Raw genomic sequence first — 143,757 nt, forward strand, 5'->3', positions numbered from 1 at the left:
GCCATATTAGAGGCCATTTTGGTACTCATGGGGATATGTCCTTAAATTAAGCAATTTAAATGGCAATTTATCGGTACGATATTCTTAATAGTGCTGCAGACGAATTAAAACTGTGTGTTGGTCACTGAAAAACATTAATAGCGTGGGTAATTACCACGTGATCACTCATTCTGCAGTGATTTTGATCTAGAGTGCGATGTCGCATCACCGCTCTTGGTTGTCAGATCAAAGTGATATTGATAGTTCGCAACTGATATTGATAGTTTTAGTCCATCAGGCATCAGCTGATATGACTGATATTGTGCACCTCTGGGATTCCGATGAGCTGAGAGACGGTTTGGTTGGATGTTCGTCAGTACATTTATGTGCTCCTGAGAAATATGTAACTCTACTATCAACCATGAATTATTTCAAGACGATATAAAAAAAACAAAACGTGGTGTAATTTGTACAATTGTGAATAATTTTTTTTTTATCCTATCGCACTTAGGACAGCTGAGATATAGTGGGTTGAATTTAGCGTTTAAAACTGATTTTGAGGCTTTGTCCTGTTAATAATAGAACGATAATTCCCACTACTGAGAATGTCGAGAGCGCGCGCACAATACCAAACGGGATGGTAGCAAATGCCCCTAGCATGTGGTAACACAATTCCAAAACAGACAGCACCACATAATTTCACAAACTAATCACAACCATGGAAACGACCCTAGAAAGATCCTTGAATTCAAAATGAGGAATACACTCAAGCGGCGGGCTTTAGAAGATTCCAGTGGGCCTACCAAAGTGATTCGGAATACCTCAGCAGATTTCCCGGAGCATAAGCAAAGCAGCATTACCACCGAAGCCCAGCGAAAAATGATAAAAAGGACGCGGGCTATGGCGAACACCTCGGAAAAAGAACCGGAGACGCTGGAAGAGTTTTGTGTTCCGGATTAATTTACCCAAACCATCGACGGTGACAGATTTTTTTATGTTAATTGGTATTCATCAACAGGCTGAGTTGCCCAAATTATGATAAAAAAATAAGTACATGAAACGTCAGTAATCAAACAATAAAAGCGAACAAAATTTACAAACAAATTAAAGCAAAAACAGACATTTAAAAACAACTATCATCTAAAATATTCTGAGAATCTACTACGGAGTACTTCGCGAGACAAGTGGTAGTCAAAGAGTGACGAAACGCGATTGAAGGTTCGTTGGAGTCCATTGATAGCTCCATGCATTGCGTAGTTTGTGCTACAATAGGGCAGTCGCAGCATTGCACTGTTACGCAAAGCCCGAGGTTGAACGTTGACGTTTATCTGTTCCAATATAGATGGGCAGTCAATTCGGTTACCCAGTGCATCAGCGATCAGAAGAGCCTTAGCAGTATCCCGTCTGGATGAAAGTGGCTCCAAACGAATCAGTTGACATCGGCTCTCATAGCTGGGCAGACGAAAAGGATTATTCCAGGGTAGTCTTCGGAGGGCATATCGTAAAGTGCCTTCAGACAATGAACGTCGGTGAAGTTTTTGGCACAGCGAAAAATAAACCGAAGTGTTCTGGATGCCTTGTCTACTACGTACGAAATGTGCTGTTTGTACGTGAGTTGGGAATCCAAAATTACTCCCAAGTCCTTAACATGCTCTACTCGTTCTATGTCCGTTCCACGCAAAGTGTATTGATAAACAAACGGTTGCTTTTTCCTTGAGAAGGTTATCACAGAGCACTTGTCAGGGTTGACTACCATACGATTCACACTACACCAGTTGGCAAAGGCGTCAAGTTGCTGTTGCAGAAAACGGCAATCGTCGATGGAGCGTATGCGGAGAAATATTTTAAGATCGTCCGTGTAAGACAATCGTGGTCCTTTAAGCGCCAGATTCACATCGTTGAAATACAGGAAAATATCAGGGGGCCCAGGTGGCTTCCTTGAGGGATACCCGATGATGCAGAGAAAGTGTCGGAGTGAGTCTCCTATGGCAACAAGTAGATGGCGGTCTGTCAAATAGCTATGAAACCATTGTAAAAGATTCCCATTAATTCCAAGCCTTTCTAATTTTGCGATCGCTATGGCATGGTTTAGCTTGTCAAACGCCGCGGACAAATCAGTATAAATCACATCTGTCTGCGCTCTTTGGGTCATACTTTCAGTAGCGTATGAAGTGAGACACAACAAGTTGGTGGTTGTAGAGCGCCCAGCGATGAACCCGTGCTGATCATCGCTCAAATACTGTTTGCAGTGGGAAAGTAGTGGCCCCATGACTACTAGTTCGAATAACTTCGAAACTGCACTCAGCGATGTTATTCCACGATAATTATTTACATCTCGTTTGCATCCTTTCTTATGAACCGGGAACATATGTGCATTCTTCCAGAGCGAAGGGAAAGTTCCGCATGATAATGACAATCGGAACAGCCGACAAAGAGGGTGCAGTAAGTGATCGATATTTGTCTTAAGAAAAGCTGGAGGTACACCGTCAGGTCCTGGATTGAATGATGTTTTAAGTTGGGAAGCAGCATCGGCTATCATCGATTCATCAATATGGAAGGTGCTTAGCGAATGACTAAATATAGGCAGCCCATTGACGGCAAGGTTGACTTGGTCCGCATCCAACGTTTCGGCGGAGAACACTTCGGCGAATTTGGCCTTGAAGAGTTGACATATCTCTGAAGTTGATGATCCCAATCGGCCGTTGTATAACATTAATGAGGGCAAGCCAGACTCTTTACGCTGCTCATTCACAAAATTCCAAAAAGCTTTCGGATTAGCTCTCAGTTTTCGTTGAATTCCACGTTGATAAAGTGAGTAGGAGCGTTGACTCACGCGCTTATACTCCTTGTTCAATCTGAGGTACCGGCATTTTAGCTGAGGAGTGCGATGCTTGGTGTATTGTCGTAAGGCGGCTCGTTTCGAAGTTTTTAGTCGCCGAAGCTCGTTGGTCATCCAAGGGATACGCGTTTTGTCCTGAAAAACCTGTTTCGGAACATGTCGATCGATAACGTAGGAGAGCACATTCGAGAAGGTTTCCACTGCTGCATCCACATCTTCGGCGTCAAGAATAGTGTCCCAATCCAGGCTAGAAAGCAGATTAGCAATACCGTGGTAATCGGCTTTTGAGAACTCATAGTGAACAGCCTTGGGAGCGATAGTAAACTCGCAAATCAATTGGTTTTCGACGGAAATAACAAGAGGGGTATGGTGGATGGGTGACTTCACTAACGGGGTGAGGGCGCGATAAATCGGTGGAGCCACTGCGATCGAACTGACAAAGCAAAAATCTAAAATCCGATTGTTTTCGTTGGTCACACTGTTGATTTGAGTACGAGTAGCTGTACTATAACCGTCGATGAGAGTTGTTGCAGCCGGATGCAGGGTTGAACGCTGGGGATCTGGATATAGAAAACCATTCCCGGATGACCGCCAAGAAATGCCAGACATGTTGAAATCACCCAACACGATGACCTCGTCGTTACCAGAAGCGTTTTCTGCAACCTCCAGAACTGATCGACAATGAGTTTCGATGAGATCATTGTCACGTTGTAACCGTTCGACGAATTCGAGGTTAGTTAACCGGCGATTTAAGCGCCACTCTCGCAATTGGAGAGACCGCCGATCGATTTGATTTGCCCGACTATCTCGACTTTTACCTCAGGGGTACTCGAACGGTCGCCTGCTCAAATTTGGAAAAAGAAACGCAATCTCTGAAAGGTAAAATGCTCCCACAACACGCTCAATCCCGCCTTAGACTCGTTCAACCCACTAAACTGAAGAACTTAAAACCTTTTAGGAGAAACCGAAGCAGCAACCTGAAAAAACTCGCAATTGAAGTGACCTTCCTTCAATTGCACGAAACGGTACGCAACTAAACCAAAAACTACTCGATTTTCTATTAATTACAAATTCAACAATTTATTCGGTTTCGGGTTGGACGGTTTGGGTTGGGTTTGGATTGGGGAAACACTCTAGAGCATGGCCATGTCTAAAACTACCACATACCTGCGCAGGGTTTTTCTTCGTCGACTGGTTGAGTCTCGGCGACGACTCGAAACAGCCAGGAACCTCGGTGATGGCGGCGAGAACCTTCGTAACGATGGCGGCGAAGGGGATCGTTTCGCCGTCGCAGCAGGAATGGCGTGCAGCGCGATGAACCCGTGCAAGTATGGCCGAACTAATGATGCGAAGCGGGTGGCGGCTGGACGGATGGCCTCCGATTTTCTCCAGAGAGCTTTGGCTACGTGCGACCCGGGGTTGATCTTCTACCTCCGGTTCAGAGCCAACGTACCTCCGACGGCCTCGCGTATGGCGCTCTGACCGTACGTGATGAAATGAACTCCTCCCCTTTGGTTCTGATCCGGAACGTGATGCGCAATTGGCGACGCAGTTCACGAACCGCGCTCTCGTTTAGCTTGGTCCGGGGTTGTAGCGTTGGTGGACCGTCTACGACGATTAATTAGCAATCGTCGGGGAATTTTCGCTCCTTTTGCAAGGCGAAACACCACGCTCCGTTTGACTACCCCGAAGGGCGGGCCTTGGCGGTTGCACGGACTCGAAACAAACGTCCTCGGACGAAAATGGTGGCCCGAAACGCCACGGGGACCGTATTCGACTTCTGTCGACACTCGAAAAAACTCCAGCCTGTACCCAAAAAGCGCAGGGCGCTAGAAAGTCCAACGCGAAATTTATTTTAAAAACTAAATTTAGAAAATCGAGTTCATTGAAATTACCTTTTTGAGTCACAATTATAAATTTAACAAAAAAGTTCGCGTTTGTCGGACACACCGACTCCGAAACGTTTCAACTACCTTATAGAACAAACAAATAGAACAAAATTAGAACAAAGTACAAACGAAAAATCACTTCAATCACTTTCAATACCTTTTAGTTACAACGAATCTAACACACTTTAAATAAATTAGCTTTAAAATTGAACTACGAACTTCTGAACTCCAGCCGTTTAAGAAGCGAAATGAACGAGTCTACCTGTTTGGAGCAGACAAGAAACCTGCTCACATAAAGAGCCTATTCTTTCAAAAAATTGCGCCCAAATTGATTTGATATGGCGAGAGTTCGTGCCTTCGGTAAACGAACATGGCTAAAACGAAAATAAACACTACAAAGGTTTGCACATCACTACACATATCCCATACTGGGTGACGTCAATTTAGTACACTTAGTCTAGACACAAACCTTGTCGACAACATACGTAACACTGAGCTCAATCAAATTCAAATTCAAATGATTTTGCTTAAAAAGATAAAAACGTCAAAAGTTCACAAATTTTTTTATTATGTTTTTAACGGAAAAACGCAAAACGTTACATCGTACGCGATCTGGTGGTATGTATACAACACATAGAAACAGCGTGCGGTCTGCTAATTTTATGGATATCCAAACTTGTTCCAAGCAGGTCCATGAATCGTTTTCGATTGGATAAGCTGTTAATTTTCGGCTTGCGGCTAGCAGGACGCCACCTCCTGATGACTTCCGACTGTTCCTTCGATTGCGGTCGCAGCGAAAAATTTCATAGTTGGAACCGAAAACTGAGTGGGATGTGGTACGACAATCGAGCCAGGTTTCGGTTAGAGCAATTATGTCGTAGCAATTGTCAGAAACAGATAAGCGGTAATCCTCCAACAAGCTATTCATACCACCGACATTTTGGTAGTATATGACTACATTGTCGGCACGATGATGGTTCATCATAGACTTACAGTTACTCCGAGTCCCAAGGTTCAACGTTGGAATTTGTTCTAAGCGTGGCGCTTCGGCTTGGTTGCATTCCGTTGTGCTCATCATATTACCGAGTGTCCCATCAGTCACAGCACTGAAAAGTGAGTTGATGTGAGACAGCGGAAGTTCGTTCTGATAGTTGTACTTGCCTGTCAAAGCAGACTGGAAGACCCCCGAACACCTACTAACAACAGGGCCAGGACGGCTGTGATTAGCGCTGGCAGGATTATGCACGACTGTGTTAGAGGAACTAGGGGCTTCCAAAAAGCTTTCTACGGTGCGTCCTGGCAAAAGATATTATAGTACAAGATAGAGATTGTCGCTAGTGTTCCCATTGTTTGGCTTGCCGAACCATCCTTGCATCTGGTGGGTACACAACTGTCATGTTCAAAAGTGAATGTGTTAAGGTCAAACATTTTGTTACTCTACAGCAATTACTATGATACTCCACTTACGATCCTGTTTACGACACAAATCTCAATCGTCATTGAAAATATGTATTTAATATTAGTTTTAATTACTTGGTATACAACTTACTTATAGAAAAAAAAACAAATAAACTCTTTATATTGCTATTTTTGTGACGATTTGTGTTTTTGAAAACGGCGCGCAGCAGTGACAGTGTAAACATTTGGACTCTACACATTTTGACCTTAAAGGCAGCAGCGGAGCTGTCCCGTGTTTTGCTCCTCTTTTTCAGACACGCTTAACAAGATCCACACAGCGCATGTGTTCGAACTTCACAGAATGAGGCAACCAATTCAGAACTGGCTGAATGAGTGAATATTGTGTATAAGTCGCACTCATTCTGTGAGATGCCAATGGCCAAAAAGCTGTGTGCGGATCGAAGAAACGGAATTCATCGGTCATCTCATGCTCGTCAGCAAACAGTTGGCCATTGGTAGGATGAGAAGTTTTTCGGATTTTTTCGGGAAAAAACCAAAGGTCGATGGTTTTTTCCCCAAGTAGGGAAGTGCTTCGGCAATTCAAGTAGGAAAATCTTCGAGAAAAATTAAAATTGGAATTTTTCAGAGGCATGTTCGTGATGTTCAGAAGCAAAATAAAAATGTGTTCTTGGCTATCATTTTTGAGTGGAGCAAGTTTAGCGTGAAACTACAAACCGTTTGACAGTTATCGCCCCGGCATGTTGCGGACAGCGACGACAGCGACAATCTCTATCTTGTACTATAATATCTTTTGTCCTGGCTGAAGGGTCGATCGGTTGTGTAGAAAATTGTTTTCAGGAGATTTTTAGCTGATATCGTGGACGAAACAGAGTGCGCATCGATCTACACGACGAGCAATAACATCAGAAAGTTGTCTGAGGCCAAGTGGGTTTGTGACGGAACATTCGACGTGGGTATTTCAGGCAACTTTTCACCATTCATGCAAGTATTTCCCAGTCGCAGAAACATACTTACCCGATGGTTTATGTGCTCATATCGTCGAGAATTAAATCGCTTTATCGACAAGTATTCAGTACTATGATGAAAAAGCAGATGAGCTGGAGATCGAGCTAAATCCACACTTAGTCTTGACCTGGGAGGGAGAAACCAATACAAAATTTCTGTACGTCATAGTGAGCCGAGATTCCGCTGTCACGAACTGTCACTGTGAGCCCAGATCTCAAACATTGGACTAACATGAAAAAAGCGCGTAACTGATTAAAACATATTTCCGTATTTCTTCAAAAGTGATAAAAATCGAATGAAAATCAATTCATCCACATACCGCAAGTAATGTCACGTGAGCACCATTTAATCTGATTGAACATAAAGCATTGAAAAACGCATCGTTCTACTTTATCCAATGAAAATGAATATTTAGTGCATAGAAAACTGTGGCCCTTTTTTCATGTTTGTCAGGAAAGATCGAAGGTGCACAACAAATCGAAACTACCGATTTTCTCGAAGCTTGCCTTGATTGTTGTTGGCAAGCTGGAGTTATCTTGCAGTTCAAAATAACGTTGTCTTATATTTCGTGTGTAGTATCGGTGCCTCCCTCCCAGGTCTTGACCGACCTAGAAAAAGCATTAATCAATGCTTACAAAGCAGAGTTTCTAGATTCTCTACATCACACCTGCTTTTTTCATCTGAGCCAGAAACTCTGGAAACACGTCCAGTCGGGTGGGTTGCAAGGAGCTCTTCATTTTTTTTTTTTTAAGAAAATCCAAGCTCTGGCATTTTTGCCTTAAGAAAAAAATCCAGAAGTTTTCGAGCCCAGCCCTATGGTCTGTCTATAACAGTATCAAAGAGATTCCAGGCGCTGGAACGGTCTGGTTCGCAGTCATGTAGGAATCTTGACAATGTTGAAAGAATTCTAGCTGGAAGAAAAACATAACAACGGACAAATTCTGGCTATTATTCCTGATAATTCCAGTCGAAAACGCAAAACAGGAGCGAAAGAAAACGATCAAAATATAATGGAAATTGTTAGTGATTTTGACAACTACGAATTGTACGACTATTTGACAGCTATTGCTACTAACCTTCTGTAATTTGGGAAAGGATCTTAGTTTTTTTGGTATTTGTTTTTTAAAGGCAGTTACGCCCTAACCACAAATTGTTTCAGAATCCTTAATTGTATGTAAAATTTTAAACTGTTTGTGATATTGACTAAAAGAGTAAATTATTTTGTTTATAATGGAAAATTCCGAATTATTATAAAACGAATATGTCACTAAAATAAATCGGTAATAAAATGCTAAAATCTTCAATTGGGTTGTTTAGTGAAGAAAAAATCTCAATTTTTTGTAGATTGATCGAAAGAGCACATTTTTCTAAGTACAACACGATTTTATTGCATTTCAATATCTTCATGATGATATTCTAAATGATTAAAAAAGATTTCAATTGTAAGACTCGATGACATTTCTATTTACATAATGACAGCTCGTCCCGAAGTAAAATTTGCCAAGGGGTGATTCAAAAGCGATTTCCATACTAATTTCAAACGTGTTTTAAAAATAGTTCCAGGTCACGGAAAATGGTGAAATTTTGGATCCTAGTTCAATTTTGAACGCGGATTCAGAATATGTAAAAAACTAGATACCCATAAACAAGCCAATTTAAGTAGGGGGACTTACGTATTCTCGGCAGTCTAATCCAATGTCGCGCTTCTTTTGTAATTTTCTCGGACATCAGCAGCCAAATTAGGGAGTCGATGCCGGTTATGGACCCTTTGCGTATTATGGACCCCCTACAGAAAAACATAAAATTAACACTCAAAGCAACTTTATTCATATGAAAATCTTCAGGGGGAACTTCGATTACATTGTTAGTCAGCAGTTTCAGGCAAAATATTTGGTTTGAGACGCATAAATACAGATATTTGAACAGTTTTGTAAATGAAACCACACAAGAGGGTCCATAATACGCATTTCCAGGTGGGTCCATAATAGGCTCGTCGGCAGCGAGCCGGATTACATGGGAATCAAATGGAGGGTCCATAATACACAACGTCAAATTTGTAAACAATCCTATTATGGACCCCGGGAGGGTCCATAATAGGCATTCGGACAACAGTTTTTCAAATGCAAATTTCCCTGGAAAAATCGAATGATTTTGTATGTTTCATAGACGTACTATGAAGTAAAGACATTGAATTTGTTGTTAGACTCCACAAAACGTATATGCGTCTGAGATATCATTGCGGAAAAGCGTCTAGAATGAATTTCAGCTACTAAGGGGTCCATTACTAGCATTGAAACCCTACGTGTTTGTGTGTTTACATTCATGCGTTGCTCAATCCACTATCGATTCACACCGACAGACTTGTTATTTTTTTTCTCTGGAAACGTTTTTACAACGCTGCGAATATCGCTTGTCAGTATGACTTTTGTCGGCAGCCTCAATCTCTTCGGCAACTTTCCCATAAGCGCTGCAGGCGAATCTGTTCGGCAGCTTCAAATCAGTCGCATTTTGAGGCGTGTTCATTTGAATTGATGACATCTCTGGTAAAATTGTTTGTTCGAGACCTGTGCGCCGAAATAATTTCAATCGGCGGCGGCGTCAGTGTGTTTTTGCACCGGCGGTGGCGGCGTCATCAGCGTCACGCCGTTGATAGTTTTCAGCGGCGGCGGCGACGTACGTCGGCGTTGGGATTATTTAACAGAAAAAAATTTGGGGTGAGTAATGTCTGTTACATTACCGCGGGGTTGACGTAGAACTACTATGGACACAACTTCGATCAATTCTGGGTCAGACTTCAACAACAGTGCGGTAGCTTTTTGCAGATGATAGGATGTTTGATGATAGATGATAAGTGCTGTGATTGTGAGTATTCAAATACGTTATGGTTTTAAAGGAGATCGCTCATTTGGTTTGGAAGCTTTTTCAGAGTTTCGGATTTCAAAGTAAAATACTTTAAAAAGGATTTGATTTGATTATGATGATTGAATGACAGTGAAGTTTGAGTATGAGTGTAGTGAAAGGTTATTAATAATTTGTTATGTGTTTGAATTTGTAAATGTACTAGTTTTGTGTTGTTATTGGTCGGATGGTTGAGTGATCGGTTTCAGTTCTGGCTCCAGCTGTAGTTCGCCAAACTCCTCCAGTATATCAGCTTTTTAATAGCTCGGGTGCTTTGATCGTGAGAATCGATAGAATCGGTCTATGGTAAGAAAAGTATGAACAATATCGACTACACTATACACTTATATTTTTAATAAACGTTGAATCAATACAAGAACCACCTAATGTTGTCGCTTCATTTGCACGATTAGCCAACTTTAAATTAAAATGTTTATTCACGAAATCGACAAATTTAATATGTTCTTGTTTGGAACAAGCATGGGAAAATTTACTCACTCACCCGAACGCTACCGATAAAATATCTGCAAAGTATCTGCTGCCACCGAATGTTCAATGACTGCCGAACGCTACTAGGGTGAGCGCAATCCCGACGAATCGTAAACGATTGAGATAAACCAAAAATGAAAAGATATACGGAGCGGAGAGAGCACCTATCCTCTCATAAATCGGAGACACGAAAGAACGCGTTCGCCATTCAATCTCTGAAAGCTTCCTGCGAAATGTACAGATTTTGCGTTCACTGAAACATTTCGCCTTGGGTATTACCAGTCAGTGAACGCTCTTCAGCTCTCAAATACGAATGCCACTCGTGCGGAATCGGAATGTAAAGAATCATTCGCTACAGCAATCGGATGCCTTCGGCACAAGCAGTCGGTAGTCAATCATTCTGTTGCCGTTTTTGTCTAACTTGGCGAACAAGAAGAAAGCGCATTGGAAATTGAAACACTCAGCTTGGTCGGAGAAACGGCAATCTCGCTCTTGACCGCTTGTGGATGTGAGCGAGAGAAATGCAATATTCGAGTGAATGTTTCCCATGCTTGGTTTGGAAACGTCAATATTAAAGTCACCGGTGACTACAATAGGAGCATCTTGTTTTACATAATTGAATAAATTACGGGTCATGAACATTTTCGTATCTTGCATTGTAGTATTTGGAGAAATGTACACTAGAGTGATGCAAATTTTAAATTTTGGCTCCCCTATGCTTAAACGATTTTATTATGGTAAATAGCATCCTCCCAAAGTATGAAGTGATTCGGAAGAAATTTGACTGTGCACACGCCATTTGAAGTTTAAATGGAGATTACTATGGAAAACGCCAACTTGTTGTGTTCAGGCCTCTATCTCTTCGACATAATATTTTATGGAAAAGTGAAAAACCTCTGCTCATGTGAAACCCTTTCAGCTACATTTTTGCTGAAGACCACATTTTGATAGGACTTATGGATAAATTGCTATTCTTAGCTTAGCTTAGCTTAGCTTAGACTGACTACACATATCAATGGTTGCTATTCCGTGATTGACCGAGGTCAGTGAAAATGCACAAAGAATCAACTAGAAGATCGGCTGGGATTGGCCATAATCTTCTTCAGTGTGCATAATTCAGTGCCTCTATTTATACATGGTCAATAACGGCGCCGGCCACGTCCTTGCAGTCAGGTGGGATTGGGGGAAGGAATGTTAGTGTGTAACCTTTGCTATTTGGAGACCGTGTTTGCCTCTGCATCTCCACAAAGGTTACTGGGAGGGATGTTTGTTAATGGGTAGGATCGTTGGGTCACAGGATTCACTTTGATAAGCGATTAGACCATGATAAATAATTATTTGTGAGCTATAAATATGCTTATATCACAGACAAACAGACGTCACACTCTCATCGCTGTCCATCGACCAACTTTTTAACGATCGATTCAAATATTGGGTAGGTGGTCAATCGACCACCCGCAGCGCTCGCGTCGTTTTTGTTCGTGTTTGACGTTTACACACTACCGCCACCTGTTGGTCCATTGGCCAACTACAGTGTTTTTAGCATTGGGCGTACATGATTTCGCGACTATGATTTTGATCGAGATTTGTTCTAAGTGTTACGTCTGTTTCTCTGTGCTTATATGTAAATCTAATATTTTCATTTGGTGTGAACAATATCTATGTAGAGAAAAATTATGCCGACACTTGAGGTGACGAACCTATCAAAGTTTGTTGAATAAAGTGAACCTTTCGCAAGTCTACACTCGTAGTGTCGAACCATTCAAAGTTTTTTTTAATAATAAAAAAGTAAAAGTAAAAGGAAAAAGGTGTTTTGAGAAAAAAAATTGGACGTAAATAATTTATGAATCAGAGTTTATGTCGACACTCTCAGTGACGGACCTTTCATAGTTTGTTGAAAAATCATATTTACGTCTCACCATTGTAACGATTAAAGGTGCAGCCATACATATTTTATAGATTAGATATAGTAGCATGAAACGAGCTCACCAATTGATCCGTCATCCTTGAGCAGCAACAATCCACTTTCAGCTTCACTCGTTTGCTCGGCTATATAAAAACACACAGAGAAAATGGGCGCGCGACCCGAGAGGGAAAACAACTGACGACTGCTCGGGCTTTCTCGACGCACTGCCAAGGAGCAAGCGTCAACGTCGAAAGATCAAACAGAACTTATCGAATGCGGCACTTTTTCACTTTACTCGACCGATGCGCGACATGTTTGATCCTGCCCTCATCGCCGGCCCCGCAGGAGCAAGTGTCAAGGTCGAAGGATCAAACACAACTAAGCGATCACGCCACTTTTTTACTTTCACTCGACCGACGCGCGACATGTTTGATCCTGCCCTCATCGCCGGCCCACGCAGGAGCAAGCGTCAAGGTCGAAGGATCAAACACAACTCACTTATGGATAAATTGCTATTCTTAATCATAAACTGGGTTTGCATTTTGCATGCTTAACCAACTGCTCGGCAGGCAACAGTGGCGCTCCTGGCGGGTAGAATAGATCAAAGTAATCCGGGCTACTATGTTCTACAGCAAAACAGCAGTGTTGCTCTGAAAGTAATTGAATGATCATCTCAGCATGATTTAGACTTTGTTATCACTAATAACAAACTATCCTTACATCCTATCAAAATGTGGTCTTCGGCAAAGTTGTAGCTGGGATGTTTTCACATGAGATGAGTTTGTTCACTTTTCTATAGATTATTATGACGAGCAGTTAGAGGACTGAACACAAAAGGTTTGCCTTTTCCATAGTAATTTCCATATAAACTTTAAATGGCGTGTGCACAACCAAATTTCTTCCGAATCACTTAAAATTTTGGGAGGATCATTTTCAACGAAGGGAGAGAGAAATTTGGTATATAAAAGCTACATGCGGAAGCGAAGGACATTCAAAACATCGAAACAAGAGTAGAATGTCACAAACGAGCACTTAGTCATCTAGTGGACACTAGGAGAACGTTACGTATTAGTTTGCTTTTGACTCACCAGAGCGGCGCTTTTCATGTCGCCTTAAAAAGACGAGAGTCGATTATCTTTTTCCTTTAAACCATCTTTGGTTAATATGAATGCTCTGTTTTATATTTTCAATAGATTTCTTTATTGAAACTAACATGTAGAAAAAAAAATCAGATCAATAGATGCTTATTAGAACTGGTCAAAAAACAGATTAGTGAACAGTATTTAAAATCTTTTGCAATTTTAATACATTTTTCAATTTCCGTACTCGAGAATTTAGGAAGTGTTCCCCATTATATGATAAATTAACGATGCTTAGCTTAGCTTAGCTTAGACTGACTACACATATCAATGGTTGCTATTCCGTGATTGACCGAAGTCAGTGAAAATGCACAAAGAATCAACTAGAAGATCGGCTGGGATTGGCCATAATCTTCTTCAGTGTGCATAATTCAGTGCCTCTTTTTATACATGGTCAATAACGGCGCCGACCACGTCCTTGCAGTCAGGTGGGATTGGGGTAAGGAATGTTAGTGTGTAACCTTTGCTATTTGGAGACCGTGTTTGCCTCTGCATCTCCACAAAGGTTACTGGGAGGTATGTTTGTTAATGGGGAGGATCGTTGGGTCACAGGATTTACTTTGATAAGCGATTAGACCATGATAAATAATTATTGGTGAGATATAAACATGCTTATATGTAAATATAATATTTCATTTGATATGAACAATATCTATGTAGAGAAAAATTATGCCGACACTTGACGTGACGAACCTTTCAAAGTTTGTTAAATAAAGTGAACCTTTCGCAAGTCTACACTCGTAGTGTCGAACCATTCAAAGTATTTTTAATTGCAAAAATAAAGGTAAAAGGAAAATGGAGTTTTGAAAAAAAAAATTTAGACATAAGTAATTTATAAATCAGAGTTTATGTGGACAATCATAGTGACGAACCTTTCATAGACGAAGTTCATAGATTAAAGGTGCAGTCATACATATTTTATAGATTAGAATAGTAGCATGAAACGAGCTCATCAATTGATCCGTCATCCTTGAGCAGCAACAATCCACTGTCAGCTTCACTCGTTTGCTCGGCTATATAAAAGCACTCAGAGAAAATAGGCGCGCGACCCGAGAGGGAAAACAACTGACGACTGCTCGTGCTTTCTTGACGCACTGCCCAGGAGCAAGCGTCAAGGCCGAAGGATCAAACACAACTAAAGGATCACGCCACTTTTTACTTTAACTCGACCGACGCGCGACATGTTTGATCCTGCCTGTAGAATCGCGTTGTTTCGGATACCGTATAAAGACACGCACGTCTCGTATGGTTAATAGACAAAATAACAATGTTCTTTATTCCGGAAGCTTGGTCTGATTAAAGAAACTATAAGCAAAGAAGCGAAATGTTCCAATTGGAATTCCAAGTTTACTGTCAATGTCATTCCAATCGAGCAGGAGACTTGTCAAACACTTTTTCACACAAGCTGAAAACGGCTCACACAAAAATGTTACCGCCCACGAAAATTTTGCTTCTTCTGAAGTTGCATATTTTCTGAATACTTGAGTGTCGGTTGCAATTTTCATGCTTTGCATAAAGAATGCTCTACTCATTACATTGGTTTTCTACACATTCAGTCAATTTTTCATTCGTTACCCAGACCTGTGAAAACTCAACACATAAAACCTGTGACTCACTTTTAGCGTGGGATTCAACATTGGCAGTGCTGCGTAATAGATTTGGCATAGTTGCTAGCTGATTTATTTTGAATATGATCAGATTTCGTCTCTTTATAATTTAGACTCTTTAGGTCTGATCGCTCACTCATGTAGGGGTGTACAAGTATCATTGTTCTTAGGGTTGTCGATATTATCTCAAGATTTATATAAAGCAAGGTAATTATATATCCCTTTCGGGACGAACCAGCACAATTGTGCTGTTTGGCACCCATGACATTGAATGATTCTTTTAGCCAATAAATCATTGTTTTACTAAACTTTTTTGATTTCGATTATTGAATTATCATTGCTACTTGTAATTAAGCACAACAGATTTTGTTTACATCGTGTTTTGTAAATACCAGCTCAGGGTAAACAAAATGTAAACAAACACCGTAAAAATTGAAAAAGATTTTTTTTTTATTTTTTTTTTTTTTTTTTTGGCTGATGGTGCTATGCCACCCGGCACTAATTTCGAAGTGAAAAAAGTGCAAAATAGTGAAAAGCGGAATACCCGGATCGTAAAGTGATGGACTGATTGCCGAAGATATATGTGTTTGTGTTTTTTTTTTCGAACGAGCTGACTTACTTATAAGTGGAAATATGGTTTAGAAAATTGTGTTCGTTGGAATGCTAGTAGACTATTGTATCGCTTGGCTGGCTTCCTGCGATATTACACCTTTGAAATAGGAACGGTTGGATTATCCGGTGAGTTTGTTCCATATTATTCTACACTTTTTATTTTAAATAGCTCTAGATAAACCTTGTTAAAAGCAAAGGAAAAGAATCGGTTTTGTTTTATTTGTATATTTGTGTATCGCCGGTTCAATTTCACTAAAATCAAGTAGCTCGCGTCCGCGCTTTTTTTTTTTTTTAATTTGTTTCCGTTTTTGCTTTTCTTTGCTCTTTTTTTTTGTTTTCATAGCAATACTACGATACGATATAATGCGTGTTTTAGTTGAAACGCGGAGCACCGTAATTTTTTATTTTTTTTGTCAATATTCAATACTTTATTAACGGACAGTAGTATTTTTTTTTAATTCTTAAAATGTTTTCGAAACAATTCGATGACCCTAGAGGGATCGTTTCTGCTTTGAACTTACAACTCAGCAGAAAAAGACGATTAATCAATTAGTACTACCCGAAACACGATTATCCATAAAGTTAATAATGAATAACTTCTCTTTTGATTGTCGGATTTCAAGAGATTAAATTAAAAACAAGTAAACAACAAATGCTCTGGGCTGGCTTTTCAGGCGAATCCTAATGACCTAATATCCCTCCCAACCCCCAACTCCGTAGTACTTATGAGGGTGTCGCTGAGTCGGAGGCCTCTCGTTAAGTAAGTGCAACATCAACATTTCCTTCCCCTATCCCAAGTTACGGTAAAGATGGGCGTGGCCAGGAATAGCGATATTTATGTTTTTAATATTCTTGTCAACGACTGGATCAAGGTTTACTCCCCGGCCTTGTTCCTGGAAGCAGTTTAGATGAGATTATTAAAAATAATCATAAATGTTGTTAGTATCCAATCTACGAAGTATACCGTAACTACGCTACGCTAACGCAAACACCGTAAGAATTGAAAAAGTTTTATCTGTCGCAACTTTTCAACTATTCGTTTTTTCTAGGTATGCACTTTCGCATTCGTATATCGTGTGGCAGGTACGATTATACTCTATGCCCAGGGAAGTCAAGGAAATTTCCATTACGAAAAGATCCTGGACCGACCGGGAATTGAACCCAGACACCTTCAGCATGGCTTTGCTTTGTAGCCGCGGACTCTAACCACTCGGCTAAGGAAGGCCCTCATAAGGATGATGTACCGTTCGAAAACTATGTAACAGAAACTCATAGCTTTGGTTTAAAAACTTTAATTTTTTACACGTCCATATTTGAAATAGATTGGGAATCGCATTTAATGTTTTAAATCTACTAGGGTAAAAGCACCGGTTTTGGCCAGCCTAAGAGAAAATGTCAATAAAAATTAAATGGGAAGCCATATTTATACTAGAAATATGTCAAATGCAAGCTTTCATTCCATATTATGTGTGTAAAATATCAAAACTGAGCTAAAACCATTTTTTAGCTTTGAAAATCTCGTTGGTCAATATAGGCCAACGAAACAAGTTTCGGCCAGAGATTTAACTTCGGTTCCTAAAATGGCCAATTGCATTGATTTCTCATGAGAGTGGCCAAATTAGGAGTGCCCTGGCCAAATTAGGTGCATGGGAGTTAAAATTATAAGGAAAATGAATTGTTTTTCTTATATTTTGAATCAATTTCGTCGAGTAAATGAATGTAGCTCTATCATATGAATGTGATCTACTGAACACAAAAGGTTTCATGCTGATTGCTTATGTAAAACGGTTTTTAATCCACTATGGCCAAAACCGGTGCTTCAACCCTATGGACCGATGCACGAGTTCACTATCTGACGTTTGAGCGGTGCCGTGTTATTAACGTGACCATGGCAACTAATGAATTCGGCACCGCTCAAACGTCAAATTAGTGAACTCGTGCATTGATCCATAGCAAAGTTTAAGAAACAGTTGAAGTTTAGGGGAACGTTCAAAAATTACGTCAATCATTCATTTAGGGGAGTGGAGGTGTATGAAAGTGCGACAGTGCATGTTGGAAAAAGCGTGATAGTGGACATGAGGAGGATTTAGATTGACTTAAAAACAATGGACGTAATTTTTGAATTTCCCCTTGCTTTGATAATCTATCAATACCATGGTGACGCAATAATCCATTTTGGTGTTCTACAATGTTTGCCGTTTCAATATCTGCCATAATATTTATGAAGTTTGACAACTGAAGCTGAAAACCTTTAGGTACTTCCTATTTGCTTCCGAACCACAGAATCCTTTAAATGGCATACTATTGATGTATGCAGCCCATGCTGGTCTTCTTCTTCTTCTACTTGACATTACATCCTCACTGGGACAGAGCCTGCTTCTCAGCTTAGTGTTCAATGAGCACTTCCATAGTTATTACCTGAGCGCTTGCATTGCCAAAGTTGCTATTTTCACATTCGTTAATTATGTGGCAAGTGCAATCAAACTCTATGCCCAGGGAAGTCTGGGAAGGGCTTTGTAGTCGTGGACTCTAACCACTTGGCTAAGGAAGGCCCCTGCTGGTATTACTCGCAAATGAGGGATTCCACGGAGGCATGCAAGTCGATTCTGATCGACCATTTCAAAAATATCTGAAACTTTGCACAGTTTTTCAGTTCCATCTAACTCGTCATTTTCCGATATCAAATCTTCAAGTTGAGTCACGACTAACTTTTCAAAAGGGTGTTTGTGAAAATGGTTCAAAAATATTCAAAAAGCTGCACAGCAAAAACGGTTCGTTCGATTGTTAGACAACTAAAGAAACAAAGTTAGACAACTAAATAAAGATTCCAAAAAAATACACACAGTAAAAAAAAAAGTTTTTTTGCATTAAAAAACATCATTTTTGTCACAAAAACTCAAATATCTCAAAACCCTATCGGAATACCAACGTAATTTTTTGAGGGAAAACGGTCCATTATATTAGCTATCTACCATACAAATTTGGTGATGGCCAATAAACAAAAAAGTTATGACATTTCAAATATTTCACAAATTTGACACATAGTGAAAAAAAATTTTTTTTTTCATTGTTAATTTTTTTAGGACCGCAGTTTGTTGCTGAATTTTTTGTTAAGGGTACCACATGAGGTTAACAAGTTGTTTTCATGATATTTTATTTAATTATTCATAACTATTATAGCATCTATTAGAAAGTTAGACGCGATCCAGTGTTGTGATCTAAAGTCTTGATAGTGTCATATTTTTTATTGTACGTAACTGAAGAAAAATTCTCTCAATCGTGTTGAAACTTGATAAAAGAAACCTATAAGAAATCTAATATTGAAGACAAAAGCTACAAAAAAAGTTTTCTATACAGGTATACGACTAGTTTACCTGTAAAAAGTTTACCTCGTAGAGAACAAGGCGGGTCTATACCCAGGTGATCTAGTATACGTAAAGCAGTTCGGTTTTCTCGGCGCTGGTTTTCTCCACAAAGTTAAAATCTGATTACACCTGGGTATAGACCCGCCTTGGTAGAGGATAGACTTTGTTAATCATATTTGGGAGAAAGCGAGTAACTTCAACAACATCAAAAACATGATAGGTACATACCATGAACATACTCACGAAAAAGCTAAAAATATACTACCACTATTTAAGATTTAATTGTAAAATTTTTCTTCAGTCAAGCAAACGACACCAAACTAGTCAGTAAAAACTTAAAAGTGATTTTGTTTATTGAAATCTAACGAGCAACATGAGTAGTCGCTTTCTCAACTGTTGCAGGCCGTTTGCAGAAAAAAAAGTGTTCGAAAGAGCTACGAAATCTCACCGAAAGCACCATAGATAAACTGAAAGCGGCTGGTTATGCTCCAATGTCTACATTGAATACAAATTTACGCATTTGTACGTCCTGCCGTTTAAACGTTGACAAACGGGCAATCTGTACATCATCGGTGGATCAGGTTGCAGGAAGTTCGAAAACAACAACAACTGAGGAATTACTAGATGCACCGACAACAACTGAGGAGTTACCAGAAGTACCAAGTGCAGATAGTCTTGCCACCATCAGCGACATCTGTTTCAACAAATCAATCAGAAGATGAGTGCATCCAGAAGGTCAACATTGAACGCTTCAACGAAGGGATAGCTGGAATAAAAGTGACTCCGATTAAATGGACGAAGATGGGTTACGTCAATTATCCGGAGAAAAAATACCGTGAAATCAACGAAGCTGTACGAAGAAACCTCTTCAAATTAGGACCTGAGGATGTGGAAAATACAGACTACGATGAGGTAATTATGAATATGAAGGAAAGGTTCTCGAATCTAGCCACGACAAGGAAAGAAAAATTATTGATTTTGTCGATGCTGCCAAGCTCGTGGTCTATTCAAGACGCCATTGATGAGTTCAAAACCAATAGAAATACAGCAAAAGTGGCAAAACAATTCAAAAATAACTGTCTTGCAACCAAAAATGCTAGGTCGAGTACTTCATTAACAGATGAGACAAAAGAAAAAATAATTCAATATTTTGAAGACGATGAAGTAAGTAGAGCTATGCCTGGCCAAAAAGATTATGTATCTGTAAAAAAAGATGGAAAGCGTCAAGCAACCCAAAAACGATTAATGATGACTACTTTGAAAGAAGAGTATACACGCTTCAAGGAAATTAACGAAAATATTAAGGTAGGTTTTTCCTCATTTGCAAGCCTTCGTCCAAGGCAATGCAAGCTTCTATCCAATTCAGGAACACATAATGTTTGTGTGTGCACAACACACGAAAATATTAACCTAATCTTACATAGTTTGAAAAGAATCAATTTATCAAAGGATATTAAAATGTTAACTGGTAGTCTTTTGTGTGAAAATACAGCATCAAATTGCTATCTACGATCTTGTTCGGATTGTCCAGATTCTTCATCATTGGAAAATACTTTATTCGCTGAGTTTGAAGAAAATTATATTGATCAGTTATCATTTGAGCAATGGGTGACCACGGATAGGTGTTGTCGTATTCTTTCAAAATAAATAAACTATTTTTTTTTTTCAATGGCAACATCAGCCGTTTTTTTTTCTCTCTATTTTCACATCACGTACAAACACAAACCGTTCGCGTCAAAAATCGTTATTGGACTGACGATGATGCGCACCGACGCCGACCACTGAAGCACTCCCGAAAGCGCTCTCTCTTTTCCTCCTTTATCTCGTTTCGTTCCATTCACCATTATTCGCTACCTGTCGCCACGATTCAAACGACGCTGAAGAGCGTCCATTCAGCATAACCATTCTGCCTTCGTATCCGTGTGCATTGTCAGCTTGCATTCTCGTGTTCTATTCGGTCATTTGCACTTGAAACGAACTTCCGTTTGGAAATTACGATTACACTGATAAAAATCTTCTAACGATTACATCATGATAAGTTTTTTTGTTTTATTTATAAACTGAATTATGTTTTGGTGTTCGTATACATATTTTTTTTTAACTTACTCTATAATACTACAGGTGTGACCTAGAAACTATTGTAAAACCTGTAGATGAGTTTGTGTCATTTTTTTGCTTGAAATTAGAAAGTTTAATTCCTCACGACTTTATTAAAACAGAGCAATCTCGCTTTTTAAAAAATACGAAAAATACATTACAAGATGGTGAATTTTTAGTCATTTGTGATTTTTCTGAAAACTATAGCTTTGTATTGCAAGATGAAGTGCAGTCCCATCACTGGAACGTACAACAAGCTACAATTCATCCATTCGTTATTTATTTCAATGGAAGTACGCTAATTGAACATTTTAGTTTTATTGTAATTTCCGAAGATTTAAGACACGACTCAGTATCTGTAAATTTGTTCATTGCCAAAATGATTAACTTTTTACGCGTTGATAAGGATAAAGAAATCAGAAAGATATATTTCATGTCTGATGGAGCAGTATCGCAGTACAAAAACCGTAAGAATTTTTCGAGCCTATGTCAATTTAAATCAAAGTACGGAATTGATGCAGAATGGCATTTCTTTGCTACGTCACATGGCAAGGGATTATCACAGAAGGCCGAATCACAAAAGGCCGAATCACAGAAGGCCGAATCACAAAAGGCCGAATACCTTCTAGCCTACCACAAAAGGCCGAATGCACAGAAGGCCGAATCACAAAAGGCCGAATCACAGAAGGCCGAATCACAGAAGGCCGAATCACAAAAGGCCGAATCACAAAAGGCCGAATCACAAAAGGCCGAATCACAAAAGGCCGAATCACAAAAGGCCGAATCACACAAGGCCGAATCACAAAAAGCCAAATCACAAAACAAAGCTTGGATATGAAAAGAACAAGTCCATGCTTTGTTAAATGCAGTCATGTCAGTAAACAGTGCAAAACTTACATGCGGCGAAGCCACATTGAGGATAGAGGAACTGAGGCGGCAGAAGGCCGCCGAAGTCTCCGATATCCGATGGTTGTGTATAGCATCTATTCGGTGTCATGCAAATAGCAAATCCAGGCGTTTGCCCGGTATAATGCAAACAGAGGATGTTTTTCCATTTTTAGGTCCGACGAGCGACAGCGAGTTCGGACAGCAAGCGTTTGCCCGGTATAATGCCAACATAGTCTTTTACGCAACAAGTAGGAGAATGATTGCTGAGATAGGGTATAACAAGTGTTTAAGTGATCATAAGAATACTAAGTTTACAAAGAATACTTTTAACCGTACAGTGCCGTTCGATTTTGACTCGGTTTGAATTTGGCAACACGGAAATCCATGTACACAAAAATGGATCATGGTCAGTCACAAATCATGTCAATCTCAATGTTTCTGTGGGCCTTAAGGCTTACCATATTCAAAATAGGTAAATTTAATTTGTGGGGCCTTCCTTAGCCGAGTGGTTAGAGTCCGCGGCTACAAAGCAAAGCCATGCTGAAGGTGTCTGGGTTCAATTCCCGGTCGGTCCAGGATCTTTTCGTAATGGAAATTTCCTTGACTTCCCTGGGCATAAAGTATCATCGTACCTGCCACACGATATACGAATGCGAAAATGGAAACTTTGGCAAAGAAAGCTCTCAGTTAACAACTGTGGAATTGCTCATTGAACACTAAGCTGAGAAGCAGGCTTTGTCCCTGTGAGCCAAGAAGCCAAGAAGAAGAAGAAGAAATTTAATTTGTGATCATTATTACGGTGATACAAGTTTTAATAAAAACAATTATTAAATTTTGGAACGGTTCAATTTTGGCAACATGAAAATTTTTGACATGTTGCCAAAATCGAACAGGCACTGTATACCCTTCCAGTTTTCGCGAGGTTTTTACACTTATTGTTGCGCGCCTACTTAAGCTTCAATTATAGAATTTATTTTGGGTGTGTCAGCTAAGAATAGACCAGTTGACACACCCAAAAACACTAACCATACACTCTTATTCAGCTAGTAATGTTACTTGTGCGTCTTGTCCTGCTAACTCTACTGTAAAAATGTCCATAATATTGTAGAAAAATGTGCTGAATGTTTGTGGCTTTCACTAAAATTTATTTTAAAATTTCGGCCTTCCGTGATTCGGCCTTCTGTGATTCGGCCTTTTGTGATTCGGCCTTCTGTGATTCGGCCTTTTGTGATTCGGCCTTTTGTGATTCGGCCTTTTGTGATTCGGCCTTTTGTGATTCGGCCTTTTGTGATTCGGCCTTTTGTGATTCGGCCTTCTGTGATTCGGCCTTTTGTGATTCGGCCTTTTGTATGTTTCGGCCTTCTGTGCTTTCGGCCTTTTGTGATTCGGCCTTATGTGATTCGGCCTTTTGTGATTCGGCCTTTTGTGGTAGACCCCATGGCAAAGGTCCTTGTGATGCTATTGGAGGAACCATAAAGCGCATGGCCACAAGAGCAAGTTTAGCCAAAGAACGTGAGCATCCAATTAAAACTGCAAAAGAACTATTTGATTGGGCGAATCGCAGAAAAGAAGAAGATTTAACAAAATTATCATTTTGTTTTACTACTACTGAAGAGTACGAATTAACGGCATCAGAGCTCAGCGAGCAATATAATATCGCGAAAACGATCCAAGGAACCCAAAAATTTCACTGTTTCATTCCATTGTCAGAAAATAAAATTAAAGCAAAACTATACTCGAACTGTACTGATAATGATGCAAAAGTGTTCGATATTGTAAAAAAATTGAATAACAATAAATAAATAAATAAGTATTAATAAAATGTTTTCATGATCTCATAACGCATACCCAAATCCAAAACTTTTAAAGTTTATATATAACATTTAGAAACTCATCGATCATACTCTAAAAAAAAATATCCTGGTAAAAAAAAATTTTATTTTCGTGTAATCTGTTAATTCATTTTAATTTATACATACAGTTGTGTTCATAATAATAGTAGTGAAAGCCGATTTTCATACAAAATGCTCAATTTTGACATGCTGTAACTTTGTTTCCATATTAGCAATCGGCATGAAATATTGGCAGTGAACTACAAATATACTCAATTTCATTATCACAAGATTTGAAAATTATCACACTACCGGCTAAAAAGTTAAGCACCAGGTGAAATCGCTCAAAATAATAGTAGTTTTAATAATTTAAATATCTACTGTATTTTGAGTTTTTTAATTTTTCTTTATTCATCGTTTCAACTGTTTCCACCCAAGCTATAAATGTATAAACAATACATTTTTTTATAAAGTTGTTGCTGAACAAAAATTTACAAAAGAAAAACTACTATTATTTTGAGCGTTTTCACCTGGTGCTTAACTTTTTAGCCGGCAGTGTGAAATTTTTCAAATTTTGTGATAATGAAATTGAGTATAATTGTAGTTTACTGCCAAAATTTAATGCCGATTGCTCATAAGGAAACAAAGTTACAGCATGCCAAAGTTGAGCATTATGTATGAAAATTGGCTTTCACTACTATTATTCTGAATACAACTGTATATACATATACATATAATATTTATACATAAGGTACCGCGGGGCAAGTGGGTAAATGGGGTAAGTGAAAACAATTGATATATTTTACTGAATATGTGAATAAACGTTTTAAACTCATGCGTAAACCTTTGAGGTCATTGAGAACATTACGATAGGTAAGAGATTTCTGAGATTTGTCAGCCATTATTGCATAATAGAGTGAAAAATTGTTAACCTGTCAACTGTTACTCCGTAACAAGTTGGCGGCGTACAATCTTATTTTAATATTTTCAGTGGAAAAAAGTTGCGGAAAATAATTTCCTTTTTCTTAGTTGTCCTCTGTGACAGTTTCAAACCGCAATAAAAAAAAGTTTTAGTATTAATTCGATGTAGACCTAAAAATAACTAAATTTAAACACCGTCAATTTTCTTATCAGGTGGGGCAAGTGAAAAGTTTATCGTTAGAGATTGAATTTGTGTTTTCTCTTTAAGCAGCCATAAGTAAACATGGTTCGCAATTATCATAGAAAAACATAACGTGCTGATAATTCAAGAAACACTATACTCAAGCGTTAAAAGCTATTAGAAATCATGGAAATTCTCTAAAAGATGTTGCCAAACATTACAATATCAATATGTCTACTTCGGGCAGCCAATTAAAAGGAAGACGTTGACTGAAAAGTTGCAATATTAGAGAACACACGGAAATCTTGTGGAATGTCTATGTAAAGCTAGTTCAAAACATAAAAATGGGATATAGGTCTATCCACATAAAAAAGACCCTAAATACGTTATTGAAGGATTCCGTTTGATTTCTCCCGAAGAGTTATCCGACGTCATATCCGACTTTCCCAAAAACAAATAACGAGCGGTGGAAATTCTACAAAGCAGAAATGCAATTGCTGTCCTATAATGTAAGAACTAACATTGGAAATGTTGCAGTTATAATGTTGTCGAATCATTTCAACTAACATAACTGAACAGAAGAAAATTGAAGTGATAAGAATAACATTTTCTTTGTTTACATGTTACTTATGTTATTGTTCATTGGGAAGCCTTAACAAGTGTTAAAGCTAATAGGAATCGTGAATATAACTGTTTGTTTTTGAATTTATTGTTCAAAACGGTAAACTTTTCACTTGCCCCACTTTTGGGGCAAGTGAAAAGTAAGGAGACATTTTTCAAAAACTTTTTCTGTATTTTTTTCTTCAATTTTTCATCAAAATCAATTTCAGCATGCTGCTTATATATGGTGGGAGTCAAGCTAAAAAATATACACAACCTTATTTGTTTCAATTTAAAGTCTCTAGAATTGGAAGAATCTCAACTATGCGAATTCCATTACCCGCTTGCCCCACGGTACCTTATACATAATATTTTTACATATAATATACATAATACTAATGAATACATGAAAACGACTTGTTTAATTGGTTGGGTGACAAAACGTCGAAAGACAAAATGTCGAATGCCAAAACGTCGAATGCCAAAACGTCGAAAGGACAAAACGTCGAAGGGACAAAACGTCGAATGGACAAAACGTCGAAAGACAAAATGTCGAATTCCAAAACGTCGAATGCCGAAGCGTCGAAGGGACAAAACGTCGAATGGATAAAACGTCTAAAGTGCAGAATGTCGAAAAGAAAAAAATACGAGTTTTTCTTGCAAAACGTTGACCTTGATTAATAAGAAAAGCGGAGATAATCAATAAAAATGTAGTTTCAAATCCAAACGCTTAACAATGTTTTAACAGTTAAGGCCGTGAAAAATACTTTTCTTCCGATGTTATCATCGTAATTTTGTAAGTTTTGGCTGGTCTTGCAAATTGAAAATATCCAAAACTTATTATTTAGTGTTTAAACGATTTGACTATAGCCGATCTCTATAAAAAATCATGCTGTCAAATGTATAGAAATCAATTGTATAGTACATATTAAAAAAATTCTGAAATGTTCCTGAAATGAAAATCCTGATGAAGAACATATGTTTTGGTAAAGCAAGTTATTAAATCGATTCAATGGTACCTATTCGATAAAAGAATGAGTATTTTTTCAAAGAATAAAGAATTCAATAATTATCAAAAGTTAAATAGTATATATGATAAAATTGATGTCAAAGGCTTCTTCAAAAAATGAGTGTGTTTCATAAAAATGAATAATTTATCAACCGATAGCTTAACCAGTAGCAAATCCAATTTACCTGCGAACAATTGCTAACTGGTACATCTATTTTTGAGAAGTTATTTAACCGTAAAATATCCACGAATAAAAAAAATTAAGACCCTTGGGGTCAACAATAATGTTTTAATAAAACCAAATAATCTATAGAAAAATTCTCACGCTCCTTATATACAAAACAGGTGTAATTCCCACATATCGAAACATATTGCTTTGGTGGAAATTAAAATTTAGTTCGCCCACGAATTGTAGAAAAAAGGAAAAATAAAAGCTCACCGGTGCGAGTTTAAACGGCTGGGGAAAGATGAAATGGCAAGGTATCATAGTGAAATTCCATGAAGATGAGAATGTTAGATACAGGAACACCAAACTACCAAACGAAATACACTTTTAGGGATGAAACACCTACTCAAATCTATAGAAATCATGTACAAAACTTTCTAATTTCATCTTGCCCGACCAGTTTTTAGTTGCCCCTGAGCACCTTACACTGTTCTTTAGATTCTCTTCATTAGCCGTTATGAGCATCCAAAGGTGCGGCGATTTTGCTTCCTAAAGTGCTTCACTGCTTCTTCTCTGGTCAGAAATGGATGTGAAATTGACATCTTACTGAAATTTTTTCTCCATGCTAACTTTGATGAAAAGTGAAAATTTTGCTGTTTCAAACGCCGTTCGCATCGCAACCATTTTTTCCCTTAGCAACGCTAGTCCTGAAAAATAACTGCTTTCGACGTTTTGTCTCTTCGACGTTTTGTCCCTTTCGACGTTTTGGGATTCGACGTTTTGGCATTCGACGTTTTGGCTTTCGACGTTTTGTCTTTCGACGTTTTGTCTTTCGACGTTTTGTCCCTAATCCGTTTAATTCACGCAAGGCCCTTAACAATAAAATCAGCAACAAACTGCGGTTCCCGTAATAATTTACACCGAAAAAAAAATTTTTTTTTCTACTAAATGTGAAAATTGTGACAAATTTTTATGGTAGATAGCTAATATAATGGGATTATCACAAAAGGCCGAATCACAAAAGGCCGAATCACAGAAGGCCGAATCACAAAAGGCCGAATACATTCTAGCCTACCACAAAAGGCCGAATGCACAGAAGGCCGAATCACAGAAGGCCGAATCACAGAAGGCCGAATCACAAAAGGCCGAATCACAAAAGGCCGAATCACAAAAGGCCGAATCACAAAAGGCCGAATCACAAAAGGCCGAATCGCAGAAGGCCGAATCACAAAAGGCCGAATCACAAAAGGCCGAATCACAAAAAGCTGAATCACAGAAGGCCAAATTAGAGTTACAATCCTAAAGAATAAAGCTTGGATATGAAAAGAACAAGTCCATGCTTTGTTAAATGCAGTCATGTCAGTAAACAGTGCAAAACTTACATGCGGCGAAGCCGCATTGAGGATAGAGGAACTGAGGCGGCAGAAGGCCGCCGAAGTCTCCGATATCCGAAGGTTGTGTATAGCATCTATTTGGTGTCATGCAAATAGCAAATCCAATTGCCCGGTATAATGCAAGCAGAGGATGTTTTTTCATTTTTAGGTCCGACGAGCGACAGCGAGTTCGGACAGCAAGCGTTTGCCCGGTATAATGCCAACATAGTCTTTTACGCAACAAGCAGGAGAATGATTGCTGCGATAGGGTATAACAAGTGTTTAAGGTGATTATAGAACGAAGCCACACCTCAAATTTTCAAGAGCACAAGACTTGTGAACCAAATAGCGCTCCGCAAATTTTATCCCATTTGTCACTACCAGCAAGCAAGCAATTTGATTGATTTTCAACGCGAACTCTTGTCAGATTCTCCAGTCTTGTGCACTTTAAAATTCAAAGTTTGGCTTCGTTTTATAATCACCTTAAGTGATCATAAGAAAACTAAGTTTACGAAGAATACTTTTCATCGTACAGTGCCTGTTCGATTTTGACTCGGTTTGAATTTGGCAACACGGAAATCCATGTACACAAAAATGGATCATGGTCAGTCACAAATCCTGTCAATCTCAATGATTCTGTGGGCCTTCTTAAGGCTTACCATATTCAAAATAGGTAAATTTTATACGTCGATACAAGTTTTAATAAAAACAACCATTAAATTTAGGTAAGGGGTCGTACACAAATTATGTCACGCTCCAAGGGGGGGGGGGAGGGGGTCAACCCAAGCGTGACAAGCCTTACAAAAGTTTTGGAAGACTCATACAAAAAGTGTGACAAAAAGGGGGGGGGGGAGGTGGTCGAAAAATTTTAAATTTAGCGTGACATAATTTGTGTACTATCCCTAACATGAAAATTTTTGCATGTTGCCAAAATCGAACAGGCACTGTATACCCTTCCAGTTTTCGCCAGGTTTTTACAATTATGTTGTACAAAATACAACAGTACCACTACTTAAGCTCCATCATAGAACGTTTTTTTGGGTGTGTCAGCTAAGAATAGACCAGCTGACACACCCAAAAACCACTAACCATACACTCCGATTCAGCTAGTAATGTCACTTGTGCATCTTGTCCCGCTTACCCTACTGTAAAAATGTCCTTAAAATTGTAGAAAAATAAGGCTTTCCGTAAAATTTATTTTAATATTTCGGCCTTTTGTGATTCGGCCTTTTGTGATTCGGCCTTCTGTGATTCGGCCTTTTGTGATTCGGCCTTTTGTGATTCGGCCTTTTGTGATTCGGCCTTTTGTGATTCGGCCTTTTATGATTCGGCCTTCTGTGATTCGGCCTTCTGTGATTCGGCCTTCTGTGATTCGGCCTTCTGTGATTCGGCCTTCTGTGATTCGGCCTTCTGTGATTCGGCCTTTTGTATGATTCGGCCTTTTGTGCTTTCGGCCTTTTGTGATTCGGCCTTATGTGATTCGGCCTTTTGTGATTCGGCCTTTTGTGGTAGACCCAATATAATGGACCGTTTTTTTCTCAAAAAATTACGTTGGTATTCCGATAGGGTTTTGAGATATTTGAGTTTTTGTGTCAAAACTTTGTTTCTTTAGTTGTCTAACAATCGAACGAACCGTTTTTGTTGTGCAGCTTTTTGAATATTTTTGAACCATTTTCACATACACCCTTTTGAAAAGTTAGTCGTGACTCAACTTGAAGATTTGATATCGGAAAATGACGATTTAGATGGAACTGGAAAACTGTGCAAAGTTTCAGCTCAATAGAAAAAAATGAATTAAAAAATTTACCAAATTTTGGTGCTGTTGCTTGGAATCACTCAAATATGTTGTTCATGATGTAAGAAATGCGTTTGAAATACTCTACTAAACTATTAATCAATGTATGAAGTTCTGGAGTCTAGATTATCCGCTCATATAAATAATATCGTTTTGTTCCTTTTACATTAAAAATATATTGTCCAAATCTTGAATATTGAAACTAAGATAAGCTGATACATTAAAAATAAAAATCTGTACTTTTTCAATTAGCTGGAATATACAGTATCGGACATATAAAATGCACCAAAGCCGTTTTCGAAATTAGATATGATTTTTCAGTGTGTTTTTTGAAAATTGTAACAACTTTAATTAAAAATTTAGTAAACAAAATTCAAAAAATGTTTTTGCAAAAAAACATACGAAGTAAGAATAACTCTTTGCCTTTCGAATGCGGCTTGAAGAGTTTCAATTGGAGGTGTAATCACAGAGATATGGACAGAACACTTTTGTATGTTTTTGAGGGGGTGAACCCAAACTTTTGCACGGGAGTATACATACCCGGTTACCAATCGCTTTTAGGACTGAATCATAAGTTATGCAAGAAAATTGTAAAGAAAATTAGGTATGTCAGTAAATTTGAAGATTTCTGTGAATGATGCTACATCAGTGCTTTGATGAATCGATTCATGCCTGTTTGTGTCGTAAAATGGTAAATAAACTTGGTGGCGAATACCGGTACATCTAACCTAAATTGAAACTTTTCTATGGGTGCTACCCTAAGAGTCAATCGGTCAATCTATAAATTTGTTTTCGCGCTCAAGAAAAAAGCTCTGTAGAAAAATGTTAAATTGCGTTAACTTAGAGATGCCTACAGTGATTTGAAATTTGATACGGGTCGAAAAAACTTCTAGTGCTTGCCAACGTAAGCGGGTAAATGAGAATCGATAAAGGTATTTGGACCTTTTTTTGTTTAAAGCAGTTTGATGTTTTATTGGAATGATTTCAACGAATAACTAACAAGGGAAACTTATGAATTGTTCAACATTCACACAGTGAATAATTTACAGCTGTTCTTCTTTGATTATCGACTTTCCATCGTGGTCACGGGAGACGCGATAATATCTGCAAGTAGAATTAACATTATACTGCCCATAACTGCATAACAGTCACATTCGACATTTTTGACAAATTGGAGTTAATACCATGGAGAGTCATCAAATGATAAATACTTTCGATCAACTTAGTAAAATCTGTGAGATTGTTCTATAAAACTCGAAAAAAATACCAAGTTGTTTTGTCACATTGGCAATAATAACCGCATAACAGTCACATTGAGATTATACATGAGCCTCATAATGTAGTAGCAACGAAATTTCTATCAGAATTTTTTCCTGACTATTATTGGGTGAATAGATTATGAGTTGTACAAAATTTCAGCCTCAAATAAGCTCTTTTGAATTCTTAATGATTTTTTGAAATTTCAGTTTCCTCCCATACTGCAGTAAAATGCAAACTTGGTAACCCATTTACTCAGTGCCTACTTTTGTCGAATGTTACAAATATGCAGTTATGGGCAGTATAGTTGTTGTCAAAAACTATTACATTTCAAACATACGTGTCAAACTTCTCTAGTTTGGTAACAAAGTCCTCATCGTGGGTAATAATGACCAACAGGAAGTTACCGTTTTCTCTCTCCGTAACAATTCTGCGCAAACTTTCGCACAGTGAAGCAATGTTTTCTCTGTCCAAATTGGTGGTCGGTTCGTCTAAGGCCATCACTCCGCAGTTATTACTGAATGTCTCTGCTAGTGCCATTCGTATGATCAGCGATGCTAATACTTTTTGACCAGCACTGCAACGTCCTCGCATGTCGATCTCCACGTCATTTTTGGCTTGGACTACTCGGTAATGATATTGTCGGCGTTTATCTGTAACTTTATCGGGTTTTGACTCGTCCTCAGTTTTGATACGAATGTAGTCAATGTCATTCCCACGATAGATATCCCTCCACAGAGAATAGATAGAGCGGTTTATTTGTTCCATCTTTTCTGCGTGATATTTCATGAGCGCCCACTCGAGGGCATTGCGGTATTTGAGAATATCACTTATCATTTTCTTCAACACCACCGATTCGCTGTATGTTTTTAGATAGTTCTTCACAGCGTTCTTGAATTCCGATCGATCCAGTTCTTTTTTCAAAGCTTTGCTCTGATTCTCCAATTCGGCTATTTGACCAGTTGTTTGGCTTTTCGTCGATTGGATTGCATCTCGTTGTTCAAGCAGTTTGTTTCGTTCTTGGGCCACGTTTGGTGCATCCATGTCGCCAATGCTTTGCATCAATGCGTCCAGACCTTGCTTCAGCGAAGTTGTTTCGTCTTTTAATTTCATCAAGTCGCGGTTGTCCAGATAATCACGCTCAATCATATCTTGATTCATAACTTCCTTTTTGAGCGAATCAATCTGATAAGTCTTTTCGTCGATTGCAGCAATAATCTAGAATAAAAAATAATCGTAAAAATTATGTCTCAGAACAAAATTAGTTTTATTTTACCTTCTTCATTTCTTCATTGGATTCTTGAAGTTTGCGTTTAATTTTTTGTATCTCTTCTGCCAAATTTAGACGGGACAAAGCATCCAATTCTTTACACAAACGAACAATTTCTGCATCCATTCGTTTAAGCTCTTCTAGCTCGGCTTGTGCCTTGTTTAGGTTTGCACGGTTTCCTTCCTTAGCCTTGGCTTTTGATTTTTCTTCAGTGATCAAATTTTGCTTCACTGGTCCGAGTTTATTTTCAGTCTCATCCATTTCTCTCTGGCAAGAGGCGATCTTCTCTCCCAACTCAAGTTCCTTGGCCTTTTTCTGATCCAATGACTGTACAGATTCCTGCAGTTGAATTTTCTTCTCCTTCATTTGGTTGTACCTTTGATGCAGATTGTTCAAACGTTCCGTTTCTTCATCAATCTTGTTTTGCATAGCGTCAATGGAAATACGCTCAACCCGCAGTTCACCACGAAGTGCTTCTCGTTCCAACTTGATATCATCGAGGGAAGCAGTTGTTCCTTCAGGAGTCTTCACAGCTACTTCAATTTTCAAGTTCTCAATGCCTTTCTTCATTCGATCAATATCTCTGACAGATTCGTCTAGAATACTCATGTCTCCCAGAATAGAATTGATCAACTGAACGCTTGAGTTAGGTTCTAAAATTGACATTTGGCACTCCTCAAGGTCTGATGAGGCCTGAACCAGTTTACGTTCAGTCTCTTCTAGCTGTTCTTTGAGTTTCGGTATTTCTTCGGTTTGCTTTGCAATGCGTTCTGAATACGGTTGTAAGGCCAGCAATTGATCGTATTTTTTCTGGTCCGCTTTCAGCATGCGCTCAAGGGCCTCGATTTTTTCCGGCAGTCGGCGAATTTCATCTGAAAGCTCTGAACTTATGTCCTGCACATCTGCACCATCCATTCCCTTGTGGCAAACTGGGCAACATTTATCGTCCTCGATACGAGAAATGTACTTTTTGTAAAGAACTTCCGCTGAACGGAGCTCTCCATGTTCCAAGTTGTTCTTGCTGATTTTATCCTTCAGCTTGGCAAGAACTTCTTCGAACGGATTGCCCTGACAGACTGTGTAGATTTTCTCTTTATTTTCAGTGAGCTCACGCTCAACGCGGTCCAATTCGCGTTTCTGGGAACGTCTAGTGGTTTCCATTTCGGTAACCGTTGCTTGTGACTTGCGCATCGATTCATTCAGCTGTTTGATTTGTCGTTGGAGATCATCGTACAAAGTTTGCACGTTACGTTTGTAGTTCGTATCAATAGTCCTGGAGTTTCACAGAGATGATAAAACATAAATTAGAAATAATAATGGGCCATAAATAGTCGTTCTGCATGTATTAATATAAATGCTCGCGTGTGTAAAATACGAATACCACTATGGAGTGGAAAAAGTTCAATACATAACACGAAATAGTTCAACAAGATTTTTTTTCTGGTATTACGTTCTGCAACAGCTTAGTGTTCTATGAACATCTCCACAGTAAGCTATTCACTGTGAGCGAGCTTGTTATTATTATTTATCTTTTTTTTGCCTGGCTTTTCGCCCTTGGCGCCATAGTTCGCAACAAACTATGTGTGCGAGCTTGCCAGTTGTTACATTTTCATATTGTATAAGTATAAGAAAATACTCTATATCCTAGAAAATCGGCAAAATTTCCAACCTGAAAAGACTCTCGACCGACGTAATCGCCTATTTTTTTAAGTATAGTCATTGAATATCCTTCTTAGGATAACTTAGCAGTTCTGCCAGACATCTCTCGCGTCGGATGTTTTGTCCGCTGTGCGAAAAAATACTTAAGTGTCCTCCCAGTTCGCCCTGATGTGGTAAAAGTGCAGCGGTTCTTGGAGAAAGAGTTAAAACTCCAGTATAAAAGGAGCATACAGTTGCTGCCACCGTCGACGAGTCACGTCACCGTTGCCGACCACATGTTAAAATATTTATTATTATTATTATTATTATTATTATTATTATTATTATTATTATTAAAAAGAGTTTCAGCTCAGATCGTGGCTGATTCGTCTCTGGAAGGAAAAGGGAGAGGGCTTCACAATGAGGGGCCCCCTGTTGTGTTTAGTTTCATAGTTTAGTTTCAATTGCAAAGGATATGCTTATAAAATCGATATACAACACATTAACACAAAATCGTAGCTTAATTAATCCGTTTGAAGAATAGTGTGTCACGCTGCTAACTTAAACTAAATATATAACGCATAAATCGTGGCAAAAGAAGATTGCAACGATTTTTGTCTAAAATTTTTATTTATTTTATTTGACATTTGTTCCAATGTTTCAACATTGGAAATACTATGTAACTCATTAGTACTTTTCAGGGAGGAAGCTTCAGAATCATTTTCAAAATTTTATTTTGAATCTTCAGCAGAGCTTTTTTCCTGGTATTACAACAGCTAGTCCATATTGATACAGCATACAACATGGCTGGCATGAAAATTTGTTTGTAGATCAAAAGCTTGTTCTTAAAACAAAGTTTCGATTTTCTATTAATAAGTGGATACAGTCGTTTTATATATTTGTTATAATTGGCTTGAATGCACTTAATGTGATTTTCGAAAGTTAAATTTCTATCTAGCATGAGCCCTAGATACTTAACTTCATCTGACCAATTTATTGGAACCCTCCTCACCGTTACAACATGTCTACTTGAAGGTTTCAAATAAAGAGCTTCTGGTCTATGTGGGAATATTATAAGTTGAGTTCTAGAAGCATTAGAAGAAATCTTCCATTTCTACAAGTACGAAGAAAACATATCCAATTTATTTGCAATCTACTACAGATGATACGCAGACTTCGTGCTTTGGCGGAGAGGCCTGTGTGATCCACAAACAAAGATTTAACTCAGGTAAGTCAGATGTGAAAATATTGTATAATATTGGTCCCAGAATACTGCCTTGAGGAGCAGCAGCTTTTACAGGAAGTCTTTCAGACCTGCACTGCCGTGAATCGCAAGTCAGTCCCATCTGTAGGCATTGATAAAATGGGCTGTGAAGTTTTCAAACTTGTTTTCCATACGAATATTAAAAAAAATCCAGAGGATTGTAATATGTTCCAATCTTAATGAAACTTTCACAACTTGCTTTTCACTACAATATCTTTCCGAGAAAAATTTAAAGATGATCGAAACACGATTCATTTTTGTGTTACACGGTGCGAAACTCTGTAGCGGGACTGATATGCGGTTACTTTTCATTATGGGATAATTTGACTTGCTGTTTTTTTTTCTATTTTTTCCGAACAAATCATATTATTTCATTAGTGCAGCTGAAAGAGCATTGGAAGAGATATTGAAAACTGAACTCAACTCAATTTTGACGAAAATGCAGATGGGACTGACTTGCGATTCACGGCAGTGGAGTTCTGATAATTAACCTGAAGTGTACGATTTGACTGATAACTTTGGATTGTTCTAACAATGTATGTTGGAAAATTAAAGTTTTGTAATTTAACAATCAAGCCTTCATGTCAAACACTGTCGAATGTCTTTTCTATGCCTAAAAGAGTAAACCTTCAGATTTGTTGGAACGAATCAAATTTGTTACACTTACACGTAAAAGTTGATGAATGGCGGAATCCGAACTGTTCATTGGCAAAAATTGAATTATCGTTGATGTGGACCATCATTCTGTTCAAAATGAACTTTTCAAAAAGTTTACTGATGGAGGAAAGCAAACTGATTGGACAATAGCTAGGAGCTTCTGCAGGATTTTTGCTTGGTTTTAAATTGTAATTTTGTAATTGCTCAATCCACACCCTGGCAGACAATTATCCGCCCATCTAGACACGGGCTGGGTGAGGACCTACCAAGCCTCCCCCGTTAACATGTCCTATACCGTTTAGCACACCGGGATCTTCCACAAGCAGGCGCCGGAATTAAAGCGGTCCCACAAGCTTCAGATACATTAAATAGATATAGTCCCTCTGGCATTAAACCGAATAGCGGCCTTCATATCATCACTAGCACTGCCTATCCCGCACGCCAAACAAAATGCCGGAAGTAGCGTGCCGTGTAGAACATCCGATGTTCTACACAGCACATCACCTCCGACACCATGCTCAACGTACAGCAAAGACATCGCTAATAAAAAGCGGAATGCGTCATTCGATTCAGTGCCAGAGGGACTATAAATGTAACGAAGAGGAAATGAAAAGATAGTAGAGATGGTTTGGTTGTTGGATTGCTGAAACGAGAAGAAATAAAGTCATTACGTTAAAACGTGGTTTTTATAGTTGAATAAATGTATCGATAGTTTCTCATCTGTTTCTTTTCCGTGTCGTAGTTGCGTCGATTCTATCCACCTCGAGTTTTGTCGTCTCCGCTCGAGCAATGAGGACCGCGATGAAATGAAAATATAAAAATATGACCATTAGTGTTTATCTATTATTTAATGTGGTTCTCATTTGCTTTTAAATACCTAAGTAACATGTGAACTCTGCCTCTATCAGAAAATTCTAATGAATTATAGTTTATTCTCCTGCACTTTCCCTAACACAAAGTATTCCTATTTAGTAAGACATTTACAAGTGCAAAAGCGCAAATAAAAGTGTGGGACCTCATCGAATCATGTTGATGCCCTCAGAGCACTCATTCTTCGATTTGCGAAAAATGAGTCCACTGAAAACACCGACCCGACTCGACGCAATCGCGCACCTCTACCAACGCCTCCGCACATGTAAAAACTTCTGCGATAAACCTGTGGTGTGAAAGAAATGCGCAATATTATTTTAATTTCAATCCTAACTGCATGACCCGTAGGCTCTATGCGTATGATTGTTCATTATTTTAGCTAAATATATCAGTTATTCCTGTACATCAGAAGAAAAGAAAAACGATTAAGAATATCTTGCAGCGTAAAGTTTAAGTGATCAAATATTAATCCTTTCTTCGAACCTAATTTCATTATACATTGGGTTATGCTATGCTTCGCGTGTGATACGAACAATTAGATTTATCAATATAATGCATTAGCATCCAAACAAATACCCTAGAAAATTTTCTTAATGTCCGACAAACATTTCAAAACAATTAGGAACTGCAAAAATTCAACGGTAACTTTACTCAACAAAGCTTTCATTCGATCACCCTTAAAATACACAGTCATCAGTAGACCATGCACTATAATATCCTCCTAATATAACGCAGAGCTAAAAATCCTCTCTTGCGTTACCCAATCTGAACAAGAAAACATTTTCAAATACTTCCCATAATTTGTGCACGGCAAAACAGATTCCACTTTCTACGTAATGTAACCTAGTATGAACAGCTGCCCAACTCTCCAGACCTGCGCCCTCCAAGATCCAAGGTGCTGCTGCCTTACGTTCAAAACTTCTTTCCTCAAAGTCTGTCTATCAATTCCGAACTCTATTGCATACTACCATACCAATCAGACCCTATTCCTGACAAGACACAGAGTCATAACCCCAATGTGATGGATTTACCCAGTAAATCCACAACCTTGTCCTAACCCCTCTTACGTTTCGCTATCCTCGAAAGTCACCCATATTGATGCTTGGCAAAAAATATCAGTATTCAATCCACAAATCCCAAATTACACCACATTACGTTGGTCCGTTTGGCGTCGCCGGTGGATACCTGTTCTGACATTCGTTTCTTTTAAACTCCATTTCAACCATGTCCCTCCACTTTATCAATACGAATGTTGACGAATCACGATAATCTGAAGATCGTGACCAGAACGGAGGTAGGATAAATCACTAGGGACCAACTACCACCAGGATTTTTGCTTGGTTTTAAAGTACCAATTTTAGCATTTTAGCCTTTTTTTAGCATTAGCATTTTTCCATTTTTCAGGATTTTTCCATATGCCAATTGAAAACATTTGTTAAATATATCAACTAAGAATGATTAGCTACTACAGTTGTTTGCTTTTTTTTGACAGATACGCGTATTTCGACCTGGAAGGCCGTCTTCAATGTCGTCCATCAGAGTCGAGTCTAGCACACATCACTGAAGACCGTCTTACAGAAAAAATCGAAATAGGTAATAGGCGTATCTGTCATAAGATACAGCTTTAGCGGAATTAAATTGTATAGTCCTAATTTTTGTTTGAATAAAGTATTATTTTGGATCTCGGTGATCAAAAGTTAATGTACAATATTAATATTTGTTCTATACACAAATGCACATGTAATCTATGGTCCAAAAGCGTACTCTGGTACCCATACAATACAAGACATAATATGAAACATGGAATGAATGAGATATGTTCAATGGTTAATTTATACATACTTGCTAGGAAAAAGTCGCTTTAAGTTCTCCGTATGCTTGTTCCGCAGCCGTTTGAATTCTAACTCCTTTGCGTTAAACTGCTGCTCCTTGAGGTGCAATTCAGTTGCTTTTGCTGCAACGGCATCCAGTGCCGAAATCTGCTCTTCAACCCTGTCCAACTTAGCTTGGAGCTCTTCGCGTTTTATCTTCTTCTCTGCCAGCTGTCGTCTCATTCCTTCAACATTTGAATTTGACTTCTGATTCTCGTAGTCCTTCTCCAGTTTCTCGATTTCGGTGACAATTTTCTTCAAAGTTTCTGCTGAACGCTGAATGGCTGCAATTTCTGACTGGGTTTTGGCCTTTTCACGAACAAAATCTGCAACCATTTGACCTTTCATCCGAAAATCAGCCTCCAATTTGGTTTTGTCTTCTCGCAGTTTATCGATCGCTTTCTGGGCTTTATGGTCTGCTTCGTCGTGACTCTTGGACAGTGTCTGAACTGCAGTTTCTTCAGAGCGAATACCGTGCTTAATTGCTTTCAGGGCACTTTCCACATCAGCGCCTCCTGCTTCGAAATCCCCAACAGCTGGGAGCTTCAAACGATCACAAAGAGCGACCATTTTCTTGGATCGATCTCCACATAAATCCTGTTCTTGTCCTCTTTTTGTGTTGAGATGAATCCTACGTGATTCAAAGTCTTGAATTTTTGATTGCAACACCTTCTCCTGAGCTTTGCGAGAGCTCAAATCTGACTCAGCCTCTCGCAGTTCCAACAATTTGGAACTTTTGGATTGTTTGAAATTTTGAATTTCAATTTCCAACTCGTGGAATGAACCTTTAAACAGATTTTGGATCTTCGATCGTATTTGATTTTGCTGATCTTCCTTAGTATTGATCCTGAAAAAAAAACAATGAAAATCAATTTTAAACGTTGAATTTCATTTCTCAAATTTTCTCAATTCATCAACATTTCCCAATCAATTTAATAATTATAAATACATTTGAATTTTGTTGCCTTTGGAATGTTCCATTTTTGACATCCTCCGATTTGGAAGCAATATGGATCCATCATTGACAACAATTTTGAATACCTATGATGTAAGTTTTTTTTTTTGTGCTGTTCAGTTGGAGCTGCCTGACAGCTTTGCTTATCAAGGCTGAATCCTCGGTTTGGCTTTTGCCAAATTTCTCCCCTACAATGACCAACACTTAGACGTACTAGGCTATGATGCCCACTTGAACGCTGTTTCTTGTGAGTGTTTTTGGAATCAATGTGGTTTTAGGCGGACAGATCTCATTCAGTTGATCAACTTTGTCAAAGCCACCAATTTTGTATCTCATCGCTGAACTGAGATATAAACGAAGTAAATATTTGTACTTCAAAAAGTAGCTTCATATGATGCTTATACATGCGACATTTGTTGGGGGGCATCTGTCCTATTTTAAGGACGCTGGTATGGGTTAAGAAAAATGGGTTCCGATTTTGGCAACTGAAATTTTCGACTTTCGACGGAATCCCACTGTAATTCCGGATTTTCCGGGTTGTCCAGGTAGTATACCCCTTTTGAAATCGCAGAGTCCTAGTTCGAGTACATGTGCCTAGTTCGACTGTGCCGTATTTATTAATTGGATTACTTTATTACGTAGTCTTTCAAACTGAAGATCGTCTAATAAAAAGCTGCTATTCCATTGGCGGAAAGCAACATCTCTAGCAACCATAGCATTCAACATATCTTTATTGGTGGTTTATTTTTATGGCGAGGAGTTCGCAATGGAATGAAATTTTCCTAAAACTATATGATAAGACTACACTGCGGAACACGTTCTTGATTCAAGCACCAAAATACCTCTATTTACTTGATTGAGGGCTGCTGTATCCATTGTTTTTCTAAAAGTATCATAGCACGTCTAGTCTAGCACGTCATAGGCTTAATATTGGCTGTTGAAAATGCAAAATTTGACTATTTCTGTCAACTTCATGTTGCAAGTTTGCCAGCTTGTATGGTAGCTTATTGGTTTAATTTGCCACATAGTTCAAACTTCCCTCCCCATGGTTATGCGACACTGCCGCGATGGGAGGGCACAATCCATTAGCCCATTAGATGGACACCAAAAACGTAACCTGTAGTGGTGGTATCACATTTTGGCATTTTTGCTTAAAGCCGCGTCATAATTTATATGGCATAGACGCACTAATATCTCGGATGTGATCCAAAGGACGTTCTGCGTCGTTGATAGCATTGATGCCCATTTCAAATAATTAATCTATTCGCGACGTTCAGTTTGCTTTTTGCTAACCAGAATGATCCGTAGCCACTCTTACTATTAGCTAGACACATCGTTATCATATACGACGTAGGGAATATAACTCTGAGGAAAATGACTAGTAGATTCACTGAGTAGAAATAAGTGGCGACAATATTTTTTTAATATGGTTTTTACATTACCATAACAAGGAATACCTCTTTTGTAACAATGCTATTTTATTTATTTATTTATTTCGTCAGTCAATAGTAGACTACACGTTTGCTTAATTCTATGTTGTATTATATCTTAAGGAATTAAAATATTGTCTTAGATTTGTTCGCGACATGGTCAGATCAATTTCTGTGTAATGCTGATTATAAAGAGACAACATTCGATTCATTGGGCCGAATTTTGCATAGTTAGTTCGATGATTATTTGATGCAAACAAATTCCGATTTCTTAACTGTCTAGCGGGCGTGTAGAAATTCAAACATGATAAAAGATTAGTGGAATCAATACGCTGCGATACAATATCATTGACAAATGAAATCATGGCGATTTCGCGACGCTCATTTAAGGTTTGAATATCGATAAGCATGCATCGAGCCTCGTATGATGGCAGTGGAAACGTTGTACAGCCTAATTTGCGTAAGGCATATAAAAGAAATTGCTTCTGTACTGATTCGATTCTATCACTTCTATCACCATGTGTTTTTATATGTGGGGATCACACAATACTACAATATTCTAGAACTGATCTTACATAAGCAATGTACAAGGTTTTAATCATATATGGATCCCGAAAATTGTAGCTAAAACGCTTAATAAAGCTCAACATATTGGTAGCTTTATGGATAATCGTATTATAATGATCAGTAAAGGTAAGTTTTGAATCTAATATGACACCTAAATCTCTAATCTTATCGCACTTTTGAACAATTTGATTTCCTAAAGAGACAGTAATCTGTGGTGTATTCCGTTTTCTGATGTTTAAGCAGATTTGAAATATCGTTAACAAATAATATAAATAACAATGGACCTAAATGCGAACCTTGGGGAACTCTAGATGTAACGTGAACAGGTTTAGACATTTTTCCCTCAAATCTAACTATTTGTTGGCGATCTGTTAACACACCGAGGACGAAGCCTCAAAATCAGTTGGAACGCTAATTCAACCCACTATATCTCGGCTGTCCTAAGCCCGATTTACAAAATTTTGGCACCTACAGAAATGTATGGGCTTCTAGATTCATGTCAGATTTTTGAAATATTTTTGGGAACTACTGTTTGATTTGTAGTACTTAAAACACCGGAGCAAGTCCTAAAAAAATTTCTAACCGGCGGGTAATTTGTAGATAACTTAGAATTTATCGCGAGAACCTATAGATTTTTTTATAGTATGATGATCGTTTTAGTGTAATCTAACAATTGGCAATGAATTTTTGATTGTTAGCCGTTCAAAGAACTACAATATATTCACAAAACTGCGTAGAATACAGAAAAAATACATTTTCAATTATAACTTGAAATTTACCGCGATGACCCAAACATTTTATGGTCTTAATATATACTCATATTTAAGGCCATCAAATTTGCAGAACACTGATAATAAATTTCTGTTGGAAAAACTACAATATTTTCACAAAATAGTGAAAAATACAGGAAAATACAGGTTTTCTACAGTAATTTCATATTTATCGCAATGAGTCATAGTTTTATAATTTTAAACTCTTTGTTTGTTCATGAGAAACAAATTTAATGAACATTGTTGATCGCTGTTTGTTTAAAGAACTACAATATATTCACAAATCTGCGTAGAATACAGAAAAAAATACATTTTCAATTATAACTTGAAATTTATCGCTATGACCCAAACATTTTATGATCTTAGTATACTCATATTTAAAGCCAGCAAATTTGCAGAACACTGATAATAAATTTCTGTTGGAAAAACTACAATATCTTCACAAAATAGTGAAAAATACAGGAAAATACAGGTTTTCTACAGTAATTTCATATTTATCGCAATGACTCATCAGTTTTAAAATTTTAAACTCTTTGTGTGTTCATGAGAAACAAATTTCCTGAACATCGTTGATCGCTGTTTGTTCAAAGAACTACAATATATTCACAAAACTGCATAGAATACAGAAAAAAATACATTTTCAACTATAACTTGAAATTTATCGCGATGACCCAAACATTTTATGATCTTAAAATATACTCATATTTAAGGCCATCAGATTTGCAGAACACTGATAATAAATTTCTGTTGGAAAAACTACAATATTTTCACAAAATAGTAAAAAAAATACAGGAAAATACAGGTTGTCTACAGTAATTTCATATTTATCGCAATGAGTCATCAGTTTTATAATTTTAAACTCTTTGTTTGTTCATGAGAAACAAATTTCATGAACATCGTTGATCGCTGTTTGTTCAAAGAACTACAATATATTCACAAAATCTTGTAAAATACAGACAAATCTTAAATTTCTGCTGCAATGTATTGATTGCCTCTAGATCAATTAAAAGATTTGAAGTATTTTAGTTATGAAAATAAATATATTTACAAAACATGTTTGATGTTTTTTAAAGAACTACAACAATTTCACAAAACTATGAATAATACAGGGAAATTACGATCCTAACAACAGTTTGAAATTCATTGCAATGATATATGTATTTTGTGATTTTAAAATATTGTCATATTTAGGGTTATCAAGTTTTCACAATATAATCGATGAAATTTTATTAAAAGAACTACAATATTTTCACAAATTATCATATAATACAAAAATATTCTGTTGCTACCGAAGTTTGAAAATTTTATCATCTATATAATTTTCTAAATCGTTGTGTATTTTCAATAAAAATAAATGAGCTCAAAATTATTAGAAGCTGTATGTTGGTTTGTTCCTTTGGAATATTGTAAAACTTTCTAATTATGAAAACATAACCCAATTACGAACTGTAGCGGAAATAAATCCGAGGTACATTCGATTTGCATAATCTGCTGATTTAGACATAGCGTGATACATTCTAGCAATATTAAAAACTTTCAAATGAAGTCATCTGACTTAATTTTTATGTGGTAAAATTATTCTTTATATTAAAAACACAAGACGCCTTGAGCGGCTATTGGATCAGTAGGTATTTTTTATGTTTCAATAATCGCTCATTCAAAAATTATTATGTATACTAATTCTTTTTGCTGAAGTAGGTATAATTTGACCATACAAAATAGCAGGATAAATAACGAAATTCTTATTATGTAATGCTTTTTATCCAGTATGTTCGTCACGAAATCTGTTTACCGTGAGCGGAATAGGAACACTTAGATGCAGTAACAGTTTCAATTAAATATGTTTTATGAATGTTTTTAAAATAATTTCTATATTAACGCTGATCATCTATACTTGGAGCTACATTGTAACATAAAAAAAGTATTGATCGACTCAATAGTTATTTTAAAATGAACCTTCGAACACCTTACTTCCCTTAAATGAGGGGAATATGGTGCACAGATGGTACTCTGTTTCTTTTCCCTGCGAAATAGGAAAACTACGGTGATAGTAAACAGTACGATGTGGGTTAAACATTAAAATATCTGTAAGTTTTCCTTAGCAATAGGTAAACGAAAGTTTTTTTTTGCTTTCAACATTCTATTGTGATTGTAGTTCTTTTAAGAATAAAATGATAGTATTTGAAGCAGATTTTTAAGATGTGTCATGTTCAAATATTATTAAAGTAAAGCTGGTTGAATCGATTCTTACTGTTTAACTTACTACATGGTAGTTAAAAGTATATGCTATTTGTACAAAATAAAAATGGATCTGAAAAAAGTGACATGAAAATGGGTTATCAATTAAGCCCTAGCTGATACAGTGATTAGGGTAACTGCATATTTGAAATATTTACCTTTATATTTTTTATTCTTATTCTTATTATAGGTTATTAGATAGATGGCATCAAACATGTTCTTCTTTTTTATGAGAAAGTTTTGAACCATAAAGTATAGGTCATTGCGTGAAATTATTAAATTACAAAAGAGTCCTTAGTTTTGAATAAATTATTTAATGAAAATATGTTAGTTCTTTGAACTAACACGTATCAATTTTCGTGAACATGAAAATGGTTTGAATTAATAAAATCAATGCGTCATCGCAATGAATATCAAACTACACTAGATATGAGAAAATTTATAAATTGTAAAATTCATGGGTAATAGCGATTATTTTAAACTAGGTATTGCTGAAACTTTTTTTTTTCTGCCATATGCTAAGCAGTTCAATATATATTTTGTAATTCGTTAAATGTACAAATTACAATGAAAAATGTTTGGTAATATAAATTCGAACTTCATTGTTAGATAAGTTCTAAGTTGTGTACAAACAAACGCTAAATTTTTATAGACTAGCTCCAGTGTTTGTAGTACTACAAATCAAACAATAGATTCCAAGCACATTTCTATAACCGCACATGAATCTACAAATAAGGACAAACTAGGGTTGAAGCAATCAACTTTTTTTTAACACCGTCATCCATGTAAGTAAAATATCATTAATTGCGTTATTATAAGTAAATGTCATTGCGACAATAATGGATTAGCTACAATTTGTAGTTGTTAGTCTCAAATATGAGAATAGTTTAAAACCACAAAAATCTATGGGTCGTTGCGGTGAATATGAAGTAAGATAGTTGAAGGTATTTTTTCTGTATTATTTACAATTTTTTGAGAATGGTTTAATGCTTTGGAGAAACTATAAAATTTGCTCAGTTAATTTATGGTTTATAATATGAAAAAATATAATAAAATCATTAAAATGATAACTCCTTGCCACAATTATTATATTGCAACGGAAATCTGATATACTTCTGTTCTTCTTCTTCTTCTTCTTTCTGGCGTTACGTCCCAACTGGGACAAAGCCTGCTTCTCAGCTTAGTGTTCTTATGAGCACTTCGACAGTTATTAACTGAAAGCTTTCTATGCCAATTGACCATTTTCGCATGTGTATATCGTGTGGCGGGTACGAAGATACTCTATGCTCTGGGATTTCGAGAAATTTCCAACCAGAAAAGATCCTCGACCGGTGGGATACGAACCCACGACCCTCAGCTTGGTCTTGCTGAATAGCTGCGCGTTTACCGCTACGGCTATCTGGGCCCCATTTCTGTTATAATACATAATAATACATAGATATGATTTGTGCAAATATTATCAACTAGTGGTCCCGGCAAACTTCGTCTTGTCATCAAGTAGGTTGTTGAAAAACGCTATGGATCGTCCCATATACAATGACAGTTCCGTTCACGCTCATTTTCCCCCACTTTTCCGGTGAATATCCTGGGATTTTTATACATTCAAACACCTCGGAACCCTTGAGGAACAAAACGGAGAAATTATCATTCAAATACGTTGACCCGTTCGTTAGCCATTTCGTGACATACAAACACCACTCCATTTTATTTATATAGATAATAGAAATTGTTATGTTACCAATTTTGTAAACTGTTTGTCGTGCTTTGAAAACAGAAATAATAACTGCTCTATTTTTATATTTATTACGTTGAGAATATTCAAATCGTAAACGCAACTATTATGAAAACGCAACCATAGTCAGAAACTGTTCTGTATTATTCGTGATTTTGTGAAAATATTGTTAGAGCAAATAGCCATTATAATTGTTGAGAAAGTTTGTTTTTTTTTTCAAAACTTAATAACGGTTTTAAATAATAAAAATCAATTAGTCATTTTGAACAATATGAAACAAGAAAAGCAATAGTATATTCTTGTATTACATGGTATTTTGTGAAAATATTGAAGTTTTCTAACGAAATTTCATCAGTTAATCTATACAAGCTTACCAACTCTAAATGAAATATTTTATTTAACATTTCAAATCATAAAATCCATGGAACATTGTGGTCATTTCAGGTTTTATTACGATCTAACTTTTCTGGTATTTTCCACAGTTTTGTGTAAATGTTTTAGTTCTTCAGAAATCAGAAATTATACAGGATGATAAAATGTTCAAACTTCGGTAGCAACAGAATATTTTTGTATTATACGGTAATTTGTGAAAATATTGTAGTACTTTCAATAAAATTTCATCGATTATGTTGTGCAAACTTGACAACCCTAAATATGAGAATATTTTAAATTAAAAAAGCCATGGATCATTGCAAAAAATCAAACTGTTGTTAAGATCGTATTTTTCCTGTATTATTCACAGTTTTGCGAAAAAGTTGTCGTTCTTTGAAAAACATAAAACATGTTTTAAAAAATGTGTATATTTTTATGTCTCACAATTGAAGCATTGTCTTTAAATTGATAAGGTTCTAGAGACAACCAATTAATGTAGAAGAAATTTCAGAATTTAATACAGAAAATTACAATACAAGATTTTGTGAAAGCATTGTAGTTCTTTGAACAAACAGCTATCAACGATGTTCAGAAAATTTGTTTCTCATGAACATACAAAGAGATCAAAATTATAAAACTATGACTCATTGCGATAAATATGAAATTATTGTAGAAAACCTGTTATTTTCTGCATTTTTCACTATTTTGTAAAAATATTGTAGTTTTTCCAACAGTAATTCATTATCAGTGTTCTGCGAATGTGATGGCCTTAAATATGAATATATTTTAAGATCATAAAATGTTTGGGTCATCGCGATAAATTTCAAGTTATAATTGAAAATGTATTTTTTCTGTATTCTACGCAGTTTTGTGAATATATTGTAGTTCTTTGAACAAACAGCAATCAAAAATGTTCAGAAAATTTGTTTCTCATGAACAACAATGAGATTCAAATAATAAAACTGATGAATCATTGCGATAAATATGAAATTACTGTAGAAAACCTGTATTTTCCTGTATTTTTCACTATTTTGTGAAAATATTGTAGCTTACCCAACAGAAATCATTATCAGTGTCTGCGAATGTGATGGCCTTAAATATGAGTATATATTAAGATCATAAAACGTTTGGGTCATCGCGATAAATTTCAAGTTATAATTGAAAATGTATTTTTTTCTGTATTCTACGCAGTTTTGTGAATAATTGTAGTTCTTTTGAACAAACAGCGATCAACGATTTTCAGGAAATTTGTTTCTCATAAACACACAAAGAGTTTAAAAATTATAAAACTGATGAGTCATTGGTGATAAACATGAAATTACTGTAGAAAACCTGTATTTTCCTGTATTTTTCACTTTTTGTAAAATATTGTAGTTTTTCCAACAGAAATATATTATCAGTGTTCTGCAAATTAGATGGCCTTGAATATGATTATATTTTATGATCATAAAACGTTTGGGTCATAGCGATAAATTCAAGTTATAGTTGAAAATGTATTGTTCCTGTATTCTACTCAGTTTTGTGAATATATTGTAGTCTTTGAACAAACAGCGATCAACGATGTTCAGGAAATTTGTTTCTCATGAACAACAATGAGAATAAAACTATTAAACTGATGACTCATTGCGGTAAATATGAAATTACTGTAGAAAACCTGTATTTTCCTGTATTTTCACTATTTTTGTGAAAATATTGTAGTTTTTTCCAACAGAAATTTATTATCAGTGTTCTGCAAATTTGATGCCTTAAATATGAGTATATTTTAAGATCATTAAACGTTTGGGTCATCGCGATAAATTTCAAGTTATAAATTGAAAATGTATTTTTTCTGTATTCTACGCAGTTTTGTGAATATATTGTAGTTCTTTGAACGGCTAACAATCAAAAATTCAATGCCAATTGTTAGATTACACTAATACGATCATCATACAATTAAAAAATCTATAGGTTATCGCGATAAATTCTAAGTTATCTACAAATTACCGCGGTTAGAAATTTTTTTAGGACTTGCTCCGGTGTTTTAAGTACTACAAATCAAACAGTAGTTCCCAAAAATATGTTCAAAAATCTGACATGAATCTAGAAGCCCATACATTTCTGTAGGTGCCAAAATTTTGTAAATCGGGCTTAGGACAGCCGAGATATAGTGGGTTGAATTTAGCGTTCCAACTGATTTTGAGGCTTCGTCGTCCGTGTAAGTGACGAATATCTTAGGCGGACAAGTGTTAAATAAGGTTCAATCCAGTTGAGGAGTCTCATCGCAATTCCCATTTTATTGAGCTTGAAAATCAACATAGGAATGTCTAGTCTGTCAAATGCCTTACTAAAATCGGTGTAAAGTGCTTCGACGTGGTTACCTCTATCCATTGCATTCAAAGTGTAATTTACAAATTCCAAAAGGTTTGTTGTAGTAGAATGACCTTTATAGAAACCGTGTTGTGTATTCGTTATTCTATGTTTTATTTGGCTGAACACATTTTTATTTATAATTGATTCAAATAGTTTTGGAATGGATGAAATAATAGCAATTCCACGATAATTTCGAACATCAGATTTTCTACCAGACTTGTAAATGGGTATGAGATACGATCTTTTCCATTCTTTTGGAAATCTGCTCATTTTAAGTGACTTGTTGAATAGCCAAAATAATGGTGCAGTAAATTCATTAGCTAAGTTTTTCAGTAAAATAGGTGGGATTCCATCTGGCCCTGATCCTTTGGTGGAATCTAAATTCTTCAGTCCTGTTAAAATGTCCTGTACCAGTATTTGACTCACACCGATATCGCTTGTTAAAATCAGGAAAAACTATAGAAATATTCAAAGTCACGATCTTTATCCGAAAGTTAGTAAAAGTTTCTTGAAAAAAAGTAGCAAAAAGATTGCACATACCATCTGGATTATCAGCTGCTCTATCATCCAATGTCATTTAGATGGAAAATTGTTAGACTTCATCTTCGATTTAGCATAATTGAAGAAATTCCTAGGGCAAGATTTTAAATCATTTTCTATTTTTGTGTTGTACTCTTCAAGTGCAGCGGATAAACTTTCTCGAGATTTTTGTTGCCTGTAAATTTTATGAGCCTTTTGCTTACGATTTTTTAAAATTAGTTATTTGCTTATTAATCCAAACAGGGTTTTTTCGACCCATTTCTACGACGTCTTCGCAATAAAGGAACTTCCATTTGAATAATTTCCGACAAAATTGAATAAAAATCCGTCACTGCACTTTCTAAATCTCCTTGGTTTTTCAAAACGGATTGCCAATCTATTCTATTTAATTTTTGTTTAACTCCGTCATAATTAGCGTTTTTATAATCAAAGAAATTCTCAAAGTCACAGTTGTCAGAATTGTGATTATTGTGAACAAAAAATTGAGTACTCAATAGCTGTGTGAAATGCTTCATTTTTCCATAGTGGAGAAACAGATTCATTCACACAGAAATCTTCCATAATGTTTGAGAATAAGAAGTCCAAATAACAGTTTTGCCGGTTTTTCACATGATTTATTTCATTTAAACCTAAACATGCAGCTTTTTCAAAATAAATTGTAATGATTCATTTTCACCGACAACCGGAAGCAGAATGCTTTCGTTTTCGGAATGGAGAAGAATAATTACTCCAAGCAGAAATTTGACTCGTAGGGTGCAGAACCACTTGAGCACTTCCATGATTTACTTTGGCATGGGGTTTTTTTCGGCCGAATTGTCTGAAACTTTGATATAAGGAGCACTTCACTACGACACATATTGTGGCCAAATATGAGCTTTATAGCTTTCAAAAAACCCCACTGCCGAAGTGAATCAAAAGTGCCAAGGGGTCCGGCTCCCTACCCCAATCAAAACATGTTCAACAAGTTCTGCCACTAGCATAGGCATACAACAAACCTGAGCTATGAAATAATTTGCAGTTACCCGATAGGTATCACTTAAGTTTTCATTTAGCCATGTTTCCGTAACGCATGTTACCCGTTACGCAGGTAGATCACCTTTTCGTGGTGCGTTACGGGGTAAGATCTACCAATTTGAACGCTAGTCTCATCTTGTTTGTCGGGCTAGGGTAATATGTTCTGGTAATTCAAGGATTCGCGTACAAAGTCCTTGTTACTGGCAAAAGTTTCTGAAAATAAATATATTTTACCTAGCAGATGGTTAAAGACTCGGAGTTGGTCAGTCCCGAGACTACACTTGAAGCCAGGATAACAATCATGAGTATTAACTCAACAAGGACTGTAAGTACTGGTAATTCAAGGACTCATGTGAATTCTGATTACTAAACAAATTTTCTAGCTTGATTCGGTTTTGCTGCTAGCATAAAGCCCCTTTTTTCTAGTATTTTTCTGGGACTAAACTAAAAGCAAAACAAGGATGTGGCTAGAGTTCCGTTGCATGGTCAAATATCAGTAGTACCGATTTGGTTCCTCAAAAATTTAATCGATTATGTTTGCTAAGGGGCGCGCCTTCGCTGAGATGTAAATTTCTATGAAGGGTATAAATAGCGGGTTCTTTTCATCATAGTCGATTTGTATCAATATCTGAAGAATCAAAACAAGAACTGTACAGAAATCGATGCTTTATTACCTATCAATGGAAATGGAGTAATGCGACATGCACTATACACTAAGGATACGGGTAATGCCACAATAGATCTAAACGCTGGTCGCAGTGGCGCATCCGAACAGGAAAAAAACGCATGTTAAACCAACTTTACTGTTAGGAAAACAACGCTTAATTAATCGACGAGCACAAATACTTTGAGCATTTAAATGACACAGGTTCAGGCAGCCAGCTTGTTAGTTAGAAAACTTTTGATCAGGCAAAGGAAAAACAATAACATAAGGACATTCTTAGAACCAATTTTTGCAAAATAAAATCAAAATTTTACGCATTCCGATTTTGGTACGGTTTCGTTTTTGGCAACTGAAAATTTTGATCATGTTATGTAGCATTAGGTATTTTACTTTACTTACTTCGATTTGAACTCAATTTCCTGTTGTTTCAGCTTTGAAAAATCTCTCTCAATTTTAGCAATCTGATCCAGACGCTCATAGATTGGCTTCAACGAATTCTCCAGACTATCCACTACAGCGAGTTTGTCCTGCCTGCTTTTGTCAACCTTCTGGAGCTGAAGGTGTTTCACCTCCGCCTGGCTTTTTATATTTTCCAGTAGCTTCAAGTCTCCTGCTTTCTCCTTTTGTCGATCATTGTATTCCTTGGATATCTTGATTAGCTTCTCGATCACTCTGTTGTATTCTGTCGTCCCGAAGATGGCATCGAACTTTTTCTTCAATTCTTTCGGTTCCTCCAGGGGCCAATTCGAGTCTTCTTGGTGACAGAAATGACGTTGTTAATGATAGCTTTCGATACTCCCATGGCGTCGCACATCTCGTTATTGATATCTGCAGCTCGAGGCCGGGAAAGAGTGGTCTTTTCACCGGTGGCAACATTCTCCATCGTAACAACTGAATCAAGCGTTTCAAACTTGGGTTGTTGGCCCCGGCCTTTCTGGGAAACCTTCATCGACCGCGTCGCCGTGACACGATTTCCGGTGAAATCCGTTACCATTAGCTTGACCTGACCCATGCTTTCAACGGTGCTGAAAATCTTCGGATCATGAACGAATGCCTTGCCACGGTCAGTGCCAGGCGGAACTTCGCCGGTTAGACCATATTTCAAGCACTCGATGATAGTGGTTTTGCCACAACCATTCTGGCCAACAATCAATGTCAGGGGGGATTGGAACTTGATTTTCTGTGGGAATACATTGCATCAGTCGGCAACAACACTTATAAAAATCCGTGACCTTACCTGAACATCTCCGCTTTCGACGCCGAAGCTTCGGATTCCTCGGATTTCCAACTTTGAAATGGTTGACATTTTGAAGAAAGAATTCTTAAGGTTTTTACTTTTAAGTTGCAATTATAGTCATCGAAACAATTTTCAAACAGAATTAACGCGAATTAACAAGAACCAGCTGAACCGCAAAAAAAATGTTTCACTTCTTGCCGGCCGCTGATCGTTGACGAAAGATGAGCAGGGCTGCCATTAAATTTTGTAAAACAAGCATGTGCTACACTGAGAAAAATCTACACGTCAAGGTCGTGTGTTTTACTTATAGATTTGCGCAATGAGGAAAACCACATGATATGAGTGTGGTAGCCATATGGATTTCATCATTGATTTCACGGTATAATAACATGTGTATCAACATTAGGTTGTCATGTGAAACAAACATGCATTTCCAAATATTAAATCATGAAAACCAACTGATTTGCTTATTGAATTCGAAATGTAGTAGCTTTAGATAGTCATGTGTGATAGAACATAAATGTCAAGGGGCTGAAAGAAGAAATTTGGTAGAAAAACTTTTACTCCCCAAAATATGGATCCGAGGCTCCTCTGCTTGTCGCAAGCTCTCTTGATTTTTTTTTTCAAACCCGTGAGCCAGCAACAAGCGGGGCGCCGCAAATCCATAATTTGGGAAGCCAGGGATAAGCATATTCCATTTTTTTTTCGAAACTGAAAGCCAGGAAAATCTGTTAGTGGAATCCGATTTTTCTAATAAACTATACATTATAATCAATGTTTTCTTATAGAAAGGTAGAACTCTCGTATATCGGTCAGCTTTACTAATAAAAGAAAAATCGAATTCACAAATTTTCATCTAAAACTTTCAGCTTCAAAATTTGCTTCTTCTCTTTGGAAGCATGATGATGACTGTCGTTCGACATGAGGTCCAACCACAATTCAGTTCACTATGCATCCCATGGGTTGATCACAAACAATTTAGAAGCTTTGAACATGGAAATCGATAGCATAGCTCATAGATTTCATCATAACAATCTCATTGCGCAAATCAATGAATCGACCAACTTGAACATGACGATTATGACACAAGATAACCATAAGCAAAACACACTGAATCCGTGTTGGAGTGATGATCTATGCGTACATAGGTTGACACATACGAATCTGAAGAGAAAGCTTCGGGAACTTATGTGGAAAAAATATGGAATCCCTGTTGTCGATTGATGAATCAATCCATGAAGCAAAACACAGGAGATTAATGTGTAACACACACGAAATTTGCAAGAAAATCATAGCAAATCGATATGGACGTTCATGAATCGATCCATAATTTTAAACACACAGATCGAGCGTGTGGATTTTTATCAGTGTAGAGTACACACTGTAAACTCGGCATTACCCTTTAATAAGCCATTTATGAGACGTTTCGAATCATATGTTTTTTGTTTGTGTACCAGCTCTGAAGCTTGCTGGCGAGCCCATTTATTTACGTTTCTTCTAGCGCCACATTTGGAAGGAGCTCATTCAATAATGGCATGCAACGAGCTTGTCAATCTTCCCCTGTAAAATAAAAATCAGCAGCCAGGGAAGAATAATTCCATAGTTTTCCACATAAGTTCCTAAATCTGTCCTTTTAAAATTCGTATGCGTCAACCTATGGGTGCTAAGGATCATCACCCAACACGGATTCAGTGTGTTTAACTTATGATTATCTTGTGTCATGATCATCATGTTCAAGTTGGTCGATTTGAAATCGATGAGCTTGCTGTCGATTTCCGTGCTCCAAATTTCTAAATTTTTAGTGATCAGTGTTAGAGGAAAATTTGCGGATTCTTTTTTCTTCTATTAGTGAAGATGTCCGAGTGAATATGAGAAGTTCATTCTAATTTTCTATAAATAAAATGCATTACTTCCAGCGTTTGATATAATGTATGGTGTTAGAGAAAAATCGGATTCTACTAACAGATTTTTCTAGCTTTCAGCTTCGGATAAAATGAAATATGCTAATCTCGGGCTTTCAAAATTATGGATTTGTGGCACCCCGCTTGTTGCTGACTCACTTGTTTGAAAAAAAAAAAAAACATTCAAGTTAGCTTGCGACAAGCAGAGGAGCCTCGAATCCGTATTTTGGGGAGCAAAATTTCTTCTATCATATTTCCTCTTTCAGTCTCATGACATTCATGTTCTATCACACATGACAATCTAAAGCCACTACATTTCGAATTCAATAAGCAAATCAGTTGATTTTCATGATTTAATATTGTCGCGCGCCCACCAAATCGGAACGCGCGTGTGGGACACGCGACGTGTGACTCGTTCCCGACATAACTGTCATAATGACATGTGTGGCGCTGCATTCTTACGATGTTTATGAACACAGCGCACCATTCAAATATCAGTCGCGACGCTTAGAGATTAAGAAAAATATATTTAAAAAAAAATGTCCTTATTTCAGTCGAATCCATAATATTTAGACATTCATGTTTGTTTCTCATGACAACCTAATGTTGAAACACATGTTATTATATTGTGCTCTGCAAGATATACACACTTAAACAGACTCTCAGAGTTCGGTGATTTTTTTTACAGATTTGATTCGGTGATCTTGTAAAATACAGATGGTTCGGTAAACAACAGCCTGTTTACCGACGGCTGTGAATAAAATTGCCGTCAGTCGGTGATTCTATTAAGATTTGACGAATACGGTAAACATTTTCACAGACAAATCAGTAAATGAGTCAAAGCACGGAAGTCGGTGAAATATAAAGCTGACTTTTCGGTAAACAAAGCGCTGATTACCGAATTCGGTAACGTAGCAGCACGAGCTGTCAAATCCGCCATAATCATTTTTTCAACTGACTGCAAATCCTGTAGTGAGAAAGTCATTTCCAAAAATTTAAAGTGAGGAAAGTGTAATTTCAAATGGAGCAAGAACTGAAATATGTACGAGAGGAGGATGATCGCATTCGTAAGGAGCCCCCGTCGCTAGTAGTGCGAGGACATTTGCTGGATCTGTTTGTTGGATGTGCGGTCTGCTGAGGTCCGATAGTTATTCCCGTTGAAAGTGGCTTGAGAACTGGGTTTGGCTAGGCATTTGGCATATTTGTACAATGTTTCAATGTCTTCAATGTGCCGTCAAACCCCTCGGACAGAGATTTCTTTTCGTTAATCGCAGGCTTACAAGCACCAGCGGATTGACTACAACCGGAACGAAATTTGTGCATGCGCGTTTCCAATAAGTGCGAAGTGAAATTATTAAACCGTATCTTTAAGTGCAAAATAAAAAGTTGGCCGTCTCAACAGAATATCATGTCTTTTTTATAACGACTATATATTTAAAAATATCACAACAATTTCTGTGGATTGAAAAATTACAGTTTTTCGGTAATTCCAGGGATCAGTAATGATTGAAAATTACAGATTTTCGGTAAATTGTATTACATTCCAAGCTCAATCGATTCGGTAAAATTTACCGATCAATCAGCAATTTTGACAGTTGGTCCTGCTGATCCAAATTACCGATCGATCGGTAAATTTGTTGATTACCGAACTCATTACCGACCGTTCAGCTGTTGAGATTTCGGTAAATGAATTACCGAAGTCGGTAGTTTTTTCCAAGTGTGTATTCACGTAATGCGATTATCTGAAAATGTCGATATACCGTCGCAGTGATAATGAAAATCACCAAATGTTTCAGATTTAGCAAATTTGAAACATTTGTGTCCTTGAAGGGTGAAAAAATCCAAGCCTACTTTAATTTTGACGTTGCGTTTGAATTGCGCGCATATCTTCTGCGCGTTACCGCCGCCGCTGGATGTGGATTTAATATAAGCGCCGCAATACCGTGAAGTCAATGACGAAATCCATTTGGCTACCACAATCAAGTCATGGGGTTTTCCTCATTGCGCAAATCTACAAGTAAAACGTCGTGTGGATTTTTCTCAGTGTATGCGAGATCTGGTCTCTGGTTGTTGCCCAGAGCTACCAGATGATTTGATAGAAAATCTGTATCCACGAGGTTAAAAATTCTGTTTCCCATACAAAAAAATCTGTGTTCATACAAAAATTGTTGAAAGAAAATCTGTGTTCCATACAAATTGAATCTGTGTCCGAATAAAAATATCTGTGTAATACAGAGAAATCTGTACATCTGGCAGCCCTGTTGTTGCCTAACATTATTTCTCGCGTAACTTTTCAAAACGGCCTATCTAACAATTCACACATTTCGAGTAAATCGAGCTTGAAGGTTGTGAAAATATATTTTGAAACTGTATCAAAATGAAACAATTTTTCCCCAGTGTAATAGAGTTCAATGTATGAAATGAAATTTTGTCAATTTATTTGGAAATTACACTGAAATCTATAAAAACATCAGATAGGACGTTTTGACCACAAATATGTACATAGGATAAATCACATAGGTCGTTCTGTTTCAACAATTGTTACATTGGACATTCATTTCTGTCATTTTGTTTCAGTTATAGTAACATCGGATATTTTGATTTGAGCACACAACAATCATGTTTTATTTCATTTTGTATCCACGTGCGTTGAACTGCTTCAACATTCAAGTTGAACTGCTCATTTTGTTGCGGTGTGATAATCGCAGGCACCAGCTGTGCTTTGTTTTTATTCATTTGAAGAAGAGACGAATGACCTTCGGGTTAAAGTCTCTCACGAACAACAACAATTTGATTCATTCAATGCCACGCCGTCACTTTCCCCCCCCCCCCCCCCCGTCTATGAGTCCTATGTAACAACAGAAGGAGGGGAAACGTTGAGCTGTATTTGGGACTTTTTGCTTTCTCACTGTTTCTCTCTCAATATTCCCCCCGTTTCAATGCTGGTTTCTCCCACACTTGTTCGTGTGTGAGTTACGCACTGCACGACGGGTGGTGACGACTGTGTTGCATTCGGCACCAGCCGTCGGCGCAAACAAGAAATAGCGGTGGGAAATGATGACGATGACGGCGCCGTCGATTGTGTTGTAGGAAACCAATGCCAAACAAATACATACAGCTTCTCCGCTCTTCGGTGAATGATTGCTCTGCAAATATATGTGCGCAAGTCGCGCATGCACGTTGCTCGTGTTGCTGCCGTGAAGCATATGTATATGATTCATCGACCATGGATCTGAATCGGATTGATACAATAAGATCATGATGCTGAATATCATTTCCCTAAATGCACTCAATTCGCTGATAATCGACATTTTGTTGCGGTGTGCTAATCGGAGACACCAGCTGTGCTTTGTTTTGATTCATTCAATCCCACGACGTCACTTCTTCCCATCCGTCTATGTGTCCTATGTAACAACAGAAGGAGGGGAAACGTTGAGCTGTATGTAGGACATTTTGCTCTCTCACTGATTCTCCCTCAATTTTCCCCCCGTTTTTATGACGGTTTCGCCCACATGATCATGTGAGAGTTTCCCACTGCATGACGTGGTGGTGGTGACGGCTGTGTTGCAATCAGCACCAGCCGTCGGTTCAAACAAAAAATTGCGGTGGGCAATGATGACGATGACGACGCCGTCCATCTTGTTGTAGGAACTCGAGAAAGGAGCCCACGTCTAACAAATACATACAGCTTCTCCTCTCTTCGGTGATTGATCGCTCTGCAAATATGTGTGAGCAAGTCGCGCATGTACGTTGCTCGTGTTGCTGCCGGGAAGCATATTTATATGCTTGATCGACCATGCATCTGAATCAGATTGATACAATGACATCATGATGCGCAATCTTGTGCTCAATATCATTCCCCTATATGCACGCAATGCGCTAATAATATGAAAAGAGATGTTGCAGCTGATCCAATCCAGCGAAACGGTAAAACATGGTTTGGCAAAAAGACCAAAATACAGTTTTGTGTAACTCATTCTCTTTTTGTCACTTGAGCGTTTTCAATTTTGCGAGGCAGTGCGACTCTGAAAATATCGACTGAAATGATTGAGAAGCAGTTATTATGGCATTCTATGCATCTAAGTAGTGTCTCAGACACGCTTCTACAAATCATTCTACCTTTTAAACTCCATTCCAAAGCTTTATTCAGGAATGTCCAATGTAACATTAGAATCGTGTTTATTCATAAATGTTACATAGGACATGTGGTTGGTTCTTTGATCAAAGGTCCAATGTAACAATTGATTAAAAGCGATGCAGTTTTGAACATTGGTCATTTTGTTAAGCTTTGAATAGATTAATTTGTTGTTAATATATCAGAACGAGTGTTCTAGTGTGCTGCTAAGTGGTGCAACGCAAATGATTTGCAATGATAATCTCGATTTGTTTACATTTGGTACTTAGGACGTTTTGAAAAGTTACGCGAGATTTGTTTTCCCGTGCATATTTTTACCATGGCTCTTGGTTTAAACAAAAATGCTCATGCACTATGCACCCCTGCACATTTCACGTCGCTGGACTGTCAAAACAATTCGGCTGTGTTCGTGAGTTGCATCTCTCGGTCTGCTTGTGTTGGTTTCTTTCAAATTGAAAATCGTGTGCGTTCGTTTCGTGATGCTCGCTCAGTTTTCCAGTCACCATCATCGAGACCGAACGCGAAAAGGCGTAATTTCTGCTGGTATCAGTCGTGAATTTTACTCTCCTCGTAAAAGCAACTGATCAAAGTTTAAAGATTGAAGAATCCTATTGCCTGGAGTGAAGCAAACACAACCGAAATTTCCATTTGGACGTGAGGAAAGTGTGGTTTCTGGTTTTTGGCCTGGCCAGGGCCCGGAACGTGTCCGCAAAACGGAAAACATAGTAGGCTCTGGGTTTGCCTGCCATGGAGATTTAGCGGAAGCTACAGACAGGAAAAAAGTTCGAAAAATTGCTATCCTTATTTTGTCATCGACGTCTGCAGATTTTCGATAATCGGATATAACTTGGTGAAAAATCGTGACAAGAAAAATCATATTCGACTTTACTTATCCACTTGATTGTGAATCAAGTAGAAATAAGGCGAAAAGAGTGAAACAGTCCTTGAATACCAGGAAAAGTGCGTGAGTGAAAATGTTTTGGTGGGATATCAATTGTTGATATTATTGCTGAGCAACAGAAAAAATGAGTTAAATATCCGGAAAAACGTGTAAACTGTGAATAGTAAATACCTAACCACAGAAAAGGTTTTACAATCATTATGTTTTGAAAAAAAGGAAATCCAATCGTATAAAACCAAAACTTGCTTTTAGTTTTTAGTTACTGATTGTGTTTTAGATTACCACGAGTGAAACGACATAGGAGAAATTGGAATACTGCCTTTTGAAGAAAAACGAATAATATCTGAAATCACAACAAACTGGAGAGGCAGCTTGTCTGCACAAAAAAGTCCCTGCTACAGAGGAGTGTTTTTCTAGCCACGATGGATTCCCTGCGAAAATGGTTGAATAAGCCGAAGGTTTGTACAGTTTTGGCCATTACTTTACTCTCTCATACATCTCTCCCATGTACCTTATTGAAGAGCAGTCCTATAAAAATCAAGTTGTAAACTACATTCCCTGAAAAATACATTAATTTGAAAGAGGTACATAGCCATTTTAAAGGTAGATCCACATACAAAACGTAAGATAATAATTATTGTTACTACTATCTGTTTCGATGTATTGAACATGTTTCTTGAAAGTGTTTGTACTTCTACGTACAAAGGCTAGACACAAACCATACACTGGTTTGCTTGCTTCGCTTGTCTACCGACTTTTTTCTGTACGGCTCCGGCTGTTGTCTTTGTGGGGAAGTCCGTGGATTGCGAAAGTTGTTTTTTCAGTGGCTTCATAAAGGAACTACCACTGTAGCTCCCTCCGTTCGAAGGCGGAAAACATGAACGAAAACAATACTAAGCTGCTGTGTTGCCAGCCGTTTTAATTAAAAAAATAACAAAAGTCATAAGTCGGAATTCAGAGATGTCCTTCACTCTATATGAGCTTAGGATGAAAATTTTAAATAACATGGCAAAGCCTAGGGGCGGTCCATTAATTACGTAAGGGATGAGGGAGAGGGGGTTTGAGATTTCTTACGCGCCATACAAATTATTTGTAATTTTCATACAAAAAATCTTACCATGGGGGAGGGGGGGGTGGTTGAAAAACCGCCAAAATTGTCTTACGTAATTGATGGACCGCCCCCTAAACAAAAAATACTAATGGTGAATTTCGTTTATATTTTATGACTCAACTTTGAATCATATATTTGCCTGAAGCTTAATTTTGAGGCCTTTTTCAATTGTTACCATCAGGAATAAATTGGAACTCTCACTTTTAGGTTATTTACAGTTAAACCTCCATGAGTCGACGTTCCATAACTCGTTATCGACTCATGGGACCATACTAAAAACAAAATTTCATGGTTACTATGATGGTCCCCTCAAACAGCTTTCCAAGGGATTTGTTTCCATCAGGGTTGGGAAAAATCTTGAAATTCACTCTACAGTAGCCAAGCAAAGCCAATCACAGTCAGCGAAGCCAGTGAAACTCACGCCCATCGCTGCTGTAGGCAAAAAGCCTTGAAAATAGCAAAACACCCGTTGCTAAGGGCAACCCAGAATTACTGTAGAAAAATGTTCTATTTCCCGCTGCATTTCCCGCATTTAGAGCCTTCAATGACACTCATGATTTAGAAAATTCGAGCACCAAACATAGGCTACTTGATGAGATTCACGTTTTTGAACTACTGTACTGGAGAGCCATGTGATTTTCGCGAAAATTCAAGACTACTACTATTACCATTCCCAGCACTGGTTTCCATGACTCGATATTTCCATGAGTCGATGGTCCCTTCAGATATCGACTCATGAAGGTTTGACTGTAATTCCATTTTAAAATCTTACAGTCATGTCCATTGTGGAGTTTTTCCATCTGTACTGTTGACAGCTTGAGTAACAATGACTTGCTTCGAAGGCATGGCCTGCTCAGTGTGATGCTAAACTACCACATCTTCTTTTCTTTAACCGATGATGTGTTTTCTTTCAGTATGATAAACTAATTTGATCATTGTTTTTAGCATGTAATCTTCTTTTTTTTGACATGTGTTGATCGGTTTTTGAAGTGAACTCAATCAGTACTCACCAATACACATCAGTTTGGAACTCAATTTTGTGATAGCTCTGCAATTTTGAGTACAATGGCGGAACATCACCTTTTCTTAGCCACATCCTTTTTACCCATGTCAATCAAAGGGTTGATTTCATTAGCAGATAGTGATCTACCCGCAATGCCATATTAGCATGCCGCTAAGAGACTCCACCTTAAGATTTTCATTTCTTATCTATTCAACGAAACAACATACATATTTGTATACAACTGTGACATTCTAAGGTCACATTTTCCGAACCGAAACTCTGTAACTACGTTTTGACTTACCACCGACCTCAACGGATCGTATCCGTCGCTACAATTGCTCCCTTCTAAGGCGAGCATTTTATCTACCACCGGACCCGACAGCTCGTAACTGTCGCTACGGTTGCTCCCTTCTAAGGCGAGCAATTTGTCTGACCACCGGACCCGACAGTTCGTAACTGTCGCTACGGCTGCTCCCTTTTAAGGCGAGCAATTTTTTCACCACTGGACCCAACGGATCGTATCCGCTGCTACGGCTACTCCCTTCTAAGGTGAGCATTTTTGTCTACCACCGGACCCGACAGTTCGAAACTGTCGCTACGGCTGCCCCCTTCTAAGGTGAGCATTTACGCCAGACCCGATAGATCGAATCTATCGCTTTGGCAACTCATTTCAAACTAGATTTTGTTGTTAAAACTTTCATATGTTCACAATTCTCGTGAAACGGTAATTAAACCAACGGACCCTGCGCCAAAAGCACCAACTGCAGTCGGAGTTTGAGCTGCACATCGTTTCAAACTCCTTGCCGTACGTTGTCCAGAGACGAATGACAAAGTTACACTTGGACTCTTTGATGTCCGGAATACTTTCCTCGACGGCATTTGTTCCAGTCTCTACCAATGGAGAGAAATAATTGCTTGAAGATGTTTCCTAAGATGCGTCTATTGATCTTCACTATTCGAAAAACTCCGAATTCGTGTCCCAAGGCAGGAGAAATCCCATCCTTGTCGCCAATGTGGAGTTTTTCCATCTGTACTGTTGACAGCTTGAGTAACAATGACTTGCTTCGAAGGCATGGCCTGCTCAGTGTGATGCTAAACTACCACATCCATCATAAACATTGTTATTGTTAGGTAGTAGGGACCTTTAGTGGAAGACGATAATTTTGCTTTGCGAAAGAATTATATTATTATTTCTCTTGATCCAATGTCACTCCAACGAAGGAAAGAACATGGCTCAATTTTTACACATTTCTTGTACATACAATTTGAAAGATTTGATTTTCTGTTCGAAACGTAACCCACTGCAACCAATATTTCAAGACCAACAATTGAAAAGGCCTCAAGTCCAAAATGTAAACAAATCGGGTTTCTGCTGATTTAAGTGTATAAGAGCCTATTCTTACTGTATCATACAATAGTCATGCACAAATATGCATGAAAGTTGAAAAAATATCATTTTTCTAAAAGGCCCCATCTCATTTTTTGATAATTAGGATATTAATCGCAAATGCGGCCTTTTCCCAAAAAGGCCCCATTTCTATACCTGACGGAAACCGAGTTGAGGCCTATTAAACAAACATCAAAATTGCAATTGAAATTACGAAAAAATGTTTCAAATTTACTAAGCAGATACAAGTTATACTTCAGCCGCTCCGCTCCATGTATTATTTTACACAGCGATAGTCTCAACAGCGAACATAATCAAATTTTTCGTCGGGTTCCTGTGGAGTGATGAACTTTGTATCATACTACCTAATAATACCTGTGTCAGCATGTCTGTACTTCACGACTTATTGATAACACCACGATTTCGTTACAATTACATGAAACATAACGTTCAACTGAAATATTACTTCAATTGAACAAATATTTCCATATAATTGCTCGACGACACTCTCGCTTAGCACATCCATTATGTTTATCGATGACGATGATTGAATAAATCACATACTTAATCGACTTCACGAATTTCCTCTTGCTGCAGAGATCCCGTGTACCTTGCTTTACCGCGTAACACTCTTCTACTCTTCAATTATCGTATTTTATCATGAATATTGAATGATTTTCAAAAGGCCACATCTGAGGATGATGAAAAAACAAGCCACAACACATTTTAGAGTAAACAAAGGCGTCAACTCACAGGCCTCATCAGCGTCGGCCGGCGTCTATGGGCACAAATGAAAAGGGCTGCATAGCTTTTGGTGAAATAAAAGCCTCATTTCCTTTGACTTGTTTTTTTAGCAAGATTTTTTGCTAAAATGATAGTAATGAATATTCATAGCTATAAATCAGTTTATCCATCGACTTTCTGGACGATAAAATAACATAAAATGCTTAAATTCATAATTTAAATTTTATTTATTGTTTGACAAAACAAGATTGCATTTTTCTCATTGTTTACTTTTTGGAGATGAGGCCTTTTGAATTGTTAGTCTTGATTTCTCGAAACCTTATTCAAATAGTCTCAAGTCGTCAAAAAAGTGAATAAACTTACTTTATTGATCCTACGTGTTTCGCAGGCGAAATTCCACATATTCCGATTCTACCCAACTAGATTTTTCACTTTAAGAACGTTTAATTTCCGGATTTACAAAACGACGAAAGTGAGATTTTCAACTTTCGCAACCTAACCACTACTTTCGCCGCCACGCTGTATAGAGAGACAAAGTGACTTAACCACGAATCAAAACAAAACACTACTTGAGCCGATTTTACACTGGTAGAAAAACGTCGAAAGCAACTGTATGAAACGGCTCATCATTTTGTCATAATTATTTTTGATGAAAAAAACAGAAACTACCTAGTTTTTTTAAGCGATCTTATTGTATGCTAAATTTAAGCGATGTACACGGTAAAAAAATGTTAAAAAGGTGATTCATTTTAAAGCAGTTTTAGAAGACAGGTTGTGATTCTTCTCAATTAGTTTTCTCAAAACCGTATGAAAGTTACTTACGTCGATTTGAAAAAGTAATCGAGATTTGATCTGTTGCAGTATATTCCGTGTCTGTTTAGTGCGTGTAGTATGTATTATCGAGAAGTGATAAAGCATTCGATGTTCTTACAGTTGCTATTCTTAACTTGAGTCTCCGCGTCCTTTTATTAGTCAAAACCGGATCCCTTGAAAAAGTCAAGAGATGACACCGATATTGTCCATGTATCTGAATCCTAGTCCCTACTTCTTCAAACTAGAGAGCTAAACCTGAGTTATCTCAAGGATTCTCGTAGAGCTCACGAACTTAATCTTTGTCGGTATTTCATCAAGTCGCTCCAACTGCTAGGGCTCCCATACGCGCCTATTTAATTCGTGATGGTCATGTGTTCGCAACGTTTCACGAAGTCATTATTCTCTATGAGTATCTACACAAGCCCGGGATTGACATATTCCATTTTATTCGAAGCTGAAAACCAAAATAATGCGTTAGTGGAACCCGATTATTCTTCTAAACCATACATTATATTCAATGTTAGAAGTAATGCATTGTTTCTATAGAAACGTAGACTGAATTTTTCTTATTTTGGACATCTTCACTGATAAAAGAAAAATCGAATTCGGAAATTTTCATCTAACAATTTCAGCTTCTTCTCTTTGGAAGCATGATGAAGACTGTCCCGAGATCCAACCGTAATTTAGTACGCTATGGGTTGATCACAAACCATTTAGAAGTTTCAATGTGCATCGTACCTTCGTGTTATGCGTACACGAATTCTTTCTGCTCTTGGAAGTTTTTTAAAAACTACCTAAAGCAATTAAACAGTACTTTTCAGTGCTAAAAAAACAGTATTTTTCAGTGCTTAAACTAACGGTACTTTTCAGTGCTATTTTTCTACTATAGATCCCTTTGCGATCCTTGTTTGAACCCGTGCCTTCGATTTTTCGTTGGACACGTTGGCGAAAGCTAGCGGTGGTAATCCTTCTTGGACACCGTCTTAGGAGGTAATCCTTCTTGGACACCTCTTAGGAGGTCTCGTCTTCTTTCGTTTATTCACTAAACATGGTTGCAACAACAAACAAAAGGAAGGGTGAATCTCTGAATTCACAACTTCCTTCCAAAAAAGTGGGATTTGAAATTGTCACTAAACGTGGCAAGAATGGAAGATAGGACGTTTCTCCGGAATGCGAACTTTCTTCCAAGGGTTCTCTAGACAAATTTTCCGAACACCAAATCGAAGCAGTCTCTAGCCCAGGCTCTTTGATTCAAATGCGGAAGCAAAGAGTACCGCATATCGTGGTCAGTTGTTCCGTTGTTAGGCAGGAGATCTCGAACTCCATTAGGAGAATCAAGGTCTCCTTCCAAATCGCATAGAAAGGAGACTGTCGCGTTTTGCCGAGAGAAGAAGCACATTTTTTACTTATGACGACAAAACTAAGCGTTTGTTTAAAGTCGTCTTGAAAGGTCTCTTCTCAGGTGACTATAAGGACCTGCAATGTTAAAAAATGGAATAAATGATATACTTGAATTTTTCCCAGTCCAAGTAATCATTATGAAAAAGAGAACCCAATCTGGCATTGTTCGGAAAGGGCTTTATTAAGAATATTATTTAGTATAAGTTCACTTTAACAAAAAAAGATCTAAATAATATTAAAGCTTTGGAAAAGTAGACTTATGTTCGACGTCCGTGTGATATGGGAACATTTCCAGAAACCTGGAGGAAATTACCAGAACCCCACTCAGTGCCGTCGGTGCCAAAAGTGGGGTCATGGTACAAAAAATTGCCGCATGGATGCTAAATGCATGATTTGTGGAGGTTTTTCTCACGCTAAGGACGTCTGTCCAGTGAAGAAAGATACCGTTATCGTAGCAGGTAATTTGAACTCCTCCCCTATTCGTACTATGAGTACCCATTCTACTTGTTTCAAATCAAATGAAAAAAAAAACCCTGTCGCCACAGGTATCTTCTACTCCGTCTCTTCGTCTACCGAAAATTCTAACGGTAAATAATCAGATAATGTACCCACTTCAAGTGATATGTCTGCCTCTGATTTTAAGTTTCTAACTGAACAATTGAAACTATTGATTGATGCAATGTTCAAAGTCATCACATGACTGAAGCAGTCCAAAGTCGGTGTAAAATTTACTAATCAAATTGTTATTGGATTACGTTTTCTAATGGATAAATAATAATTTAAATATGTTAAATTGGAATGCTCGTTCTTTGAATGGTAAAGAGGACGAGTTGTTTAATTTTCTTACAGCTAATAACGTGCATATAGCAGTTATTACTGAAACATATTTAAAACCTGGATCCAAACTTAAGAAAAAGATTCTAACTTTTTTGTTTATCGACTTGGGGAATATACTTTCATAGCTGCCTATTTGCCTTTTCAATGCTCTGGACAGCAAGTTAATTTGCTCCAAACTGACTTGCGAAAATAGACTAGCAATAAGTCAACATTTTTGTCATTGGTGACTTTAATGCCAAACATCGGTCATGGAATAATTCTCAAAGTAATTCCAACGGCAGCATTTTATTTGATGAGTGCTCTTCAAGATATTTCTTAATTCAATAACCTGATAGCCCTATTGAAATAAAACTACAAAACAACCAAGACTTTTCCTTCCACGCAGCAGGCTACCGACTGATATTGCTACCACGTCAGCACCTCCCTTTTATTCACTGTCCTCTGTTCACTGTTCAATTTCCCTCTCTTACCTCCGCTGCAGGGTGTGTGATGTACCTGCTCTCCAACAAGCCCAACATGTTTTTCCTCTTCTAGAAACCCTTCTACGATTGACTTGGTCTTAACCGACTCTAGTCATCTTTGTAGCCAATTAGTTACTCATGCTGATTTTGATTCTGATCATGTCTCTGTTACGTTTCAAATATCCCATGAAGTGATTCTCAATCCTATCAGCTCCACTTTCAATTATTTTTGAGCCGACTGAAATATATATGAAACATATATTGGCTCTAATCTTGATGTGAACATTTCTTTAGAAACTAAACTTGATATTGACAATGCTCTTGAAACTTTAACAAATTCCATTGTTGAAGCCAGGAGCATTGCAATTCCAAAATGTGAAGTAAAATTTGAATCAGTGATTATAGACGATGATCTTAAACTCTTGATCGGTCTTAAAAACGTAAGGAGAAGGCAATTTCAACTTACTCGCGGTCATGCTATGAAAATTATATGGCAGGATTTGCAGAAAGAAATCAAGAAACATTTTGCACAATCAAGAAACAAAAAATTTGAAAATAAAATTACTCAATTGGATCCTGACTCTAACCCTTTTGGAAATTATCTAAAATTTTGAAAATAAAAACTCAGAAGCCAATACCGGCATTGAAAGAGGAAAACAAATTATTACTAACTAATTACGAAAAAGCTCAAAAACTTGCTATGCAGTTTGAAAGCGCGCACAATTTTAATTTAGGACTTACTAGTCCAATTGAAAATCAAGTTACTCAGGAGTTCGAAAATATTCTCAATAAAGAGAACGTTTTCGAAAATTCCTGGGAGACTAATTTGGAAGAAGCGAGAACTGTTATTAAAAAAAAAAAACAAAAATATGAAAGCTCCTGGCGATGATGGAATTTTCTACATTCTCATTAAGAAACATCCAAAAAGTTGCTTATCATTCTTAGTTGATATATTTTACAAATGTTTTCAGTTAGCATATTTTCCTGACAAATGGAAAAATGCTAAAGTTGTACCAATTTTAAAACCAGACAAAAATCCTGCAGAAGCTTCTAGCTATTGCCCAATCAGTTTGCTTTCCTCCATCAGTAAACTTTTTGAGAAGGTCATTTTGAACAGAATGATGGTCCTCATCAACGAAAATTAAATTTTGTCAATGAACAGTTCGGATTCCGCCATAGTCATTCAACCACTCATCAACTTTTACGTGTAACAAATTTGATTTGTTTCAACAAATCTGAAGGCTATCCTACTGGTCTTGCTCTTCTAGACATAGAAAAAGCTTTCGACAGTGTTTGGCATGAAGGGTTGATCATAAAATTTAAAAACTTTAATTTTCCAACATACATTGTTCGAATAATTCAAAGTTATCTGTCAAATCATACACTTAATTATCAGAACTCCAGATCTGAAAGACTTCCTGTAAGAGCTGGTGTTCCTCAAGGCATCATTTTGGGAGCAATCTTATACAATATTTTCACATCTGACTTACCTGAGTTACCTCAGGGATGTCAAAAATCTTTGTTTGCGGATGACACAGGCCTCTCCGCCAAAGGACGAAGCCTGCGTGTCATCTGTAGTCGATTGTAAAAAAGTTTGGATATTTTTTCTTCATACTTGCAAAAATAGAAGAATTCTCCTAATGCTTCTAAAACTCAGCTAATAATATTCTCACATAAACCAAAAGCTGTTTATTTGAATTTTATGTTTTGAATTTGTTTTACCAAATTAGGATGATAGTGTTGTCTAATAACACAGAACACCTAGATATAAGAAATGAATGTAATGTTTGGAATGATACTAATAAAGAAATAAAAAAAATATTCTGCACCTTGTTGCTTAAACAACTGTTTTGCAATTTTGTAGAAGATCAGTTGAGAGAATCAGATATAACATCGGGATGCATTCACCATTATTTCACAATTTCGAAAAATTGTTGTTTTATGATCCATTACGTAACTCAAAACAGTAGCGTAATTGAAAAGCGTTGCGTAATAATCATTACACAACTGATTTCAATTGTGTTATGACTATTACCAAACTGCACTGCAGGAAAGTAGGCCAAAAATGAGGACTTTTGTTATGCGAAAAATATAGCTTTACTTTGACGAACAGTTTTTCTTAGGAGTTTGTTGAAAAATTATTAGTTCTTCCACCAAAAGCATTTTGTAAGATTTTATATTTTCAGAGCATTGTAGAATAATAGTTGAACGATGCATAGAAAATCGATTATGATTTCATTAATAAATAAAAAAGATATGGCATAAGCAAGGTGTCGTTGAGTCGGTGGCCTCTCATTAGGTTTTTCACACATCAACATTCCCTTCCCCTGTCCTAAGTTACGGTAAAGATGGATGTGGCCAGGAATAGTAATATTCATGATTTTTGTAATATTGTTCAAGATTGGGCCAAGGTTTATTTCCCAGCCTTGTTCGTTAAAGCAATCTGGATGAGATTATCAAATGACACATGTTGTATCCAGTCTACGAAGTATACCGTAACTATGCTAACGCTAATTTGGATCAAACCTGTTTTTGAGCAAACACATTTTTATTGATTCTGATAATGAATTTTAAACAAACCTAAGGCACGGACAAACAGGCTCATATCGCTTTTGTTCGAGTTTGACGTTTACGCACTACCGCCTATTTTCCGTAAGGTGAAAATTAGTATTTTTAGCATTGGGCGTTGATGTTCGCGGTACTATTCGAATTGATAATTGTTCTAACTGTTATATCTGTTTCTCTGTGTCTAAAGATCAAATCTCGATTACTTTTTCAAATCGACGTAAGAAATATTCATACGGGTTTGAGAATATTAATTCAGAAGAATCACAATTTGTCTTCTAAATCTGTTTTAAAATGAATCATATTTTTAACATTTTTTCGACGTGTACATTTCTTAAATTTTGCATACAATGAGCGCGTTCAAAAACTATGGAGTTCCTATTATTTCACACAAGAATTTTATGACAAAATGATAAGCCGTATTATTCAGTTACTTGCGACGTTTTTCTACCAGTGTAAAATCGACTCAAGTTGTGTTTTGTTTTGATTCGTGGTTAAGTCACTTTGTCTCTCCATACAGCGGGGCGGCGAAAGTAGTGGTTAGGTTGCGAAAGTTGAAAATCTTACTTTCGTCGTTTTGTATGGAAATTAAACGTTCTAAAAGTGAAAAGTTGAGTTGGTACAGAGCGGTACGTGTAGAATTCCGCCTGCGAAACACGTAGGATCGATAAAGTTAGTTTGTATACTTTTTTGACTTGAGTCTGTATGAATGAGCTTTCGAGAAATCATTGATAAACAATCAAATTACTACAGACAAACAGACGTAACAGTAAAAAAAAAAAACATTTACAAACAATGCTAATATCACAGACAAACAGACGTAACACTTAGAACAAATCTCGATCAAAATCATAGTCACGAGGACATGTACGCCCAATGCTAAAATCAGCGTGTTTGGCCGACGGGACAACAGATGGCGGTAGTGTGTAAACGTCAAACACGAACAAAAACGAAGCAAGCGCTGCGGGTGGCGGATAACATATTTTTGAATCGACCGTTAAAAAGGTGGTCGATGGACAATGATGAGAGTGTGACGTCTGTTTATCTGTGCTAATATCGTTGTGTTTGGCCATCAGGTGGCGGCAGTGTTGTTATCGTGATTTTGAAAAATTTAGCATATTTTCAACAACTTTTGTTCAAACAGCTTTTTTTCGAAACGCTATTTCGACAAACAAAGCTGTGAAAAAGAAAAAGCTAAAACACATTAAAACTATGTGCTTATGGAATCGATTCAACTTGATCAACCAGCAACCCTGGTCACAGTGTATGAAACAGCACAGAACAAGAACGCCATATTATGTATCGGTGTGCAAGTCAGATGGTATTTACGCACAACCACCGATGTCTGAGCCAGAAACAGTCGAAATATCGTACCCGTCCTTGTAGCGTACGGTGGTGTTGTGCAAAAGGGTCATTCTTTGCTCTGAGTTATTGTGTTTTTGTTATCTTTGGTTCGCATAGTATCCACATATGAAGGAAGGTTTACGTATGGAACGTCAGTAGTATGCCACATGTTTCGATGGGGGATTTCAAAACAGTCACATTGTTTTTTTTTCTTGTCTTGCCATTTTCGCAACCTTGGTTGAAGATATTCAGGATGTCTTGGCAGACAGACGGGTTGCTCCGAAGGTTTATGTTCCAAACTTTACGAAATGACAAAAAAAACAGCTAGGAAATGTAAATGTCTATACGGTTTTGTATAGTAATGAAGATGAACATCTACTAATTACGTGGCATGGGAAATTACTATAAGCAAACTAATCGCTTTGTTGGGGATTTTCATTCATTCAATTTATAGCAGGGATTCCCGTGCATATATCAGATGATACTGAACTGATGAATAACGGGGTTTATGCGCTTGTATATCACTCAGTTGATCTCGTGTTGTATCTATTCGAATAATTAACAAAATTGGGCTGCTACAAATAATGATTTTCTTTTATGTCCGTGGTACTCCCCCTAAATAAGGAACAAAAAAAACAATAATCGAGATTCTACAATGTTGTATTATACATTTTGTAGGAAAAAAATATACAAATAAAATATTATGCTTAAAATTATCTTATGTCGTCCTTGGGGTCATTGTTTTACTTTATCCTTGGACATTGAAAATTTAAAATAACTAATAGCGTTAAAAGAAAAAAATAATCTTTTTTGGCCCTTCAATATTTTTGACTTTTTGAGGGCATGATGACAAAAAAAAATTGTAGCTCGATATAAATTCAGAAACGATGATCGAAATTGATGTTTCTTTTGCTGTAGTAGGGTATTATACTTTTCATAGCTCAACTTTTTTTTACGTGACAATTGTTTCACTGTTGTTTTCACGTTATAGAAACACAATTGAATAGCAGTTTCATTTACGCTGGTAATACTTTTGTCTCGTGTTGCCTACCGTCTTTTACTTTAAGATGTGTCTGTCTTGTACCAATGAGCTAGATTTCAAAAGCAGCTCATTGAACAGCGTTTGCATTTACTTTTACGAATAATGAGCAGCATGTAGCAGCTATACCTCTATGTACACTGAAATGTTTCGCCAAAAAAGAATATCGCCGGCATTCGTCATCGTTGATGACCTGCTGCTGGCTCACGGCTCGAGTGGCGCTTTGCCAAGCCGGTTTGTGTGGCCTATAATAGACGTACCGTAAGCTCGTTTGTTTTCAGCAGCTCAGCGATTACGAAATTTGTGTTTTCTAATTTTTCAATGACACAACAAAACATGGTAACACACACTGCACAGCCTAGGCTCTTGCTCTCGTAGCGTTGTGAGAAGCGAGAGCTTGCTTGGCGCTACGCAGTGTTTTGTTACACAGAAAATTGACAATGGTATAACCGTTTTCAGAGGCTTTCGACTTCACCCTTATCAGAAGTCAAACAGTAGGTATGTAGATACGTAATACACATGACAACACCAAGCTAAAGAGTGATACTGAATGGAAAACAAATATACAAAGTAAATAGAGATTTCTTTCAATTTTGTGGACTCACACTTCAATTAAGTCTAGGTCAGTGGGGATATTGTGGTTACTAAAAAAATGACTAATGAATTGAACTGCTGGCAGCTAGACATGAGATATTGAAGCGTATTACTCATTTTCCAACGATCTGTTCAGTATCTTAATATAAATTATCATTTCTAGATTTGGGGATGTCTATTAAACAGTATTAAAATTTTCGAGATTTCTCAACCCTCCTTACTATTGGGTGAAAAAATCGTCGGACACGAATGATCGCTCGCTGCTACTCCGTTATTGCAATAACAGCTGTACTTACGCATAGAACCAACAAACGCTACTTGGGATCAGCAGCTTCCTCAATGTGTAAAGTACTGGTGATCTAATTATTACACCAAACAATAACGGCGCCAGTTGCATCCGAATGCAGGCCAATTTGTGGATTAGAGCGAAACGTTGACGTGTTACTTGCTTTATGGAAGCCGGGAGTCCTCTGCACTTCCATAAGAAAACACTGAGAGTTTGGATATGGGAAAGGATTCGTTTTGGCAGTGATGCATTTGAACGCGTTCAGTTCGCGTTCCAGTTCAATTTTTTGAACGGAGTGATCAAGTAGGCTTGCTCATTGTTCAATTCAAAAATTTGAACGCTAGAGTGCAGAAAATTGAACGCAGATGGATTTGACCGATTTCACGGCATCTGAACGCGCCAAAGTTGTTTTGAAGTTACTCAAAGCTAGAAATGCTATGTTTATTATAATTGAATGGAACTTAGCATCAATTTCGAGAGCAACGACAGGCTCTGGCTCGAGAGTTCAATGTTTACTGCGTTCTCGTTCAAAATTTGAACGCGCTCCGTTCATTTTTGGCTCGCGTTCAGTTCTAAATGCATCACTGCGTTTTGGTAAACGATAAAGATATAATCCGAAATGAATACGTTATCATATACATGGATGACCGATACCGATAAGAGAAGTTACTATGCAAACCGGACATGATCCTGATTCCGTTGCTCACTTTACTGGAGTATGCATCAGATTCAACGGAACAAACACTACTGACGCATTATTTTTTTTTGCTCCCGCACAACGCGAACTGGACAGAATTGATCCGTGTTTCGTCGCTCGCTCACAAAGGAACATGCAAAAAAAAATCAACGAATCAATCCTTTCTCGGTTGGGTGACAAAACGTCGAAATGACAAACATCGAAGGGTTAAAATTGGGAGTATTTATTAAAAAAATATCTTCCTTAAAATAAATACTAGATTATATGCCATTCATTATCCCACATCAATAATCAATGTAAATAACGAAAACAGGAAAACACTTCCAAATCGCTGTTGAAAATTGACTACTTTCGACATTTTGTGCCTTTTGACATTTTGGGATTCGATGTTTTGTTATTCGACGTTTTGTCTTATGACATTTTGTCCCTAAAGCCTCCCCAAATAACATCGTATAATCCTACATATTGAATAGATGGCCGCTTTTTTACAACTCTGAGATGCATATTGTACAGAACATGAGCAGAAAACTTTGATATATCAATGCTACCTATGTTCAAAATTGCACGGTTTCTATACCATTACCCAGAATTTACAATTTAGCGGAAGACCATTTACCGAAAAACCTTTTACCGGAATGTACCAATACCCGTAAAAACCATTTACAGAAAAACCGAATCGAACCGAATTTTCGACGATCTTATTACGACAGTTAGACTTTACGACCGTTACTTTTTACTATGTTACGGCAAGGTTTTGAGGTAATTGGATATGCCGATGATGTGGCCATCGTGGTTCGTGGAAAGTTTGATAACACGATTTCCGATCGGTTGCAAACTGCGTTAAACATTACTCTCAAATGGTGTAGGAAAGAGGGGTTAAACGTAAACCCTTTAAAAACTATTATCGTGCCTTTTACCAGAAAGAAAAAGGTAAAGCTTCTTACACAGCCTTCTTTGAATTGAGTTCAAATTCAATGTTCGGAAGAAGTTAAACACCTTGGAGTTACTTTGGATAAGAAATTGAACTGGAACTCTCATCTCAGCAAGGTCATGAGTAAGGGTACTAATGCCCTATGGGTCTGCAATAAAGCCCTAGGAAAAACTTGGGGATTGCGACCTAATATGGATGCCCTTCATAATAGGGCTGTGCTGGGAGGGAGACACAGATACTACACACAAAATATTGAAAAACACTTTTCCAAATTGCAAGATAAGTCCCGCTCACCAACGACAATCAAGGCAGGCTTGGTAAAAATCGCTAGTTTTCTTTTGTTGTGTACCTCCGATCTTTCTGGACAAAGGGCCATAGTTTTATGTGCATTTAATTTTAGTTTTGATTGGAAAAGAGTAAAAAGATGCGTGTTTCAATACTTTATATTCGATCAAATTTGAAGGTGCTATCGTGGCATTGCTTTTGGGTGTGCAGGAATTAATTTTCAACCGATTGTTGTCAACTTTGTTGAAATGCAAAAATATGTTTTGATCAGTTACGCGCTGTTTTCATGTTTGTCCATTCTTCAAGATCTGGGCTCATAATGACAGTTCGTGACAGCAGAATCTCGGCTCACTATGACGTACATAAATTTTGTATCGGTTTCTCCCTCCCAGGGGCTGTGCACTGTGAGCATTTATCGGTATCGGCGATATTATGTTGGTTCGATAATTCACATTATCGATATCGAACCGATATCCGATAATTGAAAAAAAGATGTTTAAAAGCAAAAACGAACATCAATTAATGCAATAATGAACTCAATTAAATGAATTTTGTAGTGATGCTTTGTCATATTCAACGGATATCTAAAATTCCATTGAATTATCGGATTAATTTATTCATATAATCAATAAATACTGTTCTGATTATCGGATTTGTTATCGGACCGACAATAGTTTATCGATATCGGAAAATATCGGGCGGACAGATATCGGATATTTTATCGATAGAATTGATCCGATTATATCGATATTATCGATAATATCGATATTTGCACAGCTCTACCTTAATATACTGCCTTTGCATCAATTCATTAAAATGCCAGTTGCAAAAAAATGCCTTGCAGTTTATTCGTTATGATAAACTAGATGATGATTTGATTGGTCACATGCAGATCATTAAGGAATTCAATTTGAATTCAGATATGAAAACAATAGAAGATTGGATGACAACGAAGACCAACTATGATGTTCTCTTTAAAGTGGTTAAACCAAGGCGCTATATATGGGATTATGGTGGGCCAAGTATACGTCCACGTTCTATCGTATTTTATACCGACGGGTCAAAGATGAGCGACAGTACCGGAGCTGGGGTTTTCGGTCCTAATATCAGCAAGGTAATCTCTATGAGGCGCAGTCCCACTGTGTTTCAAGCTGAAATACAAGCCATCATTGACTGTACAAATGTTTGTCTTGAAAGAAACTATAGGTTTGCAAACATCTGTGTTTTCTCGAACAGTCAAGGAGCTGTGAATGATCTAAAGGTATTCACATGTAGATCAAAGTTAGTGTGGGAATGCATTCCTTCTCTGAAGCAATTGACCAGTAGGAACGAAGTTACATTGTTCTGGGTGCCCGGCCATTGTGGAATTGAGGAATATGAAATTGCCGACAATCTATCAAGACAGGGTGCAGCTTCGAGCTTTGTTGGCCCTGAACCGTTCTGTGGTGTTCCTGAGTGCACTCTCAGGATGAAACTGAAAAATTGGGAAATGTCCATGGTAGAATCCAATTGGAACGCCACGGATACATCCAAGCCAGCGAAAAGATTCATAAAACCCAGTCTAGCTAAAGCCCGGGCTATACTGAATCTTATTAAAGGTAATCTTAGGGTAATAACTGGCCTGATGTATCACGGCGTTCACTGCCCAAGTAGGTATCATCTTAAAAAGATAGGAAAAATACAATCCTCTGAATGTCATTTTTTTAAACTGAAAATTAAACTTCTGAGCATTTACTCTGCAACTGCGGAGCATTGCTTAATCAAAGCATGTTAACATTCGGAAAAGGGTTATTAGAGCCCTTAGAAATTTGGCAAGGTAGTCCTAATGGGGTAATAGACTTTATAAAAAGAGTTGTGCCCAGTTGGGACAGTGTGACACAATCAACCAATGTCCAACACATCTCAATTATGGAAGGACATTTGATGAGCACCAAATAAAATATGGGTCATACCACAATATTCCTAAATAATGGAAGCAATGGTTAAAAGGCTCTACAGATTAGGAAAAAAAAGTGTCTGCGTTCGATTCCCGGTCAGTCCAGCATCTTTTCGTAATGGAAATTTCCTTGACTTCCTGGGCATAGAGTATCATCGTACCTGCCACACGATATATGAATGCGAAAATTGCAACTTTGGCAAAGAAAGCTCTCAGTTAATAACTGTGGAAGTGCTCATAAGAACACTATGCTGAAAAGCAGGCTCTGTCCCAGTGAGGACGATGATGCCAAGAAGAAAAAAAAGAAGAAGAATTAGGTGATAATTGTGGGATGAATTTAAGCAATATTTAAAAAAGTATGTGTTGTTCATTTCCCAAAAAAATGGTAAACTTTTTTTTGTGGATGTTAGTTGCTTACGTATTTGAACTACTGCATTATATATTATATAATCTAGCCCACGGCTTAATTATGTGAAGCCCGCGAAAAAAATCAAACTTAGTCTTGGGCAGGATTATTGAAATATTAGGTAAGGATTATCACAAAATCTTTAGAAATGTCCTCGACAAAATAAACGCTGAATCTGGAATATAGTTATAACAATGGTCAAGGTATGACTGATTCAATAATAGTATTAATATGATTCATATTAATACTTAATATGATAAATAATAGTATTAATAGTATTCATATGAAATCCTAGACAGCAATTTTATACACTCCTGAAGAGGATTCTGAAAGAACTCTATGCACATCTTTTTTCAGAATCTGGTGCATGATTCTCGGCAATCATAGGCAAGATTTTCGCACTACTATTCAAGGAAGGCTTTCAGGCACAGGTTGGATTCTGACGGAATTCAGGGCAAGATTCCTATGCAATACTGGTCTAGATGAGCGCAGTTCTCCCAGAATCCTTGATAAGATGCACAGCAGCAAGTATCTTTTTTCATTTTTTCATAAACAAGTCTTTTTATAGACTATCGTTTTGGCCCGCGATTCAAAAATGTTGGGCCTGACAATGATTCAATAGTACAAAACATGTCTAAGCTTTCTATAAAAGTTCTATCACTCCACCGTGAAAGCGTTTACCCAACTATAGAGATTTGCACATAAGTCATTTATTCCCGGTAAATGCACGAGTCCTACACAAAATCTAAGTAGGGGAAGACGGGGTAAGACCGCCCGCCTAAGCAATTTAATTCACATGTCAAAATCAAGAATCAATGAATCCTTTTTCGATTCTGTCTTTTTTTGAAGCCTTCGGCATGATCAAAAAATATTACAGGCTTTGTATTTGTAAACAAATATTTATTTCTTGAAGCTTGAAAAAGTGATTTCTTATCAAGATTATTTTTAGCGACGGGGTAAAACCGCCCACCCACGGGGGAAAAGCGACCACCTCGATTTTCGTTCACAATTTTGCGAAAAATTTTATCAGATCCCTGTTATTCTAAACAGTATATTGTTTTATGAATTCTACATTGATTAAAGTGGATATTTAATCATTTTAAGAGTAAATTATATCAAAAAACTTAGATATATACTTATCATTACTTTAGACATCCATATTTTTCAAAAATATGCGAATTAAGTTTGTATTTTTCACAAAATTGATTTTATTTAACTTGAATAGTAATGTACAACGTAGTTACAACTTTTAAAATGGTTTAGACATTATATTTGGTATACATTAGGGGTGGCGGTCTTACCCAATCAACAGTGGTCGGTTTTACCCCGCTTGCTTTCACAAGTAGAGCCTTATTTCAAAGCTAAAAATTTACAATTCATATATCACTTCACTGAAGCATATTTCACATTTATGTTAAGGCTAAGTAGCCCGTCATTCGTTTTAGCAGCAATGATGACTTTGCAGCTTGCAATTTCAAAGTGATAAAACTCAGTCTTGATAGTTTATATTGGCTTGAAAATGTATCACTGTACGCGCTAACATGCGTAAAGTATGCTGATACTTTTTCAGCTGTGCCAGTGCAAAACAAACTGGTTTTCTTTGATTCAAAATCGTGAGATGAATTAGCAACAATCATCAACGACGCGTACAAATTTCAATGACGGCCTACTTCGCCTTAAAGCATGGACGGGTAATTTGTTATGTTTTGACAAAAAAATCCCTTCCGAAACCCTTAAGTGAGCATTTGTTAAAATTAGATCAAATTCAGTATCTACAAGCAAAAACTTTGTTTTTGACATTTGTTATGAAAAAAATAATGTTGGTATCACCCTTAATGCTTTGAAATGTCAAAAATCTTGTGTTTATGCAAAGTGCTTGGTGAAATTTCAAGAAAATCGCCGTTCTCACGCCAAACTAAAGGTGGTCCGTCTTACCCCGGCGGGCGCTCTTACTCCGTCTTCCCCTATTAAGATTTTTGGGTGTACTGAGTGCTAAATAGTTCTATACATAACATCCAATCAATTCAGTGCCTACCGCAAAAATACCCCCGATGTTATCACGTTCCTGAAGCGATTCTAAACACCCGGCAGCGCGCAATAGACGTCACCTTCATGATTGTTATTCTCGACTGTAAACATATTCAGACAAACCTGTTCCAATTGCGACGTGATACTTTGGTGCTGTTATAATACCGTCTGAAATCTAGCATTTGTGGTTAATGGTGTTGGTTATGGTTGTCTCTAGTGCTGTTCACGTTGCATGCGTGTAACTATGGCGTTTTTTTTATAGTTCAGTGTTTCTTCAGCAGAGATAAATGAAACAACACACCTGTGGCGTGCTTTCAAGAAAACGTCACTTTCCATGCACCTTGTCGATTGTCGTCAAGCCAACAGACAAGTGCGCACCTGGTGACGGGAATGCCGTGGAAACTTTCTCGAGAGTCAGCGACTTCATCGCCGCACGCGCTTTCCGAACAACAAAGAAACTAAACCCCGTTTCAGGAAGTAGTTAGTTCGAGCGCAATGATGCCTTGATGAAAGAGGGAAAACACATAGTAGGGTAGGTATACCAATTATGGATGCAATATACCAACAGTGTGAATAAAGATCAGATATTAGCCGCGTTTCTGAAACGTATGCATGACTTGTTGATGTTAGTTACTAGTTTGAAGTCTTGCGAAACAGACATAATAAACAGTTTTAGTAGAGAAACAAAAAAAAATAGATTGGAGTACCTTGTCCTTTTAATTCCGCCCTAATAACAATTAGGGTGGAATTGTAAGGTACAAGGTACTCCAATCTACTTTGTTGTTTCTCTATTGAGATTCTGCTCAGAGGATTTGAATACAAAAAAAGTAGCTTTAGTAATAAGCTGACTTCAAGCTTCTAAGTTTCTAAGATAAATCCGTTGTCTTATGGGAATACTGCTCCTGGCATACACCAGGAATAAATAATTAATCGAAAATGTGACGAAATGTTGTGAAAATTCAAAATATGGTAAAAAACAGCTTTAATGGGGGCAAATTTGTTACTCACCAGCTAAATTCTTTCGTTTGCTCTTACTGACTAGGCGACATACATTCATAGGTTGAAGTAATTTTACAGGACGAAAACGTAAATTTCGGTACGGGTTTCCTTGAGCAAAATGCTAAGAGAGTTGCATATGTGTGAGACAACATATGGAAATGTATATTTTTCGAAGCGTATTGCATGACTATTCTTACCAAGGCAGAGTTGTCATCAAAAACAAATATTTTTATCATTCCTGTGAAAATCAGCCATTTTATTCTAGTAGCACAATAGGATAAATCTTATTTTGTTCTCATTATTGTCATAATTGGTACAGTCAACTCTCCACATCTCGATGTTCTACATCTCGATATCTCTCAGGGGCGATTCCCTAACTCAAATCTACCTGTTCTACGTTACTAGAAATTGATATTTTGGCGAATTTACTATCTAATTCAAAATACAAATGATTGAAATCGACTATTTAGGCCATTCTCTACTACGCATTTGTTGTGAAAATTCAAAAGTTTCTATACGTAGAACAGGTAGATTTGAGGTTAGGGAATCGCCACTGATATCTCTCCCAAAGTCGATGATTTTTGCGGTCCCTTCATTCTGCATACTTTTTTGCTCTCCATATCTCGATATCCTCCTTATCTCAATGTGATTTTCATTCCCGATTTTCTCTTCGTATGTCGATATGCCTATTATCAAAGGTTACTAGACTAGACGACTGTTTGTTTTTTTTTTTATTTTCCTGGTAACGGAATGGTTTTCAATCTAGGATTCATTAAAAAATTGTTCAATGTCTCGCTCTCTCCCTATCTCGATATGGTCCCTTCAATATCGAGATGTGGAGAGTCGACTGCACTATTGCTATAATTGGTACATCTACCCTTAATGAACAAACTTCGCTGTAGACAGTGGACGCGTCGGATGATAAAAGTCAATGAATTACAAGCTCTCATTCGATTCGAGCTTGCCGTTACATGTACGCGTGTGTGTTAATAGACCCGAGCAATGACGTAGCTTGGACATGCTTGAAATAAATGGTACTTTCCCGTTTTTTTGTCACCTGTTTTTCGTTAGGTTGGGTTAAGTTAGGATGATCCATTTTATGAGTATATTTCTTGATTTACTTGAAGCTTGCCCAATTTGGTTGAATCACTATACACAACTAAGTAGATATAACAGTAAAACGATCCAACAAATTTTCGGCAGCGGCGTGCCATAACGCTAATTGAGCAATTCAATTATTTGATTAATTTGGACGCTTTCATTGAAATGCTTGCAAATGATACATCAAGAAATAGAAAAATCAAGCGTTGTAAACACAGCTAAGGCCCAGATAGCCGTAGCGGTAAACGCGCAGTTATTTAGCATGACCATGCTGAGGGTCATGGGTTCGAATCCCGCTGGTCGAGGATCTTTTCGTAAAAAGGAAATTTTCTCGATTCCCAGGGCATAGAGTATCTTCGTACCTGTCACACGATATACACATGCAAAAAAATGGTTAATCGGCAAAGAAAGCTCTTAGTTAATAACTGTGGAAGTGCTCATAAGAACACTAATCTGAGAAGCAGGTTTTGTCCCAGTTGGGACGTAACGCCAGAAAGAAGATGAAGGAGAAACACAGCTAAAAGTATTCTGTAAATTTCAATTTATTTTCATGCACATATTTGGAGCATTATTTTTCAACCAATCACTGAAAAATACATTGCGAGAAAAGTTTGTATTGATACAAATTTTTTTTTCGATGCTTTTTAATGCTCTAAATGTATCTGCATGTATTTCGAACCCACCGGTCGAGGATCTTTTCTGGTTGGTACTTTTCTCGACTTCCCAGAGCATAGAGTATCTTCGTACCTGCCACACGATATCTACATGCAAAAATGGTCATTGGCATAGTAAGCTCTCAGTTAATAACTGTGGAAGTGCTCATTAGAACGCTAAGCTGAGAAGCAGGCTCTGTCCCAGTGGGGACGTAACGCCGGAAAGAAGAAGAATGTGCATGTATTTTGATTTAATTTTCAATCGTATTCCGATTTCAATTCGTGTATATTTGAAAGCTAATCGTTTTACATATCGTTTAAAATTCATTCTTTTTTTGCTGTGAACGTCAAAATCGATTACCCGGAAAACCTCAAGTTCAAATTCATATTAGAAAGTAATATCTAAAACAATCTTTGCAAACTTTTGAGAAACTTTTAGGATTTTGAATCAATCTGGGTAAAATAAATGTTGTGTACAAGTAGGTCTTTTGATGGCAGACACACTCTGCACGCAATTTTATCATAAAAGGTTTTCAACCAATGATGAATTTAGGCATGTTATAATTATAGTTTACCACTTTTAAATTAAATTTTGGGTGTTTGTAATACTAAAAGTTCTTCTTTTGCATTCTTCAAGAAAATGTATTTAAAAGGACGAGTTTAAAAACTAATAAAGTAGAGTTAAGCAAAAGTTTCTTTTTATGATAATTTTTGAGAATATTGCAATTTAATCTATTTTGGGCAAATTTCTGACTCAAATTTATTGTGGATTTTTATGACAACTCTATTTTACGATGTGTGGAAGGTATTCTTGACACAACAACATCGATATTTTGTATTTCTGTCATCGAACTTTTACATCTTAATAAAACAAATCTCAGGGTGGCTTGATTACCGGTTACTGCCCAAGTAGGTATCACTTAAAATAAAATTGGAAAAAAATCCAGTCCTCTGATTGTCGTTTTTGTCAAACTGCAAATGATACTGCAGAACATTTGCTCTGCAACTGCGGAGCATTGTTCAATCATAGAATGTCAATATTTGGAAAAGGGTTATTAGCGTTCTTGGAAATTTAGAATTATTTTGTCTCGGTAAAAAAGAATAATATCTAGGCCCTTCACACTCGGGCCTATTCTGGGCCTTATCACATTTATGTAAACTATATTCTTGTTAGTTATACTTCATGAGTATTTGTGCAAATCTAGTTTGAATTGATCTCATAAATCCAATCTTCACTGACAATTTGCATGTGTACAGGGTATATACCGGCACAATTCGACATCTTTATGCATTAATTTGAGAGGCAATGATTACGGTCATGACACCATGCAAAACAAAACATTCTGAACAGTGAGTGGAAAATAACCAGCCAAGCTCATTTTACCGGCTGTTGGAAACAGGCTTAATTGCAAATATGATGTACTGTTCGTACATAGGTTCAAGTTGCACAGGAGTAGTATACGTGAGTCCTTGACGTTAAGAAACAACGAACAATATATGACGCACACGCACAGGCCCGGTTTCACTTTTCCGTAAATGTTATAACTGGCTTTCCAACATCCGCAAAGCTTCGAATGATGGTTTATGCTGTGGTGGTCTCAAAAAAAAAAAATGATACAAAAAACGACAGACCACGAAGGCCGGTTGCAGCGTTTGTGCCTTGTGGAGGTCAGTTTTCGAAGCTCGTCAACCAGCAACCTGTAATATTGCCTTATACAGCAAATCAGTCCGTTGCCTGTTTGCTTTGGTTGTGCAATCAATTGGCGGTCGATAAGGTTTGCTTGGTCTCTGCGGAAGATAGAAGGGCTGTCGTGGTGGTGGGTGCAACATTAAGGTGGTCCATATTTGTATGGCAAATATCAAACCGTAAAAATTTTAAGGTACGCCCCCCAAATTTGTTCATTTTGTTGTCAAATGAAAAAAAATCTGCGCAGCTAGATTTTTTTTTGTGAATTTCAGTTTATTTTCAGGCACATATTTGTAGCATCAAAATATACTGAAATGTCAACGAACTTTCTCTTATTTTTTCAATCTAATGCACTTTAAATTTACACGATCTTGTAACATTAATGCATTGCCATCAAGTTGAAAATTTAACGTGATGCTGTAACAATAGATGAATTTGTTTTTTTTTTTCATTATATTCTTCAGTTTACTTTACATAGAAATTTAATTTTTTTTATCTGTTTGATTTGTTGGACTCGAATCAATGGTGAAATAAATTCATCGACATAGCCATCTGTGGTCGAAAACAGTGAATCAAATTGTTATCGAAACCGGCAAAAACGAACAACAAAGCAAGCGCCATCACAATCGATTGTCCCAACTTTTGCGGATTGGCATACAATCTTAAGAAAAACAGTTATGACAAACACAGTGGGCCACACACTTGTTTTATGATTGTTAATAATGTGACAATATTTACCAGTGTTCTTCAAACAAACTTCATACTCGTTTAGTCTACCACTCAGAGCTGTAGGATTTCGGTAAAATTTTCACAGTAGCTCATGGGTGTCCAAATGAACAAATTTGGGGTGTGTAAAATTTGATGTTTGAAGTTTGATCCTTCTGGGCCATCCTAATACACTATACATGCAATATACCTACCGTAATTTGCCAAGCCATGTTTACGCGGTTTCATTCCTACGGGTTGTCCCTATTCGAACAGGTACTCGTACCCATGTGCATGACGTATAAAACACAACGTGGCCACCGCACTTGGGAATGCCACCGATGCGAAAACGTATTTACGCTGCCACCAAGCAACGGTTAGGGGTTCGTGCAATTATGGAGCTAAATCAATGAAGCGTTGCGGTGGCGGTGTGCTTCCATTGTCATCGAACGTTTGTTTTATGTATAGTTCTGTTCTAAAAAAACAGACTCGAAAAGTTCGTCAAAAACTATGAGCATTTCTCAGATTAACTCATATCTAATTTTGAATTTTTGCCTCGTCACTTTCATTATTTTGCTTGTGTTCAGTACTTAACGAGGCAGTTCGAATATTTTTGATCAAAGTGTGGAAATCTCCAGAATATTTTTAATAAATCCGACATTTCACTCTTAGTACTTGTAGAACGTTTAATTTATGGATGTACAAAGCGATTTCAACTTTTGTAAACTATCCACTTATATCGATGCTCCGTTATATGGATAGACAGAGAGACGAAGCAAGAATCGAAACAAAACACTACTAACTTGAGTTGATTTCACACTGGTACAAAAACGTCGTAAGTAATTAAAATGTGTATCCTTATGATATCATGTTTTTTTGTGGGAAATAACAGAAGATCTCTAAAATATAAACGCGAGCTGTTTGTATGCAAAATTTCAAGCGATGTTCACGGCGAAAAAAAAGTTAAAAATGGGATTCATTTTAAAACATTTTTAAAATACATATTGTGATTCTTCTTAATTATTTTTCTCAAAATCGTATAAAAGTTCCTTACGTCGATTTGAAAAAGTAATCGAGATTTTTTTTTCAATTTAATTGCTTAGTTTTTTATACCCCTTTTCCCCTTGATCATTTAGATGATAATTGAAAAATCGGTAAAATATTTGTTTCGTTTCAGTCAACCCCTTTACCGTAAGCTTCATTTTTTACCACATAAAAATTCACACCGCCTTATCTAAAAATTACGATATGATGTTTTTTCAAGTTTTCAAGATCTTTATTTAGCTAGGTACCACGCTGGCCAACCGAAATGCTCATTACTCAAAGACTGCGGTACCAAATTGCTTCATTTTTTTTGAAACATACTCACCTTAATGTATTGTTCTGAACACTGAATATTCGAATACGATAAAAATTCTGTTGCCTGACAAATTTACGTGGGCTATGACTACGCGTCGGCCCCCAAGGAATTTTGGAATATCTCCGGATCCAGATGACGAATGATCAATATCGACACAGATTATAAAACTGCATTGGCTGCATTTCATTTTTCATTTATTTAGTTTTCAATTTCAAATTCACTTGGCCCGTCCACCTAAATCGCTGTGCTCCACGCTTTCTTGTACCAACCGGATCCGAAGTGTACATCATTTTTGAAGAGTCCGTCCAGCTTTCGTCTCCTTCTGAGCACTGGGTTCGCCGACGCGAACTCGTGGTTAATCTTTCGTCGCACATATCTACATACATTTACTACAGGTGGCAGAAGACGAAAGATCCTGGTGAGATTACATTTTGTAGGCCCCATTTAAGGCTAAGTAGCCCGTCATTCGTTTTGGCAACAATGATGACTTTTCAGCTTGCATTTTGAGGTGATAAAACTCAGTCTTGATAGGTTATATTGACTTGAAAAAGAATCACTGTACGCGCTAACATGCATAAAGTATGCTGATGCTTTTTCAGATATTTCAGTGCAAAACCAACTGATTTTCTTTGATTCGAAATCGTGAGATGAATTAGCAACAATCATCAACGGTACGTACAAATTTCAATGACGGCCTACTTCGCCTTAAAATGGTGATCGCTCGCAAGTTCTCACAATACAAATTGTCACCTTTTTTGTAGATGTCATATAACTCATTTTTTCCACTTCACCGATAGCTGTTATGTTTCCTAGATTGCGCCTATCTCAGTGATTTAATCCTGAGAAAATTGAGAGAATCTCTCACGTATCGCTCTCTGTAACTATCATAACATGCAGCACATTATGAGCAACTGTTTATCGTACACTGCACAAACTTTGATCAGATCGAGGGGTTAGCAGTGCATGACAAAACCCCTCTAAACAAGCTTCAAACCTGGGAGACACTATTGCTATCGGAAGTTCGGGGATTGTTTATCGTACGAGTAAAGTAAAACACCTATCCCCAACGGTAAACAAACGTAGCTCTCGTTCGCTGCTCCTATTTATCAGACTTGTTACATTGACTATCGTGGATCGCAACAGATGGGATGTTTTTCTTTGCTTGCTTTGATCGTGCTTCATACTCAAATGAGCGCGAATTCTGCAATGCCTGCTCGAGACTGATAAGAGCGACGATGGACGGTGTGCAAAATTGTGTTAAGGATTCTGGCGAACATTTGGAGCCGAGTTCGTTTGAATCCCGCCGGGGACTACGACAAGGTGATGGACTTTTGTACCTGTTGTTCAATATTGCGCTAGAAGGTGTTATCGGGAATGCCGGGAATAACAGCCGGGGTACGATTTTTACGAAATCCAGTCAATTTGTTTGCTTCGCGGAGGATATGGACTTTGTCGGCCGAACATTTAAAAAGGTGGTAGACCTGTACACCCACCTGAAACGCGAGGTAGCAAAGGTTGGACTGATGGTGAATGCGACCAAGACAAAGTACATGCTAGCTGAAGGGGCCGAGCGCAACAGGGCTCGCCTAGGTAGCTGTGTTACGATAGACGGCGATACGTTCGAGGTGGTCGACGAGTTCGTCTACCTTGGATCCTTGCTGGCGGCTGACATAAACATCACTGAAAGTCGGGCCTACTAAGGACTGCACAAGAAGCTGCGGCCAAATAAGATTCACACCCGCACCAAATGTACAAAACGCTCATAAGGCCGTTAGTCCTCTACGGGCATGAAACGTGGACGATGCTCGGGGAGGACTGCAAGCATTTGGAGTCTTCGAACGTGGGGGACGATCTTTGGCGGTGTGCAGAAAACGGTGTGTGGTGGCAAAGGGTGAACTAGCGTTGGGCGATTTTGAATCGATGTTCCGAAAATCGATGTTTTCATTCCGATTAACCGATTTTTTGAATCGATGTTTGGATCACCTGAAATCGGGTGAATCAATTCTCTTCATTCGATTCATTTTTATGTATTCGATAAATATTTTTTTATGCGTTGGTGGAAGAGAATTCAAATTTTGAACTAGCCTTGAAGTAGTAAATCTGTTCGATTGATTTTCAAAATTGATTTGATTGAAAGATGTTGAAATCAAATGCAAATGCATTTGGTCTAATTTCAAATTTTATGAATTTCAATTTGCATTCGATTCGAATCGATTCAAAAACATCGATGCAAACGATTCGATTAAATCGGTGAATCGATTTGACAGTTCAAATGTGAATCGATTCAGTAACATCGATGTTCTAGACAAATTTGCCCAACGCTAGGTGAAAGAAGAGCTCGCCCAACTCTACGGCGAACCTAGTATCCAGAAGGTGGCCAAAGCTGGAAGTATACGATGGGCAGGGCATGTTGCAAGAAAACCGGACAGCAACCCTGCAAAGATGGCGTTCGCTTCGGATCCGGTTGATACAAGAAGGAATGGAGCGCAGCGAGTAGGGGGGTGGATCATGTGCGTATCGATTTGGCGAGCGTGGGGCAGAACCGAGGATGGAGAGATGCTACCACGAACTGAGAATCGTGGAGTGAAATTGTTGATTCAGTGTTATCTGTTTGGATGTTAACTAAATAAATAAATAAAACCATCCTTATCCATTATCCGCAATAGATATTTCCTCCGTTGTCTTTATATTTATTGCCTGCTCTATCAGCTCCACTTAGGTGTGTGTACGGCTTCCACTTTCTAGAAAAAGCCCATACAAATAAAAAATGTATGGAAAAAAAGACTACGAAAGGGGGGGGGGGCTATCCGGTAAAAATACCACGTGTTTTATGAACAACTCCTTAACAGTATATGGCAAAATTGTCCGCTTCGCTTAACGTGAAGATGAATCGAAGACAAACTTCAAATTTTCAAAAGCACAAATCTGATGTGTCAAAAGCACAAGCTTTAACGTAGAATGGTAGAAAAACAAAATATCGAATGGTAAAAAATGAAGGCATGTTAAAAATAGGCCAATACAGATAAAATATTCCATAGAAATCTTAATCCCAGTTATTTCAACTTCTATTGTTATTTCCAGTCCAATACTTACAACATAGACATGTATGAGCCTAATGAAATAAACCCAGATGCAACATTCTGTTTAATGTGCAACCATGAAAAGTACTGCACACTGCACGTGGTGGCAATAGGTCCATTCATACTCGCACATATACAATACACATTAATCAGTTCATCAGACGAACGATTGGCTTAACCTAGTTCGCATTCGTTGGTCGTGTGTTGTGCTCATCAACCTTACTGGTTGGCTATGCCCGCTGCAGAGATTGCGAATTTGGTTGTGTTTATATTTATTACTTTTGTGATGTAATTCGGTTGCGTTTGTATATTAATGTTTTATTCATTTTGCTTCTGCATCAGGTTCGAAAGATATTCCGATGGCATACACTGTACGCGTAAAACGTGATGGTTTATAGAGCTCAATATCACACTATTTATAGTGATAGGTTAACGGGTGAAGCACATCATGATCGTATGAAAGTTTTTATAGTTCATAGGTGACCTGGAAATTATCAGACCGCACTTAGTGGTCGATCAGAGATAACATTCATAACATACGCCAGTATATATTTACAGTAACCCCACGCAGTTGAATCACCCACAATTTATGAATCAGCTGATTTAAGAAGACAAAATTATTATCAAACTTATCACAAAACATCACAGAATCATTTTTAATGATAAGCAACTCATAGTGTTCAGCCATTTCAAGCCTTTTTATCTCAGTTAAAAAGCTCTTGATCGTGGTATGAACCAACAATATTACTAAATTATTTTTGTAGCTATTTGGACTGTATTTTTTGCCAACTTTGTAAGCAGTGTGGCTATTGACGCTTAGCTTGAAACGACGTTTAAAAGTTTGTTTTAAAGATTTTTTGTGAGAGATTAAGCCCAAGACAACTTTTGCTGAGGCTTAGGGTAGAAGCACCGGTTTTGGCCATACGCCAGTTGTAGCCATAGTTGATTATACACCCTTTAACATAGCCAATCGGTATGAAACCTTTTGTGTTCAGTAGATCACATTCACATGATAGAGCTGCATTCATTTACTCGTCCAAATTGACTCAAAACATAAGAAAAACAATAAATTTTCCTTTTAATTTTAACTCCCATACACCTAATTTAGCCAGGGCACTCGTAATTTGGCCACTCTCATGAGAAATCAATGCGATTGGCCAATTTAGGAACCAAGGTTAAATCTCTGGCTGAAACTGGTTCTGTTGGCCTATATTGACCAACGGGATTTTCAAAGCAAAAAAATGTTTCTAGTTCAGTTTTGATATTAACACAGATAATACGGATTGAAAGCTTGCATTTGACATATTTGTAGTATAAATACGGCTTCCCATTTATTTTTATTGATATTTTCTCTTAGGCTGGCCAAAACCGGTGCTATTACCCTAAATGATTCATAACTGTGGGCCCAGTGTACTTCTTCATAAAAATTGAAATCTAGTATCAGAAATTTCCACCGTTGTATGGGCGATACCGATTTTGAATCGCCGATGCCGATAGTTTTTTTTTATTCCTTTATTAGTATCATTTCAAACATTCCATTCATTTCTTCACACTTAGATTTTTTTCACGAGCTCGGCTGTGCAGATTTCGGTTTCCTGATTTTAACCGAGACTCAGCTAACAAATTGTCCGGTTGCTTAGCAACGACGCACGATTTACTGATACTCGGCTTTAATTTGCTGAGATCCCAGGAAATTTGTTTGCCGACTACTCGGCTGTGCGGATCTCGGTTAAAATTAGCCGAGATTCGGCATTCTAAATTAAGTGTTCTAGGTGTTCTGAGTTAGAAAACACTATCATCCTAATTTGGTAAAACTAAATTAAATATTTATTACATTTTGTTAATAACATATCACATTTCATTTTCTATAGCAGTTCAGTATTTTTACAAATGAGTTGATTTCACCTGTCCAAAAGAGAAAAAAACACTTTCTTAACTTAACCTTAGCCTTTATCGTGGCAATAGAAGTTTGTAACGATTTTTATCGAATATTACTATTAATTTTATTCGACATTTGTTCCAATGTTTTCCTATTGAATATTCTATGTAACTTAATAGTACTATAGCAGGGAGGGAGCTTTCTTCCTGCTATAACAACAGCTAGTCCATATTAGTACAGCATACAGCATACAGGCTGGCCTGAAAATTTGCTCTCAAATAAAAAGTTTGTTCTTAAGACAATCTTTCGATTTTCTGTTTTTTCCGCCCTAACTCATAAAAAATTGAATAATATTTTATTTTTATATGGTTCTATGCGATGGAAATTAGATCTTAAATTAAAAATTTCATGTCAAAAAACAACAAATTGCCTTAACTTTTCCAAATCTCAATAGTTTTTTTTTTGTAATTTTTGGAAAAGATTTAGGGTGCCGGTACCAATGGTTGTAATGTACCAGTAGATTGGACTATGGAATAAAACGTAAATTTTTTGATAAAATCGACATGTGCTATTTTTGGTGGATAGATCGCCTCTAGTTTAGTCGATTTTCCAAATTTCAGCTTTTTATTTCATCAAAAAGTCATATAAATAATTAAGTTTATGCAAAAAATTTGCTCCCTTGCACCAATAGTTGCCGTCGTGTTCCAGTAGTGGATCAACGGATGGAAGCAGTTTCTAAAATGGATGTATAAAAATGCAGAAAAGTCCCAGAGATGTTCTTAATGCTTCATTCGAAAGATATTAGTTGCTGCTCGAAGGAAAACATGTTAAACCTGTGTAAAAATTTGCCTTTTTGTTTAAAATTCCTTGTATAATTCCCAAACGTCTACTACTGAAGCACTAGCGCAACTACTGGAACACGTGTACCAATAGTGGCTCAAGTGATTTTATGTTAAAAAATTAGTTTTATTACTCTTTTTATATTTTTCCAATATAGTAGAGGTTGAAATCTTTCTGTTGACGCCAAAAGATCTCTGCTAAGGCTTTTCGTTATTTTGCTATGATTTTTTATAGCTTAGGTAGTCCACTAATGGCACCGGCACCCTACTTGAATAAATAGCAATCGAATCACCATGACATTCTGAAAATTTGTTTTGAATTGATCTAGAAATCTAAAAAAGAAACTTTTGCTCCATTTTACTCTGCTATATGCCTTCTTGTGTTTTGTCAAACCCAACCCCGCCGGTGGCTCTTTGTAAGTCGAAAGCGTCATATTTTTCGGTTCATGGTCGCAACGCTATCAATAGCAGATCGCTCTGCCGATAACATCAGCAACGGAGAGTGAAACTTTTTGTGCTACCTTCGCGTTGTGATTCAGACTGGAACAATAAAGAAGGATTTTAACCCTGTTGTTGTAGTAGTTGTTGCGTTTTGATAGTGTGGCGAACCGTGCTGCGGAAAACGTCGACTCCGTAGTTTGCCGTAAATAGAGATTGTGTGAAAGCAGATGATACCGTTTTGAACATAAGAAGAAAAGACCAGTGTAACGTCTTCATTAAATGTTGCAAGCTGCGTAACGTAGTCGACAGATAGTTTGATGGCTTAATTGAAGTAGCAAGTTATGAGGGAACAATAGCTTTTTTACCAATACATAAAGAGCATTTTTGCATAGGTATCGCAAATCTTATTAGATACCCAAATTTTTTTGAAAAAAAAAGAATCACCTGAAAAAACACGACTGGACCACATTTAGTTTAGGCTAGTTTTACCTGCGTGTTTACCAACTGAACTACAAAATACAATAGAAAATAGGCGTATTTGTATATTCAAATAATCATTTAAATAAGCTCAAGCTTTATTATTTTGTTTAAACAGAAGTTTTGGAAAAGGAACATGACTCATCCACTTTAAACAGTTTTTATAATATTCGATGCTTTCGATATTTCATATTACCCTTTACATGGAAGGATGGGTCACTGCTTCTATGGAAAGTTCAAACGCATGTAAATGCCACACAAGGTCATGACAGTAGAGGATGGTAGACAAGTTTATGATAGCAAGAACAAAACGACAACGCATTTAGCTGTTGATTTTTTTTTTTCAGTAACACTGTTACTGTTTAGTAACACAAGTCGTTTTAAATTCCTACCGCTTTACGTTTGACTATAATGTCCATAGTTTTTTAAGAATGTTGATCATAATTCTGATATCTGCATATCAATCTGACAGAATCTTACCTAGTATTATTATAAAATCAGTTTAAGAAATCGGTGAAAATCATTCCTCGGAATCAGTGGGAATCTTACTGCATATTTTGTGAGTGTACTGCCCAGTCCAAAAAGAACGTAACGTAGCAGTCTTAAGATTAATTCTAAAATCTTGCAATGGAATATGTAGGGTCTAATATCTAAGTTCGATTGTAATCCATGCTAAAATTCTGTGAAATCCTTCTAGAGATTCTGTGAGCAGCAACAAATTGTAAGAACTTTTTTCAGTGAAAATTATGCCAAGGAATTTTCAACAATGTTATCTAAGATTTTGTTGGAAATCTGTCTAATTTTCTGAGAATATTGACAAGAATACGTAAATTCCGTGAAACGAAGCCCAAAATGATAAGAGAACCTTTTTCTATTATTTCAGAAAGAAAATGTTGGTCCTATTCGCAATAAGATGCTTGATAGTGATATCAATTCAGCTTTGACCATAGTCTGAGAAAATCATTGAAAATAGGTTGTTGATATGCTCTTACCTCAAGTTTATACACTTATCAACGGCCCAGATGTAAAAGAGTCTTCAAACCCTTCTCGGGCCGTTGGGCTGCCCTGGATTATACACTCAAATCTTCGTTAACTTATGATCCGTGATTGAATATCGTGTTATGTATACAATTTTCAACTTGCCGTTTTTTATGTTGGAATGCATTCTTCAAAATACAGGTGGATCTCGATTTTCCGGAAATTTTATCAAACGGGGACTCAATTACCCGGAAAAAAATAACATTTGTGTCAAAGAATTTTGTAACCATCACTAATAAGATTCAACCGATTTGAGATGTTCAAATACAGGATTGTTTTAGAGCGATCTGAATATTCACAATTGCCCATTATAAGGTATTTCCACTATGTTTTTTTATTATAACAGATAGAATAAAAAATCCTTAGTGAATATTTTTGAAACGGTTTTCGTACCAATTTTTTTCCTTACGCGTACGTTATGTACAATTTTGAACTGTCGATTACTAAGAATATCAAAAAATACGTCCATTACTAGACTGTTCATTTAACCAATTTAACTTTATCGTAGAACAAATGGTCCCACGATTGAGAAACTTCCCCTACGGATTTTCTTCGTCTATCATTGGTGACCATGTCCCCTAGTTAGGTGGCCTGTCAACATTATCCGGCTGCATTGCAGTGAGAATGCTTCGTTTGTTGGGTAGGTACCATGGGTACTATTGCCATTTAGCCCACTGAAAGCAACTTCCTACGGTTGGACGATTAGTTTATAAGACTACTATGTACGTACTTCTGTAGTAGTTTCGGAAAAGCAAAAGGAAGTGTTGATGCCGAGGTCAGAGTTGCTAGCTGACGGAGCAAACCTACCAACTGTGAGAAATATGCCGGCGTCAACGGCGACGACCGATGACCAGGGTCACGAGAAATTAAAAAAAAATCGCGCAGCAGAGAAGTTCTTTGTGCGAATGGATTCTTTTCGTTCGTCGACTGGTTATTACATTATTATATTATGGTAGTTATTCACTTCTCTGAACACACGTCCACCGAATTGGAAAACTAGCCATATGTGGGTAAAGAGCATGGAACGTCTGCATGCTTCCTTAGAAGTTGCTTTTGTGTGGCACAAGGATGACCTCGAACGTGTTGTGGGCTATATCATTAAGGTAGCTAGACCGCTGGCTGACTGCTATGGCACGTGGAATAGAACTTGTTTAGAATTTTTAATCAGCAAACCGTAAGTGGGAATATACAATGACGGGCAAAATAATAAGACCTTAAATATGTATTTCTCTGAAATATTGTTTTTTTTTTTATGATAATCATTGATTTTATTACCCTTTCAATCAATTCACTCAGTTTGTTAATAAAATAATGATGAAGTCAATAAAAATGAATAAAAAACTTATTAATAGGATAATTATTGGGGTCGCACAGCAAAAACAAAGTCATATGTCATATAAAAATTCATAAGCTAATGGAATTGAACTTGTTTAGAATTGTGAATCAGCAAACCGTAAGTGGGAATATACAATGAATGACGGACAAAATAATAAGACCTTAAATATCATTGATTTTATCACCCTTTCAATCAATTCACACAGTTTGTTAACAAAATAATGATGAAGTCAATAAAATTGAATAAAAAAAACTTATTAATAGGATAATTATCGGGGTCGCACAGCAAAACCAAAGTCATATGTTATATAAAAACTCAAAAAAGTTCCCATTCTTTTCATTATTTTTATGGAATGTACCCTTTCATAATTGGTACTGCAAATTAAAAGCTTTTCCTTTTTACAAGTTTGTTTAATTTGGTGAGACACACAAGTTTGTAGATTAACATTTACCACAGACAAATAGACGGCACACTCTCATCATTGTTCATCGACCACCTTTTTAACGATCGATTCAAAAATATGGTAGGTGGCCAATCCACCACCCGCAGCGCTTGCATCGTTTTTGTTCGTATTTGACGTTTACACACTATCGCCATCTGTTGGTCCGTCGGTCAAACACACCGATTTTAGCATTGGGCGTACATGTTATTCTAAACCAGTGATTTCTACCCCTGTAGTTAGTGTGATTGTGCATAAACAAGGCTAAAGGGTGAACACGAAATTATTGCGACACCGAAAATGTCACGCCAATTTTCTTATAATGTTTAGAATCAAACCAATATTTTAGGGTAGTTTTATACATATATTTACTTCAAAAATAAAAAAAAAATAATCGATAGAGCCTGGATTGTAAAATTGAAGGCATTTTCGCTTGATGCCCTTCATCAAAGTCTTTACAGTGTCAGTACCAGTTTCTCAGTTTTTTTTTTTCAATTTTCTTAACATGTCCTTCTCGTCTTTGACATGTCGTCCACATCAATCTTGCTCTTGCCGGTGGAAAACTCCAACCCCGGAATTTGCTTAAAATCGGTTTTCATATACGTTTCGTCGTCCATCACACAGCAGCCATATTTTGTGAGCATCTTCTCGTAGAGCTTCCGTGCCCGAGTTTTAGTCGTCGATTGTTGCCGCTCATCGCGGTTTAGGAAGTTCTGTACCTTGTATGTATGTAGTTCAGCTCTCTTCTTTGCATTCTGGACGTAGCTCTGCGACATGCCGATCTTTTTAGCCAAATCACGGCTTGAGACGTTAGGATTTTCTTTAATCATTCGCTTCACCTTTCCCTCCGTCTTTTTGTTCTCCGGTCCCGGTTTTCTTCCAGCTCTTTTGCCGTGGTCCAACGTCAACCGCTCCTGGAACCGCTTCAAGACTGGAGACGGTTGAATGGTGAATGTTCAAAATTTTTCCCAACTGCCGGTGCAACAGGTCAGGAAATTACAGGTTTTTAGAAAGAATTTGTTCTTTCAACTCGCATTGGTTCACCTCCATTTTCGTTGAATCGAAAAACACGACTTCGAGTTTGACAGCATGTAAACAATACACATCAATGAGAAAGTGTGCAAAATTTGGTTGATTTTTACCCAATGATAGAAAAGTTATGCCCTGTTGAATGTGTCGCAATAATTTCGTGTTCGCCCTTTATTTCTATAATAGTTGTGGAGTGTGTTACTGTGGCTCTTGCATCGAGGGATTCGCAGCAGATTCCTACTTTGCTATGCAATTGAATGATAGCAAATAGCTGAATTTGAGAAACTTGGTGAGAGATTTCCTTTTTGCCTATATTATTTTGGTGGTGCATTTGCGTTTGGAGATCAAAAACGTCGGGGAAAGAAGCTAGCGGCAGCTCAAACAGGGTGAGATTGGGGAGACAGAATCATGACCAATCGTGTTCGGTCTCGCTTAGTGCGGTTTCGGCAAAGTATCACGAAGTGCGTCGGTAGTGTTTGTTTACTCGATTCTGTTGCGGGGGCAAAAGACGGAGTCAATGATCAATTGGTCGCTTGTCGCAAAATTGGCCATGCATAGTCTTTTTTTTCTCGGGTCCCTCGGTTTATGCGTTTTAGACAGTTTTTTTTCCGAGTCGGTCGGCATGCGTATCCTTTTTCCTTTTTTTTGGATAGTTCCGATGACCTTGGAGGGATCGGTTCTGCTTTTTACCAAGCAGAAGAAGGTCATTATCGTCAAACGCGTTATCATTTCAATTATTTTTTTTTACGAGAATCAATATCGCTCAAGTTATAAATAAATCATTGCTTCTTTCTTTTGATTGCCGGCATTCAAAAGATTAAATTAAAAACAATTAAACATCAAATGCTCTGGGTTCATCGCTAGTTTTTCAGGCGTATCCTGACCTACTACCTTTCCCAAAGCCCAACTCCGTAGCACTACTGAGGGTGTCACTGAGACGGAGGCCTCTCGTTAAGTAAGTGCTACATCAACAATTCCTGCCCCAATCCCAAGTTACGGTAAAGATAGGCGTGGCCGGGAAAAGCCATATTCATGGCTTTGGTATTCTTGTTTTAGATTAGATCAAGGTTTTTTTGAGGTTTGATTGCATGATTCTCGGTTATTTCTTAATCTCATCTCTTTGTTGATTCGTGGTCTATCTTTGGCGGATATCTGTAGTTATCCTTGGAAGATTCCTGGGATGTTCCTCAATAGATTTTTGACATAATATTCGGATTACCGGATATTACTCACGGATTTCTGAGATCCATGCATGTGCATTATGTGTTATTATTCACAGATTATAAACTTCGCCCTTGTCGGATTTAAGGCATGGTAATCGAAAGGGTCCTGGCAATATGTTGAAGGATTGATTACTGGTAATATCTTTGACGAGAACCTTGGGAAAGCTTTGGTAATTATTATTGTTTAAATTTTACGAAATTCTTGTAATGGTTGCTCCAATGACCATCTCTATTGGAAATTTAGTCAGCAGACTCGTAGTATCAAGTTAAAAAAAATAGTTGAAGTTACCCGAAAACATGATTATGGGCGTAGTGATTGTATCACTACGTGTATAAAAAGCGAGCTTTTCTCAAGATATGTGTACTAAACACACAATGCGGCCAGTCTTGTTAATGACTATAATTGAATCAAAGCCTAAACCTTCATAAACATTACTTTGGCCTTTCGAAAATTTTCATGGTAACATTTTAAGGGGGCCGTGAGGGGGCTTGTAGAATCTCAAAGGGGGTCGCCACTGTCCTAAACCGACTGATGTTCAGGTAAATTTCAAGTAATTTTAGTGAGATGAATCTGGCTTCAATGTTTTCAATTGAAACGCAACAAAAAATGGAAGCAGATTGATTTTGTTGAGATCTTTCCTGTTTATGTCACAAATCCCTCATGTATGGAAGCTGTCTCGGTAGCACTCGGCACTGAGTTCAAATTAATGTAGGAACTATTACAAATTAAAAGCATTTGTAGAGAGGTAGCCAGATATGTGTAGAGGATTGAGTCTACCGCACATTTTGGCGAAATTTGCAATGCTCATCTTTGCAACTTCACCGAAGATTTGTGCAAGTGTTCATGCTATGCTATGATAAAACTGATTGATTGTTTTCATTTCTTTTTCTCAAATTAAATTTGTGTACCAAATTCATAAATTCTGGAAGGTGGTCAGTATTGGGGACAAGCTTGAAATGTCTTGAAGTCATTTGATTTTTTGAAGCCCCATTGAATGTTTTCACTTCAGGAGAAGTGATAAGTAGCTTATTCAATGCATCTTGAACATTTATATGGGTTCTTCGAGCTAAACTTGGCCTTCAAGATGTATATAAAAAATTGGATTCACATTTGATGAAACAAATTTTAGGATGATATCATTATTTCAAAATATGATTGTTTTAAATCATTCTTGTGTGTTTCTATTAATATTTTATATTCAGAAGCATTGGTAATTTGGTTAAAATATAAGGCGAGGATTCTACCCCATCATCCCGAATGCCATTATCCAGAACTCCATTTCCCCGAATGCTACACCTAATACTGTTTCCCCGAATGTACAATTACCTTGAATGACATTCCATTTATCATTCGGAGTAATGGACCATTCGGGGTGATGGTATTGGGGCAAGTGGTTAATGGATTTCGCATAGTTGGGATTCTTCTAATCCTAGAGACTTTAAATTAAAACAAATGAGGTCGTATATATTTTTTAGCTTGACTCCCACCAAATATAAGCAGTATGCTGAAATTTATTTTTATGTAAAATAAAGAAAAAAGTACAGAAGAAGTTTTTGAAAAACGTCGTCTCACTTGTGGGGAAAGTGAAAAGTTTATCGTTTTGAACGATAAATTCAAAAACTAACAGTTATATTCACAATTTCTTTTATTGAGGCGTTCCAATGAACAATAACATAAGTAACATGTAAATAAATAAAATTTTATTCTTGTTAGGTACTTGAATTTTCGTCTGTCCAGTTATGTTTATTTAAATGATTCGACAACATTCTAACTGCAACATCTCCAATGTTCGTTCTTAAATCATAGGAAACATATTAATATTGTAAAATTTGGCTACCTTATTTTTAGAGAAGTTCCATGATTTTGCCATGAAAATAGCTTTTAACGCTTTGAGTATAGTGTTTCTTGAACTATCAGTACGTTCTGTTGTTCTATGATAATTGCGATCCTTGTATACTTATAGAAAGAGAAAACACAAATTGAATGTCTAATGAGAAACTTTTCACTTGCCCCACGTAATTAGAAAATTGGCGGTGTTTTAATTTAGTTTTTTTAGATCTATGTCGAATTTATTCTAAAACTTTTTTTATTGCAGTTTCAAACTGTCAGAAAGGACAACTTAGGAGGGGTATAGAAAATTATTTTCCGCAACTTTTTTCCGCTGAAAATTTTAAAATAAGATTGCACGCCGCCAACTTGTTACGGAGTGATAGTTGACAGGTTATCAATCTTTCGCTCTATTATGCAATGATGGCTGAAAAATCTCAGAAATCTTTTACCTATCGTAATGTTCTCAATGGCCTCAAAGTTTTACGCATGAGTTTAAAACGGTAATTCACATATTCAGGTAATTATACCAATTATTATCACTTACCCCATTTACCCACTTGCCCCGCGGTACCTTAATAGAAGTTTATGGAACAAGTTGCAGAATGATGATTTTTACAGCACGAGTCGTAAATCGAAAATTTCCAATTTTAGCGTTACATAATTAATGGACGCTGCCTTAGTAATCTTTTTTGAGTGTAATATTTACTTAAGATTGCATAAAAATTAAAAATTCCGTCAGTTTCTGAAGTCCATATTTTGCATCAATTTTCATATTATGGATCAAATTGTGACATATTACGGATCAGTGTGCAAAATCAAGATATTTTCAACTCATTGCATTTATTTTGCATGATTTGGCAAAAGTTAACAAAACGTCACATATTTCTGCAAAAAATTGCAGTTTCGGTGCTGGAAACAAGGTTATAATGACCTTTAATGGACAGTAGACAAAACGAATTAGGAATGCATTAATAAATACAACCTGAAAGCGCTTTTCAGATAGTTTACACTTTTGAAAATCCTGCTATGACCATTAAACCATGTTAATTGTCCTTGTTTGGAAGCATATTTGAACTCTAAATGCTGACGGCAATTCTTACAGAAAACGACCATATTATGAAAGCTGTGTAGTACCAACTCAACATTTGTCACAAACTCCGTTATTTAGTAGTTGAATGTTGTGTTTAACATTACAAATGGTAGAAGACAAATAGTATGATTTAGCAAAAAAAGTTTTACGCTAACGTGTATGTTTTGATCGAGTTATGCGATGTTGAACGCCAAAGAGATCCGTAACTGTGGGTTATCCGTAACTGTGTGGCCATGGTATTCTGTATGGATTATTATCACTCTCAATTTTTCAAGCTCAAAGCAGGCGATCTAACTAATGTATTAGAAAAAAAAAACTATTCAATGTTTGCTGCGATGCAAGTGCGCAAGCAGACAATTGTCTCTACTCCAGATATTCACAATGATTTTACCATATTTGTGTATCCAGGTATTAATTATAATTATAAATTCGTTCTTATAAAAGTTCTAATGTCGTAGTATGACTAAATCGGTCCATTTCAGTCTTATTCTTGTAACTCGCTAAACCGCGCTTGGTGATGTGTGGCAAAACACGTCAAATTATTTTGTCACGTTTCAGAATGTGCTACTTAGTGGTGAAGGCATGAAGACGTTAATTATATACATATACTGTTGACAATTGAGTCATCTTCGTCATCTGCCATGCGGGACAACAACTGGTCATTAAAAGTGGCTTGATCAGTTCCCTACCATAAAATTTCTACGACTAATCTCTGTCACAATAGCCCTTTAAGGTGGAGATGAATCGAAGCCAAACTTCAAATTTTAAAAGCACGGATTTGGAGAACCGAACACCCATTTGAGCTGAAAACTTAATCGATTGGTCACCACCAGCTAGTGATCAATCGATTAAGTTTTCAGCCTGAACGGATGTTCGGTTCTCCAGATTCGTGCTCTTGAAAATTTGAGGTTTGGCTTCGATTCATCTTCACCTTAACAATTGCGTCAACAGAGTAATTATTTTTAAATATTTATTTTTCCACTTTATATAATACAGTTAACTCTCCCTTACTCGATATTGTGTATCTCGATATCGAGTTAGAGAACCATAGTGAAAGTTGGTTTTCATGGCTACCTTGATGGTCCCTTGGATCATGTTTGCACTGGTTTTGCGTTCCATAACTCGATACCTCGATACCCTAACTCGATGGTCCCTTCAATATCAAGTTAGGGAGAGTTGACTGTAATTACACTATTGTATAAAGTATGTCATATAAATTACCCATATATTTTTCTTATTTTTATGATTACATTACGTGTGTTTAAGACATGTGCCGATATTCTGTGTTTCTTTGTCTAAAATTTATAGATATAATACATTTTTTTTTTCAACATAAATATTATTCATTCTCCAAAAAAACATTTGTTTAAACTTTTTTGTAGGTTATTCGATTCGAATCAAGATTCATATCAAAGTTCAATAACTTCTTGAAATTAATTCTTCAGAAACTCTAAGGATTTAAAGTCAATTTGAAAATCTGACATGTTCTGTACATTTACGTTGATGTATAAAATTGCTGGAAAGTTTACAATATTAGATCACATCAATAGTTTCAATTTATTTTTTATTCTTCTTGGATATCTAATTAAACATATGGATTTAAAAAAGTTTCTTCAAAATCCAGCATGGAATCATTTGTGGAAAAAAAATAATTAAAAGCGTAATCAATTATTGAATGATAAACACTTCAACATTTAATGTAAAATCTTCTTGTTCATCTGTTTCATTGCATTTTGAAAACAATCTTAACTTCAATTTAAGTCATCCAAAAAACGCCATTCTCTAATGATTAATGTATTTTAAAACATTTCTTGAGACTGGAATAATTTTGTAAAACCTAGAAAAACCTGGAAATATCCTAGTTTTGAGAGACACCCTGTTATCATTCCGCAAACAGATTTACAAAGCATTATCGTTTCATAACTTGCTATTTCCATGAGTCGATGGTCCCTTAGATATCGACTTATGGAGGTAATAATTGTAATACTGCAGTAGGCAGTAAATTATAGAATAACCATGCCGTAAATAATAGAGAAAGTGATAACTTCAAATAAATTATTTGCTCATGTAATTAAAAGCAGCAATCAATAAATGCAATTGAGACTGAAAAGCATGGCCGCAATCAAAATCCATGGGCAGGTAAAGCTGCATCATTAATCCATTTACGGGTTTCTTCTGCATGGTCGAACTCCTTACGTCACTATGAAACAGTAATGGTCATAGGGCGCCATTCGCAAATTACGTAATGCACAAACATTTTTTTTTCATACAGCTGCGAAGGGGGAAAGGGCGTAAAATGTTGATTTTAGCATACGTAATAAATGAATACAGTCTGGGTTACGGGGATAGAGATTAGGAAATCCATAAATAATGAAACATCTGCCATAATTCGAAAAGCGATTGTTACACTACTTATTATTTAGGAAATATTCCCCTATGTTTTCTTGAACTTGCAAAATGATGAATGACAACAATAATCGTTGATAAGGCCTTTTAGAGAAATCTGAAGCCCCGATATTGGCTGTATTTCCGGTCGATTAGTGCCAGTTATCTAACCATTCGTCGGAACAGAGGGATCTTAATAGACAGACACCAGTGTATTCAAAACACATTATCTTGTTTGCTGTGTTTGTGGCCCGATTGCATGGGATACCGGATTGGTGGAGAACACTTCATTTGCCTAGCAACACTATTTTTCACTTTCCATAGCGGCTTGAGATTGATGGATCCAGCAGCAGCAGGTAACGGCAACAGCTGAGAAAAATGATTATGATGGAAAGTGGTTTCCTGCAAATATTTTTTGTTTGTTTCGGCCGTTATGCTATGTCAGTGCGTGAACATTTTACTTTCGATTCTGTTTCAGTGCAATCTCAACGGTTAAAAATTAATAAATGAAGCACACCGGTGGAAAGTGGTTATAGAGCTGCGTAGGGGTCGTTCTTATACCACGTGGGCATAGAACCCTCGATTTTGGATCCCATCCTCGTCGCCCTGGACAAGCGTGAAAATTCCATCAACTCCTGACACCCCCCATTTTCCACTTGGACTTAATTTCAAATAATCGTGTGAAAATACATGAAATTAGTTTATTTTTACAGGAGCCCTTATTTTACACTTCACATCAATTTAAACATTTTTCTTGTATGTCTAGTTTCTTCAGCTTGACACTAATGTATACTTGAGATTGTATACACCTTGGCCAGATAAAATTCAAGAAAAACGTCAAAACATGCCAAAGGTGTATTCAAGATAATTTCGAATCATAAAAATGCAATGAATTCTCGAATGCGCGAAAAATTCAGTGCTAAAAAAGCAAATACAAATTTTATAAAAGGCTACGTTTGATGTTCTAGGAAGGTCATAAATTTATAATAATGCCTAAAAAATTTCCTGTATAGGGAAAGTGTACCAGTTATGGCCATAGTGGTTCCCTATTTGGCCAAATGTACAATTTCCAAAATTTTCTCATTTTTAATATTTTCGAATGTTTCAACATCAAGTTATATCGTATATCTAACTGCTGAAACACACAAAACCTTTTGAAATGTGGAATTACTCAAATTAACACGTATGGCGAAATAGTGAGCCACTATGGCCATAACTGGTACACTTACCCTAGATAGTTTTTTTTATTACAATTTTAAACGATCTGCGCATCAAGCTCCTTATTTTGTTTTCCGATGAGTAATAGGACGCTTTATTAGATTTTGTACACACAGTAGCTGATAAGCAATGTAAGCAACCACGAAAAGTCAATAAGTGTTCAACGAATGATTCTGAGAAGCATACAGACCGCTACCGAGTGTTCATCATCGCATACTATATGCACACCAATAGGGGTTATCGGGACAGTATGACGCTTAAGGAAAACGTAATGTTGGGATGTGCAGCAAAAAAGCGGAAATCGACTTGCATTTTAGGCTGGTTTAAGTCGATATTTTTTTAATCTTTTATTAGGGATACCATCTGCTAGGGCTAAGCAAATCAGGACATTTCATACATTTTAAATAGATCGGCAAATTACTGCGGGTGTGTTGGACACTTACAAAATAAATCAAGACATGTCTCGCTAAATCGGTACAGATGGTAACTCTACCCGATACTCGTATCTGGGTCATTTGGCATAAGGTCATTTAGCATAACGCAATAAGGCAAGAAAAGGATATTAAGAATATTGTTTCATCAAGAACAGGCACCATTTGAAGGATAGGATATAGTTCTGGTTATGCCAAATGGTAATTATGCCAAATGGTCCGCTCCCCTGATACCCCTATCTCTGATTGTGGTGCCGATAACGACGTTATCACCTTTGAGGTTGAGATATAACACTCAATACTGATTGTATTGTTAACTAATTAGTACTTTTCTTCACTTTTTACTCGTTTTAGGCTGATGATAAGTCACTGTTGGCCAGATTCTACCACGCAGATAGAGCGCTAACCGCCGTTGCCAGCGAGTTGGATAGCTTCGATGGTCGGGCAGAACCAGTTAGATGCACTCGGCTAGTTGGACGGTTACGACAAGGACAGGTAAACTAGCATGATTTTGAATAAGATTTTTAAAATAGTAGAATATAACAAGATTAGTGTAAGTTGGTTTTCTAATATCAATTAACTCTACATTTAATAAAATTAAAGAGCTCAATCTTTGATCCGTTTTATTTTTTTCTGTAAACCAGAAATAATCGGAATATGGATGCAAAAATCAGATCAATCCGACGCAAAAATGGCCATTTCCGCGAAAAGGGTTTCAGAGAAATGATTATTTGTTTCTCTTTTTAAATTATGTCAATATGCATATCAAACTTTATGATTTTCAGGACGACATAAAAGCAGTTATTTGCGTAACTTTAGTGCTTTCCCCCCATTTGCTACATGGAAATAGAAAAACAAATTATGGCATGTTGCAGTAGGAAATATTAAACCCCCCTCCCCCATGACCCCTTACATAATCAAAGGTCAATCCCTAACCAGTGTTATTCGGAGGCCTACAAATAATCTAATATCGCTTTCGAAACCATATAATTTGATACTATGTTCTGTGTTGTCCACATCCCCGAGGACGCCCGGAAAGCTGCTACAGGGTGGCCATTGTAACATGAGATCTTGTAAATATCTCGAGGGACATCGTCTTGACGAACTCTAATGGTTGACACCCAAATTTATATGGCTCGGGAGGTGTTCCGATTTGGGCACATCCCTCAGGGTACCTAGAATCTGCTACAGGGTGGCCGATGAACAAGCCGATGTTGTATAAATATTTCAAGAGAGACCTTTTTGAAAAAATAATGAAAGGTTAACACTCATATTGATACGGTCACATTCATGTTTCGTATTGGACATCTTCCCTTGGGGTCAGAGGCGCGTCCACGTTCGAGACCATGGATAGGACCAGTGTTGACCAGACTCATTTCCCCGAAATTCGAATTGTGAATCCATGAACTGTTATAACTGTGCGTTGTATTCCTGAGATGGAGGGGGAAGTGGTTGGGCTTGAGTGTTGCACATGGGATCCGACAGTTTCGATCTCGGTGGGCCGCAATTCAAGTTTCGGTGAAATGATTCGCACTCACTCACTCACTCATTTCATTTCACCGAAACTTGAATTGTGGCTCTCTGGAATCAAAATTGATCGATTTTGTGTGCAGTACTCAAGCTTAACCATCTGCTTTTCTATCTTAGGAGGATAGAGCATGGTTGTAGTAGTTCGTGGCTTCGTAGTTCGCAAAATGTTATTTTCGGGGAAATGAGTCTGAACAACACTGGATAGGATAAACGTGTACACATTGAAGCTAAAAAAATTAACCCTATGGAATCTTAGGCTGGAAATGGAAAGTGACTATATATGAGGGGCTCAAACGCAAAAAGGTGTAAATAACATTTTGGTCGGTTTTGAGTTGGAAATAGTAAAAAAAGTCTTCTGTTTCCAAGCTTTGTAACAATATTTTTAAAGTTTTTTTTTCCAAGCAACAGAAAAAACATAATTCTTAGAATAAAACATTGCTGAAAAAACTCAAAGGAGATTTACTTAAAATTAGGATTTGGTAACTGACACCCCTTTGCTTCTAGCCCGCTCTTTTTTAAGCTAGTCGTTATTACAAGACTAAGAAAGCTGTAGACACTCATTTACAGAATTTAAAATTCTCGTATATTTCCAGGTTTTCCCAGATTGAATACAAATATAAATCCAACAGGAACCACAACATGAGAGTTTGATTTCTCATTTGAACAGACATTTCTCTAAGGAATATTTCTAAGACTATTTTTTCAATTCCTCGTGACATTACGACAATCAGTGATGCATTTTGAACTGTACGCGAGCTAAAAGTGAACTGAACGCGTTCTAATTTTGCACGAGAACCTAGTAAGCATTGAACTCTCGTTCAAGATTCTGCACCTGCTCGAGAACGGAGAACGGAGAAGTGAACGGGCCCACTTCAAAATGCACAACGAAGCTGAAAACCATAAAAACATCAGAACACATTGAATTCATGGCATTACAAATATATGGAACCATTAAAGTTTCCTAACATCTTTGTTAAACTTCCGCATTCAAATATGTCGTTTATCTACCATGAAGACAGTTTTCATTTTACGTTCAGTTTTTAGCTCGTATGGGTTCAAATTTTTGAACTGCTCATTGTTCAAGCCTACTTGATCCCTCGTTCAAAGGTTTGAACTGGAACGCAAACTAAACGCGTTTAAATGCTGCACGGACGACAAGTAATACTGTACATATCTTACTGTAGTTTTCTTTAACATATTACTCCGAAGATCTCTTTAGGGGTTTGTTTAGTGATTTTGAACTTTCTAAGAAATTCTTCCTGGAATTTCGTTTTAGATAAGAATTCAATTTTGAATATATATATATATATATATATATATATATATATATATATATATATATATATATATATATATATATATATATATATATATATATATATATATATATATATATGAATTAATTACAGGAATTACAGAAATTACTACGAAGATTTTATTATGAATACGTCAAAAGATCGTTTCATACGTTTTTCAAGGAAGTCCTAAATTCTCCAGAAATTTGTCCATAGACTTTCCTAGGTTTCCCTCCAACATTACCGTTCTTCAAGAATTAAAAATTCTTTCAGTAATTCTTCCAAATTGATTTGAAAAATTTCCCAAGGATGTCTTTAAAAAAATGTTACAGTAATTCATCCAGGGATGTTTCCAGGTAATCAAGGAAATTTTTCAGAGCTTTTTGGATCTTTGTGAAAATTACTGGAGGTAGCGTTGAATTCCTCTGGTTTGCAAAAAAAGAAATCGTTGAGTTGAGGCTTTGGAAAATTTTACGATCATTGACACACGAGTCATAATTTCATCCAATTTATTCGCCTGCATTCATACAACACGCATGGCAACCATAAACGAAAACAAGATAGACACACACCACCCACTGTTTGGCGCCGAGCACTGTGTGTCAACACTTGTAACATTCGATGACTCACATTCATTCTGATCAAGAAACAGTGGCGAATATTTTTTATTTTCTGAGCTATGTTTGCAACCAAAGAGATGTTCAATGGTCCAATAGATTATAATTAGGTTGTAAAAGCTAATATGAAAGAAAATATGAAAGTTATCACCAATTCTATGCTAAACATAAATTACCCGAATGGCTCGATACTGTTGCAGTCTATGAGAGTTGCTGCTCTTGAACGCTCTCGTGCCACGAACCAGACTAGAGAGTGAATGTTTACATTCATAGGGCTCTCTGAATGCGATGTGCCACGAACTGTTATGGTTCGCAAACTGTTACGCTCTCCGAATATGGTTAAAACGGCTTATTCCGATCAAAATCCAAACACTGCTTCCGAGTGAACCAACGAAATTTCAGACATAGAACAAACATAGAACTAGACAAAAACGATAAATAATTTTCCCCTGAAAAAGGCACAATCCCCGTGGTCAAATGATGGGTTAAAATAAAACTCGTTTGAATCGCTCCAAGACGGCGTAGCCGTGAATTCCTCTACGGTACATTCGATTCCTCCACAAATTGTTCCAAAGATTTTTCAAGAATTATATGATATGGATGTTCCAAAAGCTTCTCAAGAATTACTTCCAGGAATGCTGACGTCAATATGGCCCAGAACATATACAGGGTTGGTCGTAGATTTTTTTCAGAAACCATAGGGGGAGATCCCCCAGTGCCGGACAGCACCCAATACCGGACAAAGTCGAAACATTGAGAAATCATGGTCCAATCAAGATGGTGTAGTAGTAGAAAAGAAAGCTATTGTGTAGACTAATGTTTGCGTAGAATAACACATCCTTGAAATATGCATCCCTTTTTAAAAAAGTAGAAAAGTTTGAAAATCTTTAAAAAATTGACGTATTTTCTTAATTTTGAGCCTATTTAGTAATTATTTTGAATATGAAAAAATACTTTGGATCCCGCAAGCATGATCGAACACAATCCTAATTTGATAGTATGAATGTATTTTGTACCATAATTGAAGTAAATATGGACAAATTACAATTTTGGTTAAGCACCTCCTGTCCCTCAGTTTCGGACAGCTTGATTTGTTATATGATATCTTTGTAATTATTGCATGAGTGTCTCAAAATACTTTCATTTTTCATGGGTTCCGTCGACCATGGTATCAAACATGCAATACAATTGAGAAGAATGAACATTCATAACAACATCGTAAAATGTGCTATTTTTCATCATATATGAAAGAGGTTTTTGATAGGCATCTTGCAAACTAAGAAAAACTCAAATTATTTTTGTAAATGTTGCAATTACATTGAATTGGTAATTATAAACTATTTCTATAGTGTACACATTCAATGATGTTCAAATTTACAGAATTCGAGGCATTTCCAGATCGTGTCCGGTATTGGGTGCCACCTTTCAAGATCGATCAATTTGGTACTAAAATACATCATCAAAACTCAATGTCAAAATTCATATTTATATTTTCAAATTTATTTTTGTACACTATAAAAATGATAATATTTATCATAAATGGGTAACACAATATTTTTCGAATTATGAATTTAGTGGCTTAAGTGTCCGGTACTGGGGGATCTCCCCCTACATTGATTCATTCAGAAAAATGCCATAGAGGATTGCTCCATTAGTTTGTCTAACGGTGAAAGAAGTTTCTTTTAACAATTTGTACAGTTAGCTGACCGTCGGACGGTCGGACACTCTCTTTTTGAAATTATTTGCAGCATAAATATTGATCTGAGCCATTTTGTGTCTTCAGCACTTTTATTAACCAATATTTTCTCTACAACCAGGCATGCATATTTTTTGGAACAACATCAACAATAACAGGATATACAATAATATATATCAAAAAAGTCCGAACAAATATTCGCAAGGTACAAAACATTTGCTATGTAAACATTGTTTAAATAATTGGCATATCGTGCAAACTTGTTGGGAGCACAACAAAACTATCGACCGGTCATGTTTCATAGACATTTTGATAAATTTGTGTTGAAAGTTGTTGTTTTGTAAAAATAATTGATCAAAGGTAATGATTTTACTACTCTTATTTTATTTCAAAGTTCTGATTTGTACATTTTACAACACAGAAAAAGGAACGAAAGATTCAAAATAGTGTATGACTATACAAAATATATATTTCTTACATATAAACAGTAAACTTACAACAAAATCTTAAAAAAAAATATTTTTGGCCATATTTTACATGGATTTGCAGTGCAAAGCAATTGCAGCATTCATCTGCTACAAATGAACTGCTCTTATGCAATCTCAAAACTATTGAGAACCAAAGTGTTTCTAGCATTAGCAAAATTTTAATTGTTTTACGATCTTGCGAAAAAATATTCTTAAACTTCAAAAATTGCGCTTTAAATAAAAATTATGTTTAATTACAGGAATAAATGAAATCCTTCTACATATCAATCATATACATAACATTGAGAATCATAGCGAATGTTTTTGTACAAAACTAGTTAATCATCGCAGTACTTGGTACTAACATCATTCTTTTTTATCCTCTCAAACAGCCAAGCATTCATAGCTGACAGCTCTATTTAAAAGGAAATAAACTTTAAGTTACAAACTAAAAATATGAATCAGTGGCGATTCCCTAACCTCAAATCTACCTGTTCCACGAATAGAAATCCTTGAATTTCAGCAACAATTGTGCATGTAAAGAGTACAGATTTGTTAGAAAGGACTATTTCAATAATAAACTTTTTGATTTTTAATCTAAATTTCTCGAAATAGTCATTTTTAGAGCCGTAGAACAGGTAGAAAGTGAGGTTTCGGGTCGCCACTGATATGAATAGCATGTTTCGCAGAAAAGTGTTAAGAATGCTTAAAAATTTGCGAAATTATGTTTATCGATGAAAAAACGTTTTGTAACATCATAATGTACAATAATCTATAGAATAGTTTGAAATTTGTGAGAAAAAAATCATTTTTTTTTTATCAAATCTCATTGATTTTTAAAAGTGTCCAAAGTAGCCCCTTCTTTGTTTTAAAGGACACATATTTTTCGCTATTCAACCAACTTTTTTGTTTTGCACATATGCTACGAACATATACAACTTAGATATATGCAAGAATTATTGAAATCTATCCATAATTTTAAGAGCTACAAATCCTCAAAGTTGAACAATGTGGAAATAATGTCAAAAGAATGGATGTATTTTAATATGTTTTCCCTTTGATGCGGACTGGAAATGCTCAAAACTCTACTGCACATAAACCCCTACAATGAAATAATGAAAACACACTTTGCTCTACATTTTAGGACCGCGTTCTGGCGATTACCAATCAAATTATGGACGAGCTTCTGGGTGACGATCGGGCGCCGCGAGCTTTCCGCGCCAAATTTCCAGAGGAGGTTCTACAGGAAAGTTTGGCTGGACAGTTATGGTTTGGTGCAGAATGTCTCGCGGCCGGATCATCTATCATGAATCGTGAAGTGGAGAGTGGGGTAATGCGACCACTAGCAAAAGCCGTTACGAAAAGTTTGGACAATGTTCGAAACTTGCTGCGAGAGCAATGCCTTCGGAACAACACACCCAACAGTTTGACACTGCGGTTGGATATAAACGATGCCGCGACGGAACAGTTGTATGAAAGTTTGAAAATCTTCGATCGCTTGTTTGCGGAATTTGAATTGCTATACGTCAGTGCAATGGTACAAGTCAAATCGAAGCAGGAGTACGAGATGCAGGAGCTCATATGTGTGCTTTTTTCCGAAACATTGCAACGGGCTCTTAAAATTGGACTTCTTGAACAGGAACAGGTGGATTCGTATGACCCGGCGTTGATGTTTTCCATTCCACGGTTAGCAATCGTCGCCGGGTTAGTTATATTCAAGGACGGACCCCTAAACATGGATCAACCAGCAGATAACATTTCAGAAATGTTTCGACCATTTCGAAAGCTATTGATCAAAATGCGAGATCTTCTTCGGACGCTGACCAAGCATGAGCTCTATCAGTTGGAAAAGCTGTTGTGCACCAACGAGGAAATTAGTCTGAAGGAAGAATTAATCTGTGATGCAAACGAAAATGATAGCAGCGATGTCTTGCCACAGGAAGACCACGTTGTTATCGTTACAACCAATGTTAATACTAGTAATAATAGTGATAATAGTGATAGCCGTGTAGACGATTCTCCAAACGATGAACTGCGGCATGAATCGGAAACTCGGGACAATCGGAACAGTAGTTTTTATAGTAACCGTATTATAGATAGTAATCGATTACATGCGGACGTGGAGGATGATGTATCCGAAAATGACGACGATGATGATCCTAGTAATGTATTGAAAGACAGTCTAGTGACGACAGATTGTGCATCAGGATATTTGATTCCAAATACAAACTTCGGTAACCTACTGCAGACGAATGAAGCGCCCTTAACCGATAGTTTTATCGCAACGGACGAAGAGCTGAAGCTGGGAACCTCTTCAAATGCTCGGATAGAACAGATATTGTCAGAGACTAACCAGAAACTTGCGGATTCTGGACTTGGCACTGCCAACCCAAGCGTAGATAACTCTCCAGAATTAGATACGGAACGGCCGATTACAAGTCGTAGTGCATGCGAATCTTCAGAAGAAGGAGAAATAGACGAATATGATAACGAGGAAGATGACGAGGATAGTGATAACAATCTATCGAATCAACAATTAATGGACCCTGGTTCCAGTGCTGGCACATCACAATCTGCTGGAAAGCCATATCGTACTCACAAACAGCAGCACCATCACCGACATCGTCGATCTAGTGGAAGTATTATGTCGGCTACATCGAGCCGAAAATATAACTCAAAACATCATAAGGCGAGTGCATCTGCTTCAGTCATCGTACCTAGTAATCAAGGCACCTCATCTAAGACATACTCCAACTGTGATACATCACCGTCGTCTGGCAATCAAAGTGAATGCAGCAGTACTAGTAGCACAACCGGTGAATCCTCACAGGACGTGGCCATGGCCATTAGAGCAGCCGGAAGGATTAAATTCAAGTAAGTGATTTTTGCAGTGTTTTATTTTAACCCATTAGGGGCATTAGGGCCATTTTTGAGGTCACACATGGAAGGCTAAGTGGGGCCCAGATAGCCGTAGCGGTAAACGCGCAGCTATTCAGCAAGACCATGCTGAGGGTCGTAGGTTCGAATCCCACCGGTCGAGGATCTTTTCGGGTTGGAAATGTTCTCGACTTCCCAGGGCATAGAGTATCATCGTACCTGCCACACGATATACGCATGCAAAAATGGTCATTGGCATAGTAAGCTCTCAGTTAATAACTGTGGAAGTGCTCATAAGAACACTAAGCTGAGAAGCAGGCTCTGTTCCAGTGGGAACGTAACGCCAGAGAGAGAGAGAGAGAGATGGAAGGCTAAATAGTCTGATCTAATATGTCCTTTTGCGTTTAGGAATAATTTTGCTTTGATTGTAATAGTAGTTTACGCAACAAGTTGTATAATGATGATTTTGACACAACGAGTCTTCATTTATGCAAAGAGGCTTGCCGAGTTGGATAATTACGACGAGTGCTGTAAAAATCGAGTTTTGCAACGAGTTACGTATACAATGTTTTCCTTACCACTTGAGGGTATCAGAGATCATATCAAGATGAATTCACTATTATTGTGTCAAAATACAAGTTTGTTGGCATTTTTTACATCTGTGTACTAGATTGCAACCCTTTCAAGCGTCCTGATGTGTTAACTCGGGTAGAGGAGAATAGCAAAAGAATAACAAAATTTCCTATTAAAATAGAATGTTTGAATAGCAAAATTTGTTCTTTGTTTGTTTGAAATAAGAGATAAAATAACAAAAATAATAACTAAGTTTGTATGGCATAAAAACTAAATAATAACATATTTTGCCATTGTAATAACAAAATAATAGCAAAAATATAGGCAACCGTGAATAACAAAATATGTTATTATTTAGATATTGATAACAAAATAATAACTTAATAAGCTATTAAAAAGTAGATCAAAATAATGGTGATTTTAGTTCTTTGACTTCAATATCTTAATTTAGCATGATTGAAAAATAAAATTTTTGCTTCCCTGCTAAAAACGTTTGCTTTTTGAATCTTCAATGAATATCAAACGAATAGTAAAATGAGCTATTATGGCAAAATATGATGTTGGTTTGTTCTCATGAATTATTTAAAAAAAAATGTTTTAAAATATCAAAATAATAACATAATTTACTGTTTACTGGCGATGTTTGTTATTCTTTAGATATTTAATGTTTTTTAGTATTTTTGCACAAATAACAAATTTTACCATGATAGTATATTTTGTTATTGGTTAGTTATTACATGACTTTCAAGTATAACATTCCAATGACAAATTTTGCTATGATTGTATGTTTTGCTATTGATGAGATATTTATGTCATATATTAATAACATAATAATGGTTAAACTAGATATGATTGCAAAATTTGTTCTTATTCTACCATTATTTTGTTATTCACCTCTACCCGGGAAAGTGGTAACAAACTGGCATCTTGTCACCTTTATTCACTGAAGAGAGGATTGACGAAGTGAAATCGATAATGTTACTTACTCCCTTATTCTAGCATACGCTTGAAATGTTGTTTTAACAATATTCACGTAGTAATGTTGATTTTTTAGTTTGAAATTTGTGTTCGTCATATAAATTTATTGTTGTTCATTAGAATTCGAAATAATTGAAAAACATTGATAAAAATGTCACAAACAAAGGGTGCACATTAGACTGATGCAAATTTTGATGTTTTTGCTCCCAAAGGCAATTATGATTAAAATCATTGTCCCGGTGTCAACTATGATTCAATCATTCTCCTAAAATTTGAAGTGATTTAGAAGAAATTTGATTGTACATACGTTATTTGAAGTTTCTATGCAATTTACTATGGAAAAGACAACCCTTTTGTGTTCAGTCCTCTAACTGCTTGTCATAACAATCTATGGAAAAGAGAACAAACTCTTCTCATGTGAAATTTTCCCAGCTTCAACTTTGACGAAGGGCAAATTTTGATGGGGCGTAAGGATAATTTGTTATTATTAGCATAGCATAGACTGACTGTACATGTCAATGCCTGCTACTCCGTGATTAATCGGAACTGGTAAGAATTGCACTACGATCCAAATGAATAAGAGATGAGAGTTTCCGCTTATTCTCGAAGTGCAATTTTAGCAGATCTAATATCATTGATCAATAACGGCGCCGGCCAACTCCTTACCGTCAGTTGGGATGGGGAAGGAATGTTAGGGTGTAATGATTGTTGCTTCTAGAGACCGAGAATACCTCTGCATCTCAACAAAAAACCACGGGAAGGATGTTTAATTGTGAGGGAGGAAAAGATCTGGGAGTCACCATTTATCAGTGATACGATCCATGAAACTTAAAGCTAGTTTTGCATTTTGTCTCGAGAAATGTTTGGTAGAAGGTTTAAAAAATACGTCAACATCCGTTAAGTCGAACCATTCAAAAGATGTTTTTAGTTACGGCGACAAAAGAAAAAATATTTGTATATATTTTAAATGAAACATGAATGATGCCGACACTTGTAGTGACGAACCATACATAGTTTGTTTGAAAATTACATAAAATTAACGCTGTCGCGAAAAAATGCGTCATTATAAGCATGAAACGAGCTCACCAGTTGGTAATCCATCCTCGACTGAACACGGATATCTTTTCGCACTCACACAACGCGAATCGTAAAACTTCTCGGCGTCCCGAAAACGAATCGTCTTGCTTTGGCTTTCCGAAGCACCGCCCAGCAAACGAGCGAATCGAAAAACAAAAACGAACTCCCGGCGTCCCGAAAACGAACCGTCTTGCTTGGGCTCTCCGAAGCACTCCGTTAGGATAATTTGTTATTATTGCTAACAAAGTCTAAACAATGCTGAGATCATCAATCAATTACTTTCAGAGCAACACTGCTTTTTTTGCTGTAGAACATAATAGCCTGGATTACTTTGATCTATCCTCTTCGCCAGGGGCTCCAATGTTGCCTGTCGAACAGTTGGTGAAGCATGCTGCATGTAAACCCACTTTATGATGATGAATAACAATTCATCCTGACGTCCAATCGAAATGTGGTCTTCGACAAAGTTGTTGAAAGATTTAACACGAGAAGAATTTGTTCACTTTTTCATAAAATATTATAACGAAGAGATTGAGGACTGAACACAAAAGGTTGACGTTTGCCATACTAATCTCCATATAAACTTCAAATTTCTTCCGAATTATTCAAAATTTTGGGAGGATGCTATTTATCATAATAAAAATCGTTTAAACAGGGGTGCCAACATTTCGAAATTTGCATCACTTTAATGTACCTTGCTATTTAAAAAAGGAAGCCACATGCTGTACATGTCGTGTAGGGGAACTGGGGGTAAAATGAACACCCTAAGCAATTTTCATGTTTTCTTGCTTATGAAGCTGTCAGATTCTTTTTCAATTGCTTAGAATCGAAGAAGGATGTTTATGCAATGTAAATAGTTGAAAACTTGTGATGGAATTAGAATTTTATCAACATTATTATAATTTTGAAAATTTCTTTCCACAGAGTCAATGTTCCAAACATGTGGGTAAAATGAACATGTAACGGGGGTAATATGAACATATACTTGGGGGTAAAATGAACATACAATGGGGGTAATATGAACATATACTGGGGGTTAAATGAACATGTAGTGGGGGTAAAATGAACACCTTTGAAATCGAACGGGTTGCGGCATGATGTTCGGCATCTGGTGCATGTTCAATGCATATCTCATGGACAATCCGGAATCGATGGAACGTTTAGCCGCGACCATTTGGATGGCTGTCCATGTATGTCTTTGTATTTTCTCCGGAAAACTCTCGCCATCTGAAATAAAATCTAGTAGTATTCACCCTGCAATGGTGTTCATATTACCCCCATCTTGAGTGGTTCATTTTACCCCCAAAGAATCAACATCTTCAAATAATTTGTTCTACGAAATTAGAACATAATAATACTTTCAATTTCCGTCTACTTATCATAAATACTTTAAAGATATGATGTGCTACGCAGTTAAATAGATGTTTGATGGTTTTAGTCATAAAAACCTTAAATTCCAGGAGTGAAAATTTACATCACATGAGAAAACGGAGAGGCGTACTTTGTTTTTGTTTACTTTTCCAGCTTGTGACAGTTCTAGATCGCGCTAGAGTTGTCGAAATAGTTCCTTAGTCTGAGGATTCAGGATGGTGCAATGTTTTGCATAGATATATATCAGGTATCAGAAGGCCGGCTCCAAAGGCACGTTCCCCACCAGTTGGGAGATTTGTGCCATATTTGAGCCTATTTCATCATCTACCCGATGGGAGAGGAAAGGGAAGGGACACTGCAAACGCATGAGCGTAAAGAGAGCCTATAGCTCATTACCACAGCGGGTTAAGAATAACAGAATGTCCTGAAGATTCAGGCTTCTGAATTCAGTTTCACTTAATAAGTGTTTACCAAGTAATTGGAATCGCATTTGCGAAAAAACTGGACAGTTGCATATCAGGTGATACGAAGATCCATAATCGGAGTCACAACTATCACACACAAATGAGTCAGCACGCTGAATATTTGCCATGTGATAGTTGAGTCGGCAGTGGCCTGTCAACGCTCTGACCAAGAGACTGCAATTCTGCTTTGACAGATTTGTTAAATACTTCGCCACCCTTGGAGATGGCTCAGTAATGTACAATTTTGTTTGACGACATGACTCCAAACTATTCCAATATTGCTTGTGCTGAGTTGCCGCCCAAGCACTTCGAAATTGGAATAGCCGGCTTAGGGCCAATGAAGTCATGCGATGCTCCATCGCGAGCTAACTCATCAGCCAATTCATTTCCAGCGATGGAAGAATGGCCAGGTACCCATACAAGGTTTACAGAGTTGACTGAATTCAGTTCCTCAATTTGAGTTCGAAATGCGATAACAAGCTTCGACCTTGAGTTGGCCGAAGCGAGAGCTTTTATAGCAGCTTGACTATCTGAACAGAAGTATATGACTTTACCCATTACGCGCTGTTGAAGTGCTGATTGCACTCCACACATAAGAGCAAATATTTCCGCCTGAAAAACGGTGCAGTTTCTACCAAGTGAGTAAAACTGATTCAGCCTTAGCTCACGAGAATATACTCCTGCACCAGCTCTACCTTCAAGAAGGGAGCCATCAGTGTAACATACTATATTGTTTGATATACTTCTTTCCAAATAGCCAGACGTCCACTCTTCCCGTGAAGGGAATTGTGTGGTAAATGTCCTGTAAGGAAAGTGGCAAGCAATTGTGAGATCACTTGGAGCAAGGACAATTTTGTCCCAATTCACCAAAAGTGGAAACAACGAAGTGTGTGTAGGGTTGTCCAACATTTCGCGGTAAACCATTCCGCGGTCAACCATTTCGCGGTGTACCATTTCGCGGTTTGTATCATTTTGCGGTTTACCGTCTTGCAGTTAGTACCATTTCGCGGTATGTCGTTTCGCGGTCCATACCATTTCGCGGTGTGGTTTTTCCTACGAGTTGCACTGAAAATTGTTGGCATTATCACTTATAATATTTTCATCGGTGATTTACCCTTCTTTTGAACACAGGCAGCCCCTCAAATTGCTCTGTTAGGATAGATGAAACTTCTCGGTCCAAACCGCGAAACAGTACATCGCGAAATGGTACTGACCGCGAATTGACATGCCGCCAAATGGTACTAACTGCGAAATGTCGTACCGCGAAATGACAAACCGCGAAATGGTATACCGCGAAGTGGATTACCGCAAAATGTTATACAATCGTGTGTAGATCTACGATTCACTGGATTTTTCTCCAGTAGATCCAGTGAGCGCAGTTCTGCTAGTATAAATTACCTACGTAAGTGTTTAAAGTTTTCAATTAAATATTTGTTCTATAAGTGAACATGTGAGCCACAATTCGATTCGGTATTTGTGTTTTACGCACTTAAACAGGAAAGCTTACTATGATGTCTTCATGACATCAATGAACCTTATCCCATATATACTGTTTCCGCGATTCCAATTAGCGTCCCTCATGGAAGGATAGGTGCGTAAGTGTAATTGGGAGGCTCAATTTTTTTGTTCAATTAGCCTTAATCATGCGGTTTTAGGGCCGGGCCCTTTTTTCCCATAGTAGTTCCAGGCTTCATTGATTTTTGACGAAATGGAGATAAATACTATGCAATAGTTACTCAAATATGATTCCACACTAAGCAGATTAATATAAAATTCAACTCGCCGTTTTAATATTAAAACTATTGATAAACAATCAATTTACTTTTGAAAACAACTTTTTTTGTCGAAAAATTTAGCCCATATGCTACTTTGTTTGTTCAAGTACTTTTTTTAAACTTTTGAGAATATGCTTCTGTTCTTTGCTAGACAGCCTCTTATTCAATATCGATTAATTTTCTATGTAAAGTTTTTAACGTTTGCTATCTTTTTTCCAGAACTACTGAAAACCTTCTGCATAGACTCTTTGTCTGTATAGCAGGAGTCGCCGATCAATTACAAACCAATTTTGCTGCCGACCTACGCCAAATGCTAAAAAGTGTGTTCATTATAAATTCATCACCTCCGGAACCGGAAGAGCCACCAGAGTTAGCACCGACGTCAAGTGATAAACCAAAGGAACCAGACCCAACGGATTTGTTTGAATTTCGTGCTAGCGAACAGGATGTAATAACTCCCGGTCAAAACAGTGGAGGGTCGAGTCAAAGCATTTATTCAGCAGAGGAAGTAAATCCAGAAGATCCGCATGACTCTGTTTTTGGATCTCCGGGCACTTCTCCCATACGAGCTTCTTCTGCTCCGCGCACTATGATGACTACTGCAGAGAGTGGAGGTGTGACAGTTAATGTTTCTGTTTCGGTTGTTACCGGTGGTGGCTCTAGCTCCAGTAGGAATGTCCAAGAACGAAGTGTTAGTTTAAGTGAAACGTCGATTGTGGTCGAAAACAATGGTGGAGCCACAGATTCCAATTTACGTGATAGCCACCGAAGACACAGTGCAATTGGGTCCAAAGGCGAGTACGGACGAAGTCGATCTAGTCCGAACAGTCCAGTGAATGGAACATCTGCTGAAGAACGCCGCATGCCGGAGGCACCTCCCCGTTGGATTCCAGATGGAGATGCGCCACGTTGCATGGCGTGTGCCTCTTCATTTACACCATTCAGGAGGCGACATCACTGTCGGAATTGTGGTGGGGTTTTCTGTGGCGTATGCTCGAGCGCCTCTGCACCACTTCCCAAATACGGATTGACTAAGGCGGTGCGGGTTTGTCGAGATTGTTATGTTCGTGAAGTGGGGACCTAGAGATTAGCAGCGCTGAAAAAACTCAATTCTTTTTAGTTAACTATTGTTGAATTTTTCACGTGACGAGTTCTTTTCTTACTGTGAGGTATTTGTTTTTACTAAAATGTAACATGTCTGTTTTATTTGTATTTTACAAAACATAAGACGAAGTAAAATTATCAAATCATGTTTTTACTGAAATTTACGCATCTCTTTTCAAAGCTATCCAATTTTTTTTCTGAAGGATTTGTATAAACCAGAGTACCCGATTCTTTTTATCAGTGGTAATCACAAGAATGCTTTATTTAAAAAAAAGGTGACCGGGATCATATTGCCCAAAGAAAACTCAAAAAAAAAAAAATCATTGCAAAAACTAAAAAGAAAATGTACTTCTATTTACATTGATTTAACTTATTCTTTAAAGTTTTCGCTTACATATTTTTTTGGTTTTATTTTTTGATTATGTAAAATATAAGATGTTCTACACTTAAAACAAATAGCTTCTGTTGCAATTATAACCGTTTGTGAAGGTGACAAATGTTAGATTGTAAGATTAGCTTTGATTGTGTTTTTTACGGTCCCTCTACAAAGTCCTGACTGAAAATTGAAACCCATCTTGTATCGTTTGTTCAAATTTTTCCAATCAGCTCTGAATTCATCGATCATTAATCGTAGAAAATGTGAAAAATTCAGGAAACATTTGTGAAAACCTATGCAAAACGAATCTGGTATGCTTGTAACTTGCTTTACAGTCAAACCTCCATGAGTCGATATCTGAAAGGACCATCGACTCATGGAAATATCGAGGCGTGGAAACAAATGCCTTGGAAAACTGTTTGAGGGGATGGTCATAGTAACCATGAAATTTTGCTTTCAGTATGGTTCCATGAGTCGATATCGAGTCATGGAACATCGAGTCATGGAGGTTTCACTGTACTACGAACTTCGTAAGAATTGCATAATTAATGTGTTCACTTGAATATTTCCAGTTTACATTATGACCATCACAACTATTCGAATACATTTGACAATACAATTAAACCTCCATGAGTCGATGTTCCAAGACTGGAGATCGGCTCATGGAACCATACTAGAAGCGAAATATCATGGTCCCTCGAAACAACTTTCCAAACGATTCCTGTTCCATGAATCGATATTTCCATGAATAGATGGTCCCTTCAATATCTACTCATGAAGGTTTGATTATAGTATCTAATACGTATATACACTTGCAAAAGTTTGAGTACTAATTCTAATTTTCGAAGCATATCATGTTTTAATGTCTAATGCCTTAATTCAAACTAAATTTTGATTAACAATTTGTCGAAATATTCCTGGATCTATCCGTAAACTGTTAAGGGTTGGTATAATAATATGTTTTTCTAGAATGTACCACTTACTAAAGATAATGGCTTACAAGGTTACAATCAAATTCCTTCCATATTTTTGAAGTTTTTCATCAAATACAAAAAAAAAACCTCATATGTAGAAACTCGCATTGCAATTCAAGTGTTCAATATATGAAATACCCGCTTACAGTATATGTCATTCCTTTGGCAATCGGTATCAGAAATGTTTTTAATAAAGTTGTTTGGTCACCGTGCAATTTCATTTTTAGTTTTATAGTATCATGTTCCATACATCATCCAAACCATGTAACCCTGATTCTTAATCTAAACACAATAAACTTGATTCAATACATTCCTTCTCTAAATATTACAAATCATGTTAGTTAATCTGAAAGACTTATGTACAGTTACAGTGGTTTGCGACCATGGTAAAATTCAGTATAAATCATAAATTCATTGACCTAAATCCGTTCTGGAAGTAAGGATAGAAAATTAGCTTCAATTCATTTTATTCTGTTAAATAGCCGAAGGTTTATGTTGGAAAGAGTTATCTGAATTATAGTTGAAAAAGGATCATCTATTGTGCAACATAACACGCGTTAATTGAGCACATTTTTTGGCAAAAAGTAATGGAAATCTAACAAATATAACCTTATTTTTATCTAATCTAAAATGATAATGTGAATGCATAAAAATGCTGAAAACTAAAAATTAGAGTGATATCTTTTTTACGAAGAAAGAAAATGTTTTGTGTATACTTCGAATACAAGTTAGTTCAATAATTTTGTATATATGATGAAAACAAGAAAAAAAGAAAAGTGGTTGAATTTTCTTAAACTTAGAAAAATGTCAAAAGAAAAAAAATCTTGTACCATCAACTGTAGGTATATCTCAAACATGTAAAGGAAACGCATGTCAAATAAGTCAACGCCTGAAATCTGTAAGAGAAGAGGGTGAGTCATAAACTAAGATATATTGTGATTATGCAAGCATTAAAGAAATGAATCGTAAATGCAAAAGTACGAAAGAATTGCTAGAGCAGTTTAATAAAAAAAAGCTGAATATTTCATCAACAAAACCATTTGCCTTTTTATTTTTCTCATTCACTTTTCCTCGCAATCCGAAAGATTCAATTTTTATGTTTTATGTTCATATGGAAGAGAACTACTTGGGCAATTTCATGATTCATTTTGGCATGTGGGGGTTTTCTCCGCCGAATCCATTTGGAATAAAGCGCACTTCAATACGATATATATTTTTTTGTATGGTTTTTAGTTGGAGCTGCCTGACAGCTTAACTTGTCAAGGCTGAACCCTCGGTCTGGCTTTTGCCAAGTTTCCCCTCTGAAGGGGACGGACCTGGTGTAGGGGTTAGAAAACACGCCTCTCACGCCGAGGACCTGGGATCGAATCCCATCCCCGAGATAGTCACAAAAAAAAATCAGTGACGACTTCCTTCGGAAGGGAAGTAAAGCCGTTGGTCTCGAGATGAACTAGCCCAGGGCTAAAAATCTCGTTAATAAAGATAGAAAAAAAAAAGTTTCCCCTTTACCAGGACCAATTCTCAGACGGACTAGGCTATGGTGCCCACATGAACACTGTTTTTATTAGTATTGTGACGTGGTAGTTTTTTAAAAACACCCATTTTCCCTTGCTTCTGAGAAAAGGAAGCATTGTGAAAATCAGCAGAATTTTTTGAAATAGTAGTGTAGTATTGTCATTACTTATACTGTCTAGTCGAAATGGTTTTGAAAAATTTGTCATTCAAGTGCTATTCTGATTACTCCTGTTTTTTACGTAAGATTAGAGTCTTAAATGTCAATTGTCGTCAAGTCTTAACAAAATTAGGCTGTTCAATAGTAGTTCTAGTTAATTTCAGGTCTTTACGTTTCTTTATCCTTAAAGAAAAAAGTCACTTTCCTTGTCTGTTCAACAATTTCTCAAAACTAGCAAGTGTACCCTAATGATCGATCTCAGCGTCTTACTTTCCATAGTCATTTTATAGTGAATATTTAAGAGTAAAGTTAGGCTTCTATTACAGTCTCCTACAAGATTCACCTTTCGGGTGCAAATGCAATACTTCACAACGCCTACTTTCTACTTGTAAATTTTGCGAAAATGAAGCTGGAATTAGGTTATTTATACCGTTGTTACAAAAGAGGTATTTTTTTATGGCAATGTAAAAACCATATTAAAATAAGATTGTCGCCACTTATTTCTACTCAGTGAATCTACTAGTAATTTCCTCAGAGTAATATTCCCTACGTCGTATATGATTACGATGTGTCTAGCTAGCTAATAGGAAGAGTGGCTACGGATTAGCGTTGGGCAAATTTGTGCAAAACATCGATGTTACTGAATCGATTCACATTTGAACTGCTGAATCGATTCACCGATGTAATCGAATCCTTTGAATCGATGTTTTCGTATCGATTCGAATCGGATGAAAATTGACATTTATGAAGCTTGAAATGAGACCAAACACATTTGCATTCGATTTCAACAACTTTCAATCAAATCAGTTTCGAAAATCAATCGAACAGATTTACTACTTCAAGCTTAGTTCAAAATATGGTTTCTTCTCGACAAACACATTAAGAAATATTCAACGATTTCAACAAAATGAATCGAATGAAGAGAATCGATTCACCCGATTTTAGGTGTTCCATACGGTTCCGGGTCATTTGGCCGAATGCCATTTGGCCGAATGCCGTATGGCCGAACGCCATTTGGCCGAAAGGGTCATTTGGCCGAACGCCATTTGGCCGAATGCCGTTTGGCCGAAATTGAAAACAAAAGTGAACTACAGTTAGCATGAATTCATTTTGAATTTCAAAGAACTTATTCAGCTTATTCATAAAAATAGGAAATATCATCATTGATATACATAAGCTTTTTAGTGTTAGTTGAAGAAACAGTCAGAGCTGAAAAAAGAACATCCTAAATGTAAGCAGCATTGAACCTATGCTAGTGGTGATAGTCACCAACAGATGTTTTGGCATCGCGTTTGAACTTTTGACAGTAACTGAAATAGTTTAAAACTTTTTCGTCCTTCTGCAGGATCGGCTTGCTTCGATCCCTCGAATCGTACTAAGTAATATATGTCATAGTTCTGACATCAACAAGTCTTGGCTTCTTCTTTTCACAACGGAGAAACAGTGTACTTCTTTGACGTAAGTGTTCACCGAGTCGTTTATTGCTATATTCAAGAAACGGTGCAGTGTTCAGTTCCCAAGTTGTAATTTTAATCTTGGAGGAGAATGACATCTCATCTACACTCTTAAAAATAATGAAAATCACTCCGAACGTAATTCGCATTATGACTGAATGGCACATTATGTAAGTGATGAAATGACGTAAAAATGGGTTCTCAAAGATGTATTGAAAGAAAAATGTAATTTTACATGATGAAGGACATGAAAACGATGCCGCTATGATTGACATTTCCCGAATCAGACACCATCGTATTTAAAATAAGACACAAATTCGCGTCATTTGGCTCGCTTCTTTTATGTGCATCCAAAAGACGTATTCTTCTTCTGTCGGGTGTGGGATCACTGCGTCCATTTTTTAGGACTATTGTGATATACCCTATTACTCTATGTACACAATGTTTTCCAGTAGCAAATGTGCCTCCGGAATACTTTGCGCATTTGACTGAACTTTGAACCATCTGCCATTGATGGGCAGAAGTCCTAGGTTGCAGTGTTGTAGTTCCCCCAATCTGGCGTGATCAGCCTAATAAAGCTAACCACCTCCCTGGGGGATGCGTTCCAAATATCAGCTGGCTGTAAGTAGTGCTTGCCAAATATTTTGAACCTACGATGGATGTGTGCACTGCAAGAGCAGAGAAGGTGTTGTGAGGTTTCGTCCGTCTCGTCACAGAAACGGCAATTTGTGTTTTGGACGACACCGATCTTGTATAAGTGGTATCTGCTTGGGCAGTGACCAGTTATTAGACCGATGTATGTTCTGAGATCCCTTTTGTTGAGACCTATAAGTTTTTGTGTTTGTGTCGTGTTTATTGTTACGAACCTTTTGGACTGATTCGCATTGGAAACTGTATTCCAATTTGATTGAATTTGACCGAACAACCAGTTGTTCAATTCCGTGTTTAGTGCAGAGTTTGAAATGCCAAGGAATGGCTCTGGACCAATGAACATATTGGTTGATCCATTCCTTGCTAGCTGATCGGCAATTTCGTTACCCTCTAGACCCGTATGTCCTGGGATCCAATATAGTTTAACTCGATTGCGTTCAGCTAGGGATTTCAGTGCAAGAATGCATTCCCACACAAGTTTTGAGTTGCAAGTGAAAGCCTTCAAAGATTGAAGCGCTGCTTGACTATCAGAGAAAATACAGATGGTGGCATGTCTGTAATTTCTTTTCAGACACAGCTGCGCACATTCCTTGATTGCATAGACTTCTGCTTGAAATACTGTAGGCCACTGTCCAAGAGAGACAGAGATTTTGGTTTTCGGTCCGTATACTCCAGACCCTGTCAAATTATTCATTTTTGAACCATCTGTGTAGAATTTAATAGATCCCGGTGAAATGGTGGGTCCACCTCCTTCCCATTCCTCACGAGAAGGAAAGACCACCGTGAATGGCGAGTCATAGTTTACCACTTTTTCCATCCAGTCACTACATTTTTCAACAATAGGATTTATCGAAAATTCGTTTAATATACTGAGGTGACCTGTTAAGTCCCCTGACAATAGGACTGTTGATCGTTTTAGCCGAAGAGCACTTTTCTCAGCATCCAGCTTTATGAATTGATCCAGCCGGGGCAGATTGAGTATAGCATCTAGGGCAAACGAGGGGTACTACGAACTGCACCGGTTATGGCAATACAGGCAGTACGTTGAATTTTGTTCAGCTTAGCTCTAGCCGTAGCTTCCTTTGTCTTAGGCCACCAAACAAGGGACGCATAGGTTATTCTAGGCCGAACGATTGTTTTATAGATCCACATGATCATACTGGGTTTTAGACCCCATGTTTTAACCACAGGTCTCTGAGCAAACCCAGAGTGAGTTGAGACCTTTATTTATGATTGTTTGAAGATGGGTGTTCCAATTTAGTTTTGCGTCAAGTGTGATGCCAAGATACTTGACCTCATTTGAGTAAACTAATTGTATTTGGTTCAAGAAAAGAGGGTGGAGTTGTACCTTTCGTCTTTTTGTGAACGGTACAATTGTTGTTTTTGAAGGGTTTATTCCTAGTTTCTCTTTTTGACACCAGGAGAGTGTGTGATTGAGAGCAATTTGCATCCTTGATGAAATAACGCTGTCAAATTTGCCTCGTACAATAATGACTACGTCATCTGCGTATCCAACAACTTCAAAACCCCTTCTTTCTAAGCTATCTAGCAGTTCGTCCACCACTAATGACCACAATAAGGGAGATAGTACTCCCCCTTGAGGGCATCCCCTTGTAGCCATTACAGTAATGCGCGAATCACTCAGCTCAGATGAGATCTGTCGATTTGCTAGCATAGCATGTACCCAGGTTGCAATGCATGGGTCGAAGTTTCTCCTCAACATTGCCGAACCTATAGACGAATAAGAAGCGTTATCGAACGCGCCCTCAATATCAAGAAATGCTATAAGAGCGATTTCTTTTGCATTAAAGATTTTCTCGATCTTGTTCACTAGCGTGTGCAGTGCTGAGACCGTTGATTTTCCGCTTTGATAAGCAAATTGGGATTTAGAAAGAGGCATAGTTTTCATAAATTTAGAATCTATATACTCGCATAATACCTTCTCCATGATTTTAAGCATTACCGAGGATAGGCTTATCGGTCGGAATGCTTTAGGGTTGGTTTTGTCCTTTTTTCCTGCTTTTGGAATAAAGACAACTCGAACTTGACGCCAATCATTTGGAATGTGTCCCAGAACTAAACTTGCCTTAAAAATCTCTACCATGTGTGGAATCAGTGTCTCTTCCTCTTTTTGGATAAGCGCTGGGAAGATTCCATCCATGCCAGCAGATTTGAATGGCTCGAAAGATCTCACTGCCCTAACAACCCTATCGCGAGTAAAAGCTTCTTTGGCAACCTTTATTGCGTCCCTTTTTGCTCCTGAGTCCCCTGATAGGAACCCGTGTGGAACTGAGACGTCAAGTCTGGCACCTTCAGCATTTAGACTCGTTTGTGGGATTGAATCAGGAAAGTGAACTCTTAGCATTTCACTCAGTGTTTCACGAGGTTCCACAGTGAGTGAACCGTCAGTCCTTTGAAGACTTCCCAAACCATTGGAGTGATCCTTCGAAAGAGTTTTATGAAGTCGAGCAGCTACGGGAGTTTTCCCAATGCTTTCACACATGAGAACCCATGATTTCCGTTTTGCTCGTCTCATTTCTTTGTTATACTCTGTCAGAGCCTTTCGGTATAGACTCCAATCAGAAGTGCGTTTGGCTCGGTTGAATTCCTTCCGAGCAGTTTCCCTGAGTTTATCAAGGTTGAAGTTCCACCATGGAACATCTCTGTTCGAACTAACTGTTTTGATCGGACAGCTCTCTTGATAAGCATTTAGAATTTTGTTTTTAATAGAATCCGAAGCTGCTTCTAACTGTATAATAGTCTGAATATTCGGCTCTATTATATAGTCTTCAGAACGGAGAATAGCTGAGTAGGTTTCCCAATCAGTTTTCTTGGGATCTTTAAACGACTTTTGAATCATTAGACCCCCTTCCCACTCGAAGACTATATGTTTATGGTCTGACATAGATATTTCATTAGAAACATGCCAGTTTTTTATTTTATCCGAGATGGATTGACTGCATAAAGTCAGATCAAGGACTTCTTGTCGTAAGATGTTTTCAAATGTAGGCTTATCACCGACATTGCATATGTCAATATTTTTGGAGGAAAGAAACTGCAAAAGATGCTCACCTCTGATATTTGTGTTTGTACTTCCCCATACAAGGTGATGAGCATTGGCGTCACAACCGATGACGAAGGGGATGTTGTGTTTTTGACTGTAAGAGACAAGAGCAGCCATCTCTGGAGGAGGAATGTCTTCTGCGTCGCCAGGGAAATACGCCGAAACCATAATGATCTCAGTACTGCCCCTAGCAGTAGAAACCTCCATCCTGAGCGCCACGATGTCCCTTTTGATGAATTCTGTAATTGGAAAACATTTAGTATCATTGCGTATTAGAATAGCTGCTCTGGGAGAGAGCTGGCTGTCATCATATACCAACCTACACGAGTTTAGTTGAATACCTTGTATTCGAGTTTTGTTGACCCATGGCTCTTGAATCAGTGCCACGGAAAGGTGTTCTTTTGTGAATCTCCTGCAAAGCACATCTGTTGCGCACTGAGCATGATGGAGATTCACTTGGAGGATTTTAATCATTGCTGAGGCGTTTCGCATTTTCCGGACGTTTGCCGTCCTTCTTTGGATGTTGCGGATCATCAACTTTTGATTTTGGGGGATGTCTTAGATTTTGGTTTTTGTCCTTTCCCTTACCTAGGCCTGCTGGCTTATCCCCTGTGGTCAATTTTACACTTTTGACATTTCCACTGCCCTTATTGGGAGCCATTGAGGTGACACCGCTTGGGCCAGGAAGTGAGGTCAAATATGCATCTTTTCCATCAGAGGAAGACAAGCTAGCCTGTATGGTGGGAGTTGGTTGTGGGATGCTACTAGAGGCCTCCTCAGATTTCTCTTGGGTCGGCTGTCCAGTTGGATTGTCATTGGAGTTTGGGGTTGTGCTCTTTACTTTCCTCAACTGTATTTCTCCAAAGCGGTAGTTGAGGATGAACTTGGATTGAATGAGTTTTTCCATGGACGGTCCATCTACATTAAAGACCCACACCACATGCTTGTTGTTAGGAGTGAGCCGTTGCATGACACGCCAGTTGTTGGTTAGCAGATCGTTCTGACTCTCGATGAGAGCTTTGATACGATCATCGGTGTATTGTGCGCTTTGAGGGAAGAAGGCTCGAATCAGTTCTGGACGTTGAATCTTATCCTCATCCATTGCAACCAACTCAACGCCTTCCAGGGGATTTAATGCAGGTGTTATCTCCTTTACCCATTCCGCAGTCTCCTGATCCTTACAAATAAGAACCATATGGCCAGACTTGTAGATAAGGTTAGAGAACTTGGGCTTCATTGTCGCGTTCCGTTGTTGTTCAACCCGAAGCAGCAGTGCCTCCTGGAGAACGTCCAGCTGAGTCGTTGAAAGTTGGGTCGTGGGGAAGTCTTTTGGGATTATTCCGACTCTCCTGCGACTGGTAATTTCACCGTAGCTTAGACTAGTCTGTTTTTTATCTTCTGGAGGGGGTTTGTTGATCGTCAAGGCTGTTGAGCTGTTGGTTTCCTGTTGCCCAACGCGCTTTCTCGGATTCAGGTGTTGTTTCATCCGTTTCTGCTTATGTTCTTCTTCAGCATTTGTAGACTTGTCAAGGTCCTGCCGAGTGCGTTTCGAAGGAGTTGACACCATAGCCTCACCCCCCGTGATTCTGGATAGGGCCTCAGGGCGGCTTAAGCCACTTTGTCGGAGTGCTTTTAGCTGCTTCCTTTGGCTCCGAGTGATCTTTTTGGTGCCAGTAGGTTTTTGTTTGTTCGCGTCATCTGTTGGATGTTGATCGGTCTTCCCATCAATAGGACCCGAGGTGACGTTCGATCCTGTGATTGATGGCTGCGATCCTGTCAAGTTTATTGTGACTGTAATTCCATCCTCTTCGTCGTCCATTGGTTCAACCGAAGGATGGAGTCCTGGGTCGTTCGGGAGTGTCAGAGGGAGGTCGGTTTCCATGTTTTCATGCGAACTACTGAGAAGCTCATCTTCGGTCAGTCCAAGCTTACCAAAAGCATTCTCTGTTTCCGTTTCATCCGACTGGGAGAGGCAGTCGTCACCTTTTTCGAACTGAGGAAGGCAGTCGACACCTTTTATTTTGGTTTGATTATTTGCACTCATTTTTTGGTCCCACGAGTCGCTGGGGAAAGACGGTCCGCTGCATCATTGCCCCGCCCTAATGCAGTAAGAGCTACATACTGGAGAGTTCGCCCTGGTGCTCTCCAGGCTCCGTTAGCGATTGAGCATATTTTAAACCCCCTCAACCATTCATCCATCAGCACGGGTCGCATCACACCTTGGGATTGGGGTTACCTGATTAGTAGATTTTTACTACAGGATCAGGCAATCCGTAGTGTTATTCTTAGCCAGTTGAGACAACCACTACCGACACTACACGGCTATCTAGGCTGCTTGGAAAAGAAGATAACATTGAATATTAACTTCTATGAACGACCAAGCAGCCAGCACAAAAGACGTAGAATCGCATGATTTTTTCGGAGTGTGTAAGTTAACCCTTGAGCTAAAAAAAATATGTTTTGAAAAGAACGTATTTTAAGCTTTAATTAAATTAATTATGAAAAATATTTCCCTCATGAAAGGATAAATCTCTTATGAAAATTAAAATAAGTGCAATGCATATAATAATTAATTTCACCAGTACAACAACAAAGAATTGCCGATGATTTAAAGAAGGAAAAATTCCCAATTAAAATATAAGGTCAGTCATTGCTGATAGTAATGGAACCTGTATAACTAGAAAGAATAGCCTTTGTTTAAAGAAGGAAAAATTTCTGATGAAATCATTAAAAACTCTTGAAACCTTATTACACCATTGGTAATCCAGTGGCGAATCAATCATCACCTCAGAGTTTTAACGTGAAGTGTGGAGATCACAACTTCGTCCTGAATAAAAGGGTCGATGTTATCATTCTCTTGGAGCTCTTATATAGTGACAAACGTGACGTCCCGTCACATCATAAAAATCAACAAATTAATTAGCTTATCAGTTATTGGGTCACACTTATGAATCCTACACATCAGCGTTGTAGCAATTTGATTTTTTGTTCATGATTCGGCCAAACGGCATTCGGCCAAATGACCCTTTCGGCCAAATGGCATTCGGCCAAATGGCGTTCGGCCAAACGACATTCGGCCAAACGACATTCGGCCAAACGACATTCGGCCAAACGGCGTTCGGCCAAATGGCTGGACACCGTTCCATACATCGATTCAGAAAATCGATTAATCGGAAAGGAAACATCGATTTTCGGAACATCGATTCAAAATTGCCCAACGCTACTACGGATCGTTCAGGTTATCAAAAGGCAAACTGATCGTCACCAATAGTATTAATGTTCACTTCGGATAGATTAGTTATTTGAAATGGGCATCAATTCTATTAATGACGCAGAATGTCCGTTGGATCCCATCCGAGATATTATTGAGTCTATGCCATATAAATAATGACGCGGCTTCAAGCAAAAAATGCCAAAATGTGATACCACCACTACAGGTTACGCCTTTGGTTTCCATCATATGGGCTAATGGATTATGCCCTTCCATCGCGGCAAGGTCGCATAACCAAGGGGTGGGCCAAAAGCGCACTTCAATACGACGCATATTGTGGGCTAATATTGGCCAGTAGCTTAACCTTTCGGTCGTCGCGCGAATTTTTGTAACGCGAGTAGTCGCGCGTTGTACTTTGTACAACACCCTTGGTTTTGCGAATATCCCAGCAGTCTGACCACTAGAAAGATGACGTCTTTGGCAAAATTGTTCAGTAGCTCAAGGGCTATCATTCTTTTAGCCAAGAAATTCGGGATTTTGCCACTAGGCGGCGATGGTGAGCATGAAACTTTCCTAAGTGCTGACCACTTAGGAAAATGGCGTATTCGGCAAAGTTGTTCGGTAACTCAAGGAATATCATTGTTTGAGCTAGCTGATTCAAAATTTTGCCACCAGTCGGCGCTAATGAGCATAACACATCTATTTCGCAAATATCTCAGGAGCCTGATCACTTAGAAAGATGGCGTCTTCGGTAGAGTTGTTCAGTAGCTCAAATTCTTTCTTTGCTCAATCCTTAAAGTTCGAGATTTTGTAAAATAATGATTGTCCCTGATCTTCTGAACAACTTTTTCTTCCACAAACCGACGCTAAAGATGCAATTTTTCGAATGCAGAAATTTTTGGATCCTGATCGCTTAGAAAAATGATCCTGAGATATTTTCATTACTAAGAAATATTACCCCTTCGGCAAGGTTGTTCATAAGATGAAGGCCTAAATGCAAGGAACCTCAAGCTTTAAAATTCGTTCAACTGGTGGCGCTATTGAGCATGCATATTTTGATTGCTAATATCTGAGGATCCCGATTACATCCAAATATAAACTCCTCGGTTCAAAAGTTTAGTAAGTCAAGTACAAACTTGTGATGGGCCACACTTGTTTGGGAATTCTTCCACTAGATGGTGCTACTGAGTATGCTATATTTTCAACTCAAATTTCAAGGATCGTGATTGCTTAATCATGAAAATGAAGTCTTCAACTAAATTGTTTAACCGTTTGATTCGAAAACGGCGCTATTCAGCATGAAAATCCCATCAGAATGTACTACAGAATTTCAAGTACAGTCAAATTTCTAGTCGATACTCAAAAGATCATCGACTCATGGAACAGATATTCTTAAGAAAGCAGATAAAAGGGAGCATTATAGTAATTATGATTTTTTGTTTTAAGTATGGTTTCATGAGTCGATACCGAACTATGGAACATCGACTAATACAGGTTTGACTATATTTAAAAAAATGACGATCAAAATCATTGCCGCGAAACGTGTAAGCCCAATGCTAAAATGACTTTGTTTGACCGATGAGCCAACAGGCGGCGGTAGTGTGTAAACGTCAAACATTACTGAAAACGACGCTAGCGCTGCAGCCTCCAGTTGGTTGCATATAAACGAATCGGTCTTTAAAAAAATGATCGATGGACACCTATGAGAGTGTGACGCCTTTTTGTCTGTGCTGAAATCAAAGAACTGTCAATGGTGGTTACAATTGAGCAATAGGCCAAATGATCAGTATCATAAGATGTTCAGAAAATTAAATGCTCACTGGCGCAGGGTTACATAATTCAAAATATAATTGCCAATAACATGTGAGCACTTTCCTTACCTAATAAATTTGATGAAGACGTCAAGTTTTAGAATAATTGGGAACTTGAGATTCTGTACTTAAAAAAAATAAACCTGGAGCTCTTTACCTAGCCTGATGGAAATATTTGAAATCTAGCAGCCCATTGCAATTTGAATTGAATGTGGAAGAATTTTGAGTAGGTTTATTTTACACTTAACACGTTGGTCCTTGAGATATCTGTGTTCGAAAAATATCATGCTCACTAGCGGCATCTATTGAAAAAATTTCGAATCAAGAAGATCATCACATTTTAGCCCTTGAACTACTGAACGACTTTGCCGAAAACACCATCTTTCTAAAAAATCGGGATCCTGAGATATTCGTGATTAAAATATTGCATGTTCACTAGCGCCATCTTGTGGCAGTTTTTCTTGTTAGGTAGCTTATCATATGTTAGTCCTTGACCTACTAAACAACTTTGTCGATCACATCATCTTTCTAGGTAATCAGGATCTTGAGATATCGGTGTTTGAAAAATTAAATGCTCACTAGCACCATCTGGTGGCAGAATTTCGAAACAAGCAGCCTATCACATGTTAGCCCTTGACCTACTGAACAACTTTGCCGAAGATTCCATCTTGCTAAAAAATCTAGATCCTGAGATATTTGTGTTCGAGATGTTGCATTGCGAAATGTCCACTATGTCGGTTCCCCCGGGGCACAATCCGATGGCCACAGGAAGATGAGGATGTTTCCAAGGTGATTTTTGTCCACTGACCAATTGGTACCGTTGTACTGAAGAAATTTGCCGAAGACATCCATATTCTATCTTGCCTAGCTTTGAATTTACTATCAAAATTGCTCCGCGTGTACTCAGTACACGATGCGACCGCTCGTGTGACGGGCCCGGTAAAAAAAATTACACGAGCGGTCGCACTGGTGTACTGAGTACACGCCTTAAAACTTAGGTTAAAAACACGATGTTTTCGAATACTTTTCGTTGATTTTTTCGAAAAATTTCTTCTCTACAAGCAAGAAGAAGAGTAGATCTTGGAATAGGACCAACAGCCGGATCAATTTGAAGGGATTTTCAACGTGTTTTTCGACTTTTCGCAAAGTGCGTGTACTCAGTACACTAGGGCGACCGACGGTGGGTTAAGTATTGCTCATTTACCTGTTGTGCCCCATTTATTTTGCGATAGATACATACGTCTCTGGCTGTGTCTATGTTTTCACATTATCACTATCGTCATCAATGGCCCATCAAAGTAGGTCGGCAGCTTAGTTTTCAACTAAACGTTGTGAAAGTAAAGAATAACGAGCCCAATTCATTCTTGTGGCCCTTTCCACTTGTTGCGCTTTTTGTTATCGGTCGACACGTGGTTGTTTCGCAATTTCACAGCCGGAGTTTCAATTCCGTCGCGTAGCACGATACGTTACCCTGGAATCACGCACCCATTTGTTTGGTAGAAAAAATAAGGCCATATTTTTTGCGTTGCATCAGCTATTAGTAGCTGCTTCGAAAATTTAAATTTTGAGTGACTTAAGATTTGCAGCCTGTTAAAGCATGGATCAAATAGTTGAAGAAAGTGGGGAAGACTCCCAGGCGCCAGAATCGACGTTCGAGGATGACCTCATTCCGAAAGAAATTTCCGATGAATTCTTCGATGAGATGTGCTCGAAAGCCAATCTGGTGGGTTTGTAGTTGGCCTTAATAAAATTCTGGGTTGAGCTTCAATTGAGGTAACTGGTCTATTTTATTTTAGACCGTGAAAGACTTGCAGGGAAATCAGCAATATGCTTTGGCAGAGGATTTCCAGAAGTTGTTGCTCACAAGCCAACAGTTGCGGCAGCAGTTGTTGGACGAGCAGGACAAAATCGAAAAGATGCAGGATGAGGTTGCGGCAGCTGCAGGGCGTGTTGCTCAAGCGTTGGCTATATCTCAAAAGGATCAGGAACAAATCCAGGCGCTTCGATCGGAGATTGAAGATGCTTGGAGAAGAGCAGATGCTGCACAAGCTCGAGAACAGACGGCCCAAGAAGCGATGAATCAAATGCGCGAGAAGTTAGAAAAGATATCAGCAGAATCTTCGGATAGGCATGGTGACAAGGATGATGATGTAGGAGCTGCAATGGGCAAACATAAAGAGAATATATTACGAGAACGAGATCGTCTGTTCGTTGAGGTTGAGGAGCTTAATCGTCGGCTTAATACGCAGCGAGTGTACACGGAAGAGTTGGATCACAAATGTAACGATGCCGAAAATAAGGTCAAAGAGCTTTACAAAGTCTTGGACGAAACTTCTAACGACGCCTTTCGGGACAAGCGAATGCTGGAAAACTTACAAGTTCAGCATTCTGAAGTTGTTGCTGAGCTGGCGCAGAAAACAGATGAAGCATTGCATTTTAAACAATTATCCGAAGCAAGCCACAAGACTACAGTTCAACAAAACATGCAGATGGCTGCCATTCGAACGACTCTTGAACGCTTGACCACGAGTAACAACCTACTACAGGTAAAGCTAGCCAAAGCTCAAGGAGATTTTGAGAACATGGTACAGCTCAAAGAGAAGGTTACAAATGAACTGAACACTAAAGTAAACATTTTAAAACTGAAAGAAGACGAAAATAACAAATTTCGTTTGGAAAACGCAAAACTATCTAAGAGCAAGGAGTTGCTACAAAAGAAGATTATTGCAATAGAGACAGCTAAGAGCACATTTGAGCACGAGGTAGCTAAATTAAAGTGAGTAAAGTTATATAAAGTAATTCAAACAACTGATGAAGATATTGATGATTCATTTTAGGAATGTTATTGTAACATTTGAAAAGGAGCGTGATGCAACCAAAAGAGCTTTTGATTTGTCCAAGAAGCAAGTGGATGCAGTCTTGCGTGAGCGTGATCTGGCCAGAAAGGACTTGACCAAGGCCAACAGTGAGTGTGCTATTTTGTAAATACAGATAAACGTCTTATAGAGCCGATATAGATATACAGTGATACCACCATGAGTCAATGTTCCATGATTCGATATCGATTCTTGGAACCATACTAAAAACAAAATTATAATGATAGCTGTGAAGGTCCTCTCAAACAGCATTCTAAAGCATTTCTGCTACATGACCCAATGTTTCCATGAGTCGATGATCTTTCAAAGCACCGACTTATGAACGTTTGACTTCTTATGGATGTTCAGGATTATCATGCGACTCGGGGAAGATGAGATGAGTCGCTTTCACCTCGAGTGACATGAGATGACTAATGATAGTCAAAGGCCGTGCGGTTAGTATCGTCAAACATTTGGACTAAGGAGTTTGTATTCGATTCCCGTCTCAGTTTGGAAAATATTTTGCGAGAAACGATAAACGTCTTTTGACCGAATTCAAACTTATGACTTTCAGTACGGTCATGCTGAATAGCTTAACGAGTTCTGCAATGGCTATTGGGGCCCATGTTGAATGCTTTACCACCCCTTGAGATAGCTCAGTAATATAAAGTTTTGTGTGACGGCATGACTTACATTTCACTATTTATACTTACTATACATACTATTCCAACATTCTTTGTGCTGAATTTTCGCTCAAGAATTAATGCTAAACAGCACCCAGCGCTTTGATACTAGAATAGACTAATGACTTACGAAGTTATGCTATGCTTCATTTCGAGCTGGTTAATCAGGCTAATTTACAGGGATTGAAGAATAACCAGATACCCATACAGGCTAAATTCAGTTCTTTATAATGCGTTAGCTTACTTTGACCTATCCAGCTTTTTACGCTAGCTATAAAACTGCGGGGGATGATTAAACTTGCCTATCTATTTTATAGTTTAGGCTTGGTAATGCTTTTCGATTGTTGAATGAAATGTCATAAACTTTCACTGGATTTATTTTGCAGTATTTTTTGTATTTTTCAAACCTTATTTTTTTCATTTTAGGCATCCCCACAAAAAATGCGTTTCTGATTTAATTAGGTTAGATGTACCAATAGTGGAGGTACTAAGCACGATTGAACTTCATTCAACCGCCTAAATTCAAGAAGCGCAATTAATGTATGTTGTTAATGTTGTAACGAGAAGTTTCACATGGTTTGTGATTGCTTGAGGGCCATTGGTGCTCTTGTGCGGATAATGCTCTAAACTCAGAAGCGACAAACTGCACAATCGATGACCAATTGCTTTTAAACATTCCATGAAACATGTGAGGATTATCCTCATGATTACTCCGCCGTTTTTCATTTCATGGGGGGAAAGTAATCATATAATTTGTGTACTGGACACGTAGATAGTGGTAATCTGGTTGTACCTATGTACGCAGTTTTCATATTATTAAACTGTAGGTACAAAGAGGTTAGATACTTTAATAACAGAGGTAAGATACTTTAATAACATTATATATGATATATTACTATATATTGGGTATTGGGGAGGGGTAGCCTAAGGGAGTTAATTGAACTGTTGACTGGATGAAAGTGCGTGGGGTCGCCAGCCTTTTATCATGAGAAAACAGCCTTAGTGTTGTCTTCCAAAGGTCTTCAAAGATATTAACTAGCCCTGCTACAACAAACCATCAGGTAGATCATTCCATCCCGGTATGATTCTGCAGCCATAGGTAATCCTTGCGCTGATGGTGGCTAAATAATCATCATCATCATCATCATGTTAATGTTGTAACGAGAAGTAACGACCATTGACTTAATGAGAAAAATGATTTCATCGCAGTAATCCACGGCATGTCAGTGAAAAAAAATATCTCCCATTATTGGTACACTGTTCCATTAGTTGCGGTATATTTTGATTTGTGTTCCTATAGTTGCGGTAGCCGCTGTTTTCTTATGGGATCCTCTACTATAGGAACACTTTACCGCAACTATTGGTACAAGCATGAAAAGTTTTAGCAATTTAGTGATATTTCATCAGTTTCAAAAGCAATTTGAACGCTCTTTTCAACTATTCCGTGTATCAACAAAGCCAATACGTCGGTTGGCAATGTCGGTTTTGTGGCTAATGTAATAAAATCAGTGAAAACGACACTACCGCAACTATAGGAACACCCACAACTAAGGGAACACTTACCCTAATAGAGATGAAGAAATTCGAGAGAATAGCATTTTGTGCATCGTTATTGGCTGGGTTAATCTGACATATCCAAACCCAAGCCGGCCGTTACAGATTTGATAACCTCCCGCAAACCTCATAGAGAAAGTGGATAAAATAATCTCACAATCCAAATAATTTTCAAACATCTACAAATGATGATCAGGGATATTCGAATATTTATCTTTGTCAAGGTCTATGTCGTTTATGACCAGCTTCTTACATGCCATTAGATTATGTCGGTAAATTAGCTTGTTTATTTCATAGGTCCATCGTTTGTACGGACAGGCTATGTATTGAATCCGGAAAACATGACCCAAATCGGAAGTGTAGTTAAATATGTTTGAGTTTCTCTGTTCCGTGGGCACGGAACCCTAATCAACCAACAAACAATCGGCCAGGAACCGCTCTGGTCGCAATTTGTTCCAGCGAGAATATCCCCTGAACATTGGAAATTTGTTCAATGGTCCATTTGTTTTGACATCAAATTCTCTGTATAGTTTATTAAACCCTTTAACGTGGTTCAGTTCCTAAGATAACTCATTATAGAGAATTAACAGAACCAGTGATGACTTCATATTAGTAACCTATAATGGCAAAAAGCATTTAACACAGAAAATAAGGATTACCTATATTTTTAGGTTTTCGGTTCCTGATATCAAGGATACCTGTTTTGACGTTCCTATGCATCAACATAAACAATTTTCAACATAAGCAAAGTTTGCTTCGAATTAAACGATAATAATATTATAGTGTAGGCAAGAAATGTCAAAAAGGAGTGATTTTAAGTTATAGCAAGCTGGCGTAAATAGCTGGACTCTAAAGCGTTCGTAGCCATATGATTTTATCAGTGAAGAGAACTAAAAGAAAAAGAGCTATAGGTAATGGATTACCTGCTTTGCTCATGCCCACAGTTGATCAGCAGAAGCAGAAATCCTTTTAAATCCTAACTTAAAAATTTAATCGTTAAATGAAAGCTTTAAAAGTGAAATATTTGGTATGTGTGAAAACCATCACCACTTACGCAGTTCCTGCACCAAATAGTTTCTCGAAAATAGTTCCTAATTTTGAAGAAGCACTTTTTAGATGTATTTCGCCATACAAGTAATAGGAACACTGTTTCTTTAAGGTGAAGATGAATCGAAAGCCAAAGTTTCAAATTTTCAAGAGCACGAAGCTGGAGAACCTAACATCGTTTAAGGTGAAAACCTAATCGATTGGTCACCACCAACTAGCGACCAATCGATTAAGTTTCAGCTTAAACGGATGTTTGGTTCTCCAGATTCGTGCTCTTGAAAATTTAAACTTTGGCTTTGATTCATCTTTACCTTAATGGAGCTATGCTTTAAGAATGGTTCCTTTAGTGGCGCAAACCATTGATTTCTCATGGGACCCTCCACTATGGGTACTGATGTACCACTATAAGTGCAAAGGAGGAAAAAAATAAGCAAAATAAATGTTTTAAAGAGCTTTACATTTAAATATCACGAATATTAATCTTAAAAGGAAACTCTTGCCCCATTCAAACTTTTGTCCCACTTTACCGTTCACATCAAAATATCACATCATCATTTTTTAGTGCGAAACATGTCAAAAACACACATAGCGAGCGTTTGTCTTATACACTCCCGTGCATAAGTTTGGGTTCACCTCCTAAAAACATACAAAAGTGTTCAGTCCATATCTCTGGATTACACGTCCAATTGAAACTCTCTAAGCCGCATTCGAAAGGCAAGAGTTTTTCATACTTCGTATGTAGTTTTCCAAAAACAATTTTTGAATTCTGTATACTAAATTTTTTCTTAAAGTTGTGACATTTTCAAAAAACACACTGAAAAAACATAGCTAATTTCTTCAGCATAGGATCGACCAAAATTTTAAAACAAGGTGTCATTAGAATCGTAATCTTATATTCTTTGAGAGCACTCTCGAAATTATGCGGAAAATTTGAAAACTATTCAAAATCAATGAAACAGTCGTTCAAGTCATCGTGCAAAAGTTTGGGTTCACCTTCAGTATGATGCAAATCTTGCAAAAGTTTGGGTTCACCTGAGCCGCACGCAAATCATTTTTGTCAATATATCTGCATTTTTCAACCGATTTAATAACACATAGCTTTGTCAAACGCAAATAATGGCGCGTAAATGCTTGATTGAGATTTCACAATTTTTCGTGTTTTAAGTAATTTCAGGTTTACCGAACTTTTGCACGCGATGACTTGAATGGTGTTTCATTGATTTTAAATAGTTTCAGATTTTCCGCAAAAAAAAAATCGTGAGCCCTTATAAGAATATAAGATTACGGTTCTTATGACACCTTGTTTTAAAATTTTGGTCGATCTAAGCTGATCCTCGAGGAAATTAGCTATGTTTTTCAGTGTGTTTTTTTAAAAAATGTCACAACTTTAAGTAAAAAACAAAATTCAAAAAATGATTTCGGAAAACTACATACGAAGTATGAATAACTCTTGCCTTCAAATGCGGCTTCTCTTATTTGGCTTTACATCAATTATCTTGATAAAGCCTCGCCAACAATATTTCGCCAATTCACTCGGTTCATGGCCGCTTCTCTCCATCCTCGACTGTGACCCACGCTCTCCTGGTCCTGATGCACCTGGTCAATCCACCTAGCTCGCTGCGCCCACGCCTTCTTGTATCGACCGGATTCGTAGCGAACACCTTCTTTACAGGGTTGTTGTCCGGCATTCTTGAAACATGCCCTGCCCAGCGTATCCTTCCAGCTTTAGCTACCTTCACGATACTGGGTTCGCCGTAGAGTTGAGTGAGCTCGTGGTTCATGTTTCGCCGCCACCCGCCGTTCTCCTGCACGCCGCTGAAGATCGTCCTTAGCACTCGGCGTTTCGAAAACTCCAAGAGCTTGCAAGTGCCTCTCGAGCATAGTCCAGTCTCATGCCCATATAGGACTACCGTTCTTATGAGCGTTTTGTACATCGTGCATTGGTGCGGGGTGAATCTTTCTTGACCGTAGTTTCTTCTGGAGCCCATAGTAGGCACGACTTCCACTGATGATGCGCCTTCGCCTTTCCCGACTAACATTGTTGTCAGCTGTCAACAAGGATTCGAGGTAGACGAACCCCGTCTATCGTAACACTGCTTCCTAGGCGGGCCCTGTCGCTCTCAGTTCCGCCAACCAGCATGTACTTGCTTTCGATACATTCACCATTAGCCCGACTCTTGTTTGCGTTTTAGGCGAGTGAACAAATCTGCCACCGTTCAAATTTCTCCCAATAATATTCATGTCGTCCGCGAAGCAAACAAATGTCCGGATCTCGTGAAAATCGTGCCTCGACTGTTAAGTCCGGCTCTCCGCATGACACCTTCAAGCGCAATATGAACAACAGGCACGAAAGTCCGTCGCCCTGTCGTAGTCCCCGCCGAGACTCGAACGAACTGGAGTGTTCGCCCGAGATCTTCACGCAGTTTCTTACACCGTCCATCGTTGCTCTGTTCAATCTGTGAGCTTCCCGGGAAAGCTGTTTTCGTTTTCGTTTTGGATTTTCCATAGCTCTACGCGGTCGATACTATCGTATGCCGCCTTGAAATCGATGAACAAATGTTGCGTAGGGACCTGGTACTCACGCATTTCTGGAGGATTTGCCGCACGGAAAAGAATGTGGCCCGTTGGTCCAGCGGCCGTGCTATGGAACCTGGCTTTATAACTTCCCACGAAACCCGGTTTTGCATATATGTGAGAGACGACGGAAGACGAATCTGGGATAGCACTTTGTAGGCGGCGTTTTAGGATGGTGATTGCACGATAATTTTCACGACTCCAGTTGTCGCCCTTTTTGTAGATAGGCATATAACGCCTTGCTTCCACCCCTCCGGTAGCTGCTCCGTTTCCCAGATTCTGACTATCAGCCAAAGCAGACAAGCGGCCAACCTGTCCGGGCCCATCTTGATGAGTTTGGCTCCGATACCATCCTTGCTAGCGGCCTTGTTGTTCTTGAGCTGTTGAATGGCATCCTCAACTTCCCCCATCGTGGAGCTGGTGGTTTCCACTGGTTATGTTGTGCTGACGTAGCCATCGCTTTCGCTGTCCTGACTTTCTGTGCCTGTGTTCTCTGCGCCATTCAGGTGTTCATCGTAGTGCTGCTTCCACCTTTCGATCATCTCGCGTCCGTTCGTCAAGATGCTCCCATCCTTATCCCGGCACATCTCAGCTCGCGGCACGAAGCCTTTGCGGGAGTGTTGAGCTTCTGATAGAACTTCTGCGTTTCTTGAGAACGGCACAGCAACTCCATCTGTAGCGGGCCCCCCGGCTTGGTCACTGGTTTTTTCGGAATATTGATCACTCTGTATTCTTCTAACAATTTTATTTATTACTAAAGGTCGTCACAATTCACTAGCTTCCCACCCTTAGAATCGTTCTTAAGGAATCCGATTGAGACACTTTCCTTTACCCTCGATTCTGATAGCGTATGTGGTGGTTCCACCAATTTCCCGAAATATACTTTATCCACCTATACTTTATCCACCTTATATCACTACCAAACACTCTCGACCCGAATTGGCCCGCTCGTCAATTTGGCAGAAAATGCCCACTGAACTTTTAACGAAAATGTCGAAAACGAACGGCACACCTCGTCCGAACTGGGGACCGTCAGAACTGCGGACGTCGTACACTTTCTTCACACCGAGGCTCTTCCATCTGGCGGGTCGGTTTTAAAGGGGTTGATTCCACCCCTGGCGAGGAACTCACTCTCCCAATCTGAAAATAAAGAGAGAAAGAGAAAAACCAGAACGAGCGTTGCTCTGGCTCAGTTAGTACAGCCATGTGACCGAGACCTTGTTGGGGCGTTCAGTCAGCGCTGTCGGGTGACACACA

The 143,757-nt window shown here is 37.7% G+C and overlaps 3 protein-coding genes across 7 annotated transcripts; 2 read left to right on the forward strand and 1 right to left on the reverse strand.

The window, feature by feature from the left end:
- Window positions 1-30,952: 30,952 nt before the first annotated feature.
- LOC5565134 (DNA repair protein RAD50) lies at window positions 30,953-52,229 on the reverse strand. Its single transcript, XM_021854519.1, has 5 exons — window positions 51,867-52,229; window positions 38,808-39,683; window positions 32,543-33,809; window positions 31,674-32,484; window positions 30,953-31,113 (listed from the first exon to the last, which is right to left on the reverse strand). The coding sequence occupies exons 2-5, from the start codon at window positions 39,404-39,406 to the stop codon at window positions 31,073-31,075; spliced, it is 2,718 nt and encodes a 905-aa protein (XP_021710211.1). The 5' UTR covers window positions 39,407-39,683; window positions 51,867-52,229; the 3' UTR covers window positions 30,953-31,072.
- Window positions 52,230-59,214: 6,985 nt separating this feature from the next.
- LOC5566202 (lateral signaling target protein 2 homolog) lies at window positions 59,215-121,559 on the forward strand. 5 transcript variants are annotated; one of them, XM_021854535.1, is made up of 5 exons: window positions 59,215-59,827; window positions 59,894-60,099; window positions 105,105-105,245; window positions 111,500-113,229; window positions 119,690-121,559. In XM_021854535.1, the coding sequence occupies exons 2-5, from the start codon at window positions 60,064-60,066 to the stop codon at window positions 120,552-120,554; spliced, it is 2,772 nt and encodes a 923-aa protein (XP_021710227.1). In that variant the 5' UTR covers window positions 59,215-59,827; window positions 59,894-60,063; the 3' UTR covers window positions 120,555-121,559. The 5 variants fall into 5 exon arrangements, with proteins under 5 accessions (XP_021710227.1, XP_021710220.1, XP_021710241.1 ...); XM_021854549.1 differs by having other exon boundaries at window positions 59,224-59,283; window positions 59,919-60,099; XM_021854546.1 differs by having other exon boundaries at window positions 59,240-59,283.
- Window positions 121,560-134,996: 13,437 nt separating this feature from the next.
- Window positions 134,997-136,812, forward strand: LOC110679570 (myosin-9-like). Its single transcript, XM_021854579.1, has 3 exons — window positions 134,997-135,510; window positions 135,584-136,563; window positions 136,625-136,812. The coding sequence occupies exons 1-3, from the start codon at window positions 135,385-135,387 to the stop codon at window positions 136,770-136,772; spliced, it is 1,254 nt and encodes a 417-aa protein (XP_021710271.1). The 5' UTR covers window positions 134,997-135,384; the 3' UTR covers window positions 136,773-136,812.
- The last annotated feature ends 6,945 nt before the right edge of the window (window positions 136,813-143,757 follow it).

The sequence above is a fragment of the Aedes aegypti genome, chromosome 1 (genome assembly GCF_002204515.2).
Source record: "Aedes aegypti strain LVP_AGWG chromosome 1, AaegL5.0 Primary Assembly, whole genome shotgun sequence".
NCBI classification, from domain to species: domain Eukaryota; kingdom Metazoa; phylum Arthropoda; class Insecta; order Diptera; family Culicidae; genus Aedes; species Aedes aegypti.

What these genes read in the sequence shown, in the direction of transcription:
- LOC5566202 (XM_021854528.1), top strand. Translation starts at nt 60,064, where the DNA reads ATGGATTCCCTGCGAAAATGGTTGAATAAGCCGAAG. An exon ending in AATGGTTGAATAAGCCGAAG is followed by an intron (nt 60,100 to 105,104) that starts GTTTGTACAGTT and finishes TACTCGTTTTAG; the next exon opens with GCTGATGATAAGTCACTGTT. An exon ending in GACGGTTACGACAAGGACAG is followed by an intron (nt 105,246 to 111,499) that starts GTAAACTAGCAT and finishes TCTACATTTTAG; the next exon opens with GACCGCGTTCTGGCGATTAC.
- LOC5565134 (XM_021854519.1), bottom strand. Translation starts at nt 39,406, where the DNA reads ATGGTCGCTCTTTGTGATCGTTTGAAGCTCCCAGCTGTTGGGGATTTC. An exon ending in AAGCGACTTTTTCCTAGCAA is followed by an intron (nt 33,810 to 38,807) that starts GTATGTATAAAT and finishes GTGAAACTCCAG; the next exon opens with GACTATTGATACGAACTACA. An exon ending in TGTTACGGAGAGAGAAAACG is followed by an intron (nt 31,114 to 31,673) that starts GTAACTTCCTGT and finishes TTCTACTTGCAG; the next exon opens with ATATTATCGCGTCTCCCGTG.
- LOC110679570 (XM_021854579.1), top strand. Translation starts at nt 135,385, where the DNA reads ATGGATCAAATAGTTGAAGAAAGTGGGGAAGACTCCCAGGCGCCAGAA. An exon ending in TGTGCTCGAAAGCCAATCTG is followed by an intron (nt 135,511 to 135,583) that starts GTGGGTTTGTAG and finishes ATTTTATTTTAG; the next exon opens with ACCGTGAAAGACTTGCAGGG. An exon ending in CACGAGGTAGCTAAATTAAA is followed by an intron (nt 136,564 to 136,624) that starts GTGAGTAAAGTT and finishes GATTCATTTTAG; the next exon opens with GAATGTTATTGTAACATTTG.